General features: G+C 37.3%; 6 protein-coding genes across 6 annotated transcripts; 2 read left to right on the forward strand and 4 right to left on the reverse strand.

The window, feature by feature from the left end:
• The first annotated feature begins 2,429 nt into the window (after window positions 1-2,429).
• LOC117343198 (integrin alpha-9-like) lies at window positions 2,430-41,211 on the forward strand. Its single transcript, XM_033905533.1, has 21 exons — window positions 2,430-2,744; window positions 6,096-6,229; window positions 7,186-7,274; window positions 8,311-8,514; window positions 13,106-13,163; window positions 14,863-14,967; window positions 15,556-15,656; window positions 16,976-17,038; window positions 20,077-20,220; window positions 21,276-21,387; window positions 23,283-23,468; window positions 23,854-24,060; window positions 29,863-30,029; window positions 30,271-30,408; window positions 31,368-31,843; window positions 33,188-33,365; window positions 34,215-34,367; window positions 35,676-35,795; window positions 36,284-36,382; window positions 36,656-36,781; window positions 37,693-41,211. The coding sequence occupies exons 1-21, from the start codon at window positions 2,584-2,586 to the stop codon at window positions 37,849-37,851; spliced, it is 3,180 nt and encodes a 1,059-aa protein (XP_033761424.1). The 5' UTR covers window positions 2,430-2,583; the 3' UTR covers window positions 37,852-41,211.
• Window positions 41,212-46,055: 4,844 nt separating this feature from the next.
• On the reverse strand, window positions 46,056-62,673 carry LOC117343781 (sucrose non-fermenting protein kinase 1-like). Its single transcript, XM_033906279.1, has 9 exons — window positions 62,332-62,673; window positions 55,471-55,737; window positions 54,925-55,152; window positions 54,376-54,496; window positions 53,927-54,053; window positions 53,046-53,177; window positions 49,704-49,990; window positions 49,264-49,423; window positions 46,056-49,049 (listed from the first exon to the last, which is right to left on the reverse strand). The coding sequence occupies exons 2-9, from the start codon at window positions 55,725-55,727 to the stop codon at window positions 48,181-48,183; spliced, it is 2,181 nt and encodes a 726-aa protein (XP_033762170.1). The 5' UTR covers window positions 55,728-55,737; window positions 62,332-62,673; the 3' UTR covers window positions 46,056-48,180.
• A 7,373-nt stretch (window positions 62,674-70,046) lies between these two features.
• LOC117343948 (putative per-hexamer repeat protein 5) lies at window positions 70,047-73,102 on the reverse strand. Its single transcript, XM_033906517.1, has 2 exons — window positions 72,920-73,102; window positions 70,047-72,284 (listed from the first exon to the last, which is right to left on the reverse strand). The coding sequence occupies exons 1-2, from the start codon at window positions 73,032-73,034 to the stop codon at window positions 70,579-70,581; spliced, it is 1,821 nt and encodes a 606-aa protein (XP_033762408.1). The 5' UTR covers window positions 73,035-73,102; the 3' UTR covers window positions 70,047-70,578.
• A 1,074-nt stretch (window positions 73,103-74,176) lies between these two features.
• LOC117343420 lies at window positions 74,177-78,543 on the reverse strand. The gene is made up of 4 exons (XM_033905762.1): window positions 76,515-78,543; window positions 75,390-75,566; window positions 74,603-74,747; window positions 74,177-74,272 (listed from the first exon to the last, which is right to left on the reverse strand). The coding sequence occupies exons 1-4, from the start codon at window positions 76,721-76,723 to the stop codon at window positions 74,177-74,179; spliced, it is 627 nt and encodes a 208-aa protein (XP_033761653.1). The 5' UTR covers window positions 76,724-78,543.
• A 15,839-nt stretch (window positions 78,544-94,382) lies between these two features.
• LOC117344318 lies at window positions 94,383-105,343 on the reverse strand. Its single transcript, XM_033907040.1, has 10 exons — window positions 105,217-105,343; window positions 103,638-103,733; window positions 102,418-103,222; window positions 101,850-101,946; window positions 100,960-101,094; window positions 100,456-100,579; window positions 99,275-99,415; window positions 98,012-98,358; window positions 97,450-97,591; window positions 94,383-97,127 (listed from the first exon to the last, which is right to left on the reverse strand). Exons 2-10 carry the CDS (start codon window positions 103,726-103,728, stop codon window positions 96,739-96,741), a joined length of 2,271 nt encoding a protein of 756 aa, XP_033762931.1. The 5' UTR covers window positions 103,729-103,733; window positions 105,217-105,343; the 3' UTR covers window positions 94,383-96,738.
• Window positions 105,344-109,195: 3,852 nt separating this feature from the next.
• On the forward strand, window positions 109,196-143,427 carry LOC117343133 (cilia- and flagella-associated protein 69-like). Its single transcript, XM_033905448.1, has 23 exons — window positions 109,196-109,538; window positions 110,541-110,603; window positions 111,031-111,096; window positions 111,935-112,121; window positions 112,403-112,501; window positions 112,790-112,863; window positions 113,169-113,247; window positions 113,963-114,140; window positions 114,989-115,164; window positions 115,745-115,866; window positions 116,924-117,143; window positions 119,597-119,761; window positions 120,104-120,219; window positions 120,929-121,047; window positions 123,358-123,439; window positions 127,424-127,754; window positions 128,466-128,542; window positions 129,105-129,302; window positions 133,484-133,570; window positions 135,618-135,682; window positions 136,964-137,006; window positions 142,233-142,374; window positions 142,910-143,427. Exons 1-22 carry the CDS (start codon window positions 109,407-109,409, stop codon window positions 142,371-142,373), a joined length of 2,820 nt encoding a protein of 939 aa, XP_033761339.1. The 5' UTR covers window positions 109,196-109,406; the 3' UTR covers window position 142,374; window positions 142,910-143,427.
• The last annotated feature ends 752 nt before the right edge of the window (window positions 143,428-144,179 follow it).

Consider the following 144,179-nt stretch of genomic DNA (forward strand, 5'->3'; position numbering starts at 1 on the left):
AACAAAAAGGACACTTTATTACAAAGCACAATATCATTCTGATCACGTTAATTACACAATCTTCGGTGTCTTTCAGTGTTTTTCAATATTAATGTGCTGGAAATTAAAAAAAAAAAAATTACCGACACCGATTTTTTTCTGACAATTCTGTTAGCTATAATGATGGAACAAAATAGAATCACCTTATATACGACATCCTTCTCTACCTTCCGGCTATATTCAAACCTAGCAAATTAAACAAATAAATAGGTACACCTCGCACCTTCCTATCGCCTACACTCGACACAATCTTGCCACAACCGTATCTTACCACGCCCATTGTCAATATCCTGCTTTCTTATAAGATCCTAATTATTGTGCAACTCCCCACCTGGAGGTTCAGCCGTTTTATTACATCCGGGTTCCCCTCTACAAACATATCCCATGATAGCTTCCCCCTGGCCAATTCACTCAGTATCTAGTTTGAGTTTGATATTTTGACCGGAAGTAGAATACTTAGATAGTTTCCGGTTTGTGCTATTGTTTATCATGGTGTGATCGTAGAAATGTGTATCATGTGTCAATACATACGTATGTGTTCTGTGTTGTACAGGAAGGGCGTGCTTTTGTGGTTTCATAGAATTACATGGTATACAAATAAATTTTCCTCATGCCACATTTTGATATCAAAAAGGATTTCCTATTCGAGGATGACTACATTTCAAAATACAGATAACGTATTAAAATATTACTGACAGGAGGAAAGGCCAATGACAACCTTGTAAAAAACCCGGACACCAATTAAGGAGGGGAGGAGGTTGACGGGGCTTGTCTGTAGCATAGATTGCTAGGGTTATGACAGCCTCACCACATAGTCTATAACCGAGATGTACACAAATCAAGTTGTCCCCATTTTATACCCTAACCCCGGCGTAACGAACGCGCATGTACGCATTATCATTAAGGAGAGTATTACCGAATCATACCGAGTGTTAGCATAAATAGCCAAGCTACTTTTACTTTTGTAAAAGATTATTCCTACAACCCAATATCTTACAGATAGACTTTCTAATTAAATGAATTAAATATTAACAGTGGATAATCCCGATTCTGCCAAACAATGTTTACATTATGAGACTGCAGAACGAAAGTAGATTTCTATTTGCACCGTTTGGTCAATATACGAAGTTTTTTTTTTTTTTTTTTTACAGCGACAAAAGGGATTAATTTGCACAAGGATTTCACGTAAATGCGCAAGGGCCGCACTCACAAACACAACAAAATAATACACATATATTAAACGAGGAAAATATAACTTTGGAATAAATAACATGAGATCGCACAGGGGCCTTAGCGCCCACCATTAATGATCTATATTGGTTAGTTCTATCCCTACTTTCCCACTTTTCCCTCTCTTTTCTATGTAACGTTTTGATAATTTTATGCAAAAAGAAGAACTTTCTGAGAAATAGCGATAACAAATTTCAACTACCAAACTCCAAGATGGCTGCTTGTTAGCCATGTTTTTTTCCCGATCAGACTCAAAATTGAATTTGTACAACAAAAGAGAAACTACACCTACAGTTTGAAAATCATCCTTCGGTGCTTTTCAAGATATAGCGATAACAAGGATTGTTTAAGGACGGACGACAGACAGACGGCGGACGGACGGACCACGAATGTAAGGTGATTTGAATAATGATGACGGTGAGCTAAAATATATTTAAATTTTATGTATAAACAATCATCGTGAAATTAATCAATCAGAATGTATATATGTAAATTTTTAGAATTCTGTCGGGAAGGAGGGGATTTGGTTTGGTTTGTTTTTGCTTAACGTCCTATTAACAACCAGGGTCATTTAAGGACGTGCCAGGTTTTGAAGGTGGAGGAAAGCCAGAGTACCCGGAGAAAAACCATCGGCCTAGCTACGGTCAGTACCTGGCAACTGCCCCACGTAGGTTTCGAACTCGCAACCCAGAGGTGGGGACGATCATAATTTGAAATAAGACTAGTTATGTTGCAAATGTTGGGCGTCATACCGTTGTTAATCTGCGTTACTCACAAGCCTTGAATACGTAGATAGGGCTCGACTCCATGTGGTATGATACAGACCTCCCCCTAAAGATAAGTAAACCTTACATATATTTTAAACATGCAAAACATCTGGTCATACAGTAGTTGGGGTTACCATATGTTATAAAACTGGGAGGGGGACCGCTGACTCCCCGTCTACTCCGTGGCTATCGGCTTCCACGATATATAATTTGTTTAGACAATATTTTAAATATTTCTCTATCTTGCATTAACACTGGCTATGTTACGTTATGACTTACATATGTTTCTCACTCACTCACGGTTAAGCACACAATACCCGCTAGTCTGACATGAGGATGTGTTCTCCACTAGGGTTACAGCGCGCGCATTCTCCAGCTTCCCGTTTCACATCCGCCTGGTTACAATCGAGCCCTGTGTGTCTGCATCACGGTTTAGAAATGAATAAATAAGGAGTGCTAATTCTAGAATGGATTTATGTTCAAGTTAAAACTAAATATTGTGTATTGTAGTGTGGATTGTGTGTTTTAAGGGGAGTTAGTGTTTGTCATGGCGACCCCGGCTACACGGTATCTACTGCTGGTCGTGTTTGTGGAAGGAACTTTGGGATTTAACTTCGATACAGAAAATGTTATGATACTTGACGGACCTAAGAAAGGAATTCAGTTTGGATTTTCCTCTGGACTGTTTTATCGGGGGGATGACCCGTGGTAAGATATATACTTCCTGACTCTCTGACCCGGATGTGTATGTCCGATACACTTACAAACAGAATGTTATCGTTTTCATTTGTTCTTATCATAACAGATCTTTTGATACTAGATACATATGCTGTTCGTATGCTCTTTTTCAATTCCAAACTTTAAAAAATGTAGCCGATCACATATTTCAACTGTTCAATATATGTACGTGTTTAAACTAAACTCTAAAATAACAACTACAGGCCTAATTGACCTTTACTCCTACACAGATCCTTTTATGTATATCAACAGCACTGCTTGTATGTCAACCACAACCACACACCTCAGTACTACCGAACTCTCCTCATTCTGTCCCCCAGGAATCCCCCCCCCCCCCCCCCCCCCCCCCCCCCCCCCCCCCCCCCCCCCCCCCACACACACACACACACACACACACACACACACACCATACTCCGTTCCGTTATTATGATCTCGCTCTATCTTTTGATGTGTTGCAGGTCCAGATGTCATTCTTTGTATCACAAGTATCTGTACGTTTGGTACTAAAGCCAAAAGTTTCTGTTCTCCCGACCCTACCTTGATGCTAAACATCAACAGATTTTTTTTTCATTGGCTTAATTATGGGCTTATAGAAAAAAAACTGTCCTTGATTGATAATTCTCGGATTTTCGATACATTTTCCAGGTTCAATTTCGTCTCTGGTAGTCTAGATCAATATAGATTGTCCACCAGCCCCTAAGTTTTTGTAATAATTGCTCCACTAAATTCTAATACTAGATTATCTCCCCCTAGATTGAAACATATACTGGAGACTAAAATCATTAACCTCAATGTAACTCATAATTTTGATATTCTAGAGAAAGGTGGCCAGCCTATCGTTATTAGAACACGACCAATGATATATTTTCAGTATACGTATCCAGCGAACATCATTTTGTCAGGAGCCATTACCATACCGGGTACTTACTTGAGCCGATATAAGTGACACATACAACGATATAACAATACCACACGTGTCTATAAAAGTGACACGAGGGATGATTGATATGTTGTGAGCCTCGTATTGAAGGAGGTACTCAAGGATGTTCTTTTTAAGTCCTACTATTCTCTGACTATAGGGCCGTGTACCCAAAGACTGGTCTCGTTTGGTTAGTTTATATCGACGAGGTAGAACTCTAAAGTAAACAAGATAAGTGGCTTTTGCAAAATGGACAAAATCGGTTAGGGTTAGGGTGAAAGAGTCTGTCATCATGGCTACCATTCACGATTGGGGACTGAGCATCCGCCTTATTCACCTGACCTCGCTCCATCAGACTTTCATCTTTTTCCAAAATTGAAAACAGCTATTTCAGGCACCCTAACCCTAACATGCAGTGGATGACTTTCTGAACAGTCAAGAAAAGGAGTTCTATTAAAGTGGCATTGTGGCCCTCAACCACCGCTGGCAAAAGTATATAGATACGGGAGAGGATTACTGTATGTTGAAAAATAATTCAATATTTTCGGCAAAATTCAAATCCTTCAAAACGAGGCTCACAACTTATCAATCAGCTCTCGTAACCTTTGTCATCAATGATACATTAATACAAATGTCTTACTAACTTACCCTAGAGTTTTGGCCAATGCAAAATATGGCCAGACTTATCATGTCGAACCATCCAGTGTAGCTCGTAAGGCATACATTACATTAAACTGTACATATATAATATAGGCATTCTACACTAGTTTTAGTCATTATGTCAGCATCAGTCCCCGATACTTAGATGTAGTAAGGTCGTCTTCTATACCTACACTAGTTATATCATTATACTCCCTTTGTATAGATGATAATTACTAATTATATATCTAACATACAGACTGTTATCAATAAAGTAGATCTAGTCATTGTGTCAGCCTCCGTCCCCGACACTTAGATGTAGTAAGGTCGTCTTCTATACCTAAACTAGTTATATCATTATACTCCCTTTGTATAGATGATAATTACTAATTATGTATATAATATGCAGACTGTTATCCCTACACTAGTTTTAGGTATTGTTTCAGCATCAACTCTTAGATCTTACAATGTTAATATTTTTGATGTGTGTGAGGGTGACAGAGCTAGGAGGTCGTCATTCCCTAGCTCCGTAAGCTTAAGTCCTTTGACGTGAAAAATGGCCGGATATTGTAGTTTAAACTTAGAAACACATCACACCATCTTTTGTACAACTTAACCACACATGTATGACACATTGCTTTAAAATATTGAATAAATTAAACAATGATATCATATATCTTTTTGTGATTTTTTAATTTTTTTTGTGTATTTTGATTGTTAGGGTTTTCGGTTCGAGAGTATGTATGCTACACTGTTTAAAACATCGGATGTTGCTTTATTTATTTATTTATTTATTTATTTACATCTATTTTTTCATTCTTTTTTTTATCTTTTTATTTATACCTATTTTTATTTTTTTTCATTCTTTTTTATTTATTTACTTATCTAATATTATCTATTTATCTAAATATTTATTAATTATGTATTGATATTTATTTAGTTACCCAAAATTGACCTCAAATTAAAAGGTTTTAACAATAATTCTTCGTTTTGGCAATAACTTTTAAACCGTTAGAGGTAGAACGTTACCTTTATCCACCACAGATGATGGACATTCATCTGTCATTGTATCTTGGTAACAAAGGACATGGAATCAAGGGGTGACATGTTCCTGTTCACAAAAACATGGGTGTGTGTGTGTGTGTGTGTGTGTGGGGGGGGGGTCAATTGACAAGCATTATAGCTTGAAACAAAACCAAGTATTGTTACGGTTTAAAACTTATAATTTACAGCCCTTTCAATCTACCAATTATAGATCTAGACCAATGAACACTTGTCTCTATCCTGCGTAGTAAACCAGTACTAATGTATAGTTAATAATGATTTATAAAATATCATAAAGAAAAAGAAAACACATAAGAGTATCATTATAATCATTATATATCAACTCTTTCTATATATATATACATGTACTATACTTCCCATTCTTGACTAATAACCGGATACTTATTATTTGAAATAAATGTAATATGTTATGGAGAGAACTTTGATATAGGCTTAAGCCTGATGTTCAACCAGTTGTTTTCAAATAAAATATGTTGAAATGAAATGAAATGGACACTTACCATGCAGCCACAGTATGTCACTAATTGTTTTGAATATACACCAATCATTAAGACTATCTTATTTTTTATATGGTATTATATCTCAGTTTACTGTCAGAACTTCAGACGCCTGTGCATTTACTCGACACCAGTCATAGTGCTAAGCTCTAATAGGAACATACAGTGTTGTACAGGTAGGATGTTGTGTTTATATTGCAGGTCGATTGTTGGTGCTCCCAAATCTAACAGTTCCACGCATTCAGAAATCCCACAACCTGGTGGCTTCTTTAGATGTCCACTGAATTTCAAAGCAGGTCGTCATGTTTCTTGTACGTCGGAGATCCCAGCGGTCGGTAAGCATGCTTTTCTTCATGGGAATCCCCTGTTCTATTTATAAATAATTCCATTTTTCTTTTTTTTACATCGGAAATCCCCTCTTCGATGTACATGGGAATTCCCCTATTCTATTTATAGATAACGTGTACATATGTATACGTCATGGCTATCGGAAATCACTTCTTCTGTTTATAGATTCCGTGTATGCGCCATGTATATTGGAGAATGAATATTTTATTTAATCTTGATAGTCTGTTATGGTCAAGATTAAATGTCACAGCTTTGCAGGCAAACATCATACTGCCCTCTATCATATATCGACGTTTTCTGTTTCTCTGAGTAAAAGTCTTACCGACATCTCCGACATTTGGGGGTTTTAAATGAGCTTTTAATCACTCACTGTCGCCACATGTAGGCCCTCGCGTTTGTCCGAATGTCATGGCGGTCAGTATTTTTTCAATATCGTCTGAAATCGAGTAGACATCGACACTATGGAACTGGGCACAAACCCGAATTTTTTTTGTTAGAATTGCTCCACTAAATTCTGATACTAGATTATCTCCCCCTAGATTGAAACTTAGGGATCAGACATATCCTGGAGACCAAAATCATTAACTTCAATGTCATTTATACATGTATATGCCGACAGATTCAGATGACACGCTTCCCCAAAATGACGTAATAAATACAAGATGCCAATGTCACCATGGAGATGGGTACTTCCGTCGAGGCAATAAGAATCATTAGTGTCATTGTGATAAACACACTGGTTAAGGTTTGCCTGGAACAAGTTTGAATGCAAACTGAGCTAGTATTAAATAAAACAACATAACTTCCATTCAATATGTATTATATTATGGACGACAAACCTTCTAAACCTTCTAATTGAAGGTAATATTGACAGTAATATAAGTTCAAATTTTATTTGAGAAATCCTTAAGCACTATAAATGCTGAACGATTTTTTATTTCAGAGCCTGAAAGTTTGGGTACCGCGATCACATACAAACAACAGACTCAACTCTTAGGCTCCAATATCCTGATGAACGACAACAACTTCATGGTAAGTATCCCCGACAGATAAACTGTTTAAAACATAAATCTACTGACGTCACAAGGTTATTCTGTGTTTGTCTGTCTATATAGTAGACATTTCAATCAACTGTCAGATGTAGACATAAGCTGTAAAAGTGAGCTGTAAAAGTGAGCTGTGAGAGTGAGCTGTGAAAGTGAACTGTGAAAGTGAACTGTGAAAGTGAGCTGTAAAAGTGAGCTGTGAAAGTGAGTTGTGAAAGTGAGTTGTGAAAGTGAACTGTGAGAGTGAGCTGTGAGAGTGAGCTGTGAAAGTGAGTTGTGAAACTGAGTTGTGAAAGTGAGCTGTAAAAGTCAGCTGTAAAAGTGAGCAGCTGTAAAAGTGAGCTGTGAAAATGAGCAGCTGTAAAAGTGAGCTGTGAAAGTGAGCTGTGAAAGTGAACTGTGAGATTGAGATGTGACAGTGAGCTGTGAAAGTGAGCTGTGAGAGTGAGCTGTGAGAGTGAGCTGTGAAAGTGAGCTGTGAAAGTGAACTGTGAGATTAAGCTGTGACAGTGAGCTGTGAGAGTGAGCTGTGAAAGTGAGTTGTGAAAGTAAGCTGTGAAAGTGAGCTGTAAAAGTAAGCTGTGAAAGTGAGCTGTGAAAGTGAGTTGTGAAAGTGAACTGTGAGAGTGAGCTGTGAAAGTGAGTTGTGAAAGTGAGTTGTGAAAGTGAACTGTGACAGTGATCTGTGACAGTGAGCTGTGAGAGTGAGCTGTGAAAGTGAGCTGTGAAAGTGAGTTGTGAGCGTGAGTTGTGAAAGTGAGTTGTGAGAGTGAGCTGTGAGCGTGAGCTGTGAAAGTGAGCTGTGAGAGTGAACTGTGAGAGTGAGTTGTGAAATTGAGCTATGAGAGTGAACTGTGAGAATGAGTGTTTGTCCTATTTTTGTACAATCTTTCATTTCGGATATCAACCTGCTTATGTTGAAAGAGGAAATCCTGCTATCTTATGCCACTAGAACAAAATATTGTAGATTTTACATTTAGTTACTGAAAATATTACAAATGATAACGTATTCTCTCTTTGAGGGATGTGCATCCAAGTACAAACTGACGAATAGCGAGGCCTCTAAAAAGCTTCTGTATGCCATCGGACGATGTAATGTTGGCAACTTAACCAATCTTGACGGGCCAATGAGACGGACGAATTATAAGAAGAGGCCGCTGGTGGATCGCACTTCTACTTACGTATTTGGCATGGGCCTGGTCGGATTCTCCTCCACAAGTCTCAAGGTAATGCTAGGATATATGATAGAATGTAACTGTTGTATGTTTTCGTAGTCATCGTATGTGTAATCCCCCAAGGTACTGATTACCGTGAAATAATTATCTTTGTTTTAATTTTCGTGTTTTTATTTAATCAATGGAAAAAACGATTTCTTGGATACTTGACTTCGTGGATTAATTGTACTCATGAAATCAGCTAAAGTTAATAATTCATCTAAATTTAATATATCAGACAACATGATAAATTATCAGACAACATGGTACTCTGTCAAACAACACGTTAATCTGTCAGACAACACGTTAATCTGTCAAACAACACGTTAATCTGTCAGACAACATGGTACTCTGTCAGACAACATGGTACTCTGTCAAACAACACGTTAATCTGTCAGACAACATGGTACTCTGTCAGACAACATGGTACTCTGTCAGACAACATGGTACTCTGTCAGACAACACGGTACTCTGTCAGACAACATGGTACTCTGTCAGACAACACGGTACTCTGTCAGACACCATGGTACTCTGTCAGACAACATGGTACTCTGTCAGACAACATGGTACTCTGTCAGACAACATGTTAATCTGTCAGACAACATGGTACTCTGTCAGACAACACGGTACTCTGTCAGACAACATGATTCTCTGTCAGACAACATGGTACTCTGTCAGACAACATGGTACTCTGTCAGACAACATGGTACTCTGTCAGACATCATGGTACTCTGTCAGACAAAACATAATAATCTGTCAGACAACATGTTAATCTATCATATAGCTAAAAGTTCTAACATATTTGGGTATTTTGTGAATAGACGAATTTAAGTTCATTTCCTCAGATCAAACTGAAACAGATGGCAGAGAATAATAAATCATTAAACAATTGTCTTGCGATGATATGTCGTTACGACATGGCTACAGTACGTCTTCATAAATGGCGTCCCTTTTTGTTACCATGTAAACAATAATGTTGGTCTGATATAGCAAACTAATGTATGGCTTCCTATGATTTGATGTGAAAGCGCTTTACTAATCTTTATTTTCCCTCTTTATCGTTGTGATAGTTTGTCTCTAAGTGCATCTTCTTAATCTTATTGTTTAGGTTTTGTATTTATTTGATTTGAATTCTGACTATCAGTGACTCTCTACCATAACGTACCGGCTGACTTACTTCTCTACACTATACTCTACTTCTTACTTGTTATCCTTCAGGCCCGTTAACGAATAACATTACCGTATAACATTCTATATATCCATTTACCTTTACATATTATTGACATCCATAAACAGATTGAGTGGATTCTTTTCATTTTCATGGCGGCTATGAATAGCAGCAGATATCTACATATTTCGTTAGCGCACCTCGAAAGCTATGTAGATAGATATTTGTATTCATAGCCGCCATGGAAATGAAAAATATTCATTCAATTCATATATTGTCGTTAGCGTGATTTGGAGAGAAAAAAACAAGTTATTTTAATTTGTTTGGCTTTTGATAACTATATACGAAAAGATGCTAAATTAATGGAACAGCCGATGATCCCACCAATGCACCATTGTTAACCGTGTCCTTCCGCTACGCAAAATTCCATCGATGTTTTTTTGTATTTTTTTTCTTATTGCCTTTTTTCAAAATAAAAGGACATCAAATAAATTTTTTTTTTAAATCGTTTTAAATAAGAATTATTTTATTGATATGATGGCGAAGAAAGTTTACGGAAATATAACGGGAACTAATTTTCAGGCGTATTTATATTCAACTGATGTAATGTGTGGAACGTGAGAACGATGTCTTCATACTTTATTCATGTTTTCATGATCAAATGTTTGTTGTTTTCACGTCATTTTATGTTAACATAACGAACCAACACTAAGAAAGTAAATATATGTAAATGGCATAATATGTAGAGGTTTCAATTTTTTATCTACAACATTTTCACACTGTTTTCTTGTATCAACATCGCCATTGTTCTGTACATTACTCAGTTAAATAAATGTCCTTTCTTTTTATCTTGAACTCGAATATTTGATTTAAGGCGAGTTCCAAAATTGGAGATGCTGGTTCCAAGGTGAATACGTTTAGCATAGTACAATAGACTTTGTTTGAACAATTAGTATTATAGTCACATGTTCCTCTTCCTACTGCATACCAATACGGCAAATGTGTCGTACATATAATTATTATCACCCAGGTGTCGTACGAATATAACCAATGTGCCGTACATATATCGCCCATGTGTCGTACAAATATCACCCATGTGTCGTACATGTTTCACCCATGTGTCGTACAAATATCACCCATGTGTCGTACATGTATCACCCATGTGTCGTACATGTTTCACCCATATATCGTATTTTTATTACCCATGTGTCGTAGGAATATAAACAATGTGTCGTACATGTTTCTCCCAAGTGTCGTACATATATCACCCATGTGTCGTACATGTTTCACCCATGTGTTGTACATATAATTATTATCACCCAGATGTCGTACGAATATAACCAAAGTGCCGTAGATATATTACCCATGTGTCGTACATGTTTCACCCTTATGTCGTACATATAATTAGTATATCCAGGTGTCGTACGTATATAGCCAAAGTGCCGTAGAAATATCACCAATGTGTCGTACATGTATCGCCCATGTGTCGTACAAATATCATCCACGTGTTGTACATATATCACCTGTGTCGTACATATATCGCTACCGTATCGCACATTTATTACCCATATGTGTCATAGATATGTCATCAATGGGTCGTACATATATCACCTATGTGTCGTACATGTTTCACCCATGTGTCGTACATATATCGATACCGTATCGTACATATATCACCCATATGTGACATACATGTAGATATGTCATCAATGGGTCGTTCATTTGTCGCCCATGTGTCGTACATATATCACCAATATATGCATGTTTGACTTGTTGGGAAAGCCTTAGTAAGGATGTTTGTCTTTATTACCGGACAATGCGACTTTAAATTCTGAATCATCAATTTCTAAAGCCTTACAATGAAAAACAAAACAAGTGGTAAGCTTTAAATCTTTATGGAATTTGTCATCACTCGATTGACCTAGATTTCACGTCACTGGTCTTTATCCAATCAAAATATTCCGAATATTGTTTTCCGCGGAGAATGGTATAAAGTTTGCTGTTAGGAATAATTCTTATTGTCCTGAATGTATTATGGTAGAATACGATTTATATCTCGGTTGATGAAAATTGTATCCTTGGTGTTCTCATTAGGTTGATATCATGGGTAAAATAAACAAACAACCTAAATATAATACTATGATGGTTTTTTTTGCATATCCCATTCTGAACTCAGCTGCGGGTCCCTTTTAACATCCACTATTATGCCTACTTAAACCCCGCTAGTCAATTTGACAAGGAAAGTTCATAATCATAACATATACATGTATATCTAGGTCGATATTTTTGCATACATTCCGAGAAAGATTTCCAAAATGGTTGATTTTTATGTTATTGAAATTCTTTCATTTGATTGACATTTGTTTTTCCCCTTAAATGTGGTAAACAATTTAAGTCCTTGAGCATCAGCATTAACATTATAAATATAGCTATATTGTTTTAACACAACAGGACGCATGGCCCTGCATCGTGACACACATGAAAGTATTGATAAGGAAGTGAGTACTCGGCTCATTTCCATGTTCACAGACAACTCTTCAATATAAACAAGCATTGTACATGTACATGTAATGGCTGATATTATACAAATATAGCATTGATCAGGTTGATACAAGCTAGGTTTTATCCTGTATTATCGAGAATGACACATTCAAGGGTGAAGGTGAAAGTGAAAGTACTGCGTCGACTGGGAAATAAATGGATTAGGATAGCTTGTGCATGGATACAACGTTTAACACAGCTTACGTGCCGGGACTCGAACTAGCGAGCATTCGGCCCTACTACTAGAACACAGTGCCTCCAAATATATCAAAATATATTGACGATAGTGCTTTGCTTCCCTTACATGCATTTGAGACAATTTTAAATAAGCTCTTAGCTTGTTACCGCTTGTTACCAAATCCTCTTGTATACTCTTGATTCATTGTATAGTATTACTGATGCTTAGGTAGGATTAGGGATAGGGTAGAGCTCATTGATTCCAGTCTTGAATATTTTGTTTTACTAGATTGTGTTTTACTTAGATTGTATATTTAGTATTGGGTTTTGTACTAGATACTTCAACATCATACTGCAAACGAAAACTGATTATGAGTCAAGATTATGTCAATGTCTACTGCTGGTTTTATGTTTGAATTTGTTGTTACTATACAAGTAGACGGTTAATTAATCAAAACATCTCCATATATATATATATATATATATATATATATATATTACCTTTTTTTCTTTAAGAAATAATATCTACTTTTAACTAATCTGTTCTGGTTCTCAAACAACTTATATCAACTCCTCTGTAAAATTCGATCCTAAACAAAATACCTTTCATCACCTTCTTCCTTTGTTACTTGGCATTCTAGATCCCATGCACAATTCCGTATATAGACATTCGATACAGGTTTAATGAAGCATATCCTTAATTTGTGTTAACTTTAGTATGACGTTCCTGTCTTCAATACAATTTTGGGAGCCCCAGGATTCTTCGATGGGAAAGGTAAGTAATACTAGTTGTCCCTCCTAGGATAGGCTGTCTAGCGTCATTTCTTCCATTACCCATCCATCATCCTTTATATATGGGAGTATCAGATCTACTCCTAATATTGGACTGAATCAAGTACGGGAGTGACGTATTAATTCTTAATCATATCAAAATGTTCAACATAACTGGAGAACAGGTTCTTCATTCAAGAAATTTGGAAAGTGTATATTGGCAAGAACATATTAAATTAAAACCAACTATACCTGACGAATTATCGTAATTTGGTGGGCTCCAGGAAATTACTACATAGACAATAAGAAAATAAGGAAAGTGTATATTTCCAAGTACGTATTTGAAATTAAAAGCAAGGTATACCTAACAAACTATCGCCGTTGAGTTGGCGACAGAAAGTTTCAACATAGAAAATAAGACGCTCAATGACAAGGAAACAATTCTTAAACTTGTTTTTAAAGTATAGGTGCTCAAAGAAAATGGGGGAACAACCTAATTATGTTTTAAACATGTTGCATAAAGTTCTTGACATTCATCAATTGTGAGTGAAAGACAAATTCATTCCAATGTTTCAATTTCAATTTCAACACATTTTATTGTCATTTAATTCGACAAATGGATCTGACATCAGGCATAGCCTATTTAAGTCATCTCCATATAAACATATATACAGGTAACAATTTTTTAATCTCGAATATTACAGAAGTAGTATACATAATTTTATATATATTAACAGGAACATATATATGAATATATATATTAATTTACGTAGTTGATACATACAATTGCCAAATCACAAATTAACAGTAGATTAGAGTATAATTTAAATAATGAAGTATATATCACTCCAGGTAGAATTTTTTTGGTGTGTATAAATTGAGTCAAATTATATGAATTTAGGTATTGTCTGTCATTCCAATGTTTCCTCTCTATATATTAATTTATTATGCGTATCTTCACTAAAAACAAACCTTCATGACGTCATGTATCTACGATGACAGGTATATAGTTTACTATTTACCATTGCATAGTAGGTTAACATGCCATAGCATAACAAATCATTTCTGTATATGTTCAAAATGATCTTGCATACCAGATATGGGGCCGCGGTGGCCGAGTGGTTAAGGTGTCCCGACACTTTAACACTAGCCCTCCACCACTGGGTTGCGAGTTCGAAACCTACGTGGGGCAGTTGCCAGGTACTGACCGTAGACCGGTGGTTTTTCTCCGGGTACTCCGGCTTTCCTCCACCTCCAAAACCTGGAACGTTCTTAAATGACCCTGGCTGTTAATAGGACGTTAAACAAAAACAAACCAAATGCATACCAGATAAACTTTCATACACGATATTAATCCAGTAAATATTTCGTTAATCTCTGACATAAATGTTAACATTAATATCCATTAGGTGACAAAATATAGGTTTTGTGATTTTAGATATGAAAACATTAAACTTGAAATAATAAAAATGACTAGCCGCCAGTTTAAATAGTAACACATTTTTTATTGTAATTGAAACTTTTTTAGATAACACTTCATCATGTAATACAAAAACAAGTACCTTATTAATATTTTATGGTCAATGTACATAATACATAAAATACTATTTCAAGATGATTAACTTGTATGGAAGGTAAAGTACATCTCAAATGTATTGTCTATATTACTGGAACTTCATCATACATTGTATTTTATATTACAGGCGGCTTTTTACTGATAGACATAAATGATTTGGGCCAGTCCCAGGACTATCTGGTCTCCTCAGACAGGAATCTCCGTAACTCATTTGACAAGGGAGCTTATCTAGGTATGATTTTGGTATTTTTCCTCGATTTTCCATGTGATGAGCTTTGTGTTAATATCAAATTTGTAAAGTAACTTGCTGTATAAGAAATACAATGAACATTTGTTCTTATGTATATATGCCCCTAATTAGACAACCTTCTTGACGTGTAAGGCCGGCCGGGGAAACACCATATTTGGAAGTAAACTGACATCATGTGGCACTCATGATACACATTTCCTGATCTAACCACGCAAATGAAGTATAGACACATACAAATTTTCACTATTTGTTTCTATACATTAACGCATGCTTTTTTCTATTCGATAACTCACCCCCTCTTTCTGATATTCCTGGGTAGTTCCTTAGATATTCTTAGAAGGAAATGCCATTCTAATGGATGTTGAATTCTCAAACACTGAATGTTTGTATCCAGTAATTATCAAAATATATTTGTCCAATATTCATGAATAGGATTCATGTAAGAGCGTGTACTAAAACACATATTTCAAGAATTAGAATATTTCGCCGTGATATTTCTCAATATAAACATAATTAAGAATTATTCTTTATTTCTTGGCTTTTTGTATTTAAATTCCCGTATGATTGCAGGTTATTCTATAGGATCTGGAAGGTTCGGAAAAGCACGTTTGGGAACGGTGGTGGCCGGAGCTCCTCATTACAGCAAATCCCAGGAGGGACACGTGGGAATCGTAAGGAATCACATCTCCTGTAGGGCATGATACATTTTCAAAATGAAAACAAAACGCAAACAAGCTGTCTTTACAGTTGCTACACCGCACACAACGTATATACTGTTAGTCACAAAAATGCAGCCATGGTATAGAAATACACCAAAACAAAAAGGTCATTGAAATAAACAGTGTTTCTCCTTGTCCCCGACAGATCAGGCCCAAGGATCATGAAACAGTCTTCAGTCTGAAATCTTAAACTTAAGTCCAATCTTAGACTTAAGATTGTTTCATGAACTCGGAATAAGATACTGTAATTTTGAATAAGATACTTCAGTGCCAATAAAGTGATGTGTTATGTATTATGAAAATGTGCTTATTTCTTCGTCACATTCGTGTGTTTAGTGTATGGGTTTTTTGTTTAATAAGGTAATATAGCTCTCAGAGCTGGAGGTACGCAAAGTGAGAAACTATTCTAACAATGCTTGTTTTTCATGATTTTCACTATGATTTTTAAATTAGTTTTAAAACTTGGTAATATATAGAGGATATCTAACAGTGTCTTCAGTAATACCAAATATATTTCACGAGTGGGGCTAATATTTTGATATTTTTCACGAGTGCGCAGTGAAATATATTTGGTTTTACTGAAGACACTGTTAGATATTCTGTTTATTACATTTTTTATCAACGAAAACCCTACCCCGTATGCTAACTAGGACTACAGCGATAATTTGTAAACAAAAAAAGTAGTTTCCCCTGTCCAGGTGCTGACATATATGTCGGGCTTTCTGATTGGTCAATTATTTTGGTATTTTCTAATCATTAATTTGATTCGTCAAATCAGCAAAGTGATATTTTTCACTAGTGAAAAATATGATATTCTTCACTAGTGAAAAATATCACTTTTATAGAATGAATAATTTTTGATATTTCACTGGTAAAAATGTAATAAAATGGTATATCTGAACAGCCAAATTTATATGAGACTATCCAAAGGAGGCAATAAAAGATTGACGTGTGACACAAGTGATCTCTAAATTCATGTTCAGGCATTAACTAGTATAGTAAATAACATCGGTAGCGAAAAATACGGTCACATTTGAGAGTGAATCGCTAATTTCGGACAGGTTTGACTATTTATAAATCCGACCATCTGCGTCCTGAACCTCGTGAGACCAAGGACACAACTACTCGCCGGAAACTTATGGGTTGCCATTCAGCTTAACACTTTGTGATTTTCTGCTAATTTGTGAGGAAAATGATTTTCAGATTCTGCTCATCAACTGTGGAACAATGTACTGTATTATATAAACCTCGATTTTATCCGTTTGTTTCAGGTTGTACTATTTAACATTGTACAAAATGATTTTGAAATGCAAACGACGATATCGGGGTCACAGGTATGTATACATTATTCACTGATATTTAAAAATTGCTAAGATGTTTCTACAATTCTACTTACTTACAGTGGATACGACCCATGGGTCAATAAAACATATCGTTACGGCACAGAAAGCACTTGTCATTGATGTGCTGAGGTGTATGAAGAAAGAGGAGATAGAGTTGGACAATAACACAATCTAGGACAAAATTACCAGTAATTTTTTTTTTCAATCGGACTTTAGGGGAATTCAATAAAGCAGTACTGAGTATCGCCACAGAGTAGTTGTTATAACCAAATAAAACCAAAGTACCAAGGTAATACGTATATGTATCAATATAAACATATGATCACCATGGTCAGGAAAGATCAAGACCTACGGGCTGTAACCATTTTTTCCAATCTAAAGTAAACTGTGCAAGCACACTATCCCTTCATTGTAATATTATTTTATAATGTTCACTAGTGCTGAGACATTGTAATATTCTATTATAAGGTTCACTAATGCTGAGACATTGTAATATTCTATTATAAGGTTCACTAGTGCTGAGCCATTGTAATATTATTTTATAAGGTTCACTAGTACTGAGACATTGTAATATTCTATTATAAAGTTGACTAGTGCTGAAACATTGTAATATTATTTTATAAGGTTCACTAGTGCTGAGACATTGTAATATTCTGTTATAAGGTTCACCAGTGCTGAGACATTGTAATATTATTTTATAAGGTTCACTAGTGCTGAGACATTGTAATATTCTATTATAAGGTTCACTAGTGCTGAGACATTGTAATATTCTATTATAAGGTTCACCAGTGCTGAAACATTGTAATATTATATTATAAGGTTGACTAGTGCTGAAACATTGTAATATTATTTTATAAGGTTCACTAGTGCTGAGACATTGTAATATTCTATTATAAGGTTCACTAGTGCTGAGACATTGTAATATTCTATTATAAGGTTCACTAGTGCTGAAACATTGTAATATTCTATTATAAAGTTGACTAGTGCTGAGACATTGTAATATTCTATTATAAGGTTCACTAGTGCTGAGACATTGTAATATTCTATTATAAGGTTCACTAGTGCTGAGACATTGTAATATTATTTATAAGGTTCACTAGTGCTGAGACATTGTAATATTCTATTATAAGGTTCACTAGTGCTGAGACATTGTAATATTATTTATAAGGTTCACTAGTGCTGAGACATTGTAATATTATTTATAAGGTTCACCAGTGCTGAGACATTGTAATATTCTATTATAAGGTTCACTAGCGCTGAGACATTGTAATATTCTATTATAAGGTTCACTAGTGCTGAAACATTGTAATATTCTATTATAAGGTTCACTAGTGCTGATACATTGTGATATTCTATTATAAGGTTCACTAGTGCTGATACATTGTAATATTATTTTATAAGGTTCACTAGTGCTGATACATTGTAATATTATTTTATAAAGTTCACTAGTGCTGAGACATTGTAATATTATTTATAAGGTTCACTAGCGCTGAGACATTGTAATATTCTATTATAAGGTTCACTAGTGCTGAGACATTTTAATATTCTATTATAAGGTTCACTAGTGCTGAGACATTGAGAGACTTATGTGGACTTCTGGGTTTGTAGATGTACTGTTTGATAAAAAGAATAATTCCCTTATCAATTTTATGATATATACCACCCTGTTTAACAACACCAACGAGTAGAGTTTCTTTATTTATCAAAAAGGAATAGAAAAAGCTCTTAAAAGGTTTTCAAAATTTGTTTAAAAGGTTTGAACTTCCATGCAGTCCCATAATATATGTGAAATTGTCTCCCTTTCTAAATTACAGAAAGTGCAGTGTGGGTTATTTAATAGCCTAATTTTATATAAAAAAGAGTTTGTTGTTAAAATATGATGATTTATCCTAAACTAAAAGTATTTCTTGTGACTTTGAAATGAATATAATCTCCCGTGTCGTCTGATTATAATCAAAAGAGTTTCCTCATTTCTTTAGCGGTTATAGCTGTCCTATTTCTACGTGGCATCCTATAAAAATCTTGTGATCCTTTTTTCCTTTTCAAAATAATTTCAAGATATAATGGAAACATGGCGTACATAACAATATCATTTGACCAGGTAAACTTTTTCAGATATTTCTTTACACTCGCTGTTAGACCATGATACTCAAGAAAATTAGTAAGTGTACCATAAAAGTCACAACATTCCCTGAAAGACGGGAAGGAGCCCTCACTCAGCTCTGATAGAAGACAGTTTTATTACCAATAGTAATATTATTGTTGTACCATAAGGGAGACCTTCCCAACGAGTTGTTTTCATTTCTAAATATCTCCTCTTTACACCTTAATCTATACCAAGGTTTAAACACATATTTCTAAAAGACATTTTTGCATGAACTTTGAATATAATTCAAGTACTCATTAACAGAATTAACTAAGGTATGCATATTTGCATTAGCTTTTCAAATATTCAACCGTTTTCCCTCAGATCTGAAAATCCTTCCGACCCAACGTTTTTGAAGTGACTCAATAAACAATGTTAATTTATTCATATAAAGTCCACCATCTGTTTTTATAAAAGCTGGTTGAAAAGTTTGTTTGCCTCCAAGGTAACACTGGTCAAAATTGTTAATATGAAATCAAAAACATGAAATATTAGTTTGTATTTGAGAACTCAAGTGACGATTAATGACAATCGGCCAGTTGTTCTTCCATAAGGTTCCGTTAAACTCTTTATAACGTTTTTAATAAAAGGACAATTTATGAAATCCGCCATACACAGACAAAATGTCTTTAGCTTTTATCTGAAAAAAATGCCTGAAATTGCTGTTAGCTTCACGTCATGAATGGACTTTTTTTTGCACTTTTCATGTAACTTCAATCAGCAAATTTCACTTGCAATTGATCAGAAATCGACCCCCTGAATTGACATCAATACATTTTGGCTGTGTAAGTCACTTGTATTAAATTGCGTTGACGATTGTACTGATAAGTATTTGATTTGGAAGTCAAGCATATGATGTAATTTCCTTTTTAAATTTTAACAGCCCGGATGTGGATTTGGTGCATCCCTGATTGTCCTCGACCTAAACGGAGACGGTCTTGATGATCTTTTGGTGGGGTCCCCGTTCTTCTCTGACCAGGCTACTGACCAGGGACTTGTGCAAGTCTACTACGGCACCAACGATAGAGTACGTCATACGAAACGCCTATTTATTTTATAGCATGAGAGATATGGTGATGTCATTATTGCATTGAGCTTGACGACTCTTGGCTAATTTAGAACATTTACTTCTGTTCTTGATAGGCACGGTGAGACAAAGCCTTGTAGAGTGGGCGGAGTCAACCGGTCCAAGACGGCGGCTCGGGTCTTAGATCATTGGGGGGGGGGGGGGGGGGGGATCTCGCAAAATGAAAAATGAAAAGATGAAAACAAGAGTTGCTAAATTTCATGGCGCTAACTTCTGTCAATTTCCCCATCGAGACAAGTATTTAGGGACTGCAGTATATAAACATGTGTCATTATTTCTGTTTACATGAAATTGTTAATATCACACAATTCAACACCGTACATCAGCAAATGTATAATAAGTTTGATCAAGTAAGTTTTCTCTGAGAGGCAGTGGGGGTATATCATAGCGACAGTTCATTACCATACAACAAAACCTAGACATGTATTTTAAATGTTCAGTGGTAAACTTATAGGATTTTTCGTTACATACCTTTGGATATTCCGTACAAGTTGGACTTTTACTTCTGACTAGTGTCAGAACTAAATCAACGTTAATGTGGACAGTTTGGAAAGAGAAAACGTCTGAACGAATGTCGTATGCCGTAGCGTACGGTTTCCATCAGTAGATGCTTTTATGCTATTTTGTTTTTATAGAAATATATATTCATGTGAAATCTTAATTTGTGTATCTCTTTGCTACAAAAAAGGAATTATAAATACATTTCGAAATTGTTTATGAAGAGATAAATATCAGTGCTTTTGTGCTATGGAACAAAATGTCGTGTTCATCTTTTTAATTCAAAGTTGATATAGTTACTCAAGATCCTTTTACTGCCATTGAGTGTACAGGGAAATTACTACGTAGATATTTTAGTTAATAAAAAAGATATATTTTTGTTCTTATACTTTACCTGCAGTTAATTTCTAGTTATATGCAGTGATAATCTGTACAAAAAAAACTAGAGGTGAAATATAAACTAATCTCAAATAAGTGAAGTATTCCTTTTCTCACAGACAAATATTCTACGACAAGACGACAATGACTTGAGGGGAACGAGTACCATTTACGGACGATTTGGAATAGCGATGGCGGACATCGGCGATATCAACGCGGACGGTTTCAATGGTATGGCAGTGGTTCGGCTTTGCCTTGATGACTTCGATAACAGTTTTGCCATTTTTAAATGATGTGGTATATTTATTTGTACCAGATCAAAAAGGTCCTTGTGTGTTTGTTGAAGGCTTCTTTTCGATGTAGTATACTAGTACTATCATATAATATGTCTGGTTAAGGATGATATTTGTTTAACACTGTAGTAACATTGTACTGATACCGAAGTATAATATGTCTGGTTAAGGAGAATATTTGTTTATACACTGTAGTAACATTGTACTGATACCGAAGTATAATATGTCTGGTTAAGGAGGATATTTGTTTATACACTGTAGTAACATTGTATTGATACCGAAGTATTATATGTCTGGTTAAGGAGAATATTTGTTTATACACTGTAGTAACATTGTACATTGAAACCGAAGTATAATATGTCTGGTTAAGGAGAATATTTGTTTTACACTGTAGTAACATTGTATTGATACCGAAGTATGATATGTCTGGTTAAGGAGAATATTTGTTTATACACTGTAGTAACATTGTACATTGAAACCGAAGTATAATATGTCTGGTTAAGGAGAATATTTGTTTTACATGGTAGTAACATTATATTGATACCGAAGTATAATATGTCTGGTTAAGGAGAATATTTGTTTATACACTGTAGTAACATTGTATTGATACCGAAGTATAATATGTCTGGTTAAGGAGAATATTTGTTTTACACTGTAGTAACATTGTATTGATACCGAAGTATGATATGTCTGGTTAAGGATGACATTTGTTTAACATGGTAGTAACATTATATTGATACTGAAGTATAATATGTCTGGTTAAGGAGAATATTTGTTTATACACTGTAGTAACATTGTATTGATACCGAAGTATAATATGTCTGGTTAAGGATGACATTTGTTTAACATGGTAGTAACATTGTATTGATACCGAAGTATAATATGTCTGGTTAAGGAGGATATTTGTTTTACACTGTAGTAACATTGTATTGATACCGAAGTATGATATGTCTGGTTAAGGAGAATATTTGTTTTACATGGTAGTAACATTGTATTGATACCGAAGTATAATATGTCTGGTTAAGGAGAATATTTGTTTAACATGGTAGTAACATTATATTGATACCGAAGTATAATATGTCTGGTTAAGGAGAATATTTGTTTTACACTGTAGTAACATTGTATTGATACCGAAGTATAATATGTCTGGTTAAGGAGGATATTTGTTTTACACTGTAGTAACATTGTATTGATACCGAAGTATGATATGTCTGGTTAAGGAGAATATTTGTTTTACATGGTAGTAACATTGTATTGATACCGAAGTATAATATGTCTGGTTAAGGAGAATATTTGTTTAACATGGTAGTAACATTATATTGATACCGAAGTATAATATGTCTGGTTAAGGAGAATATTTGTTTATACACTGTAGTAACATTGTACTGATACCGAAGTATGATATGTCTGGTTAAGGAGGATATTTGTTTAACATGGTAGTAACATTGTATTGATACCGAAGTATGATATGTCTGGTTAAGGAGGATATTTGTCTAAACACTGTAGTAACATTGTCTTTTGTTATTATATTATGTTATGTCAAATATTGATTGTCATTCATTTATCGGGAAAATGTCTTTAAGTTGAGATACAAGGATAGTTATCACGATGAGAATAGTCAAAATTTATTTAGAATTGATAATACTTGCCTGTCGCCATCTTTTGTTTAGTCTGTCATTTTTACTTGAAGAAGCACGTGCGTGTGTGTGTTAAAATTGTCATTATTGTCATAACTCCCACTGCAAAAAGAAGATAATTGGAGAAAATGGCACTTTATGCGACATCTAAACACAAAATTTGTGAAATAATTACATTGTATTTTGGTTCCCGTAGACGTTGCCATTGGTGCCCCGTACGAAAATGAACAGAGCGGAAGTGTGTACATCTATAATGGAAACAAACAGAGTATGAACCCACAGTTCTCTCAGCGTATAATGGCTAAATCGCTAGACCCTGGACTGAAGGGCTTCGGTTTCCATATATCTTCACCACTGGATGTCGACCGCAACACCTACAATGGTAAGATGATGTAAATAACCGTATTTAAATTGATCAATCTAATTCTCATTTTGAGAATGTGTCTTTAACTGTACTTTACCTGAATTTATATGGCGTGTGACGAAGTGAAAGACGCTAACATTGCCGGAACACCTGGCCGTATCTACTCTATACTATTACAATTGTCTCAACTCTTTATTTTTGTTCGTATCTTTTCCTCGTTTTATCTATTGTTGTTTATAATAACGATTTTACAATTATGTCGGTATCCTCGTCCTCGACTTTTGTTATACAAATTAACTTCATGAAACTCTTGATAAACTTCTTCTCTTTGTCAGCATTTCTCAAGTCCCGATTTTGTTCTTGATTGACTTGATATTTATTTCGTCATTTTGTGTTAACGTAGATATATCTGTTGGGGCGTATATGTCGGACCAAGCAGTCATACTGAGAACTCGTCCCATTGTCACGCTTGATCGAACTGTGACCTTGACCCCAGAGTTGGTGCCCTTGAACCCTTCAGGCCAGGCTTGTTACCAAGATGACGACCCCTTTCCCTGTCTTTCATACACCGTTTGCTTCAACTTCACCGGCAGAGGAATTGATCGTATCAGTGAGTTCGTTTTTCATGACCCATCTTTTGAGATGCAAACAAAACAAATCTTGAATGGTACATAAAATAATTATACAAATTATACATATTATATAAGGTAATATATAATTTTACATTTTATGTATCAATACATTTATCTCAATGAAAAAAATAATTACATTTTTATCAGGTATAATCTTATCCTCAACTCAACACTTGCTATGAAGTCGGACGTGTTTGTTACATAGTTACAACTCAACACTATCAAGTCGGACGTGTTTGTTACATAGTTACAACTCAACACTATCAAGTCGGACGTGTTTGTTACATAGTTACAACTCAACACTTGCTATCAAGTCGGACGTGTTTGTTACATAGTTACAACTCAACACTATCAAGTCGGACGTGTTTGTTACATAGTTACAACTCAACACTTGCTATCAAGTCGGACGTGTTTGTTACATAGTTACAACTCAACACTATCAAGTCGGACGTGTTTGTTACATAGTTACAACTCAACACTTGCTATCAAGTCGGACGTGTTTGTTACATAGTTACAACTCAACACTATCAAGTCGGACGTGTTTGTTACATAGTTACAACTCAACACTTGCTATCAAGTCGGACGTGTTTGTTACATAGTTACAACTCAACACTATCAAGTCGGACGTGTTTGTTACATAGTTACAACTCAACACTATCAAGTCGGACGTGTTTGTTACATAGTTACAACTCAACACTATCAAGTCGGACGTGTTTGTTACATAGTTACAACTCAACACTTGCTATCAAGTCGGACGTGTTTGTTACATAGTTACATCTCAACACTTGCTATCAAGTCGGACGTGTTTGTTACATAGTTACAACTCAACACTATCAAGTCGGACGTGTTTGTTACATAGTTACAACTCAACACTTGCTATCAAGTCGGACGTGTTTGTTACATAGTTACAACTCAACACTATCAAGTCGGACGTGTTTGTTACATATTTACAACTCAACACTTGCTATCAAGTCGGACGTGTTTGTTACATTGTTACAACACTTTACTGATTTTATGATTACTATAACTTTGTATAAAACGAAGTCCGTATATCTTTGATAATACGCTTCAGCTATAGTTATGACCTTTTGACCTACTTGATCCCTAGCAACACATACAATTGTAATCCTCACGAAGTGATGCGTAATATCTATAATACAGTCTCTTCGCATCATGACACTTATTGATATCAGATCTGAAAAAGTCAAGATACATGTTTAATCTCATCGGAAGTGGGTTACTGTCAATCTTTATTTGAACAATACTAGAAATCATTGTTAAACCTTATCTAAACATTCGGCCTAGCATAAAACATTACTGATAAACTTAGTTGAACACTTGACCTATCGTAAAATATAACATAGTTGAACAAATATCATGAGACTATCTGCTAATGTCGTGTTCGTTATCATGTGACTTTCTGCTAATTACCTTTTGTTATCATGTGACTTTCTGGTAATTACCTTTTGTTATCCTGTGACTTTCTGGTAATTACCTTTCGTTATCATGTGACTTTCTGCTAATTACCTTTCGTTATCATGTGACTATCTGATAATTACCTTTCGTTATCATGTGACTATCTGATAATTACCTTTCGTTATCATGTGACTATCTGATAATTACCTTTCGTTATCGTATGACTATCTGATAATTACCTTTCGTTATCGTGTGACTATCTGATAATTACCTTACATTATCATGTGACTATCTGATAATTACCTTTCGTTATCGTGTGACTATCTGATAATTACCTTACATTATCATGTGACTATCTGATAATTACCTTTCGTTATCATGTGACTATCTGATATTTACCTTTCGTTATCGTGTGACTATCTGATAATTACCTTTCGTTATCATGTGACTATCTGATAATTACCTTTTGTTATCATGTGACTATCTGATAATTACCTTTCGTTATCGTATGACTATCTGATAATTACCTTTCGTTATCGTGTGACTATCTGATAATTACCTTTCGTTATCGTGTGACTATCTGATAATTACCTTTTGTTATCATGTGACTATCTGATAATTACCTTTCGTTATCATGTGACTATCTGATAATTACCTTTTGTTATCATGTGACTATCTGATAATTACCTTTCGTTATCGTGTGACTATCTGATAATTACCTTTTGTTATCATGTGACTATCTGATAATTACCTTTCGTTATCATGTGACTATCTGATAATTACCTTTCGTTATCGTATGACTATCTGATAATTACCTTTCGTTATCATGTGACTATCTGATAATTACCTTTCGTTATCATGTGACGATCTGATAATTACCTTTCGTTATCATGTGACTATCTGATAATTACCTTACATTATCGTGTGACTATCTGATAATTACCTTTCGTTATCATGTGACTATCTGATAATTACCTTTCGTTATCGTGTGACTATCTGATAATTACCTTTCGTTATCGTATGACTATCTGATAATTACCTTTCGTTATCATGTGACTATCTGATAATTACCTTACATTATCATGCGACTATCTGATAATTACCTTACATTATCGTGTGACTATCCGATAATTACCTTTCGTTATCATGTGACTATCTGATAATTACCTTTCGTTATCATGTGACTATCCGATAATTACCTTTCGTTATCGTGTGACTATCTGATAATTACCTTACATTATCATGTGACTATCTGATAATTACCTTTCGTTATCGTGTGACTATCTGATAATTACCTTACATTATCATGTGACTATCTGATAATTACCTTTCGTTATCGTGTGACTATCTGATAATTACCTTACATTATCATGTGACTATCTGATAATTACCTTTCGTTATCATGTGACTATCTGATAATTACCTTTCGTTATCGTGTGACTATCTGATAATTACCTTTCGTTATCATGTGACTATCTGATAATTACCTTTCGTTATCATGTGACTATCTGATAATTACCTTTCGTTATCGTATGACTATCTGATAATTACCTTACATTATCATGTGACTATCTGATAATTACCTTTCGTTATCGTATGACTATCTGATAATTACCTTACATTATCGTGTGACTATCTGATAATTACCTTTCGTTATCATGTGACTATCTGATAATTACCTTACATTATCATGTGACTATCTGATAATTACCTTTCGTTATCGTATGACTATCTGATAATTACCTTACATTATCATGTGACTATCTGATAATTACCTTTCGTTATCGTATGACTATCTGATAATTACCTTACATTATCGTGTGACTATCTGATAATTACCTTTCGTTATCATGTGACTATCTGATAATTACCTTTCGTTATCGTGTGACTATCTGATAATTACCTTACATTATCATGTGACTATCCGATAATTACCTTTCGTTATCGTATGACTATCTGATAATTACCTTTCGTTATCGTATGACTATCTGATAATTACCTTTCGTTATCATATGACTATCTGATAATTACCTTTCGTTATCATGTGACTATCTGATAATTACCTTTCGTTATCGAGTGACTATCTGATAATTACCTTTCGTTATCGTATGACTATCTGATAATTACCTTACATTATCATGTGACTATCTGATAATTACCTTTCGTTATCATGTGACTATCCGATAATTACCTTACATTATCATGTGACTATCTGATAATTACCTTTCGTTATCGTGTGACTATCTGATAATTACCTTTCGTTATCGTGTGACTATCTGATAATTACCTTACATTATCATGTGACTATCTGATAATTACCTTTCGTTATCGTGTGACTATCTGATAATTACCTTTCGTTATCATGTGACTATCTGATAATTACCTTTCGTTATCGTATGACTATCTGATAATTACCTTTCGTTATCGTGTGACTATCTGATAATTACCTTACATTATCGTGTGACTATCTGATAATTACCTTACATTATCATGTGACTATCTGATAATTACCTTACATTATCGTGTGACTATCTGATAATTACCTTTCGTTATCATGTGACTATCTGATAATTACCTTACATTATCATGTGACTATCTGATAATTACCTTTCGTTATCATGTGACTATCTGATAATTACCTTTCGTTATCGTGTGACTATCTGATAATTACCTTTCGTTATCATGTGACTATCTGATAATTACCTTTCGTTATCATGTGACTATCTGATAATTACCTTTCGTTATCGTGTGACTATCTGATAATTACCTTTCGTTATCGTGTGACTATCTGATAATTACCTTTCGTTATCATGTGACTATCTGATAATTACCTTTCGTTATCATGTGACTATCTGATAATTACCTTTCGTTATCGTGTGACTATCTGATAATTACCTTACATTATCATGTGACTATCCGATAATTACCTTTCGTTATCGTGTGACTATCTGATAATTACCTTACATTATCGTGTGACTGTCTGATAATTACCTTACATTATCGTGTGACTATCTGATAATTACCTTACATTATCGTGTGACTGTCTGATAATTACCTTACATTATCGTGTGACTATCTGATAATTACCTTTCGTTATCGTGTGACTATCTGATAATTACCTTTCCTTATCGTGTGACTATCTGATAATTACCTTTCGTTATCATGTGACTATCCGATAATTACCTTTCATTATCGTGTGACTATCTGATAATTACCTTACATTATCGTGTGACTGTCTGATAATTACCTTACATTATCGTGTGACTATCTGATAATTACCTTTCGTTATCATTTGACTATCTGATAATTACCTTTCGTTATCATGTGACTATCTGATAATTACCTTTCGTTATCATGTGACTATCTGATAATTACCTTTCGTTATCATTTGACTATCTGATAATTACCTTTCGTTATCGTGTGACTATCTGATAATTACCTTTCGTTATCATGTGACTATCTGATAATTACCTTTCGTTATCATGTGACTATCTGATAATTACCTTTCGTTATCATGTGACTATCTGATAATTACCTTTCGTTATCGTGTGGCTATCCGATAATTACCTTTCGTTATCATGTGACTATCTGATAATTACCTTTCGTTATCATGTGACTATCTGATAATTACCTTTCGTTATCATGTGACTATCTGATAATTACCTTTCGTTATCGTGTGGCTATCCGATAATTACCTTTCGTTATCATGTGACTATCTGATAATTACCTTTCGTTATCATGTGACTATCTGATAATTACCTTTCGTTATCATGTGGCTATCTGATAATTACCTTTCGTTATCATGTGACTATCTGATAATTACCTTTCGTTATCATGTGACTATCTGATAATTACCTTTCGTTATCGTGTGACTATCTGATAATTACCTTTCGTTATCATGTGACTATCTGATAATTACCTTATGTTATCATGTGACTATCTGATAATTACCTTTCGTTATCCTGTGGCTATCTGATAATTACCTCTCGTTATCGTGTGACTATCTGATAATTACCTTTCGTTATCTTGTGACTATCTGCTTATTACCTTTCGTTATCAAGTGACTTTCTGTTAATTACCCTACGTTATCATGTGACTATCTGATAATTACCTTATGTTATCATGTGACTATCTGATAATTACCTTTCGTTATCCTGTGACTATCTGATAATTACCTTTCGTTATCGTGTGACTATCTGATAATTACCTTTCGTTATCATGTGACTATCTGATAATTACCTTACATTATCATGTGACTATCCGATAATTACCTTTCGTTATCATGTGACTATCTGATAATTACCTTACATTATCATGTGACTATCTGATAATTACCTTTCGTTATCATGTGACTATCTTTTCAGATCTTGATATTGGATTGAGCGTTGATATGTCGCGGAAGAAGAAAGGAAAGTCTAGCCGCATGGACCTTTACTTAGAAGAGGAAAATAAAGGAGATGCCTTTGTAACGAGATATCAAATCCAGAAAACTTCTATTACAAACTGCAAAACAATTGTAGGACGCGTGAATGTAAGTATATCAAGATCTGTCTAAAAATAGTATCGGTATCACTCTTCTTCGATACTCAAGAGCTTACGTTCACTTGCAACCTTTGTTAGGTCACAGATACGGTTTTTTGTTCCTCTCTCTCTCTCTCTGTGTATACCTTTACTGATCCTGTACTTATTAAGCGTGCGAATCTACCCAGGTAAAGGTTTGTAATAAGGCCTAATATGGAGAAAATCGCCTGTCATTAACATATTTCTTACAGTCTCTGGGCCGGGAGTTCTTCTCCGCCATAGAACAACCCGTGGAGTTTAATCTGAACTACAGTCTGAGTGGTGATCCAGTTCTTGGCGAAGTGATGCCTATCCTCGATAACCTTAAAGATCCCGCAGTCTCAGTTAGCGTAAGTTTTAACTTGCTCACTGCATTTGTATTACTAACTTCAACATATACCGCCATGTTTGTGTGATCTTGATATCTGTGATTGAAAATTTACTGCCACCTAGTGGTTATCGTGATAACTGTGACTGACACATTACCGCCATCTAGTGTTGATCGTGATAACTGTGACTGACACATTACCGCCATCTAGTGTTGATCGTGATAACTGTGACTGACACATTACCGCCATCTAGTGTTGATCGTTATAACTATGACTCTACATTATTATTGTTATGTATATCGCCATCTAGCGTTGATCCTGTTAATTGTCAATGACTCTATGCCGCCATCTAGTGTTGATCGTGATAAATGTCAATGACTCTGTACCGCCATCTAGTGTTAATCGTGATTACTGTTACTAACTTCGATCTATACCGCCATCTAGTGTTGATCGTGATAAATGCCAATGACTCTATACCGCCATCTAGTGTTGATCGTGATTACTGTTACTTACTTCGATCTATACCGCCATCTAGTGTTGATCGTGATAACTGTTACTAACTTCGATCTATACCGACATCTAGTGTTGATCGTGATAAATGCCAATGACTCTATACCGCCATCTAGTGTTGATCATGATTACTGTTACTAACTTCGATCTATACCGCCATCTAGTGTTGATCTTGGACACGTACCCTATATAACATGCATATTGAACACCATTTAGCCCTTGAGGCGCCGATTTATACCTTTTCTTAGTCTTTGTTGTTCCCCGATTATATAATAAATCTTTTATACGTATATTTATAAGTGATGCTGTTACCATCCGCTTTCTTAAAACATTACTTAAGAATTTAGAAACAAATATGGCATTGTTTCATAACCTAAACGAATCTGGTGTGAAAGAGATTTCTTCTCTGAATATCAATGGCCAGTATGGTATTTTGTACTTGCTTTGAGAGGTTTCTTGTGTGTTTCCAGGCGGACTTTAACACGGGTTGTGGACTACAGCGATGCCGTTCTAACCTGGTGATTGAGGTCAGTTACGACAAGACTGAAGTGATTGTCGGCAAAATGGACGACATTTCTATCTCTGTAAGCATCAAGAACCTTGGCGAGCCAGCTTTCGTCACCAGAGTCGTGACACGGTCCAGCACAAACGTAGCCTTCCGCAGTGACCAGATCGAGGCAGGTCAGATTGTCTGCACACAGAATGGGACCGGGATGATAGATGACGTAGCATGTGACTTCAGCACTCCGTTCTTCGAGAACATGGTTGGCCAGTTTGACCTTACATATACCTTGGACATTTCTGACGACGATAACTTAACCGCCATTGATCCTAAAGTCAGTTTCAATTTGACCGCCACTTCCGAAAGCAGTGAGATAGACCCAGCTGATAATGATCATATGATCGAAATACCTGTGAAGATCAAACCGGATATCATTATATACGGGTACACTGTTTATTATATAATAATGTTTACATATTCAATCCACAGAGAATTAATACTTTACTGTTAACTTATTCAAATCTGCATTCAATCTTATATTTACAAAATGCTAAAATCCGAAGGTAACTTCACACACTACATCAATATAGTTCCCCCGAGTCGCTCTCAATACACAAAAAATACTTCGGAATCAGAAAGTATTATATGAAGTCGTTTTATTATATAAAAAGTAAAGTTTCACTTTTCTAATTGGTAAAGCCTAATAGCCACCGATATGTTCTGAAATTGGGTCGTCTCACTGGGCTGATGGAGTTCCGTACCTTAACTATATTAATTGGGTCGTCTCACTGGGCTGATGGAGTTCCTTACCTTAACTATACTAATTGGGTCGTCTCACTGGGCTGATGGAGTTCCTTACCTTAACTATATTAATTGGGTCGTCTCCCTTGGCTGATGGAGTTCCGTACCTTAACTATATTAATTGGGTCGTCTCACTAGGCTGATGGAGTTCCTTACCTTAACTATATTAATTGGGTCGTCTCACTGGGGTGATGGAGTTCCTTACCTTAACTATATTAATTGGGTCGTCTCACTGGGGTAATGGAGTTCCTTACCTTAACTATACTAATTGGGTCGTCTCACTGGGGTGATGGAGTTCCTTACCTTAACTATATTAATTGTGTCGTCTCACTGGGCTGATGGAGTTCCTTACCTTAACTATACTAATTGGGTCGTCTCACTGGGCTGATGGAGTTCCGTACCTTAACTATACCAATTGGGTCGTCTCACTGGGCTGATGGAGTTCCTTACCTTAACTATACTAATTGGGTCGTCTCACTGGGCTGATGGAGTTCCGTACCTTAACTATACTAATTGGGTCGTCTCACTGGGCTGATGGAGTTCCGTACCTTAACTATACTAATTGGGTCGTCTCACTGGGCTGATGGAGTTCCTTACCTTAACTATACCAATTGGGTCGTCTCACTATGGTGATGGAGTTCCTTACCTTAACTATATTAATTGGGTGTATTGACAGACGAGAAGAGCTCCTGGTGTCAGTATGTCAGGCTTCAATCAATATATACCATTCTCAGCTACGTTATAAATATAGTATTGTAAATAAACGGTAAATTTTAATATCATGAAGGCTGACATATTGATAATTCCTTATAAAATAATTTTGTTTCTGAAAGCCATGTCCGGAATAAGGTGTATACCACTCTTCGTGTGTGTTATTAGCCAACCAAGGTAACTTTTACATGGCGTATAAACTGATGGGTTTAGGTTGAAACCTAGTTCAAACTACTATTTTACCATACGTGTAAATCTTGTCAAATGTATTAACAGATCGTCGAACCCAGAACAGGCCACGATTTCCCCCGATTCGAACAAGCTGGTATCCATGGAGAAGACTTTTAATATCTACAACAGGGGACCTAGCCCTCTGCCAGAGACCAGAGTAACGATCGAATTCCCCAGGAAGAACTTACAAGGTGATATACTGGTATTATCACAGAACATGAAGGTACGTTTCAGACGAGTGATTTGAAAAGTGAAAAGTGTAAATAGGCGTTCGAATTTCCAACAGGCATTTTATTCCCGATAACACAAGAGTATGCCATTTGTACATTTTGATTAACAAAGGAAATATGTTTTCGAAAGCTGGAAAACACAGTATACAATCCCTGTGTGTTTAAAACAAAAATCTGTTCATATAAAAAATAACACTAAATTGAATAATAGAGTTTGATGAATACTAGTCTAAGAGTATGGTGAATACAAGAGTTTAGTGAATACTAGAGTTTAGTGAATACTTGACTTTAGGGAGTACTAGAGTTTGATGAATACTAGATTCCGATGAATAATAGAGTTTAGTGAATACTAGAGTTTAGTGAATACTAGAGTTTAGTGAATACTTGACTTTAAGGAGTACTAGAGTTTGATGAATACTAGAGTTTAGTGAATACTAGAGTTTAGTGAATACTAGAGTTTAGTAAAAACTTGACTTTAGGGAGTACTAGAGTTTGATGAATACTAGATTCCGATGAATACTAGAGTTTAGTGAATACTAGAGTTTAGTAAAAACTTGACTTTAGGGAGTACTAGAGTTTGATGAATACTAGATTCCGATGAATAATAGAGTATAGTGAATACTAGAGTTTAGTAAAAACTTGACTTTAGGGAGTACTAGAGTTTGATGAATACTAGATTCCGATGAATACTAGAGTTTAGTGAATACTATAGTTTAGTGAATACTTGACTTTAGGGAGTACTAGATTTTGATGAATAATAGAGTTAAGTGAATAATAGAGTCAGATGAATACTATGGCCTGATGATTACTTGAGTAACCGATTACTTATTGCCTTGGTACAGGTGACACCCTCCTCCAATAACGTCAAGTGTAGAGTTCTAAGTAGTAGTGAGGATTTAAACGAACATTCAACAACGACGGTCCCAGGTGTTGTCCAGGAAAAGATTGTGGCATCTGAAAATGTACAACTACTTTCCCAGTCGATTCAGAATATGGTACGTATTTATATGTAGACATAAAGAAAACTCAACACTGATTAAGGATCACGTTCCGACTTAAATGATTTTTTTTTTCACTTTTGTATATTTTGTACTGTACTTTCTGTGATGAAATAATGTATTTTCAGACGTGTAATAGCTACGAATGAGATGCATTTTCTCACGTGTAATAGCTACGAATATGATGGTTTTTGACGATGTAATTTGTACGAATGTGATGCATTTTCACACGTGTAATAGCTACGCATGTGATACATCTTCACACGTGTAATAACTACGAATATGATACATTTTCACACGTGTAATAGCTACGAATGTGATGGTTTTTAACGTTGTAATTTTTGCGCACGTGATGCATTTTCAGACGTTTGATAGCTGCGAATGTTATGGTTTTTTTAGTCCCTTGCCGGGGGACTATAGGTAGGTTGTCCGTCCGTCCGTCCGTCCGTCTGTCTTTCTGTCTGTCACGAAAATGTTGTCCGGACAACTCCTCCTAAAGTACTACTCCGATATTATCTAAACTTGGTATATACGATCAGTATAACATGTAGTTATGCATCCCACTTTTTTTTTTTTCGAAAAATCATTATTAAAAATGGCCGCCGGCTTCTCATTGGTTGAGGCTTGTCCGGAAAACTCCTCCAAAAGTACTACTCCGATTTTAACGAAACTTGGTATACATGATCAATATAACATGTCGTTGTGCATCCCACATTTTTATCGGAGTAAAAATTCAGAAATGCGAGTAAAAATGGGACTCTATCTCGTCACCTGGCGAGTAAAATAGGTCAAAGTCATAGGTCATTTAAGGTCAAATGTCGTTTTTTGTTTCGAAATTAGAGCTTGTCCGGGGCATAACTTCCGTGTTATTTCACCTACGTTCAACCAACTAGGTATACTTATGTATTTTTGTTTTTCTTTTTGTTTTTTTAGAATATTTGTTGTCCGGAATCTGAAATATCCTTCCTGTTGTTCTTTTGGGAAAACTAGTGTAATACATCTATTGAAGTTCTGTCGAAAATCAATGGGAAATAAATAAGTGCACTCCTATGTCAAGCAGGGGACTATGTATTGCTTTTGCAATACTATCCATCTTTGTTGACGAAATAATTTGTACGGATGTGATGCATTTTCAGACGTGTAAAAGCTACGAATGAGAAGCATTTTCACACGTGTAATAGCTACGAATGAGGAGCATTTTCACACGTGTAATAGCTACAAATGAGATGCATTTTCTCACGTGTAATCGCTTCAAATGTGATTGTTTTGACGACGTAATTTGTACGAATATGGATGTGTTTTCAGACGTGTAACAACTACGAATGTGTACATATGGAGTGTCTGGTGACCCGTCTGGACGTGGATAGAATGGTATATATCACCGTGAATATCAATGTCACAGAGACGTCACTCACGTTTGGCAAGGTAAGTGATTGAATACAAATACGATATTCATTTCTTTTGGTAAGTTGTTAGATGTCATATTTACATTGAAGATGAAGATGATGATGATGATGATGATGATGAGGATGATGATGATGATGATGGTTTAATATTTGAAAAATCGTCAAATATGATAGAAAAGCAAGAAATCAATCCAAAGATATATTAGGGAGCTTGAATGAATTTTGTGAAATTAAAATATAAATATTTTTGACAAACAGTTGCGAAATAAGTTATTTTATCTTATATTAATCTCCCTTGTCGACCCGAATCGGAGTACGAGGGGTCTTACTGCATGAGGAAACCGGAATGTCTTAACAAAAGCCACGTGGTCGGACAGGTGACCTTGGTGAAAGGCGAGTGTGTTACCATTAGGCCACTCGTTAAGGTTCATACACTTTGATTTAGTATCTTTTTATGTTAACTTTTCATACGCTTCGAGTTAGTCTCCTTTTATGTTAACTTTATAGAACACGGAAATATTAAAATACGTCACCAGAGCTGAAATCCACAAGCCGCAGCACTCAAGACTGACTGTGTATTGGCCCCGAACTCCAGTAAAAGCTGAGGTTTGTGTTTCCATAGAAATAATGATTGATTTAAAATTAATATACCAGATAATGATCAATGAAAAACAAACATACCTAACCAGACATACTATTGACAGGGGTTTTATTCTGGTATCGTGTGTTTTAACCTATTTATGAAAATGAAAATAACAAAATGTTACAATGGGATTAATACCAGAACAAATAATTATACTTGTAATATCCATCCGTAGGAACATGGATCAATCCAATGAAACACAGATGTTATGTCTATTATTTTCCGTAATGTTTTAGATCCTTGTTGACATCTATCCAGCGTCAGAACGAAAAGTATCTGAAGACATTAATATATGGATCCCGATAGGAGCTGGTATAGGAGGTTTCGTCCTGTTTGTGATAATAGGAGTGATACTGTGGAAGGTAGGCTTGTCTAAAACATATTAACGTATACCTAACATTACCCAACCTCAGTAAGGAACGCTTGTCTAAAACATCTTAACATATACCTAACATTACCCTACCTCAATAAGGTAGGCTTGTCTAAAACATCTTACATAAACCTAACATTACCCCACCTCAATAAGGTAGGCTTGTCTAAAACATCTTACATAAACCTAACATTATCCCACCTCAATAAGGCAGGCTTGTCTTAAACATCTTACATATACCTAACATTACCCCACCTCAATAAGGTAGGCTTGTTTAAAACATCTTAACATATACCTAACATTACCCCACCTCAATAAGGTAGGCTTATCTAAAACATCTTAACATATACCTAACATTACCCAACCTCAGTAAGGTAGGCTTGTCTAAAACATCTTACATATACCTAACATTACCCCACCTCAGTATGGAACGCTTGTCTAAAACATCTTAACATATACCTAACATTACCCCACCTCAGTAAAGTACGCTTGTCTAAAACATCTTAACATATACCTAACATTACCCCACCTCAATAAGGTAGGCTTGTCTAAAACATCTTACATATACCTAACATTACCCCACCTCAGTAAAGTACGCTAGTCTTAAACATCTCACTGTATACAAAACATTCCCCGGCTAATATAACATAACTCTATACCCAACGATATAGCAATGATAATTTACAACAACTCGACAATGTACGAAGGTTCAAAGATGGTCAATAACCTAAAGACCCGTCCACCTTTCTGTATACAGTTTGTAGCCTTTTAGGGCCTCGGTTTTAGTTTCTGTTGCGCTCATAGAGTCATCTTTGTAGTGGTTTTCAACTTGAATGATGTTGGTTTGATATGCTATATGACTTATAAGACATTTACTGATACTGTGGGGAACAATATTTGCAGTGTGGATTCTTTAAACGGAAGAAGCGTGAGGAAGTACAAGCATGGAAACGGAAGAGTGGCTACAATGCGAGGCGAACCCAGCGGGGGTCGCAGAGGCACGCAGGCTCCAGTGTCAGATCGAAGGCAGCAGACCCTGGGGAAATGTCGTTTTTAGATTAATGATACAGTGGTTCTGAAATGAATCTGAATAAGTGCGAGTCTGTGCAACTGGAAATTATGTTTTCTGCAAGGGTGTAGTATACAAGGGTGTTTTACTGTATGGAACAAATGTTGTAGATTGGAAGTAGAGTAATCGTTATGTATTTACTTCAAAAGTTTATGTAACTTGTTTAAGTGGATACATGAAGCTATTGATATAATGGGAAGTATCGTTCTTCTATGACTACACAATGTCAGTGTGATATTGGGATGGTTGATATTTAAATTTACCGGTAAATATCGTTGTTACACTTTCATTGTTGAATGAGATGCTGATAAATTGCACTCTGCGACAGTGGTAAAACATTGTATTGTACGCTCGTGTGAGTGTTCTGTGATGTCGCTTAATTCCATCCAATCAGATTTGTCAGACACATTGCGCGAGAGTGCAGTACGATGTTTTATCAAAAACGTTGGAATAAGACACAGTTTTAATGGCATGGGATTATACTTTAACCATTCTATGTTCTTGTTTTGGTACCAAATATGATAAAACAGTTATAAAAGAGACAATCTAAAACACATGTGTTGAAGATGACGAAATCAGTTGATAAACCTAGGTAATCTACGTGTTTCTCAGTTATCTAGTTAAAAAACTTTTCATGTTTTATTTGCTAGTTGTTGTTTTTTTTTATTATTTTTTTTCTGCGAGAAACATGAACTTTAGATATGTCACAATTGTTAGTTGGGAAACAAGCTCATAAACTTATATTAGTCACTCTTGTTGGCCGGGATGGACGTGGTCGGAAAGGTGACGTTCCACGCCGGATCGGGGAACCGATTTCCGACTGTTTGGGTGGAAGACGAGTTCGTTACAGAAGCGCCACCTGGCCTGACATAGACATTCTTCTGTAAATGAATATATTAACTTTTCTATTAATTACAATTGTACATGTATGTATGATATTGTGTACTTTATAATGTAAAATGTAGGAATTCAGTGTAATTGTTCCTCACTGTATATAAGGAATCCGAGCGATTGGCAACAAACTTAATTTGAATAAGTGACTTGATGAAATTTCGTCGTTTGCTACTTTTATGAGATATCGGATTTCAAAGCAGACGGAATAAAGTACCGATCTGATTTGGAGAAGTGATATGCACATACTCACCAAAGTCAAGATAAAACGGTTTCTTTATGTAATTGTATCTTCTCTGATAGAAATGTCATGATACGATCTCACCTGCTATGGTATATTGGTGTATGCATTTATTCAATTTTTAGAGATTGATTCTAATATTTTTGTCAAGAATTAGAATGACCTAAAAGCAATAATGTGCCTGTGTTTCACCCAAATGTACGTTCTGTGTATTCAGAGAGACGTTACTGAAAAATAGTAGTATTTAGAATTCAAAAAGAACATTTGCGGAGTGTAATATTTCGACTGTTCTCATCATAATGGAATATACTCGTTTCCTTTAATAAGCACAGCGTAAGTTTGGAGGCGAAATAGTATTTTATTATTTTGGGGACAAAAGATGCCATAATGAACTGTAGCTTGATTCGAGACATTCCCTTATACTGTATAATTTTAGTTTCGCGCCAACCCAGTTGAAACTACTTCGCGGTTTTATTAAATTTCGTCTTTTAAACATTCTGCAAAAGACAATATATGTACATGTATGTACATATTGTATTGTCGCTTATAATTATTTCTGCTGTAAATTTAATGGCCGTGAATATAGTCGAGTTAAATGCGCCACTTATATCACTAACTATAAAAATCATCTCATCTATGATCAGTTTTGGACACATTGCCCATAGTTATAGACATGTAACATAGGATTTTAATGGTGTGATGTTTTTATATATATTTTATATGTACCGTAACATGTACAGATATACATTCTTTGTATATTTTTTTGTATTGTTAAGAAAAATTTTTTTGAATGTAAACATATTAGTTGATGCATTGGAATTCGATGATAAACTTTGTAGGATCAATTATGAATTTTAAAAAAATGCTCGAAATTACAACTTGCCCGCTGTAGCAATAACATATGCATAAAAATGATACAAACCGTATGAATTAGGTCAGTGATTTTAAAACATACCAGACATAGTAATAAACATGAACGATACAAATCGGGATACTTATTAAGATATGTAAACGTTAGTTGTATTGTTTACGATAACACTTTTGGAGGTTCCTGACAATGAAAATAAGTCTTTATACATACATGAATACGTGAATGCTCGGACCAAACTTCACAACAACACCTAATTGTCATACTGAATGTAATTGATCCTACAAGTGTTGCTTTTAAGATCGATTTTTAGTGACCTCATTTCGTCCTGTGTATTTCGATCTATAAATAATTCATGATATACAGGTTGACATGTTAGACTCTTCATCACATCAGATAAGTGAATAACGAGATTTGTGTGTACGCATGCGTATGTGTGTCCGTGTGTTCGTTACCTGCGTCATTTACATATACCTGTACCGTTTATTCCAATTCAATAATTAATCGTTATTTTCACTGGATGTCTTGTTATAATTATATGGGTTTTGGAAAATACTTGGTTCATTTTTGGTAATTTCGGAGATGTTTCGGTGTTTTGATGTATCACGGCCATGTTATATGGATATAAAGTTCAAGGCCATTGATATTAACCCATGCTATATTGATATTAAGTTCAGGGCCATTGGTATAAACCTATGTAATATAGATGTCAAGTTCAAGGTCATGGGTATAAACTCAATGCATCATCGTATTCTTTATGTATATTTATGGTTAATTTCGAGAACTGACCAGGAATTCAACTACAAATTGTATGTAAAGAACATTTTTGAATAAGTAAACCCTGTATCGATACATTTCTTTTTCCTTTCAGAAATAGAGGTAAGTTGTAGATATAAAGCAAATATTTAAGGGAACATATATCTGATAAAACATTAGTCACATGATCTATGCATCTCAACCCAGGCACTATACAATGACGTTAGAGGGCACTTTATTTCAAGGTCAGAGGTTCTGGTGTACAACTACAGCTATACAGTATGATCGATCTTGAGTTGTTATGTCACAATTTCAAAATATTTCATAAGATTTCTGAAAAATCACCTGAATGTAAATTGTTTTATTATCTATTGTTGAAATCCCAGTACTTCTCCATATTGTAGACATATTTGAGAATACGTTTCCTAGTACGTTCGTGAATAATCAACACGATAAATGCCAGTACTGCTCAAGGCCTGTATCATAAAGTGTCCCTTAACATGGACATGTATACGGGTAGACTCATTCCTGTCCTATTTTAAGCCACAGTATAAATACTCATTTAAATTTTTTTCAAAGAGGAATAAAATATGAATTTAGATACATGTCTTCTTTTTTATTGCAATGTAGTATGAACGAAAGGATTGGTTTTAACGGTGGATTAAGTATCAAACTGTCGACAGTAGGTGTAATTTCCGGCCTCTGACCCCTGGCGGGTTTATATAAGATATTCGCGCAGTTGCTCTTTATAAAGCCATCAGCAATTCGACTTTGGTAACGGTCATAAAGCCAATAAACAAAAACATCTAAAGGTATGTTTCCTATGCATTTATTATAGATACTACACGTTTCTACAGGACTATGAATGACAAGGTTAATTTTCTATAGAACCAACAATGATCTAAGAACCCTTAAATACGAACTCATTCAAGGTATTCTTTCATTTGATTTGTAAAACGTTCGGTCAAATATAGAATTCCGAGTAATGACATTGGTTAATAACCATGGTAACCGGAGGCCATAGGCCTTAACGGCCACCTGAGTGCTATATGACCCATTTTGATCCTGTCCCTGGTGGTCAGTCAGTGCCAATATGTGCATACCATCAAACTGCTATCCCATACTGATAATTCTTACCATTTTCTATTATTATTATTCCCAATGTCGATCGTACAAACGATGCTCTAAAACGTGATTTCCCAATATAAACTAAAGTAAAGTTTACCCCCTTCCCAGGGGGAATCGGGAAACCCAGAGTCATAAAATTGACAATTTTGTTTCAGCACCTTGCGACCTTTCCTTCTATGAAGATTATTTGATTCTACATTATTTTGGAATTGAGAAGAACGTTTTTGAAATTTCGGTCAATTTGACCATTTTTGGCCCCATCCGTCAGTCCACTCTTTGCCTCGCCCCTTAAGCTCCATGTGGAATGGAACAATATAATTTTCAAAATATAAGTTGGCATTTGGCTATAGAAGGTTTCTGCAATATTTCATTACAATTGGTTCTGGGGTTTCAGAGAAGAAGCCGAAAATGTAAAATGTTTCCGGACGGACGACACACGACGCCGGACAAAAAGTGATTAAAATAGGTAACTTGAGACTTCGTCTCGGTAACATAGAAAAGCAAATATACTATATTTTGTTAGTTTTTAATTAAAGACAAACTTATTTTTCACGCACCTATTCGACATATTTTACTTTGATAAAAAGAACAAGAGGCCCATGGGGCCTGTATCGCTCACCTGGTTGGATTAGACCAAATGTTGAAATAATGTTCATATCCAAATTGTTTTATTTGTAAAACTCTAACAATGCTATATATGGTTATAGTGTGGGAATCCGAACTGCTTTAAAGATTAATGAAGTCCAGACTCTCTAAGGTCTGAAAGACCTCAAGAATTGTTTATAGAACATGCATTCATCACTTTATGACTAGTAGCGATTTAAAGGAATTACCTCTATTTCACCTATTGGGCCCGCCCCTTTGGCCATTCGGGGGTCAGAGTCACCATTTATGCAAAATCTGTTCCCCTGTTTCTGACCAAATTGGGTCCAAATCCATTCATAACTTGATGACTAGTAGCGATTCAAAGGAATTACCTCTATTTCCCCCACTGGGCCCCTCCCTTTTGGCCCCTTTAGGGTCAGAGCCACCATTTATGCAAAATCTGTTCCCCTTTCCCCAAGGATGTTTCTGACCAAATTGGGTTCAAATCCATTCATAACTTTATGACTAGTAGTGATTTAAAGGAATTTCTTCTATTACCCCTATTGGGCCCCGCCCCTTTGGCCCCTCGGGGGTCAGAGCCACCATTTATGCAAAATCTCTTCCCCTTCCCCCAAGGATGTTTCTGACCAAATTGGGTTGAAATCCATTCATAACTTTATGACAAGTAGAGATTTAGAGGAATTACCTCTATTTCCCATATTTGGCCCTGCCCCTTTGGCCCCTTTGGGGTCAGAATCACCATTTATGCAAAATCTGTTCCCCTTCCCCTAAGGATATTTCTGACAAAATTTGGTTCAAATCCATTCATAACTTTATGACTAGTAGTGATTTAAAGGAATTACCTTTATTTCCCCTATTGGGCCCCGCCCCTTTTGCCCCTCGGGGGTCAGAGCCTACATTTATGCAAAATCTTTTCCCCTTCCCCAAGGATGTTTCTGACCAAATTGGGTTGAAATCCATTCATAACTTTATGACAAGTAGCGATTTAAAGGAATTACCTTAATTTCCCCTATTGGGCCCCGCCCCTTTGGCCCCTTCGGGGGTCAGAGCCACCATTTATGCAAAATCTTTTCCCCTTCCCCCAAGGATGTTTCTGACCAAATTGGGTTCAAATCCATTCATAACTTTATGACAAGTGGCGATTTAAAGGAATTAACTACATTTCCCCTATTGGGCCCCGCCCAATTGATCCCTTCCAGGGTCAGAGCCACCATTTATGCAAAATCTTTTCCCCTTCCCCCAAGGATGTTTCTGACTAAATTGGGTTCAAATCCATTCATAACTTTATGACTAGTAGAGATTTAGAGGAATTACCTCTATTTCCCATATTTGGCCCCGCCTCTTTGGCCCCTCGGGGGTCAGAATCACCATTTATGCAAAATCTGTTCCCCTTCCCCCAAGGATGTTTCTGACCAAATTGGGTTCAAATCCATTCATAACTTTATGACTAGTAGTGATTTAAGGGAATTACCTCTATTTCCCCTATTGGGCCCCACCCCTTTGGCCCCTTGGGGGTCAGAGCCACCATTTATGCAAAATCTCTTCCTCTTCCCCCAAGGATGTTTCTGATCAAATTGGGTTCAAATCCATTCATAACTTTATGACTAGTAGAGATTTAGAGGAATTACCTCTATTTCCCATATTTGGCCCAGCCCCTTTGGCCCCTCGGGGGTCAGAATCACCATTTATACAAAATCTGTTCCCCTTCCCCCAAGGATGTTTCTGACCAAATTGGGTTGAAATCCATTCATAACTTTATGACGAGTAGCGATTTAAAGGAAATACCTCTATTTCCCCTATTGGGCCCCGCCCCTTTGGCCCCTCAGGGGTCAGAGTCACCATTTATGCAAAATCTGTTCCCATTCTGCCAAGGATGTTTCTGGCCAAATTTGGTCAAAATCCAATAAGAACTAGTCGGTTCAGGTGAGCTAATAAAAACGAAGTCTGTAGAAAACAAGAGGCCCAGGGGCCTTAACGGTCATCTGACTCTAAATTAAAAACCTTATATAATTGAAGTATGTATTCTCTGTAGCAAGTATATAGTGGCGCCGTTTGCCATGGTGGCCATCTTGGATTCCTGCCGACCCAATAAATAACAACACTTGGTAAGGACCATCTCAGGATCATTTCTGGTTAGAGTTACAGCTGAATTCCATTGGGGGAATTTGAGAAGAAGTTTAAAATAGGCATTGTTCAGGAAAACCATGATTGCACAATCATGTTACAAATGGCCACCATGGCTGCCAAGTCAATGATTTTACAAGGCGGAAAAATATTAACACTTTGTTGGCACTCCTTCCTTAAAATCCTCACCAATTTCCAACTCAATGGCACCAGTGGAACTGGAGAAGAAGTTTAAAATGTTTTTTCAAGATGGTTGCCATGGTGGCCATCTTGGATTTCTGGCCGACCCGATAAATAACAACACTTGGTAAGGGCCATCTCAGGATAATTTCTGGTAAGTTAGGGCTGAATCCCACTGATGGAATTTGAGAAAAAGTTTGAAATAGGTGTTGTTCAGGAAAACCATGATTGCGCAATCATGTTACAAAATGGCCCCCATTGCTGCCATTTCAAAGTTTTTACGAGGCCGAAAAAATAACAACACTATGTTGGCTAGCCTTCCTTGACATCCTCTACCATTTCCAGCTCAATGGCACCAATGGAACTGGAGAAGAAGTTTAAAATGTGTTTTTCAAGATGGCGGCCACGGCGGCCATCTTGGATTCAGCCCAACCCAAAAAATAACAACACTTGGTCAGGATCATATCAGGATCATTTCAGGCAAGTTTCAGCTTAATAGCACTGGTGGAACTGGAGAAGAAGTTTAAAATGTGTTTTTCAAGATGGCGGCTATGGCAGCCATCTTGGATTTCGGACTGACCCGAAAAATAACAACATTTGGTCAGGATCATATCAGGATCATTTCAGGCAAGTTTCAGCTTAATAGCACTGCTGGAACTTGAGAAGAAGTTTAAAATGTGTTTTTCAAGATGGCGGCTATGGCGGCCATCTTGGATTTCGGACTGACCCGAAAAATAACAACACTTGGTCAGGATCATATCAGGATCATTTCAGGCAAGTTTCAGCTTAATAGCACTGGTGGAACTGGAGAAGAAGTTTAAAATGTGTTTTTCAAGATGGCGGCTATGGCGGCCATCTTGGATTTCGGACTGACCCGAAAAATAACAACACTTTGTCAGGATCATATCAGGATCATTTCAGGCAAGATTCAGCCCAATAGCACTTGTGGAACTGGAGAAGAAGTTTAAAATGTGTTTTTCAAGATGGCGGCTATGGCGGCCATCTTGGATTTCGGACCTACCCGAAAAATAACAACACTTGGTCAGGACCATCTCAGGATCATTTCAGGCAAGTTTCAGCTCAATAGCACTGGTGGAACATGAGAAGAAGTTTAAAATGTGTTTTCAAAATGGCGGCTATGGCGGCCATCTTGGATTTCGGACCTACCCGAAAAATAACAACACTTGGTCAGGACCATCTCAGGTTCATTTCAGGCAAGTTTCAGCTCAATCCCACTGGTGGAACTTGTGAAGAAGTTTGAAATGTGAAAAGTTTACGCACGACGCACGGCGGACGGCGGACGGCAGACGGCGGACGGCGCACGACGACGGACGAAGCATGATGACTATAGGTCATCCTGACCCTTCGGGTCAGATGACCTAAAAATGCAACTAAAGTGTAGGTGTTGTGTAACCCTGAAATACGAACTCATTTCAGGAATTTGTTTTATGCTTTTAAAATGTTTGATAAAAAAACATTTAGAAATGAATGGATCTAGAGTGATGCTACTTGACTTTCCCCCTTTTAACCCTGAATTACAAACTCATTCCAGGCATTGCTGAACATGTACTTGTCTTTAAACACTTCATGTCATAAAAATGATACAGTATAAAATATGACACTATGAAATAAACAATGCCCCACATAATAGCTTAAAACACCAAAAATACCTACTAAATAATGGGGTGTGCAAAAGAACTTCTTCGAGATACAATTAACTTTTTTACAGCTTAGATTTTAACAGATTGATACCTTCGATAGATGTTTTATCATCATCTTTCGAGTCAATGTTTGACGTTTGTTAACACTATTAGCATTGTAACCAATATATCATGCCTCTTTCCAAATTATATTGGATAAATCGGATAAAATAAACCGCAAAAACTGATTTTTTTTTTTAGCTTTTTGATAGGTACGACAATGATGAAAGGGTTGCTTATTCATATCAATATTCATAAAAGTACAAAAAATGTATCTTTAATATGCGTGAATTGTATGATATTTAGAAATATTGAATTTAGATTTGTAATAATATCAGCAATCAGGAACAAAAATGAATATTGCGACATGCATAACAAATACAAGCAGGAACATAACTCGAATATTGCTATAAAATAAAGACATATTAATAATGACATAAAATATAACTCGTAGCGCTCCGATGGACATGGTTTTGTAGGACCACAAATATTGTTTGGTACATTCTGCACCACACTGTGATTAGTGTTTCACCGGAAGAGCGGTTAGAGCATTCAGTTACAATACCGGCCAGGCAACCTCAGGTGAGGGGTCCACGATAGCTCAGTCAATTACAGCACCGGTCATGTAACCTCAGGTGAGGGGTCAACGATAGCTCAGTCAGTTACAACACCGACCACGTAACCTCAGGTGAGGGTCCACGATAGCCCAGTCAGTTACAACACCGGCCATGTAACCTCAGGTGAGGGGTCCACGATATCTCGGTCAGTTACAACACCGGCCATGTAACCTCAGGTGAGGGGTCCACGATAGCGAAGTCAGTTACAACACCGACCACGTAACCTCAGGTGAGGGTCCACGATAGCCCAGTCAGTTACAACACCGACCACGTAACCTCAGGTGAGGAGTCCACGATAGCGAAGTCAGTTACAACACCGGCCATGTAATCTCAGGTGAGGGGTCCACGATAGCTCAGTCAGTTACAACACCGACCACGTAACCTCAGGTGAGGGTCCACGATAGCCCAGTCAGTTACAACACCGGCCATGTAACCTCAGGTGAGGGGTCCACGATAGCGAAGTCAGTTACAACACCGACCACGTAACCTCAGGTGAGGGTCCACGATAGCCCAGTCAGTTACAACACCGACCACGTAACCTCAGGTGAGGAGTCCACGATAGCGAAGTCAGTTACAACACCGGCCATGTAATCTCAGGTGAGGGGTCCACGATAGCTCAGTCAGTTACAACACCGGCCAAAATATATAAATGCATGATTAGGATTATCTTGCTTTGAGTACGTTTGATAAGCTAAAATAACTGATATCAAAATAACTGACAACTTTATGCACGTGCGTGTGTGTGAAAGTGTGTGAGCGTGTGTGTGTATGTGGGTTTGTGTGAGGGTGTGTATGTGTGAGCTTGTGCGTGTGCGCGTGTCTGTGTGTGCTGATGCAATGTTTGACACTCTATAAAATCATAATAATTTACACTCAACCGAAATAATCACTTGGCTGAATATTCTGAAATTGGTTCATATTTTGACCTCCGAACCCCGAAAACGTTTCATCTACTTGACTCTAAAAACTCTAGAAAACAAATAGATATTGAAAGCGTGAAGTATCAAATATACGTAATATGTAATGATAATTACTCTTTCACCAAAAAATAAAAGAGCGAGTTTACAATTCAATATAATGTGGTTGTGTACATAGAGGATACTGAATGGTTTCCCGTTTAATTCAACATACATTTCACTCCTATGACGGAATATCAATATATTCTACGTGTTCTGTAATGGAGAACTATTTAGATGTCGATGTCAATCATCTTATCTTCGTTTCTTCTTGCACTGTATCATATCCAGATTGGGAAGATTAGTGAATTCTGTAGGTAAATCAGGTAAATTTCTTTTTCGAGACCCGTTCCTGATTAGATCCGACAGCTTCATCAGAACTTCCGGGTTAGCTTGCCGATCTGGTTCTTCTTGAACAGCTTCTGATACAGCTGTTCCTTCATCCACGATTGTGGCGGGATGATTACTTTCGCCCAAAGGTTGGATTTCGTTAAGTTGCTCCTGGTACAGGATCATTGACTGGCTGTTAGGTACAATTGGCTTACTTCCCTGGTTGGCAAGTGTAGCTGAACATTGTTGCGGTGAGATATCGGTCATAAAACTCATTGGTTCTGTGATTCCCATGGAGGCATTAGTACATTGGACTTGGTACCTTTGGGTTGTATTGGTCGGGACTGTCCCACCCATGTCAATGTGCTGGTTGCTGCCACTTTCTGTGAAGGTTGCTCTTGGTGCCTCGGCTGACATAATTCTGATTGGCACCGCGGCAGATGGCTGTTCAAACGAGCAATTTGGTAATGTCAGCTCTGTCCCGAATGAAGATATCGCTGTCGCCTGTCCCATCAGATCTAGATGATATGTGGGGAAACTGCTGACATCCAGACTGACATCATTGTCAGCGATGCTGCTGATTGCCACTCGCGCTGATGGAAAATCCGTTTTCTTCTGTGACGTCAAGAAGTCAGGTAGGTGGTAAACCTTCCCTACACCTAGAACAGTTTCGGTGAAGGGAGCAGTTGCTGATGGAGTCAGTATGTTCAGAGAGGTAGTATGGTTGACCATATCGATTCCTAAACCTTTAATTTCTTCGTCTTCATGTTTTGTATTGACATTGGAAGGAGACACTGTAAGTACGTAAGGAATTAAACATCAAAACTCAAAATCATTAAAAAGGAAACAAATTACATAATCAATCATGAAATTGTTCTGATAAAATATGCCATCCTATGATCAAAATAATCAAGAATCAAGATATCTTTAACAGTTTACTGACTTGTATTATGCGAAATATGTCCTCCACGTTTAATTGCTGTATGTAAAATAAGATATCGGACTCACTGTGTGTTACTATCTGTTCATGGGCGTCTGCCGCAGAAATTCTTCTACTAGGGTTGCCATCCAGCGTTTTTAGGAGAAGAGTTTTCAAGGCTTCGCTGTACTTGTCAACAGGAAACGTCCTCTTTACATATTCAGCCACTTGGGACGGGTAATGGATCATCTTTAATAAAAAGGAGTTACATCAAAGACCGCCAATGATACATTCCCACTATCGAAACGCAGAGAGAAAATAAATTTTCTGAATAGAAGCCGAGATAAATCAACGTCTTCTAAACAGCAGCCAGAAACTTTGCTTGTACTCGTGAAACCAACAACTTAAAACAAAGATTAAGACCATGATCAGCGTAATTCTGAATATATGATTTATATTTGCTTTTAAACAATAGACTTGAACACAAAAGACATCGACCTTAACACAGCTTACAATATTTGTTCCATACCTTATACTGCATCTGTTGGTGGTCATTGGTTTCCAATGCTTTAGGGACCACGTCGAATTCATATACCAGGAAACAGATAATAAGACCACACGCGAAAACGTCCACTTTACTGGAGATAGGTGTAGATTTACAGAAGCACCACAGCCACATCTCGGGAGCCATATATGCGGCGGTAACCCTTCCTCCTTGTGACACTTTATCCTGTGCTGTCTTCACTGATCCGAAGTCAATCAACTTGATGATGAAATCCTTGGTGATGAAATCCTTGCTGATGCAGGCATTATCGGCTGGAAAAAAATTCACCAGATTTATCATACAAAAATTACAAACTGTCAATTTACATAATTTACCTTAGATCTTATATTTACCTTTTATTTGACAATTTACAATTAAGTGCACTTTCGGTCAAATTTCCCAGTTTAAATAGCATAGGGAAAAGGTTACCTTCAAGGTATCCTCAGGGATATCCTTCCACAGATTTTGATACACTTCCGGTCTCCGTTAAGACACCCCTAGGGTAACATTCCTAACAGTGAATACCTGTACATTGTTACATACCAGTTGTTAAAGGGAGACAACCCTTACACAAATATATAACTCTTGCAACCTTTTATGGAATCATTTTGTTTGTAACTATTCATGGACAAGTGGTTGTTTACAAGATGTGTGTTAGAGAATTCTAGAAAAGAGATGGTTGGAGAATGTACTTGAAAGATTTGACAATATATTATACCATAGAAAACAAATTGTTATTCAGAACTGGTTAACATATTAGTAGTTTCGGATGTGCGAAAAATATCTACATTCTGGAAATAACTGTCTCGATGACTGGTTTGGACACAGCCTCTTTGGATTCGTGTATAGAGGTGTTACATGCCTTATCGATCCAAATGCGAATTGACCTCCTTCAATGAAAATTCTTTACCTTAATCGGTACGGATCTGACTTGGTTGTCTGCCCTGACCGAGAATGCCCTGAAGTACCTTTCATACATATCCTACGTTTTTAAATCATTAGAACACGTCTATAACTATGCTCTTGAACTTGACCATGTCCATGAGGACAGACCATTGGTCGTCAACTCTCGTGAGTACAGTTCTGTTTCTTTTAACAGGTTTCCTTAGTGATCTCTAATTGCTGTAAGGGGTTGTCTCTATAACCATTTTCTTATCTTGTATTTGCTGATGACGTATCGAAGCAGACATCCTTCTTCAATGTGCACGAGACATTATATGAGGTTTGTTTCTCGATATTAATCCTCCTCATCAATTTCTTCCTCTTCATTACTATCATCATCATCGCCATCATTATAATCATAAAACAACACCTGTAGCTTGCCTCATTCTGAAGGTGGGAAGATGAAATCACATGACGAAAATGTGGATGTCGCATTCTTAGGGTGAGAAAATGAAATCACACCCGGGTAAAAATGTGGAAATGTACAGATTCTATATTCATAGTAACTGTAACATTGACCTTCGACCTTTTGACCAGTACAGAAACAATCTTATGCAAGAAATTCTGGTAAGGAAGAACCGCATCAAGTTTGAGTTTGATCGTTCCAATGGAACTTGAGCTTTCACATGGATACCTCAGAGCGGAGGACGCTGACGCAGCCGGCATAACGATACATATTTATATATGTCGCCTGTTGATTGCTAGCGACGTAAATAAGGAAATCACACGCTGGAAAAAATGTGGATTTCTCATTTTTAAGGTAAAAAGTGAAAGCACACGCCGATATAACTCTGAATGTCCAGGGTATACGTAAGAGGGCATGCAATCTCACACAGGTAAAATTGTCGATTCTTCTGTCCAAGGTAAAGAGAGCATTTAATCTTACACAGGTAAAATTGTCGATACTTCTGTCCAAGGTAAAGAGAGCATTTAATCTTACACAGGTAAAATTGTCGATACTTCTGTCCAAGGTAAAGAGAGCATTTAATCTTACACAGGTAAAATTGTAGATACTTCTGTCCGAGGTAAAGAGAGCATTTAATCTTACACAGGTAAAATTGTCGATACTTCTGTCCAAGGTAAAGAGAGCATTTAATCTTACACAGGTAAAATTGTAGATACTTCTGTCCGAGGTAAAGAGAGCATTTAATCTTACACAGGTGAAATTGTGGATATTTCTGTCAGGTAAGGAGAAAATTGTTTCTCTTACCCTGGACAGGGAGATCAACAACTTTACCGGTGTCGGATATTTTCTTATCTCTCTTTAGGGTTGAGACAAGTTGCAAGTTCCCAAACAATTGAATGATGTTACAGCAACATAAAATCACGTCTAAAATTCTATCACGTCACATCAATATTGTCTTGGATTGATGTAATGTCAATATTAGATACATCATAGGCCAAACAGGGTAAGGGGAAAATCACCATTTAACCTCTTGGAGAGAGACGGGAAATCTCAACCCGCAGAGTAAGATTATTAAGCTGCAAAACAGGAGGCTTTGCAAATTAAGAATCTACCCCCTCCAGTTGAGATCCCCCTGGTTGACCTCCGAAGGGTGAAAGATGATGTTAATATCACACTGGTAAAATTTTGGATAATTCTGTCAAAGGCAAGATAAAATGAAATCTCACGCCGGTAAAACTGTGGGTACACCTCCTATGAGGGCCTGTATTACTCAACTTGTTGATTCAAGCTAAAGTCAAAATAAAACAATATCATTTCTACAACATGAACGTGTTTATATTTTGATGCCCAGCCATGCTGTATGAGTTAAAGGGATGGGGATCACAACAGTTTCAAAAATAGAAGAAGTCGTTTATAGTAATATAGTTAAATTACTCCTTTTGCACCGCCCCTCAGGCCCCTGGGGGTCAGCTCCAGCTCCAGCGTTTGTACAGATTTGAATTCCATTCACCTAGAAATCACAACCACTGGACTATGTCACACATTGCTAAGTTCCAGAGAAGTCGTCGATAATATCAATATTGCCAAATGGACCCCTTTTGGGCCTGCCATCAGACTCCGTTGTTTTTTGTTTCTGTTGATACACTGTAGGTGTAGCACATACAAATGTACTAATGCTGACTCTCACATTTATTCATGTTTAAACACCATCGTGTGAAAGAGATACTAAATTGAACATGGAACCTTCAAATAAACCTAAAAAGCGTTCAGATAAGGACCAGTTGTTCCAAAAGGTGATTGTGACACTCGTTAATTACGACCAAATACAGGTAATATCAAGTCCACTTAATGAGGACCAGGGAAGGGAACCAGCAGGCATATTAAAGAGAGATATAATACCAGCCTGGTAATAATTATGGAAACCAAGTAATTAGTAAGTACTGAATACATCAGTGATCACATAACCAGATATTACTTACGTTTGAGGTCCCGATGGATTACCCCATGGTGGTCAAGGCCAATCAAACCATCTGTAAACTGTTCAAAAATTGCCCATATCTCTGTTTCCGTCACCTGTCCTCTGTGTTTCCTCCACTGACGGAGAGATTGACCTGTAAGCCAATAATACATTCTTATCAATTACTTTGATTGGATAGCCATGGTTACCTATATACCTGAGTGGTTGGATAGCCATGGATACCTATATACCTGAGTGATTGGATAACCATGGTTACCTATATACCTGAGTGATTGGATAGTCATGGTTATCTATATACCTGAGTGATTCGATAGTCATGGTTACCTATATGCCTGAGTGGTTGGATAGCCATGGATAACTATATACCTGAGTGATTGGATAATCATGGTTACCTATATACCTGAGTGGTTGGATAGTCATGGCTACCTATATACTGGAGTGATTGGATAACTATGGTTACCTATATACTGGAGTGATTGGAAAACCATGGTTACCTATATACCTGAGTGATCAGATAGTCATGGTTACCTATATACCGGAGTGATCAGATAGTCATGGTTACCTATATACCTGAGTGATCAGATAGTCATGGTTACCTATATACCGGAGTGATCAGATAGTCATGGTTACCTATATACCTGAGTGATCAGATAGTCATGGTTACCTATATACCTGAGTGATCAGATAGCCATGGTTACCTATATACCGGAGTGATCAGATAGCCATGGTTACCTATATACCAGAGTGATCAGATAGTCATGGTTACCTATATACCGGAGTGATCAGATAACCATGGTTACCTATATACCAGAGTGATTGGATAGTCATGGTTACCTATATACCAGAGAGGATTATAACATGTGTGACTGACTTCCAACTTACCGCAGAACTCCATACGAAGCACGTGATGTCCATCATCCATAGCAGTTCCGTAAACTGCTGGTATATTTCTATGACCCCGTAAGGCTTCCAGGGTGTCACGTTCCCTTGTTCTTGGTTTTCCGTAGTACTGTTAAATAGAACAGCATGGTTGAGGCATATTACTTCAAAGATTGTACAAAACACACACAACATATACGCACATTTGCAAACAAATTGAGAAGAAAATGCAGGTGAATCCAAATATCCTTTTCCAATAGATTAACTACATCAATAACGCTGTCTTAACTTTCTATGGATAGCTGATGATGCCAAGGACTCCAGTCAAGATACCTCGGAGGTGACTATATGGATAAAGGTCAAAAGTAATATTAAAATCAAGGACAGGGAGGTTCAACATTAATGGTTTAGTTATTATATATTTTTATATAACTTCTCGGGTCACTCTCTACCTTTTTATGGACGACCAGCTTGTTTGTGTGTACATTCTGGTACAGAATACATTCAGCTTCGGTTCCCTTTCCAAGAGAACACACTAGCTTTTCATTCTCATCCATCAAGGTCTTTGGATCTCTATAAGAAAATGATAGTGATGGTTGTTAGAGTATCCAATAAACTTATTACAGCAGCATATTTGAGTACATGTAGTTTATATTTCCTGTCATTAAAAACATTTCTCTTTCAAGAACAAAAAAAATGTTTTTAATTTCAATGTGGATATCTAATTACAAAAATACAAATAGTGAAATGATCATGTTCGGTATTTTAAAGCTTTTGTCTAGAGTAACTTACTGCTGAAGTTGACATGTTTGGTATTTCGAAGCTTTTGTCTAGAGTAACTTACTGCTGTAGTTGACATATTTGGTATTTTTGAAGCTTTTGTCTAAAGTGTCTTACTGCTGTAGTTGACATATTTGGTATTTTTGAAGCTTTTGTCTAAAGTGTCTTACTGCTAAGTTGACTTGTTCGGTATTTTGAAGCTTTTCTCTAAAGTAACTTACTGCTGAAGCTGACATTCTTGTTTCATTGTAACCAGCTGTTGTCCGAAGCTTTTCTCTTTAATATGTATATTGCATCCATCCAAAACCTTCAGGTCATCTGGTTGGTTGTTTGAAGTACACTGATCCAGACATCTGATCCCTGGACCTCCATACAGATCGTCATCAACCCTTCCATGTCTGTGGTCAGACTGAATATTGTTAAAACTTCCATCAAGTAGCCTTTGATGCCTATGATATTAAAACAAAACACAATTAATGTAATCAATATACTTTGGTTTTTATATATGAACCTGACCACCCTATGATATGTCAGTCTCTTCACTCTACAATGTGAACCTCCTCACCCTATGATATGTGAACCTCCTCACCCTATGTTAAATGAACCTCCTCACCCTATGTTAAATGAACCTCACTTTTGTGATTAAGTGTTTAACAGAATATTTAGTATGAAATATTTTACTACTTTAAACATTAATAATATATATATATCAACATTTCTCTGAAATGAAAGTCATCATTTCAAGTAGCACTGTTATTCATACTTACTGTTTTTCTAAATCGTTTTCATTATCAGACATTTCGCCTGTTCCTCCAATTTTCTGGTTTCCATATTCGTCCTGCATGTCAAGACAATCATTGAGAACATCACTCGACATACAGCTACTGTATTCGAATAGCTTCTGTGTTTTTTCAAGGCCACCATCAGAATTCTCTCCTGACAGTTGTTCCATGACTTTATAGGAAGAACCATCAACATCAGGTTGTCCAAACAGTTCGTTAACGCCAGCGTGTGGCTTAACCATTCTTCCTCAGCTAAAATAAGAAATAAATTTATGTCGAACACTATATTTTCATTTATTCAACAAGACAATATATTATTTAATTTCACAAGAACAATTTAAACAGTGTATGAATCCTGATTTGAAAATGGCTGGCTGACAAACACAGTTTTCGTGACAATACATTGAAGGCGAATTCATGAAATGTGAATATAGTTATGGTACTGTTTGGGGTTTTTTGTTCAATGTCCTATGAACAGCCAGGGTCATTTTGAGACGTGCCATGTTTTGGAGGTGGTGGAAAGCCGGTGTGCACAGGGAAAAACCACCGCGGCCACTAAATTTATGGTACTCCCTCTAAATAGCAGGAATCATAGATCAGCAGTATTACATACTTCCACCTCAGTTTCAAAACCACATGTCTCCTTGTGTGCTCGTGTAGGTCCAAGTGGACGGATAAATGTTACCATTTCCTAATGGCTAGCTGTAGGATTAGTGGACAGATAAATGTTAACATCTCCTAATGGCTAGCTGTAGGATTAGTGGACAGATAAATGTTAACATCTCCTAATGGCTAGCTGTAGGATTAGTGGACAGATAAATGTTAACATTTCCTAATGGCTAGCTGTAGGATTAGTGGACAGATAAATGTTAACATTTCCTAATGGCTAGCTGTAGTATGGTGGACGGATAAATGTTAACATTTCCTAATGGCTAGCTGTAGGATTATGGTGGACAGATAAATGTTAACATCTCCTAATGGCTAGCTGTAGGATTAGTGGACAGATAAATGTTAACATTTCCTAATGGCTAGCTGTAGGATTAGTGGACAGATAAATGTTAACATCTCCTAATGGCTAGCTGTAGGATTAAGTGTATAGCTTCTGAGTTGTCAGTACATATGCTGTTACTTACAATAGATCCCAGAGGCATCTTACTGCCCACTATTGAATGATGTTTATTGGTTCTGTTTAAGGACCCACGGACCAATGAACTACAAACCGTGGATCATGAGCCATGGACTCATGAATCACAGGATGTAGACCCAAAGAACACGGCCTCAAACCACGGACCAATGAACCTGAACAACGGACACATAAACCCATGGACCCACGAATCCCCGAACCACAAGAAGACACATGGACCCTCTGAGCAATGAACAAGAGGCCCAATGGGTATGTATCGTTCACCTGGCTCTACAGCAACTTTGAAGTTGATTGAGATCATTTCTACAGATACTATGCTGCTTACATCTTTATTCAACTATCAGAGTAGGATAGGTTTATTCATATCAATAAATTTTCTAGTCCTTCATTCCAGCATTCTATTGGCCTAATATAAGGTCTCAGACACTCTTGGCTATCGCAAAATTATTGTTTAAATATTTAAGCAGATTTCACCCCTGTGGCCTTGAATGTAGGTAAAGGTCATTTAATTGAACAAACTTGGTAGCCCTTCACCCGAGCATGCTACAGGCCCAATATCAAGTCCCTGGGCCTCTTGGTTATTGAGAAGAAGTTGTTTGAAGAGGATAGCCTATCTGACCCATGCGACCTAGAATGAAGGTCAAGGTCATTCATTTGAACAAACATGGTAGCCCTTCAACCTAGCATGCTAAAGACCCAATATCAACTCCCTGGAACATTTAATTCATGAGAAGAAGTTGTTCAAACATATCAGCCTATTCAACCCTGTGACCTTGAATGTAGGCCAAGGTCATTCACTTGAACAAATTCAGTAGCCCTTCACCCCAGCATGCTACAGGCCTAATATCAACTTCCTGGCACTCTTGATTATTGAGAAGAAGTCATTTAAACATTTTAGCCTATATGACCAATGTGACCTTGAATGAAGGTCAAGGTCTTTTATTTGAACAAACTTGGTAGCCCTTCATCCCTGCATGCTACATGACCAATATCAAGTCCCTGAGCCTCTTGGTTATTTAGAAGATGTTTGAAGATTTTTGCCTATATGACCCATGTGACCTTGAATAAAGGTCAAGGTTCATTTGAACAAACTTGGTAACCCTTCACCCAAGCATGCTACAGACCCAATATCAACTCCCTAGCTCTTCTTGGTTATGGAGAAGTCATTTGAAGATTTTAGCCTATTTGACACCTGTGACCTTGAAAGTAGTTCAAGGTCATCTATTTGAACAAACTTGATAGAGCTTTATTCAAGGAAGCTACATGCAAAATATCAGTACCCTCACCCTTCGTTTGAAGTCACTGAATGAAAATTTACGGACGGAGCACGGGGCACGCGTACGATACATGATGGTGATAGGTCATCCTGACCCTTCGGATCAGATGACCTAAAAGATATCAACCACAAACCATTGGCCCTGAACCTGGGACCACAAACACGGACCAATGGACAATGTACCCACAGACCACAGAACACAGAACCGAACAAAGACCACGAACCATGAACAATAGTCCCATGGACCACAAACTGTGAACAATGTTTGCTTGGACCACGAACCATGCACATACAGACCAAGGACCCATGACCCACAACCAACTGACCCACAAACAACAGACCCATGAACAACAGAACCACGGACACGGACCCATGGATAATGAACCCATTGACCATGGACTCATGAGCCACGAACCATGCACAGAGAGACCCTTGGAATATGAACTCCTACACCATGAACCACAGACCAAGGAACCACAGACCAGGAATCACAGAACCATGAACTACCGACCACGATCTCATAAACCAGGAACAATGTAACCACCAACTACTGACCCTGGAACCACACAGACCCATAGACAATGACCCATGAACCAAAAACCACATACCCATGAATCACAGACCATGGAACCACTGACCCATGAACCTTGGACCACGGACCCATGGACCATAGAACCATGAACCCATGAACCTAGGACTATGGACCATAAACCCATGAACCACGAACCATGAAATCACAAATCTTGGACCTATGAACCTTGGACCAGGGTAGCAGTGTACAGTAAAAATGCCAAATTCTGAAAAATATGGCACATGTTTTAGATATGTAAACATTGCCAGTTAACCTTACATATAACCTCTAATAAAGTATATATATTTGAAATCTGTACAACATTTGCAATTTTAAAAGAGCTCTGAAGGATAAGTCAACTGATATTTTCTGTGAGTTTTGGAGCTGTGAATACCATGGTAACAGCTTAAAAAATTCTCCAAAATTGCAAAATATTATGATATTTGACCCAAAATGGCACAATTCTCTATACAATTTTTTTTCTGAAACCTATCTAAAATTAAACATCTCTATCCCAAAGACAGAATTAATCTTGTTTGGACATATGTTGTAAATTAAGTTTTCCGCTATCTTACCTTTCCTGTGGGCTTCCATTTTTCGCTGTAGGCAAAACTAAATTTCCTGTGTAAACACACGTTCGGAAAATCCGGATATTTAAAATCCGGAACCAATTTATTAATTTTTTTTTTAATAAATGTGAAGCCTGTATGTACTACTTCATACTGAATATACCAATTATAGTGTACATTTGTTTTTTCATTTTTTATGCATATCATAATACAGGAGTTATTTGCTTAACAAAAAAATTGCCCATGGCCAGGCTGTCTTACTGTGGTGTGCTACCCAAGAACCAAGGAAAAACAGACTCATGAACTATGAACCAGAGACCCACATACCAAAGGACCATGAACTATGAACCAGAGACCCACATACCAAAGGACCATGAACTATGAACCAGAGACCCACATACCAAAGGACCATGAACTATGAACCAGAGACCCACATACCAAAGGACCATGAACTATGAACCAGAGACCCACATACCAAAGGACCATGAACTATGAACCAGAGACCCACATACCAAAGGACCATGAACTATGAACCAGAGACCCACATACCAAAGAACCATGAACTATGAACCAGAGACCCACATACCAAAGAACCATGGACCATGAACCAGGGATCCATAAACCACAAAGATAAGGGTCCAGAAACGTTTTATTCTTTGATTTAGGTCAAAGACCAGAATATGTCAGATTGATATCATTTTGATACATGACAACACCAAACCTAGGTGAATCCATGTCCCAATTATGAAGTGCCAGTGTGATGTTTTTCTTTGATGTAGGTATAAAGTTCCAGTGTCAAGAGGTTTAGCAGATAGAGCCCAGTTAAGATAATGTGCAGAAGGAGGTATAGAAAGGACACAATACAAAACTATAACCTAAGCATCAAGTGCCAGTTTCAGATAATGTAGTAGATAAAGCCAATACAATTTTTTTTCTTTCATGTAGGTCAAAGGTCACAACTTAAGTCACAGTGACCCTTTTTTCAAACAGGACATGTACACATCACCTCACACTGGTAACCAAAGGCCTAAAGTATGAAGTGCCAATGTGATATTTTTCTTTGATTTAATAGGTCAAAGGTCAGAATATATGTCATATTGGCCTACCTTTGATACATGCATATGACACACTGCCTCACCTCAGTGAACGCACAAGTATAAAGTGCTAGTGTCAAGAAGTGTAGGAAATAGAGCCCATTCACATACTTTGTTTTCTTTAATTAAGTTCAAAGGTCAAAATGAAGGTCACTGTGACTTTCTTTTGAAACACAATATATGGCCTCATTTCACCAAAGCCCCAAGTATGAAGTGACAGTAGGAGATAGGATTCCAAATCTTTTTATTTTGATGTAGGTCAAAGGTCAGAATGTATGTCAGATGACATTTTATTCTATGACACCACCACACCTATATGTCCCAAGTATCCAGTGTCATTCTTTTTCATTGATGTAGGTCAAAGGTGAAATGGTGGTCGGGTGGCACAGTGGTAACACACTTGCCTTTCACCAAGGCGGCCTGGGTTCGATTCCCCAATCGGACGTGAAAATTAAGGTACGGGGTCACCTGCCTGACCATGTGGGTTTTCCCCGGGTACTCCGGTTTCCTCCCACAGTAAGACCCCTCGCGCGCTTCCATCCGGTCCAACAAGCGGGATTAATATGAATTAATATAACTTGTTTCTCAATTGTTGTAAAATAAGTAAAGTTTCCATAAAGGTGAAATGAAGGTCAGAGTGGTCGTATTTTGACACATGACATACCGCTTTGCCTACATGTAGGTGAGCCCAAGCTCCAATTATGAAGTTCCAATAGAGTAGGAGATAAGTGATAATGTGTGGAAGGACGGACACAACAGAAACTTAAATCCCCCACACCCACCAACACCCTGCCCCGTCCACCAAGTCCACCTCCTCCCCGGCATTTCAAAATTAATTTCCTATTTCATCATCTATCTCAAAGAAATACTTCAAACTACATATTGATGTACGTGTTTAGTTTAAACTGATAACAAAAACACATGAATGATTAATCATTTTTATTGCTACTGCTTGGAAACAAGGAAATGCATATTGACAAGATAATATGCCTCCTAAAATGAGGATTTGATTTTTTTTTCTTTTCTGACATCAAACATGTGTACAGCTGTACATGTAACTGTAAGTCAAATATTTGCCTCATCACAGGAAACTTCTGGTATTGTAACATGAAAATACCATTTAAAATGTTTGTGAAAATTTTTTAAATTTTGGTAGTTAGAAATATCTGGACTTGATACACACATGCATATATTGATGGTGACTGATCATTATATTATTAGACACAAAATATTGATGAGTATGATGTTTGTCTAGGATTTCAATTTTGAAAAATGGCCAAACCCAATATCATTTAGATGTAATATATATGCTGATTTAATATCAAATAACGTGTGCGCATGTTGTATGTAGCTGTCCATATGCTGCAGCCTGATATAAATTTTGCATGTACATGTAATGTACACGCAAAGACACATGAAACTGACCACAGTTTACAGAGGAAAGACCCTGAAACCGGACAAGATTAGGAAAAAAAACTATAATGTATTCTTTGTTTGTTATTGTTTTATTGTTTGTTGTTTTTTTGTGTGTGTGTGTGGGGGGGGGGGGGGGGGGGGGGGGGGGGGTAGACAGTTTTCATCAAATTTTGTCTTCATAATATGCTGTCATATGTATATTTCATCATTTATGTTTTACCGAATAAGACAGATCATAAGATTTTGAACTATATCTAGTATTGTCAATCTAATTAAAATGTACATTTAGGTCTATATGCTCATTCTGATCTAGTGTCTGATCAATGTGGAAACACGTGACCACTGTTTATATGAAATTAGTGAAAACTAAAAATAGAATTTGCTAAACATCTCATGACTTACATGTATGACTCATACATGTCAGGTGTACAATGTGTAACTACATTGTATACATCTACAAAGTGCACAAGAAACAAAATCGCCTAAAATTAAACCATAGAGTTACGAATGGTACCTAAGAATGGATTTATGTCCATGTTTAAATAGCACTAAACGGTACAGAGAGATGCCAAAGTAAAAACTTGTGAGCAATGTAGGAAATGTTTACATGTGTCTACTGCGTAGTTTAGGTTACCGGTCTCTTAGCCGGCCTGACAGACCTGTATTTACATGATTTACATTGTGTGATTAAATCTTATAGCTGTATTAAATGTATATAATGTATTGTAAGTAGAAAATTGTTATATTTCATGCATAAGCCATTAATTAATACTCACAAAGTGGCGTCGGCTCCGCAAGTTTGTCACAACTAAATATATAAAATGTGATCACGTGATATGGGTTTTCCGCGAAAGGGAATTCCCCGGCATGTTTTTTGTGTGTGTGTGGGAAATTCAAACATAGGCATGGCCCTTATATTACAGTGATATCCGTCTCTGGTTCAAAATAAGTTACGAAACACTTATTCTGGACAATTTAATAACAATTTATCATTTCTCTACTTTTACTATTGAGCTATGTTAATTAAAACACTATAAAGCGTCATTTTTATTTTTATTTTATTTTGAGAATGTTTAAACAACTGCAACTACATGTATACAGTGACATGCCGAATGACAACAATAGCAACAGGGACCAACATATATATACGTCTGCCCCTAGCAGCAATTTAGGAAACGTTAGGCTTGCCATCTTTCAAAGTAAATAGAACCAGAGACTGGGGGGGGGGGGGGGGGGGGGGGGGGGGGGGCAATTTACTTTTTTTTTATCATAATCTTTCAAAAGTCTATTACACCCTCAAAACGTTACATACTTAACATTATTACCATCGAAATGTTACACACTTTACACAATTTCCACCCTAAAAATTACACTTAACACTGTATCACGCTCCAAATGCTATTTAAAACTTTTCACTATTAACACCAAACTGATTTTTGGTCACTTTCTGCAGTTTTGCTATATTATATTATCGAGAACTCTGCTACACAGTTGTGTCTATTAATGAATTTGACTTGAAGAGTTTCAGAGGAAATGAATTTGCATTTGCTTTCTTTTTTGTTCCATACTTTTATTATTCTGTTTTGACAACGATGTTCTAAGTTATATAATTCATTGATTTTCTTATTTTTCTTAATGGTTTTTTTTAACTATATTTCTGTTTCTAAATGAAACCGATCTTACGATCCACTGTTTTGTGGAACTGGAACACCTTTGAAAGGTGTACTGTCAATGCATTAAAACTTGTTTGGAAATACATGTATATTAACTTAACCTACATCTAACTTACACGTGCTGCGCGTGCATAGAAAGTTCTAACCAGGGTTTGTAACCTACTTTTTCTCTAATGTATTTCATGCCACCTTTCCACAGTGCATTAGTTTATATATCAATCTTATTTTATTATAATTTTTTTTTTTATCAATTTCTGATTTAAATATCCGCACCGGCATATCTTCTAGAACGGTTTATGAAACTTTATGAATTTTACTGTTCCATATCAATTCGTATATCAGATTATTTATTTGAGTTTTGTTCATGTGGAGCAGTCTTTTTGGCACATTCCATCAACCACTTTTGAACATGTGAACGACTTATGTATAAGTACCGCGTATCATAATAATTTTAATATAAATGACGGAACCTTAATGAATTTGGAGATAGCCGCTATCCACATCGGTGTTTTTAGGTTTCAACCTTCCTTCGAAATTGCTGGTTGGTAAACTCTGCCGACAGATTAGATTACGAAATCGATATTTTATCTAGACATACATGATACTAATGTATCGGTCTTTAACATTTTGGTTCCTAGTAATATTGGCAAGAACTTGAATAGCTAACTGATACAGTTTTATTCTCTGTACCTGACGTTCACCAAAGTGACAACCCCTTATGGGTTACTCGTACCCAACGTTCATCAAAGTGATCAACCCTTATGGGTTACTAGTACCTAACGTTCACCAAAGTGACAACCCCTTATGGGTTACTAGTACCCAACGTTCATCAAAGTGATCAACCCTTATGGGTTACTCGTACCTAACGTTCACCAAAGTGACAACCCATTATGGGTTACTCATACCTAACGTTCACCAAAGTGACAATCCCTTATGGGTTACTCGTACCTAACGTTCACCAAAGTGACAACCCCTTATGGGTTACTAGTACCTAACGTTCACCAAAGTGATCAACCCCTTATGGGTTACTCGTACCTAACGTTCACCAAAGTGACAACCCCTTATGGGTTACTCGTACCCAACGTTCACCAAAGTGATCAACCCATTATAGGTTACTCGTACCTAACATCACCAAAGTGACAACCCCTTATGGGTTACTCGTACCTAACGTTCACCAAAGTGACAACCCCTTATGGGTTACTCGTACCTAACGTTCACCAAAGTGATCAACCCCTTATGGGTTACTCGTACCTAGCGTTCATCAAAGTGACAATCCCTTATGGGTTACTCGTACCCAACGTTCACCAAAGTGATCAACCCCTTATGGGTTACTCATACCTAACGTTCACCAAAGTGATCAACCCCTTATGGGTTACTCGTACCCAACGTTCACCAAAGTGACAATCCCTTATGGGTTACTCGTACCCAACGTTCACCAAAGTGATCAACCCCTTATGGGTTACTCGTACTTAACGTTCACCAGAGTGACAATCCCTTATGGGTTACTAGTACCAAACGTTCACCAAACCAAAGTGACAATCCCTTATGGGTTACTCGTACCTAATGTTCACCAAAGTGAACCCATTATGGGTCCATTGTATATATCTTTCACAATTAAAACATAACCGATTATGGTTTCCCTGGACGTACCTTTTACAAAATTGAACCCATTATGGGTCCCTCGTACCTACCTTTTGATAATTCACGTTGCTCAATCTTCAATGTGTCCATACTTCGACCCCTGCAATTCAAATTTCACTTTTGTAGGCGCTTTGTTTTGAGATTCTGGGTGTTAAGCTGTACTGCTTGAACTGTTCATTTCATTTCACATTGTTTCATTGATAAGAATATGGATCAAATATCAAAATCATCAGAAGATGACATGGGCAGAGATCTAGAGCTATACACCATGGCAGCTACAGGACAATGGCAGGACTGGTTCTGAACAGATGAGGATTGAAGATCCTACTTGTCGCTAATGTAAAAGGACCGGATGTGTAGAGCGTATCCTCTCTTCCTGCGAGGTGGTATTGTCACAAAGACGTAACACGTGGAGACATGACCAGGTGTTAGGGCATCTTGCTCACACACAAAGGAAGAAAGGGCACGGAATACACAGGGATTAGAAAATCCACCGAGAGGGACAGACACCATCGAGAACAGCAAGGAATACCAACCTGGGTATTCTTGAAGGTTCAGGAGACTGGTAAATGCGAGTGGATGTTGGCGGTAAGACACTCCGATATTTTTTCCGGACATCGTGGACACAAGATTGTGACCAGACATAAGAAGAAATTGGTGACGATGGAACCGACTATGTACATGAAAGGAAGCAGCACAAGAATGCAGAGCTGGAAGAGGAGTAAAGTAAACTGCAGATAGAGAATTGGGACAGGAAGTCAGGAGCGGCCATCGCGATGGCTGTAGGTGCGGCGTGGAGAAGACAGCTGGAAGCCAACCGTTGGACTGATCATCCCTGCTGACCCACCATTCGGAGAGAGGCCAAGTACAGGGGTTGAAACCCTCGACAATGAATGAACATGGCTGATGACAACGAAGGATGGACCTGGCTGATGAAGACGATGGATGGACCTGGCTGATGACGACGAAGGCTGGACCTGGCTGATGACGACGATAGAAGGACATGGTTAATGATGACGACGGATGGACCTGGCTGATGACGACGAAGGATGGACATGGATGATGACGACGATGGAGGGACATGGCTGATGACGACGAAGGCTGGACCAGGCTGATGACGACGGAGAATGGACATGGATGATGACGACGATGGAAGGACATGGATGATGACGACGATGGAAGGACATGGATGATGACGACGATGGAGGGACATGACTGAAGACGACGATGAATGGGCCTGGCTGATGACGACGAAGGATGGATCTAGCTGGTGACGACCAATGATGGACCAGGCTGATGACGAGATGGATGGACCTGGCTGATGACGACGGAGAATGGACATGGCTGATGACGACGGTGGAAGGACCTTAGTGATGACGACGATGGATGGACCTGGCTGATGACGATGATGGATGGACCTGGCTGATGACGACGATGGATGGACCTGGCTGATGACGACGGTGGATGGACCTGGCTGATGACGATGATGGATGGACCTGAGTGATGACGACGATGGAAGGACCTGAGTGATGACGACGATGGGTGGACCTGGCTGATGACGACGATGGTTGGACCTGGCTGATGACGACGATGGTTGGACCTGGCTGATGACGGCGATAGAAGGACATGGCTGATGGCGACGATGTATGGACCTCGCTGATGAAGATAATGGATAGACATGGCTGATGACGACGACGGATGGACATGGCTGATGACGACGATGGATTGATCTGGCTGCTGAAGACGATGGAAGGATGGACCTGGCTGATGATGACGATGGAAGGATGGACCTGGCTGATGATGACGATGGAAGGATGGACCTGGCTGATGACGACCTGGCTGATGACGACAGAGGATGAGCAGCAATAACAACAGCTGTATTTAGGAACTACTGCCCACACATATATTACTAATTACACAAGTAATGACAAGAAGAGGCCCAGAGGGCATGTGTAGTTTATCTGGTTGGATTTAACTTAACTCGTGTTTAATTTGTCAAAAAGAATTATTTGTTGATGTCAAACAAATATAGATATGATTATGGATTGGAGATCTCAACTGCTTCCAAGATATAATCCAAAACCTAAGCCCAGACTCCCAAGGGGCATGTAAAGACCCCAGGGATTGTTTTTACAACAAAAAAGTGTATAAAGAAACTAAGTCCCCCGAGTTGGGGAAAGACTCTCTATATATGAATGTCGCTCTTTCTTTTCTGGGAGAATTGTGATTGCAGTGGTAATGTTTGTATTGTTATAGTGAAATATTCATGTGAGCGATACAGGTAATGTTTTGGAAAATTTTGGTTGCAAAGGTAACCAACTTGGTATATAAAGGTTTTATTTACATTCTTACATATCATCAGTCTTAAGACAATTTTTATTTAAACTTAAATGGTCCGTTGGTGTACCTTATAAATACAGAAATATACCTATTATTTTAAACATAAGCTGTTTCCAAAATAGAAAATAAATGGAGGCTTCTGTTGAGGCAAATCGAGATAATACAGTTACACAATGTTAACATTTACAAAACTGATTACCCTGGCCCAAGTATGCTTCAGACCAAATCCTACAAAAGAAGATGAATTTTGAAGAATTTCCTATCTATATTTGCCCCTCAGGCCTCAAGGGCAGATAACGTCTCGCCCCTCAGGCCTCTAGGGCAGATAACGTCTCGCCCCTCAGGCCTCTAGGGCGAATTACACCTAGCTCCTCAGGCCTCTAGGGCAGATTACGCCTCCCCCCTCTCAGGCCTCTGGAGCAGATTACGCCTAGCCCCTCAGGCCTCTAGGGCAAATTACGCCTCCCCCCTCTCAGGCCTCTGGCGCAGATTACGCCTAGCCTCTCAGGCCTCTAGGGCAGATTACGCCTCCCCCCTCTCAGGCCTCTGGAGCAGACGCCTAGCCCCTCAGGCATCTAGGGCAGATTACGCCTCGCCCCTCAGGCCTCTAGGGCAGATTACGCCTCCCCCTCTCAGGCCTCTAGGGCAGATTAAGCCTCCTCCTCTCAGGCCTCTAGGGTAGATTACGTCTCCCCCCTCTCAGGCCTCTAGGGCAGATTACGCCTCCCCCTCTCAGGCCTCTAGGGTAGATTACGCCTCGCCCCTCCGGCCTCTAGGGCAGATTACGTCTTCCCCCTCTCAGGCCTCTAGGGTAGATTACGCCTCCCCCCTCAGGCCTCTAGGGTAGATTACGTCTTCCCTCTCTCAGGCCTCTAGGGTAGATTACGTCTTCACCCTCTCAGGTCTCTAGGGCAGATTACGCCTCCCCCTCTCAGGCCTCTAGGGTAGATTACGCCTCGCCCCTCAGGCCTCTAGGGTAGATTACGCCTCGCCCCTCAGGCCTCTAGGGCAAATTACGCCTCCCCCCTCAGGCCTCTAGGGTAGATTACGCCTCGCCCCTCAGGCCTCTAGGGTAGATTACGTCTTCACCCTCTCAGGTCTCTAGGGCAGATTACGCCTCCCCCTCTCAGGCCTCTAGGGTAGATTACGCCTCGCCCCTCAGGCCTCTAGGGTAGATTACGCCTCGCCCCTCAGGCCTCTAGGGCAGATTACGTCTTCCCCCTCTCAGGCCTCTAGGGCAGATTACGCCTCGCCCCTCAGGCCTCTAGGGCAGATTACGCCTCCCCCTCTCAGGCCTCTAGGGTAGATTATGCCTCCCCCTCTCAGGCCTCTAGGGTAGATTACGCCTCGCACCTCAGGCCTCTAGGGTAGATTACGTCTCCCCCCTCTCAGGCCTCTAGGGCAGATTACGCCTCCCCCTCTCAGGCCTCTAGGGTAGATTACGCCTCGCCCCTCAGGCCTCTAGGGTAGATTACGCCTCGCCCCTCAGGCCTCTAGGGCAGATTACGTCTTCCCCCTCTCAGGCCTCTAGGCAGATTACGCCTCGCACCTCAGGCCTCTAGGGCAGATTACGTCTCCCCCCACTCAGGCCTCTAGGGCAGATTACGCCTCGCCCCTCAGGCCTCTAGGGCAGATTACGCCTCGTCCCTCAGGCCTCTAGGGCAGATTACGCCTCCTCCTCTCAGGCCTCTAGGGTAGATTACGCCTCGCACCTCAGGCCTCTAGGGCAGTTTACGTCTTCCCCCCCTCAGGCCTCTAGGGCAGATTACGCCTTGCCCCTCAGGCCTCTAGGGCAAATTACGCCTCCCCCTCTCAGGCCTCTGGAGCAGATTACGCCTAGCCTCTCAGGCCTCTAGGGCAGATTACGCCTCCCCCCTCTCAGGCCTCTGGAGCAGACGCCTAGCCCCTCAGGCATCTAGGGCAGATTACGCCTCGCCCCTCAGGCCTCTAGGGTAGATTACGCCTCCCCCTCTCAGGCCTCTAGGGCAGATTACGCCTCCCCCTCTCAGGCCTCTAGGGCAGATTACGCCTCCCCCTCTCAGGCCTCTAGGGCAGATACGCCTCCCCCTCTCAGGCCTCTAGGGCAGATTAAGCCTCCCCCTCTCAGGCCTCTAGGGTAGATTACGCCTTGCCCCTCAGGCCTCTAGGGCAGATTACGCCTTCCCCCTCTCAGGCCTCTAGGGTAGATTACGCCTCCCCCCTCAGGCCTCTAGGGCAGATTACGCCTCCTCCCTCAGGCCTCTAGGGCAGATTACGCCTCCCTTTCTCAGGCCTCTAGGGTAGATTACGCCTCCTCCCTCTCAGGCCTCTAGGGTAGATTACGTCTTGCCCCTCAGGCCTCTAGGGTAGATTACGCCTTGCCCCTCTCAGGCCTCTAGGGTAGATTACGCCTCCCCCCTCAGGCCTCTAGGGTAGATTACGCCTCCCCCTCTCAGGCCTCTAGGGTAGATTACGCCTTGCCCCTCAGGCCTATAGGGCAGATTACGCCTCGCCCCTCAGGCCTCTAGGGTAGATTACGTCTTGCCCCTCAGGCCTCTAGGGCAGATTACGTCATCCCCCTCTCTGGCCTCTAGGGTAGATTACGCCTCGCCCCTCAGGCCTCTAGGGCATCATCACTTCCATTTGTACAATTTTGAATCTTCACTACATAATGATGGTGTTTGTAAGTTAGCAAATTACCCCTTTTGTCCCCGCCTCTCTTTCACTGAAATTTTGTTAAATTCCCATCAGGGGTTATGAAGTAGTCGTTTGAAGGAATTATTAATTGATGACGGGTGGATGATGAATAGATTAAGCTCACTATGGCCCTTTGGGGCTGAAAACAAGATTAAGATGTCTGTTTACACACATTAATTTATTTTAAAAGCTTAAAGCAGAGTACACAATCAGCAGAGCCTTTGATATCATATTTTAAATACACAATGCTATGATTTTTTTTAACATCTATTACCAGAATAGATGGAGTAACAATGTTAAAAGTGACACAAAAAGTTTAACAAGGCATCTCAAGCGATACAAATCTCACTATTCCACATTCCAGAGTTTGGTGAGGATCACATCAGCAGTTCGTGAGATTAGCTAGTTACATTGCATATAGGGACGGCACGGGACACGATGAGATGGGACGCGACACGTGGATACAGACATGGTAACATTATATGCCCCCTATTTCAAGGCGGGGGCATAACAATCATATCCATATATCATATCTATACCTTTTAAACAACAAGAAGTTTTTTTAATGTGTCAATGTGTCGATGTGTCCAGTGGGGATCAAACCCGGGACCTCTGGTTTACTAGAGTAACTCTCTACTGAATATGCTGAAGAGAAATTGCATTAACAGAGTTGGAAGTGGCTAGATTTGTTCCTTATTTTTCGATCTTGTCAAAGTTTGGCAGATTGGTAAACTGTATTTGAGGCCGTTTATATGGTTTTTCTCTTGTACTTTTTTTCCCGACAAGCCGAGACTTAAGTTTGGCTAATGTCTCTGGGTCAGCCTGCTGCTTTTTTTTCAACGATACAACTTCAACCTTTTCAGGTTCTTCATACAAGCTTGCTCCAGGATTCACCACAATGACATTGTCTGGACGGTCGCTGTTGAAGCCTACTGTGCCTCCGTAACCAGACAATGATTGACTGAGGACGCTTGCATCACTTCTATTGGAGGGTGGAGTGATGATACGTAGATCCTTTGAAATTTCTAAAAAGGTGATATCTTTCCCCTTTTGAAATGGCGCCTGATGCTCGGTGTATACAGACATTGGTGGGTTTGCAGTATCCCCACCAGTTGAAGGTGGGTAGCTGACGTCAATACCAGTTGAAGGTGGGTATCCACTTCCCACACCAGTTGAAGGTGGGTAGCCTCTTCCAACATCAGTTGAAGGTGAGTAGCTGACGTCCACACCAGCTGAAGGTTGGTAGCTGGCGTCCACACCAGTTGAATGTGAGTAGCTGCTTGCCACACCGGTTAAAGGTTGGTAGCCACTTCCCACACCAGCTGAAGGTTGGTATCCACTTCCCACACCAGTGGAAGGTTGGTATCCACTTCCCACACCGGTGGAAGGTTGGTATCCACTTCCCACACCAGTGGAAGGTTGGTATCCACTTCCCACACCAGTGGAAGGTTGGTATCCACTTCCCACACCAGTGGAAGGTTGGTATCCACTTCCCACACCAGTGGAAGGTTGGTATCCACTTCCCACACCAGCTGAAGGTTGGTATCCACTTCCCACACCAGCTGAAGGTTGGTAGACTCTTCCCACACCAGTGGAAGGTTGGTATCCACTTCCCACACCAGTGGAAGGTTGGTATCCACTTCCCACACCAGTGGAAGGTTGGTATCCACTTCCCACACCAGTGGAAGGTTGGTATCCACTTCCCACACCAGTGGAAGGTTGGTAGCCACTTCCCACACCAGCTGAAGGTTGGTATCCACTTCCCACACCAGTGGAAGGTTGGTATCCACTTCCCACACCAGTGGAAGGTTGGTATCCACTTCCCACACCGGTGGAAGGTTGGTATCCACTTCCCACACCAGTGGAAGGTTGGTATCCACTTCCCACACCAGTGGAAGGTTGGTATCCACTTCCCACACCAGTGGAAGGTTGGTATCCACTTCCCACACCAGTGGAAGGTTGGTATCCACTTCCCACACCAGCTGAAGGTTGGTATCCACTTCCCACACCAGCTGAAGGTTGGTAGACTCTTCCCACACCAGTGGAAGGTTGGTATCCACTTCCCACACCAGTGGAAGGTTGGTATCCACTTCCCACACCAGTGGAAGGTTGGTATCCACTTCCCACACCAGTGGAAGGTTGGTATCCACTTCCCACACCAGTGGAAGGTTGGTATCCACTTCCCACACCAGCTGAAGGTTGGTAGACTCTTCCCACACCAGTGGAAGGTTGGTATCCACTTCCCACACCGGTTAAAGGTTGGTAGCCACTTCCCACACCAGTGGAAGGTTGGTATCCACTTCCCACACCAGTTGAAGGTTGGTAGCCACTGTCCACATTGGATGAAAGTTGAAGAACTTCCTCATCACTGTCGGACAGTTCAATCACCTGTTGTTGACCTGTCAATAAAGAAGTATATATGTATATAAAAAATTCTCTGATTATCCACCACTAATAAAGTTCGTATATAAGAAATTCTCTGATGCTCTGCCATTATTAGAGTTTGTATATAAGAAATTATCTGGTGCTCTGCCATCATTAGAGTTTGTATATAAGAAATTCTCTGATGCTCTGCCATCATTAGTTTGTATATAAGAAATTATCTAATGCTCTGCCATCATTAGAGTTTGCATATAAGAAATTATCTGATGATCTGCCATCATTAGAGTTTGTATATAAGAAATTCTCTGATGCTCTGCCATTATAAGAGATTGTATGTTCAGGTATCTCCGGTCCTATAAGAGATCATTATCAGAATGTTGTTATTAATTTTTCATTAATTGGTGTTAATTACATACATTTCTATATCATATGTGCCATTTTATGTAAGAAGCAGTGTGTGTCGGTGATGTAGGATCTTCAATGCTAAACTCATTCATGATTACAAAGTAATTATATCAATTAATTGTCATGGTGCAAGGACAAAGTTTATTTTACAGAAATTGCTTGGTTACGTTACCTACAAGTTCACACAATGAATACACAGGTGTACAGAAGTGTGTGTAGTATTATTTGACTGTAGGGTATAACTCACGTTTCTTATGGATTTCATCTAAGAATGTAGTGGGGTCTACATTCTCAACAACCATTTTCAGTACTAAATTCTTCAGATCATCCCTGTACATCTTAGGGAATTGATTTATAAGCATTGGGAAATGATTTATAAGCCCATCACCAAGGATCTGTAAGGAAAACAAACGATAGTCAAGCCCTTACAATATTGATTGATCATACTTATCTGTAATTTTACTTCCTCATATATATCACCTTTCCTATTGAGTACTCGGCATCTTCTGATCCTAAACTTGGACACACACAACTAACAACAGCAAAGACTTACGTATAAATCTAGTAAAGACCCATACAGAAACTTAAAATGTCAAATTACAAAGGTGGCGCCCTATATATTGAATATGCCTGTATCAAGTATGAAGTTTAAGTGACTGGTAATGAAGGATATAGATCCTGAACTAACTTTTGCTTTGATGTAGGTCAAAGGTCAAAATGTAGGTCAGAGTGACCTTCGTTTGGTATATGATCATGACACACCACCTCAGCAAGCTAAACCAAATTACCCAAAGTATGCATGAGGTTTCAATGAGGACTATTGTAGGAGATATAGCTATATAGGGACACATTTTTTCTTTAATGTTACAATAAGGCCAAAGGTCAAAATGAAGGTCAAAGTGCCAAACTACAGTTCCCCTTCCCTGGCTCCTGGTGGGGACCACTAAGAGAAACCTGCGTGTGAAATCTAGAGAAAGATCCAAGTAAAACTCTTTTTGAACAAGAAATAGCGATTATAAACTTCCACCCTTTTATAAAAATACCGACGGCTGGATTCCTATTTCCTCATTTGAGAAAAAAATATTGAAAAACCAAGATGCAGAGAAAATTCGAAAAATGATATGGAAAAACATGAAAAATATGGAACAATATGGGAAAATACAAATAAGAGTATTTGGGCTACCATGTCTGCATTTTTCTGTACTTTGAGACAAAAATGCAGAGAAAATACAAATTATGAGAATTGCTAGGAAAGGTGGAAAATTAAAACAAAAAAACAAAAAAAACACAAAGTAAAAAGGCACTCAGGCAGTGAGGCTCATTAAACTCGTATTACACCTAATCCTGAATGTCTGATTATAAATAATGAAACACGATTCCGTAGTGTTTTTTTAGCTTTTTTACAGCCTGAGTGATGTCATAATGCAGCTGCAATGTCAAAGCTTTAACCAGGCCAAAAGAATAACAAAACTTTGTCAGCTTCCCTTCCTTATCATCCTCTTCATTACTTAGCTCCATGGAACCAGCAGAGCAGGAGAAAAATTTCGAAATACAGTATGTTTTTAAGATAGTGGCCATAGCGGCCATCTTCAATTTTGGACTGTACAGAAAAATAACAACACTTGGTAAGGACCATCTCAGAATCATATCAATACAATTAAAGCAAAACTCCATCGGTGGAAATTGAGAAGTTTGAAATGTGAAAAGTTTGGACGGGGCTTTGTACATGGTGGACAATGATGGACGAAGCACGGTGGTTATAGAGCAGATTTCATCATGAAATACGGAGACCTGAAAAGTGGGCCTGTTATAATCCAAGATGGCTACCTGTTTGCCATTTTTAATCCCAGATCAGCCTCAAAATTGAATGGGCACAACTTGGAAATTTAAATCATTACACAAAAAATATACTCTATTAAATATATTTTACCATTTTCCGGACATACACATTTTTGGTTTTTGTATCCCTGAGCACCGAGACTCTCTTCCTTCTCCGTTCCTGAACAGCGGCTTTTTCTTGGTCAGTGTATACAGGATTCTTCAAAGCCCCATCATCTACTATCTGTGGAGGGATCCTAAATAAAATAACATTGTATTAAAGTTTAATTCTAGTCGTTTATATGTGTAAGAGTTACCTCCCTTATATCATGTCTGATTGGATTGTGTGTATGTTCATCATACCACTGGAGAGAAAATTTACAAAGAGGATTTTGTCTTGTGTAACCCTGGACTCACACAATCCCAAAGGGTCTTGAATCTGACCAGTGGCACTAAATTACTTTGGAAAGCTACCTAAACAAGAGTCAGGGAGGGCCTGCAATACTTACATGAACATTTCAGTAATCATGGCAACCTGTCATTCTTAAAGAAAATGATGGATTTTAAAGGGGATTTTTTTGGCTATTTTTCTCCTTTTGGCAATAAGAGAGACACACTATGCAACATTGTATCTCCTTTGCACAATAATGCTCTGAACCAAATTTCATCAAAATCCATTCAGTCATTCAGGAGTGGTACCTATTTCCAGGATTGAGTCCTCTATTCTCCCTACCAGGTGTTGGGCCCAGCCCCTCCGGCCTCAGGGGAGCCACATTCTCCATTTACAAAACATTAGATCTCCTTTACCCAATAATGGTCCAAACCAAATTTCATCAAAATCCATTCAGTCATTCAGGACAAGTGGAGATTTAAAGGAAACTTTAATGAAATGTACTTACTGTGGTGGACTGTGGTTCTTTGCATTCAACCATAGCTTTTCTCCAAATTCTGAATCTTGTGGTTCTGATGTGCCGACATAGGGCTGATAGTCTACTGGGCATAAACTCGAGTCATATATGGGACTTTGTCTCTTTATATCCTCAAATGGTAATGGATCATCAAAATCAGCAACGATCCTGTAACAACCAATTAATGACAAACCAGGTAAATTTAATGACATTTAGATTGATGAAAGGAAACATACCAAATTCAATGAATTACATATTACTAATATTTTTTGTAAATATATGTGAAATGAAATGTTTTTTCATCAGCTTGAAAACTACAATATTAACATGTTAAGCATTCCTACGTGTGGGGGCGTAGTATAAATATATCATTTTATTATATCGGTATAAGCTGTATAAGTCTGATTAGGGGCATAGCCCTGATTTTTTTAAACAAGTATTTCTACCCAATATATCCTTTAAAATGCTATCTTTAGGAGGGGGATCTGCCTTGGGCTTGGGGGGGTGGGGGTGGGGGTGGGGATGGGGGCTGCAACCCCTTGGATCTGCCTTGGGGGGGGGGGGGAGGCTGCAATTTCTTCCAGGACCCAGTGTCTGGATCCCTTCTAAGCATTTGATGATTTTTTGTTTTAATTTCTAAGCTGACAGAGCCAGCTCTTTTTAACCATCTGATAAAGTACAATGTCAGTCACCAAGATGGGTGATAATTATATGGATGCTTTACAGACCTATATACGGTATATATATATATATATATCTATTGTTTTCTTCACTCATTTCTTTTTTTTTCAGGAAAAATTGTAGAAGTTTGGCATACAAGTGTACATGGTAGCTATATCCGTCCTTATAAACACTTTGTTCAATTTTGAATGATTTCAAAAAACAAACAAAAAACAAAAAATGGCCGATAGAAGGCCATCTTTGATTTTGACAGTTAAGAATTCATGTATACATTTTGGAAAGTTAATATGTAGGTTTTCCTTGTTGTTGGGAGGAAGAGGGAAAATTAAGAGAAAAGATCCTTTCATGGACCATTCAATGGTGAGCTAGTTCCCACTAATTGTATAAAAGGTAAGGTTTTTACACAGGATACCAGGAATTTTATCTAATACGTACATTTGCTGGTCTTTTCCAGGGTCCTGGAGTTTTTGGCCACTAATTAGAGTGGTATAATCCTCATCTGTCCTTTTTCTTGTTGACAGATATTCAGACTCTAAATCAAGTATATCCTCCAAAACAGATCCCAGTTCCAGATCTTCACCCGGAGAGTCTGTAGGGGAAACGTTCTGATCACTGAAGTCATTTTCACCAGCCAGGACCGCCATTATACTTGTCAATAGTCTGCTGACTGGTTTTCTGTCAGATGTGACGTATCAATATCTAAATCTGTGGCAAAAGGAAAAACGATCTGGAAGAGATGTATAACATGACACTGAAAAGAAGAACAGTATATAGATACATGTATATTTGTACTGAAAGTGACCAGCTCTAGATTTAGTATGTTTGTACTGAAAGTGACCAGCTCTAGGAGATTTAGTATGTTTGTACTGAAAGTGACCAGCTCTAGGAGATTTAGTATGTTTGTACTGAAAGTGACCAGCTCTAGGAGATTTAGTATGTTTGTACTGAAAGTGACCAGCTCTAGGAGATTTAGTATGTTTGTACTGAAAGTGACCAGCTCTAGGTGATTTAGTATGTTTGTACTGAAAGTGACCAGCTCTAGGAGATTTAGTATGTTTGTACTGAAAAGTGACCAGCTCTAGGAGAATGTTTGTTTACTCTCCAGAATACTACATTTCTTGGGCACAAATATTTCAGACAAACAGGACTCATCACTATAAATTTAGCATCCCCCAAACAAAGAAAGCGTAGAAAGGGCAACATCACATCTGTGAAATTACATACTCAGATAAAATTAACCTCATAACAATAAAGTTCAGGGAAATCATTTGGAAACATTAATTGTACATGAAGAACCCCCAAGTACAGTTTGTATTGATGATAAAGCAGTAATATTGTTAACTTTGAAAATAAAGATGAAAGTAAAGTAAGATATCTTATTTCAGAAACATCATTATCGTGATTTGTCTTTAACAATAACTCCCCGGTGAAAGTGACTTCACCTCTACCCGAGACAGAGGCATGTCTAGTCTTATATTAATAAAATAGCCAGAAATACCATTATATAAAGACTTTATATCACAGACTATATAGGAATTTCTGGCATGTTTTGATCACCTGATGCAGCATCCGGCGTCTGTCATCCTATAAAATCCCTACTAGTCCTGAATGCCTGAATGGATTTTGATGGAATTTGGTCTGGAGCATTATTGGGCAAATGAGATCTAATGTATAAATAGAGGGTGTGGCTACCTTGGGGCCAGAGGGACTTGGGGTCAATAGAGGAAATAGAGGTAATGTAGCGAAAATAGCCGGGGAACTATATACTCAAAGTCCCGCAGCCCTCGGTAGGTGTCCTCGAGGTAGCGTCAGACACCCGCCACAATACCTGAGTTTAGAATTAAATAGTGTGGGTCGTCGAGAAACACAATTCAACACCGTCGTAAAGTTTCAGTCTATGTATTCAGCAACATCAGCAGTGTACAGAGCATATATAAATGGCAACACCGCTCTCGCTTTCATCAGCATACGTAGCAAAATCCAGCAAAGTAACACCTAACACTCTCTGGCTTGAACTGAACTCCCTCTCTGAACTGAACTCCCCCTCTCCTCTCGCTTTCACACCTTTTATACCAAAACCTAACGGAGCGCTACTGGAGCGCCGGAGCCCTGCCGGAGCGGAGCGGTGCACACCTGTACCGGAGCCTTCCGCTCCGGTGACTTAAATGTGTGTAGCCTTATGTGTGTGGGCAAACATCACACGGACAACTTGTATAAGTTTCAGGTTTAATCAGAAGGCCTACAAATGTATAAACATGACATGAATAACGGACACGCGACGATGGACATAACATGAACGTAAATAACCAAGACGATTACATGTACAAATGTAGGATCTTCAATAAAATAACAAGTAATATGATCATATATTTAAAAGACTTACCAGGGACGGATGACTGGTACATTGTAACATGTTGTCATGCTGAGTGCCGTGTCTGGAATGATCTAAAAGTGTGCTGGTGCAGGGTATTGACAGGTGTTTAGCATGCGCACACACCCACCTGCTCACTACAATGACCAATCAGGACAACTTCCACACATACCTTACATTCCAATGCATGACGCAGTATGAGGCGCGGGAACTTACCTGTTGGTCAGTCAACCCTGACCTGTGTTATTATATAACACAATATATATATCCAACTGGCTACATACTCCCCCTCCCTGATGAGATGGCTCCTGGCATCTCAATTAATACCACGTAGGATCAGTTTTAAAACAGATACATGGCATGCTGAGCTAGCAATTGTTCTAGAAACAACTGCAATTAAAACTAGGGTCCACAATTTACAGTTATATTGGGATTAACCCACTAGCCTTAATATAACCAGGGCTGGTAACACCATGGTGCTACATATATAATACAGCAAAACAAACCGGTATACACTGTAGGTTGACCTAAACCAATCTTTACAGATAGGGTTTTGAATCAAGGAGATATCCAACACGGTTCACGGTAAGAACCAAATTATATGACCTTTTCAGGTAAAGGTTCATGTCCAACATAGCCACGAGTTGTGCGGTTGGGCCACTCCCTACCAGCACCATCATGACTATAGGGTGACTGCATGAACAGTAAACAAAAGTAAATCACATATATAGCTAACATGAAACGGTGATAGTTAAAAAACAACAACGATGAAATAAAAATTATTACCACACCTGCCTAGGACTTCTCTGGAGGTTGGGCCAGTCCCTACCATCCAGAGCGTTATGCCCTACAGGTATGGTTAAATATCAATTGTAAAATGTATATAAAAATGTTAAAATACTCATTTCATCACAGGAATGTTTTAACACAGATCCATAATCATGGTTTACTTCAGATCTAGATTTTGTAATGAACACTGCAGAGGAAACACCCACTGACCATAACGATCTGGAGGCTGTCTAGGTCTAGCTGACCTTCTTGGTTCAACAACCTCTGAACTGTCGTGTTCCTGGTACACTGTGGACTCAGCACTGTCATTAAGGCTGGATACCGGACCCTGATGCAAGTCTCTCGACAGATTAGTGAGGTCTGCCAAACTTGATCTCTGTTCAAACTCATTTTCCGTTATCACGGATATTGGATCGGAATTGTTGAACACAGGTTCTTGCATGGAAGGGTTTGGTACTCTCTGCAACTTCCGGGGACGAGTTGGTCTAGCAGGAGGTAACTCAAACTCCGAGTCTGACTCAGAATCAGACTCTGAGGATGATACTGGTAATGTGGGCTCTGCCCTTCGGACAGCAACATACTTTGCAGGCTTAACCTTTCGGTTCTGCGAGTTAGGAGGAACTTACATTGGAATGGAGTTAAAGGGAAGTAGCATGTTACGGTGCAATGTACGGTTACGACCTTTGCCCGATTCATACTTCACCTCATATACAGGAATGTCACTGTTTGGTATTTTTATCACCACACAGGGTTCCCGTTCCCACCTGTCAGTCAGTTTATGTTTGCCCTTGAGACCTACGTTCCGTATCAGTACACGGTCTCCTATTTCCAGTTTGGAGTTCTGAACAGAACGGTCATAGCGACTCTTGTTCTGAGCAGATCTCTTTTTAGCTTCACTCTGTGCGGTTTTGTAAGCATTTTCCATCCTAGTTCGCAACTTGCCAACATAGGAGGTGTGATCAACCGCACCCTGCTGACCTGGTTCAGTACCCAGGAATGCGTCCACTGACAACCGTGGATGCCATCCGAACATGAGGTAATGAGGAGAGTACCCCGTGGCATCGCTTTTGGTTGCGTTATAGGCCTGGACTAGTGGAGCTATGTACGATTTCCAATCAGCCTTTTTATCTTCATCAAGGGTGGCAAGCATCCTAAGAAGAGTTTGGTTAAACCTTTCAACAGAACCATTTCCCATTGGATGATATGGTGTGGTCCTGGTTTTTTTCACACCGGCCAGTTTGCAAAGTTCTTTGATGATCTTACTCTCAAAGTTGCGGCCCTGATCACTGTGTATTCTCTCAGGAAAGCTATAGTGAACAATAAAGTTCTCATACAAAGCTTTCGCAGTTGTCCTTGCCGTTTGATTGCGACAGGGAACTGCCTGAGCATACCTGGTGAAGTGATCTGTTATAACCAGGATATCCTCTATTCCACCCTTGCACTTGTCTGCTGTGAGAAAGTCTATACAGACCAACTCCATAGGGTGGCTAGAGCTGATAGGAATAAGTTCAGCAACAGGTTTAACTGGTGCTTTTCGTCGTACACAACGCCCACAAGTCTCAACTTTATGGTTCACATCATTCTCTAGGCCTGGCCAGTAGAACCGTTGCTTTGCCAGCCAAAGTGTTTTTTCCTTCCCTTGATGACCAGTGTCATCATGCACACCCTTTAGAGCGAGGGAATGATACTGCTTTGGGAGCACCAACTGTTTAACGTTCTGACCGTCTAGAGAAGCGGTTCGATATAGTATACCGTCATGCAAACTCAATTTCTTCCAAGTGCGAAACATCTTCTGGACGTATACAGTTTCACCCTGTAGCCTTTTCCCCCTGGGAAGAAAACCGGTTCTCAATAGGTCAATAACCCTTGCTATGTCTTTGTCCCGGTGCTGTTGTACTTTCCAGTCGACTGCAGCGAATGAATCGACCGAACCTGTGTCCTCATTGGCCATATGAGAGACAGGATCATCCGACACACATTCCACAAGTGGTGCCACTGTGACTGCTGATTGACAAACAGCCTGAACAACATCAGAACATACAGACATGCGTGAGAGACCATCAGCATCAATGTTTTGTTTCCCAGGGCGATACGACAGGGTAAAGTTATAATTCGCTAAAGCGGCAACCCATCTATGCCCAGTGGCATCGAGTTTAGCCTTACCCAGCACATAAGTAAGTGGATTATTATCAGTGACGACCTTGAAAGTGTTACCATAGAGATAATCATGGAATTTGTCTGTCACCGCCCACTTAAGAGCAAGAAACTCTAACTTATGAGCAGGGTAATTCCGCTCACTAGGTCTTAAACCACGACTAGCGTATGCGATTACTCGCTCCACACCATCCTGTTCCTGATACAAAACTGCGCCTAAACCAAGGCCACTAGCATCAGTATGCAAGATAAATGGTTTTTTGTAATCCGCATAAGCAAGAACTGGGGGACTCAATAGCTTCTCTTTTAAGGTATCAAAGGCTGTCTGTTGGGGTTCCCCCCAAACCCATTCAGCCTTTTTCTTGACCTTAGTTTTACCTTTAGACTTAGCAGTCTTCTTTTTCTTGGTAAGGTCATGACCTTGTAAGAGTTTGTTCAGTGGCTGGGCTATTGAGGAAAAATCCTTTATGAATCGCCTGTAGTAACCACTGAAACCAAGCCATTGGCGGAGCTCTTTTACGTTGTTTGGCCGTGGCCAATCCCTAACTGCAGATAACTTTGCAGGGTCTGTCGCTATGCCCTCTTCAGACACAACATGCCCTAAGTATGTCACAGAAGTTTTAAACAACTCGCACTTAGATGGTTTAAGTTTCAGGCCATGTTGCACTAGTCTGGAAAAAACGGACTCTAACCTTGTCAGGTGTTCGTCAAAGGTACGAGAGAATATGAGAATGTCATCCAAAAATATGAGACATTCTCTAAGATGCATATCTCCCATGCACTTCTCTATCATCCGTTGGAAACTAGCTGGGGCACAGGTTAGTCCGAAACCCATTCTATTAGTTTCGTAAAACCCCAAGTTCCCAACAGAGAAAGCAGTTTTAGGACGATCTTCCTCAGCCACCTCGATTTGCCAGTAGCCGGCTCGAAGATCTAACTTCGAGAAATAGCGGCTACCTATGAGGGTATCAATGGTGTCATCAAATCGAGGAAGCATATATGCATCTTTCCTGGTACGCGAGTTAAGCATCCGATAATCGATGCAGAATCTTAATGAACCATCTTTCTTTCGAACCAGCACAACATTCGAAGAAAATGGACTGTTTGATTCCCTAATAACACCCGCTTCAAGCATATCTTTCACGTGCTGACGGACCTCCTCATACATACCAGGAGGAATTTTCCTGTAAGGCTGTTTAAATGGCCTTTCATCGATAAGATCGATTTTATGTTGTATGATGTCCGTGCATCCAAGATCGAATGGACTGGTAGAAAATGCTTGTTTCCAGTTTCCCAATACTTGACGAACCCTATACAGCTGCTCTTCACTAAGGTGATCAGTGTTTAAGTTAATACCAAGATCTTCAGGTAAAGACTTGGACTCTGTTATGCTTGGTAATTCAGAAGCTAAATTGTCAACAACCTTAACCTGATTTACAGAACAAATAATTGACTTGGGTTGTATATAGATGGGTTTAGCAGTGAGATTACAAATTTTTACAGGTACTTTCACATTCGATACACTATTTTTCACTTTGAGAACCCGTGGACAAACTGTATACTTAAGGTTAGAGTTATCGGATCTGTTTTCAGTGATTATAGTGGAGGTATCGGGATCGAGTCCTCTGACCATGCCGTTGATTACTGTGGACTGGTAAGGATGAACCTTAAGAACTTTCTTGTTTAGTGACCTGGTGTCGAATGTACAAGAAATGCTATCCACAGCAACCTTCCACTCGGGTGGTAAAGTAAAATTTCCGGAATTCATAAAATCTTTGACAAGTCTTATTACATTGGTACCCATCAGACATGGGCATGATTTATTGTAATTTGTGTCCGGTACTACTAGTACTAGAACACTAAAGACTTTGTCAGACAGGAATGGCAATCGGACATCACATTCTATGAAACCTTTGATCTTAAGGTTCGAACCATTGGCTACTGTCACATCAACGGCATGGTCAGAGGACTACATTTGTAGCCTTATGTGTGTGGGCAAACATCACACGGACAACTTGTATAAGTTTCAGGTTTAATCAGAAGGCCTACAAATGTATAAACATGACATGAATAACGGACACGCGACGATGGACATAACATGAACGTAAATAACCAAGACGATTACATGTACAAATGTAGGATCTTCAATAAAATAACAAGTAATATGATCATATATTTAAAAGACTTACCAGGGACGGATGACTGGTACATTGTAACATGTTGTCATGCTGAGTGCCGTGTCTGGAATGATCTAAAAGTGTGCTGGTGCAGGGTATTGACAGGTGTTTAGCATGCGCACACACTCACCTGCTCACTACAATGACCAATCAGGACAACTTCCACACATACCTTACATTCCAATGCATGACGCAGTATGAGGCGCGGGAACTTACCTGTTGGTCAGTCAACCCTGACCTGTGTTATTATATAACACAATATATATATCCAACTGGCTACAAGTGTAAATAACAATGTACATAACACTTAGAAAAACAATTAGCCGTGAGTAAATGTTGACCATGTGTAATATAGATGGGGCATCGCTGGAGTTTCCAGACAGGTCCAGCCATTTGTAGTGGATAATAAGGATGAGAGGCGATTAATACCTCTCTGACAGGGGCAATAAACATGAACAGGAGCCGGGCAGACGATTACTGCCACGGGCGTGGTGAATTGATTACTTCACGGGATATCATCCCGACGTGTCCCTCGACCCCATCTAATTACCAACGGTCAACAGATTGACGGGCTATTAAAATTCCTAAAGCAAAGATGGTATAACAGAAAATAGAAACATAGAAAAATACTACAGTAATTTAAATCATTTAAATCCCTACTAGTCCTGAACGCCTGAATGGATTTTGATCTGGAGCATTATTAGCCAAATGAGATACCTGTATAATGTTGTATATACGAGGGAGTGGAAGTCATGGGGCAGGAGAAAAGGGGCCCAACTGGAGAAATATAAAAATTTAAAAAAATTAAAAAAAAAAAAAACAAATAAAAAAACAACAACTTTGAAATCAATCCTTTTTCACAAATGACAGGATTCGGTTCGCCTGTATTTTCAATTACTGTTGGAAGAGGCAGTTCAAAAGAAGGAAATTATTTGAAATTTAACTTAAATTATAGTATTTTGCCATAATTACTGAAATTACTTAAATTAGGTGAGCGATACAGGCCCACTGAGCCTCTTGTTTAACACACTACTTGTAACTGGAATTTTACCGGAAGAATATAATTTATATGCATGTGATTGAACAAATAACATATAGGGGCTATATGTAATTAAAAATAATGAAGACTGATATATTTTTAAGACGAGAGCACAGGTTTCTGCGCATGCGCATGTTTCGATATAATGTACTGCGTCACTAAAAGCTAATTGTATGTAATTATGTATTCATTAATGGCACAGGTACAAGTGCTTGCACAGAAATTCGGCAAGTCTGTTTCAAAACACTGGATATCAATACTCACGATTTTCGAGATTCGGATACTAGGTCTCACATGAGATGTGTGATAGATACGTCTCTGGTCTCGGACCACAGCCACAGATTGGTGACACGGAAAAATAGGGGGCATTCCCTGTTATTACCACGTTTGTCTATTTATATCACCATTACGTCATATATTCGTAGAAGAATGCGGATTAGTGCCCTGGATCACAGGGACACGTTACAATAGTAATGTATGTACAAAATAAAAATGTATAAAATATATGGGGGGTCGATATAAACATAACACTCGACCCCCCATATATTTTATACATACATTACTATTGTAACGTGTCCCTGTGCCTGGATCATAGAAATCCATCTAAATAGCGTTCCAAGTTTTAATTGCTAAGGAATTAAACAATCAATTAACAGTTTTAAATGCTCAGGAATTAATGAACAATCAGTTAAAAGTTTTAATTGCTCAGGAATTAAAAAGTGAATTTTAATTGCTCAGGAACTAAGGAATGAAGTTTTATTTGCTCAGGAATTAAACAATGAAGTTTTATTTGCTCTGGAATTAAAAAAAAAATCAAGTTTTAATTGTCAGGAATTAAAAAATCAAGTTTTGATTACTCAGGAATGCAGTGATGTAACAGGGAAATTGTCTGTCTAAATAATCTGCAGGGTTTTGTTTACGAAATAAAACATTATAAAAAAACTAATTTTATTTTCATACATTTTCTTCAGTTTGGATGTTGCAATATGGTCATATTTTGTGAAACTGGGTGTTAAATGGACTATATGGTTAAAAAACTCTATGAGAAAAGGATATCAAACGTTATATTTTCTATGAGTTTATGTTTAAAATTTTAAGTCGCTGCTTTCATTTATGAAAGAGAGCTAAAAAATAAAGAATGTAAACATTGCAGAGTTAGATTTTTCCCTCATTAGAAATCTGTCCTTTTTCCACCCACCATGTCCGATAAATAATTTGAAAATGTTACCGTCAATTAAAAATACCTCACGAACTTGATAAACTTTGTTTGGGATGACAAGAAGAATTAAAGGCATCAAATTATAATCATGGGAAAATAGGGATGTAAATTTCAAATTTCATAGTTTGCACTGATGTGTCTTTATCGAAGATTTCAGTGGTAACGGCATCGTAATAATGTTACCCGGCCCTCAGTCTTCCTATAGATGGAATTTTCAATCCAGGAATTAATTTTTGCAGTCCTTCATTGAACTCATTCAAACATTTTTATGCATTTTACTTTATAATTAATTGACAGAACCTTGGTGATATTTTAAAAACCACGTACTTGACCAATCCTGTAGATTATCTAACAGCTGCTGGATAATTTCTGTCCTTTTCATCTTTGCTTCCCTTTTATATATTGGTATCACCAGCTAATCAATGTTTGTGAGATATGATAATTTGTTAAATCATTTATATAAATTACACACAAGATCGGCCCTCAAACACCTACTTCGTGTATACCACATAATACTGGTCTTTAAAAGTCCCTATACCACATAATACTGGTGGTCTTTAGAAGTCCCTATACCACATAATACTGGTGGTCTTTAGAAGTCCCTATACCACATAATATTGGTCTTTAGAAGTCCCTATACCACATAATACTGGTGGTCTTTAGAAGTCCCTATACCACATTGGTGGTCTTTAGAAGTGCTTATACCACATAATATTGGTCTTTAGAAGTCCCTATACCACATAATACTGGTGGTCTTTAGAAGTCCCTATACCACACAATACTGGTGGTCTTTAGAAGTCCCTATACCACATAATACTGGTGGTCTTTAGAAGTCCCTATACCACATAATACTGGTCTTTAGAAGTCCCTATACCACATGATACTGGTGGTCTTTAGAAGTCCCTATACCACATAATACTGGTGGTCTTTAGAAGTCCCTATACCACATAATACTGGTCTTTAGAAGTCCCTATACCACATAATACTGGTGGTCTTTAAAAGTCCCTATACCACATAATACTGGTGGTCTTAAGAAGTCCCTATACCACATAATACTGGTGGTCTTTAGAAGTCCCTATACCACATAATATTGGTCTTTAGAAGTCCCTATACCACATAATACTGGTGGTCTTTAGAAGTCCCTATACCACATTGGTGGTCTTTAGAAGTGCTTATACCACATAATATTGGTCTTTAGAAGTCCCTATACCACATAATACTGGTGGTCTTTAGAAGTCCCTATACCACACAATACTGGTGGTCTTTAGAAGTCCCTATACCACACAATACTGGTGGTCTTTAGAAGTCCCTATACCACATAATATTGGTGGTCTTTAGAAGTCCCTATACCACATAATACTGGTGGTCTTTAGAAGTCCCTATACCACATAATACTGGTGGTCTTTAGAAGTCCCTTTACCACATAATATTGGTCTTTAGAAGTCCCTATACCACATAATACTGGTGGTCTTTAGAAGTCCCTATACCACATAATACTGGTCTTTAGAAGTCCCTATACCACATAATACTGGTGGTCTTTAGAAGTCCCTATACCACATAATATTGGTCTTTAGAAGTCCCTATACCACATAATACTGGTGGTCTTTAGAAGTCCCTATACCACATAATATTGGTCTTTAGAAGTCCCTATACCACATAATATTGGTCTTTAGAAGTCCCTATACCACACAATACTGGTGGTCTTTAGAAGTCCCTATACCACATAATACTGGTAGTCTTTAGAAGTCCCTATACCACATAATACTGGTGGTCTTTAGAAGTCCCTATACCACATAATATTGGTCTTTAGAAGTCCCTATACCACATAATACTGGTGGTCTTTAGAAGTCCCTATACCACATAATATTGGTCTTTAGAAGTCCCTATACCACATAATATTGGTCTTTAGAAGTCCCTATACCACACAATACTGGTGGTCTTTAGAAGTCCCTATACCACATAATACTGGTAGTCTTTAGAAGTCCCTATACCACACAATACTGGTGGTCTTTAGAAGTCCATATACCACATAAGGTTGGTCTTTAGAAGTCCCTATACCACATAATACTGGTCTTTAGAAGTCCCTATACCACATAATACTGGTGGTCTTTAGAAGTCCCTATACCACATAATACTGGTGGTCTTTAGAAGTCCCTATACCACATAATACTGGTGGTCTTTAGAAGTCCCTATACCACATAATACTGGTGGTCTTAAGAAGTCCCTATACCACATAATACTGGTGGTCTTTAGAAGTCCCTATACCACATAATATTGGTGGTCTTTAGAAGTCCCTATACCACATAATACTGGTGGTCTTTAGAAGTCCCTATACCACATAATACTGGTGGTCTTAAGAAGTCCCTATACCACATAATACTGGTGGTCTTTAGATGTCCCTATACCACATAATACTGGTGGTCTTTAGAAGTCCCTATACCACATAATACTGGTGGTCTTTAGAAGTCCCTATACCACATAATACTGGTGGTCTTTAGAAGTCCCTATACCACATAATACTGGTGGTCTTTAGAAGTCCCTATACCACATAATACTGGTCTTTAGAAGTCCCTATACCACATAATACTGGTGGTCTTTAAAAGTCCCTATACCACATAATACTGGTGGTCTTTAGATGTCCCTATACCACATAATACTGGTGGTCTTTAGAAGTCCCTATACCACATAATACTGGTGGTCTTTAGAAGTCCCTATACCACATAATACTGGTGGTCTTTAGAAGTCCCTATACCACATAATACTGGTGGTCTTTAGAAGTCCCTATACCACACAATACTAGTGGTCTTTAGAAGTCCCTATACCACATAATACTGGTGGTCTTTAGAAGTCCCTATACCACATAATACTGGTGGTCTTTAGAAGTCCCTTTACCACATAATACTGGTGGTCTTTAGAAGTCCCTATACCACACAATACTGGTGGTCTTTAGATGTCCCTATACCACATAATATTGGTGGTCTTTAGAAGTCCCTATACCACATAATACTGGTGGTCTTTAGAAGTCCCTATACCACACAATACTAGTGGTCTTTAGAAGTCCCTATACCACATAATACTGGTGGTCTTTAGAAGTCCCTATACCACATAATACTTGTGGTCTTTAGAAGTCCCTATACCACATAATACTGGTGGTCTTTGGAAGTGCCTATACCACATAATACTGGTGGTCTTTAGAAGTCCCTATACCACATAATATTGGTCTTTAGAAGTCCCTATACCACATAATACTGGTGGTCTTTAGAAGTCCCTATACCACATTGGTGGTCTTTAGAAGTGCTTATACCACATAATATTGGTCTTTAGAAGTCCCTATACCACATAATACTGGTGGTCTTTAGAAGTCCCTATACCACACAATACTGGTGGTCTTTAGAAGTCCCTATACCACACAATACTGGTGGTCTTTAGAAGTCCCTATACCACATAATATTGGTGGTCTTTAGAAGTCCCTATACCACATAATACTGGTGGTCTTTAGAAGTCCCTATACCACATAATACTGGTGGTCTTTAGAAGTCCCTTTACCACATAATATTGGTCTTTAGAAGTCCCTATACCACATAATACTGGTGGTCTTTAGAAGTCCCTATACCACATAATACTGGTCTTTAGAAGTCCCTATACCACATAATACTGGTGGTCTTTAGAAGTCCCTATACCACATAATATTGGTCTTTAGAAGTCCCTATACCACATAATACTGGTGGTCTTTAGAAGTCCCTATACCACATAATATTGGTCTTTAGAAGTCCCTATACCACATAATATTGGTCTTTAGAAGTCCCTATACCACACAATACTGGTGGTCTTTAGAAGTCCCTATACCACATAATACTGGTAGTCTTTAGAAGTCCCTATACCACATAATACTGGTGGTCTTTAGAAGTCCCTATACCACATAATATTGGTCTTTAGAAGTCCCTATACCACACAATACTGGTGGTCTTTAGAAGTCCATATACCACATAAGGTTGGTCTTTAGAAGTCCCTATACCACATAATACTGGTCTTTAGAAGTCCCTATACCACATAATACTGGTGGTCTTTAGAAGTCCCTATACCACATAATACTGGTGGTCTTTAGAAGTCCCTATACCACATAATACTGGTGGTCTTTAGAAGTCCCTATACCACATAATACTGGTGGTCTTAAGAAGTCCCTATACCACATAATACTGGTGGTCTTTAGAAGTCCCTATACCACATAATACTGGTGGTCTTTAGAAGTCCCTATACCACATAATACTGGTCTTTAGAAGTCCCTATACCACATAATACTGGTCTTTAGAAGTCCCTATACCACATAATACTGGTGGTCTTTAAAAGTCCCTATACCACATAATACTGGTGGTCTTTAGAAGTCCCTATACCACATAATACTGGTGGTCTTTAGAAGTCCCTATACCACATAATACTGGTGGTCTTTAGAAGTCCCTATACCACATAATACTGGTGGTCTTTAGAAGTCCCTATACCACATAATACTGGTCTTTAGATGTCCCTATACCACATAATACTGGTGGTCTTTAGAAGTCCCTATACCACACAATACTAGTGGTCTTTAGAAGTCCCTATACCACATAATACTGGTGGTCTTTAGAAGTCCCTATACCACATAATACTGGTGGTCTTTAGAAGTCCCTTTACCACACAATACTGGTGGTCTTTAGAAGTCCCTATACCACACAATACTGGTGGTCTTTAGATGTCCCTATACCACATAATATTGGTGGTCTTTAGAAGTCCCTATACCACATAATACTGGTGGTCTTTAGAAGTCCCTATACCACACAATACTAGTGGTCTTTAGAAGTCCCTATACCACATAATACTGGTGGTCTTTAGAAGTCCCTATACCACATAATACTTGTGGTCTTTAGAAGTCCCTATACCACATAATACTGGTGGTCTTTGGAAGTGCCTATACCACATAATACTGGTGGTCTTTAGAAGTCCCTATACCACATAATACTGGTGGTCTTTAGAAGTCCCTATACCACATAATATTGGTCTTTAGAAGTCCATATACCACATAATATTGGTCTTTAGAAGTCCCTATACCACATAATACTGGTGGTCTTTAGAAGTCCCTATACCACATAATACTGATGGTCTTTAGAAGTCCCTATACCACATAATACAGGTCTTTAGAAGTCCCTATACCACATAATACTGGTGGTCTTTATAAGTCCCTATACCACATAATGTTGGTGGTCTTTAGAAGTCCCTATACCACATAATACTGGTGGTCTTTAGAAGTCCCTATACCACATGATACTGGTGGTCTTTAGAAGTCCCTATACCACATAATACTGGTGGTCTTTAGAAGTCCCTATACCACATAATACTGGTGGTCTTTAGAAGTCCCTATACCACATAATACTGGTGGTCTTTAGAAGTCCCTATACCACATAATACTGATGGTCTTTAGAAGTCCCTATACCACATAATACAGGTCTTTAGAAGTCCCTATACCACATAATACTGGTGGTCTTTATAAGTCCCTATACCACATAATGTTGGTGGTCTTTAGAAGTCCCTATACCACATAATACTGGTGGTCTTTAGAAGTCCCTATACCACATGATACTGGTGGTCTTTAGAAGTCCCTATACCACATAATACTGGTGGTCTTTAGAAGTCCCTATACCACATAATACTGGTGGTCTTTAGAAATCCCTATACCACATAATACTGGTGGTCTTTAGATGTCCCTATACCACATAATACTGGTCTTTAGAAGTCCCTATACCACATAATACTGGTGGTCTTTAGAAGTCCCTATACCACATAATACTGGTGGTCTTTAGAAGTCCCTATACCACATAATACTGGTGGTCTTTAGAAGTCCCTTTACCACATAATACTGGTGGTCTTTAGAAGTCCCTATACCACACAATACTGGTCTTTAGAAGTCCCTATACCACATAATACTAGTCTTTAGAAGTCCCTATACCACACAACACTGGTCTTTAGAAGTCCCTATACCACATAATATTGGTCTTTAGAAGTCCCTATACCACATAATACTGGTGGTCTTTAGAAGTCCCTATACCACATAATACTCGTCTTTAGAAGTCCCTATACCACATAATACTGGTCTTTAGAAGTCCCTATACCACATAATACTGGTCTTTAGAAGTCCCTATACCACATAATACTGGTGGTCTTTAGAAGTCCCTATACCACATAATACTGGTCTTTAGAAGTCCCTATACCACATAATACTGGTCTTTAGAAGTCCCTATACCACATAATACTGGTCTTTAGAAGTCCCTATACCACATAATACTGGTGGTCTTTAGAAGTCCCTTTACCACATAATACTGGTCTTTAGAAGTCCATATACCACATAATACTGGTCTTTAGAAGTCCCTATACCACATAATATTGGTCTTTAGAAGTCCCTATACCACATAATACTGGTGGTCTTTAGAAGTCCCTATACCACATAATACTGGTGGTCTTTAGAAGTCCCTATACCACATAATACTGGTGGTCTTTAGAAGTCCCTATACCAAATAATACTGGTGGTCTTTAGAAGTCCCTATACCACATAATACTGGTGGTCTTTAGAAGTCCCTATACCACATAATACTGGTGGTCTTTAGAAGTCCCTATACCACATAATACTGGTGGTCTTTAGAAGTCCCTATACCACATAATATTGGTGGTCTTTAGAAGTCCCTATACCACATAATATTGGTGGTCTTTAGAAGTCCCTATACCACATAATATTGGTCTTTAGAAGTCCCTATACCACATAATATTGGTGGTCTTTAGAAGTCCCTATACCACATAATATTGGTGGTCTTTAGAAGTGCCATGTTTAGAAACTGTTTACCCATCATGTAGTCTGATTTCTGATTCCATAACTTTTTAATTTTCTGAACATTCTGTTATACCTGCTCAATCGCATTCACAAAATGCAATTACACTGCGATTTCCTCTCCGCGACACAGTGTATTAATTGGTCCAATCCGCGAATACCATTGATAAACTCCAACCTCTGACCTTTTTTTTCAATAAATCCAAACATATACATCCACATTAACATTTCTTGATGGTTTTTTTTTCTTTATTTCTTTTTCATCTCTCCCTGTTGTTTTGTTTTTTCAGCATCTCTATTATTTACTATTGTATCTATTATTTATTTTGCTTATATATATTTATATTTATGTATATATATTTTATTGACCTTTTCTCTTCGCTTATACTTGATCTTCTCTATTGTAAAGCAAAACTTTCCTCTCAATTATAATCTTTCTTTTCCTCCATTAACTGATAATAAACATATAAACATATAATATATATATCGTTACATGTATTAGAAATACAACCATACCACTAAGATTATTTATAATATTTATGATAACGGAAGTACGGAAAGGACCTGTATAGGCTTAGCCTGTTTTCAAATCCATTTTTATATCTAAATTTTATCTCTATTATGAAGTATTGTATGTAAATTAATTCAAATGTTTGATTGAATAAGATATTTTGAAATGAAAATAACATTTCTTACATCTTTCCTGCTACACAGGTAAAACTTACAGGTCATTTGTGTCCTGGGCCATATTTACCCCCTTTCTTTGTGTAGTTCTGTTAGGGCTGTCAGATTTATCTTACAATGTATATATCTTGACCTCAAGATTTATTACCATCCAACATGGACAATAATTTCTCTAGACTTTCCTCTGTACATACTGATACTGACGAGATTTATTCACCAATTTATCCAGCATTGTCTGTATACCACCTACAGGTTCCTCCGGTGGATGTCCTGATGAGCCAGATTCGTTATAAACCAAACCCTCCAAACAGAATGTTACAGTGGCTATATACATGTATTTATGTGTTCGATACCTTTCAAAATGATTTCCGAGACTAAGAAACATTTATAAACACAAATTTCAATACACCTCAACATTCATGTTTGAATTACAACTTAAGACAAGAGGCCTAATAGGTCTGTATCGCTCACATGCTTCTTGTTTGGTTTATTTGGTTTAAGGTCCTATTAACAGCCAGGGTAATGGAGGAAAGCTTCATGCTTCTTATGCAACTTTGAAGTTGATCTCGGTCATTAATGCAGTTGCTACGCTGATTACCCCTTTATTCAAATACAAGAGTACGCTAGGTTTGTTATCGAGAAATCCTTTGAAGCTTTTACCATATCTAACTCCACTGACCTTGAAAATTTGTCAACCGGCAACCGGGTTATTACCAAGTATCTAGACCGCTTGGTTATTGAGATAAATGCATGTAAGATTCTACACATTTGACCCATTTGACCTTGAGAGTAGGTAGGTCAAGGTCAATCTTGTAACCCTTCATCTCGGCATGCTACATGCACAATAGCAACGCCCTGGACCTTTTTGTTAATAAGACATTGTTTGAAAGGAAACGTTAATGATGGACAACTGCAGGCAGGTAACAGATGCTGTGCCATGATATATATACATATATATATATATATTAGCCCTTTGGCTATTTGGGCCAGGTTAGATAAAAACACAACAAAACTTTGGTATTTTTTTTTTAGAAAAGACAGATTTATTCCAAACAAGAGACCTAAACAAAAGAAGAGAACTTTTAAATCAAAACATGATGTTTGTTTTCTAGTAGAACTATGTTATATCATCTAGTACCATATATAAATTCAAAATTAAATTTCAAATAAAGAAAAAGATATTTTTTAGTCTGGGCCCAGAAAATATTCAAAGCAAAATACAAATTTTTTTTTCTGGTAAGCTACTTCATAATAAAGTTCTACCGGAAACCCAAAACCATGCTGACTACAAATTCATTTTCCTGTGTACATAAGTTAATGCCAATATTTAATTGCTAATTATCATTATCATATTTTTTTGAAAAAGATCAAAATAATAGCAATGAAATTTGTAACCAGTTGATCATCAGCTCATTTAGCAAACAATAAACCATTCATCTATTATATACATGTAATAATTGTCAGTTTGTCCAATACACGGTCTCCAAAATATTCTTTATAATCAGTTACCCTTGGCAGTCACAATTTTTAAACAATACTGGTATGATCTATCATGACCCAAATCAAAATTGGGTGAAGCTTGAGAACACTGCTGAACTTCAGGTAGACAAACTCCTACCCATACTAACAGCTCCCTAAACCAGTTACCAATTTTTTTTTTAAATTTCATTTTCTCTATACAATCTGAATACTTGCATATTTCAATAATTTTACCTAAACATCCAAATGTTTTCAATTAGCTTTATTAGCAGGTATATATACCTTGGCATTGAGGTCACCAGGTCACACTTGACAGGTCAACAAAGGTATTGCGAGATTTGTTCTGATCAGTATTGCACAAATTAAAAAAAAAAATATCTGAACAGTTCTGGTTAGAAATAACATTGCAACTTGTTGGTCTACTATTTAACAATCAAAACAACCTTTAATTTATATCTAAAGATACATAAAAATATATTATGAAATGCTTTACCTATATATACCTCCCCCCCCCATTTTTGGAAGAAAGAAAGAAAGAGATAAAAATATGACAGTATCTAAACTAAATATATTTATATATACATGTATACAACTTACCACACACAAACATTTCAAATTACATGTATAATGGCTACTAGTGCCACCAGATAATATTCTTCCTACGGATTTGTACGATATTTTATGCCTGGATATAAGTTTCTCCAGATATTTTCTTCCTACGGATTTGTACGACATTTTATGCCTGGATGTAAGACTCATTAACAACATGATCTAGAAATTCTCTCCAGATATTTTCTTCCTACTGATTTGTACGACATTTTATGCCTGGATTTAAGACTTGTTAAACATGATCCAGAAACTCTCTATAAAACATGATTGTCAGATAATCAAACCATTTAAATTTTGACATATTTCTCTCCGAATCACTAGTTTAAAGTCCTCTTTTCTGGACTATTTCAATGATGACAGTCTAACACATAACATTTACAATGTATATGGCACATAATACTTGCTAATAACGCATTTATCTGCAAATAAGCCCCTGACCAGAAATAAGCACCATTCTTCATTTTTGCAGAATCATCAATTTTGCAATATTAAGCTAAAAACTGTTCACAAATAAGTCTCCCCTATCCAAACTTTATACTTAACTCTTACAAAGGGGAAGGGGCTTATCTGAGGATAAACAATACCACCAGAAAATAGCACTTTAGTGATTTTCCATCTATCATGGAAGGTTTCCCTACATTATAATAGACATTATACATGTAATTACTTACCTAGAGACCCCCACATTTTTTTTTTGTTGGAATTAAATCCTTTTATTTTTTATTTATTTTTTTGTTGGAATTAAATTCCTTTTATTTTTTATATACTGTTGGATCATTATGAGGTGTCCTCCGATCCTTTGTCTGTCCATTTCTATCAACATGTCACTTGTCCACAGATTCCTAACTATATTAGATATCAATCTCTCAAAACTTGTTAAAATCCTATATATGTAATCAATGAATCATAATGCTAAGTAACTATGGTTTTAGTATTAAAATACACAAGATCTTCTTAATTAATTCATAATTATTTCAAATTTCAAATTAATGAAAATACAACATAAAATTAAATCAACCAAAACAATATGAAATGTTTCAATTACTTGTAGACATTGCTTTCAGAAGAAACTATGCTAAAATGTTGAAAGACAATTTGTAGGACGCATTAAAACAACTTCCAATTCAAATTATTTCGTCTCCACAATTTGAAAAATTTAAAATTCTGTGACAAGGGCATATTGAGAGGCAAATATTTGGTGGATATACTACAGTCCAGCCTCGTAAGCCTAAATCCTTTTGGACACGATTGACATTCAATAGACACTCAAGTTAAGTCACAATGACACTTAAACAAGAGCTGAAAAATCAGGAATATTGCCATCTAGATCTGTAGCAGGCACGAGATTTTCGAATCCGTCATTTCTTGGACTTTCGATTCTGTCTCTCAGCTTCTTCTTCACAATTCGCCGCCTATTTCTCCCGGTACCATTCTGCAGTGATCCTTTATAAGGGCCGCTCTTTTTGGAAACACTAGCATTGGAGGTATAGGATACCGTGCTGCACACTGATCCCTGGCTTGACATACAACTGGACACAGAACTGGGGCGACGGAATCGGGTAGGTCCCGGAGCGGGTGAGGAGACCTCTGATGGCTCGTAGATGAAACAATCCAGATCGTTCTCCGACAGGTCAATGAATGGGTTCCTCGTGGAGAGTAATTTGTCAGTACTTATTTCTGTAAGATAAAATTTTAAGCCATTACAGTTTGGAATGTTATCAGCATGACTGTTGTGAGCAAAGTTCTTAAAATATTCAATAGCTTACTTTGATCATGATCACTCGTTTAACTTGTAAAAGGTGAATTCTAATACTGATGTACATACTTTTGTTGATCCCTCGTTTAACTTATAAAAGGTGAATTCTAATGCCGATGTACTTACTTTTGTTAATCCCTCAGTTAACTTGTAAAAGGTGAATTCTAATACTGATGTACATACTTATGTTGATCCCTCGTTTAACTTGTAAAAGGTGAATTCTAATACTGATGATGTACTTACTGTCTATTGCTGTGACAGCTTCGGAGGCTGACAGTCGTTGTGTCGGATCTCCAGCCAACAGGCCACACAGTAGTTGTTTCATGTCCTGGCTACAGTCATCTGGAATCAAACAGTTCCGTACCATGTCTGGGTCACGCGCCATCTGATAACAAACGCAAATTTATAATTCAGGATATTGCAGACGAAGATTTTATGGATCAATCGATTTGAGTTTTTGTGATCATTTTTTAATTTTCCTTTTGTTGTTTCTAAAGGCTATATGGTCTCATGATGGACACACGTATGGTCCCAACATGGACACATGTAAGGTCTCATGATGGACACACTTATAGTCCTATGATAGACACACAATGGTCCTATGATGGACACATGTATGGTCCTATCATGGACACACGTATGGTCTTATGACGGACACATGTATGGTCTTATGATGGACACACGTATGGTCTTATGATGGACATATGTATGGTCTTATGACGGACACATGTATGGTCCTATGATAGACACACACCAATGTCAGGATGCCAGTTATTTCCACATTTGGGATGCAAGATATACTCACCGATATGATGATCAGCAGTTTGACTTGTGCAGGGTCAGCCACATTCTTGTAGTTGTTCTGACCTCCGGTAAACGCATGAATCAGTAGATGAAGCTTCCTGTACATGAACATCACTGTGAGGCCCCACCCGTACACATCGCTCTTTGACGTTACTGTCCAGACCTCACCTTCTTTCACAGACATTTGAGGGAACCGACACTTCAAAAAGTTGATACAGGCCTCAGGGGACATGTACTCAGCGGTCCATCCATTGTAGCTGAGTTGATCATGCGGCATTTTGGCTGAGCCAAAGTCTGTTAGTTTCACCGTCCACCCTGTAGCTGTCTCCAAAATGCAGGTGTTTTCCGCTGTAACAAACAAAAATACAGATGATTTCCATCAGAGGGCCTGTTAGATTTAAAGACGCTGAATTCATTTTTAAGCTATTCAATTATACAGATGAAGGATTTTAAAATGTCAATCTTTTTTTCCAATGATGAAAATTTTTAATTTTAAGATAGCAGTTCTCTACTAATACAACAATCATAAGCTGTGTTGTCATTTGGTCAGAGTCTACAGACTGTTCTCGAGCCGTAACATTTCAAAGGAACATATTCCACACCAATGTATTCAAAAGATTAAAGTCTCAAGAGACCTATTCTTACGGCCTTTTGTCCAACATGTGTCTGTAAACAACTTACATGTTTCGACTTTCTCGAAGAAACCCCTACTGCGTTTAATGTTAATTGTAATTTTGTAGAAACCTTCCATGGCCCAAGTTCAATGAAAATTGTAAATTGTATATGGCCCCCATCCACTACAGAACTGAGGATTTTGATGGTATGTACATGGTGACCCTAATGGACCCTCAGGGCTGATGGACGGGGCCAAAAAGGGTCAAACTGTCCAACAAGCAAATGTACTTCAGAAAACTCAGATGACCATTAAGGCCACAGGTCTCATTGTAAAACATACAATGGAACATGTTACTGAATATGAATTAAAACATTTAGCAAGAGAGTAGAGTAAATAAAGTAACCTGCCTCCACTCCAATGGATCTTCGGTCTTCAAATCTAAATTAATCAAGCTTTACACAAAACACCAATAAATTTATCCAACTCACAACACCCTAATACTATATCAAAGTTCCATGCCTTACAAAAAAGTCTGGACTTTTCAGCGTAAGATTTGACCCTTAATAATATCATACCTAATATGCCAAAAATGTGTGAATAAGATGAGTCCTGTTTATGTAAATATCGCACATCAACATTTATACTTACGCTTTATGTCCAGATGAATGATGCCATATATCGCTAAGTAGGCGATAGCAGACAGGCCCTGACGATTGACGTTTGAAATGAACTCTTCTGTCACAAGGTGTTGAGTATCTGGCATCAGTGTAAATAACAGCAATGATGTGCCTACAAAATATTTTTCAAGTTTATATTTTGATTAGCTATTTATTAGGGTTTCCATTTAACAGATTCAAAATGTAATAATTTCAATCTTATGGAAATCATGTTTTAACAGTTCCTAGTCTTATCTGCATCATAGTTCATAGATACACAAATAAAACATCACAAAGTTGATAGATAGTCAAATAAAACATCACAAAGTTGATAGATACACAAATAAAACATCCCGGTGATAACTGAATGTACATCCAAACATCCTGATTGCTTCTTTGACTAACCCTTCTGTGTATGATAAACGGTATTTGTACAATATTTTACCTGGTATGAGCCCAGGTGCCTAGTGCACAGAAAAGGGGAAAAAGTGAGGGGTGGGCTTGTCCCAAAATAAGACCCTATTTAAGAGGCAAAATTTCGACTGCCATCTTGGATTTTAACATTGCAGCGGATACTGTAAACATGGAAATTTACGCGAGGGGGAAATTTATGCTAATTACACGGAGTCCTTTTGATCGCAAAAATTTCCCCAGCGCATATTATTTGGATATCAATTTGCGTAATCTCGAACTACAAATGAATGTGGATAGATATCGAAAATTACCTCTACGCATATAGTTTACATATCAAAATCGTGAAATTAACCCACCACGAAAACAATCACATTTACAGTAATCTGATCTACACAATAACATCATTCCATTCAGATCTTTAACAACAAACTACAGATGACAGGTACAATCTGAAGTTACGTGGAAAATAGGTTATGTTCGGTCACCACATAATTTGTGAAGACAGATAAAAAGCCATGAACCATTTTTTCATTGTATTATTTTCAAACAATAAGATAAAGGTGCTGAGAACTAAGAAATATTTTGTAGAATACAGACATCTCTATACAGTAATAAGTGAGGCTACAGTAATTTTATCATCACAGAGCTTCAATAAAACACTCCCCCTTTCTCCTCTTATAGATATTTTGGGTCAAACCTTGATATTTCACACTGTTTTAAAGTGTTAACCAATATTGTAATCCGAACTCCAAATCTTACCGGAGTATTCCATCAGGATTTCGTCTGTGCCCTCTCTCTTAATCACACCGTAAAATCGGGTGATGTTTTGATGCTTCAGCGACATCATGATTTCAACCTCCGATTTCCTGTAGTCGTTTGTCATCTAACAAAAAACACCACTTATGTAACAGGTACATTGGAACAGCATATGACCAAGTAATATACACTGATCAATTATAATGCACACCATAAATGGAAATGTAACAAATAGATTGATCACAGCAAAATGTAAGAAAACATACCTACATTTCATGATAATGAAACCCACAAAATTCAAATTCAAAAGATTGAATAATAATTGAATAAATATAACAATCAAATGAAGTATTCAAAAATCAAATTCAAAGAGAGAGACAGGTTAACTACAGAATGCTGCAACAAAACTTTCCTATATTCTGAAGAATCATCAAGGTAAGATGAAAGCACTAAAGATGTGTTGTCAAGTTTTCTTTTTCTTCATAAATATATAGAACACAAAATTACCTGTTTCCTGACAAACTTGGCCTTGGTAGTCTTGTCCTGACAAAGCTTTACCTCACCAAAGTTTCCCTTGCCCAAAACTTCTGTCGCTGAGAAGTGTACATCTTCTGTGTACTGTCCTGCCTTTGGTCTTAGTCTCTACAAAGGGACCAAGGTCAGTAGACATTATAATCAAAGGTCAGTGGACATTTTACTCCAAGGTCATGTGACATTATAATCCAAGGTCAGGTGACATTAATTTATAATCTAAGGTCAGTGGACATTATTATCTAAGGTCAGTGGTCATTTTACTCCAAGGTCATGTGACATTATAATCCAAGGTCATGTGACATTATAATCAAAGGTCAGTGGACATTATAATCTAAGGTCATATAAGGTCAGTGGACATTATAATCTAAGGTCATGTAAGGTCAGTGGACATTATAATCGAAGGTCATATAAGGTCAGTGGACATTATAATCTAAGGTCATATAAGGTCAGTGGACATTATAATCTAAGGTCATATAAGGTCAGTGGACATTATAATCTAAGGTCAGTTGACATTATATTCTAAATAGGTCAAAGATATTTTAATCCAAGGTCAGTGGGCACTGTAATCTGGGGACTAATTATATATATATACACCACAAAAAAATAAAAGAATTACAAGAGTTAATCTTAAATCATTAATTCAGTGACCATTTTAGTGACAATCTAATGTTCAGCAGTACATGTATTTGTGTTGAAACCATGTATACTTTCATTGTATTTTCTGTATATTCCAAGGTAATTACTGTTTGTACACCAATTCATCATTGAATATAAATTCATTTATTCACTAGAGTTTGAGTGTTGCCACCGAAGTGAATACTTTTGCAGTATTCTGATATTAAGCAAAAAATCAGCATACATACATCATACATGAGAACACCATGAGTGCCGTGGGAAGGAAGAAACTCGCTCTTCTCCAACATCTCTTTGCATGCTTTATCTGTTCCAAACACAACATGTCTGAAATAAAATATAGCATATTTTATTAAGTATTAAACATCAATCACTAAAATGAAAATGGTGATCCAAAAATATCCAATAGAAAAAAATTTAATAGTTGAACTTCCAAACATGTCAATATTCATTTGAGGACCAAAACCAAAATTAAATTTTCATTGTAAAAAGAATTAGTTTCTATTATTTCTTACCAGGAAATAACTCAAAACCATGTTTACTGGCAATTTGTGTTTTTTAACTGTGTATATAAATGTATTAACATATCAGGCATAAATCTTGACATATCTGCAGATGCTGTCGACACAGGCCTTGAAAGTCTTGTCAAGGCTCGTCTAATTAAAAGCAACATAAAATCACTAAGTCCACCTTCATTTCATACACAAACAACTGTGGGACCCATGTCAAGCCGTTTTTATCGTAATACACTAACATTTTCTTCAATTAATGCTCCCTTATAACAGCAGAGTTACTTACCCTTCCTTGAAACAGGAGGAGGGTGTCACTGCAGCATTTTTTGAAGCTTTTATTTTCAGCAGTAGTGCATACAATGCCTTCTGATAGTCCGCTTGATGATTCCCAGAAGTCAGCACAATATTGAGGTTGGATAAATCTTCCACAGGCTTTGAACCAACCGTCCGGACCTGGACTCCAAGAGATGGAACTGTTTCTTCAACAATGGGACATTTCCTATTTACTGCATGAAAATCTTCGTAGTCATGTTTGTCTTGCCCTGGAACAGCCTTGTCCAACTCTTTGTCAATATCGTTGATCATGCCAGATAAATCTTTATCATGTGTGATATCTCCAGGATCTTGAAACTGGAAGCCTGTATCTGGAAGAGTGTCTTCTGGGCAGGTGAATTTTTCATCACTTCGAAGATGCATTTTCTCGATGAACAAAGACACATTTTCTCTTTCTGGTGAATATGGCATCGTCTGGCTTGCCAGTGATTTTGGTGAGAGAAAGCGTCCAGGGTTGAACAACTGTTCACTTACTTCCACTGACGTACTCCGCGACGTCCCGATGGCAAGTCTTTGAGTGTTGGCCGTGTCATCCTCTGGTTGAGCTAGATTGTCAAACATTGATGGAGGATGCACATCAGGAGAGGGAGTTGCCAGCTGCATGCGTGAGGAAACCTTGATGTTGTAGGGATCTCCTGTATCGTTGTTGACCACGGTCATGGCTCTGTAACTTCCTCCACTGAAGCCATTGTTGTTGGTAGTAGTCGCCTCATATATCTTGGGGGAGAGAACTCGGGTTCCAAACATTCCACTTCCTTCTGTTAATTATGAAATTCACTTTATTTTACATTAATTGATATAAAGGTTTGAATCTTCACATCAACTTAAAAAAATACTTGTTGCTTTCTGTCCATAACTCATACACGCTGTTTATAGTAAAAATTTTAACTCTATCATCAAACGAATCCCCATGCCAGTACATATTTTGTTAAAATTTCCAATTCTGTATGAAAGATTCTATTTACAATGAACTGATATTTTGGTATCTTAATATTACTGGAGCTTCGATCTACATATAATCAAAATAAGGACAATTAAATTTCCTGTCAGAGTTTAATGCCAACTGATTATATATTTATATGGTCTAATATAACATATCATATGTTCATAGTGTTCTACAATCTATTGACCAACAGCAGGCTCTTGTAACGTGATTTTATATGATATATTTACCAAAAGGCCCTTGTGCAACAAGCTTTCCTAGCTGTTTCCTCTTAACTGGTTCCATTAGAACATTTGGAATTCTCCCCCCTATGTCCTCCATGTTTCCTGAAAATGAAGACAGCGTTTTATTATTCAAGCTGATCATGAAGAGCTGTATATATATATAATCACTCTACATGTATTTTGAAGGTATATAATAAGAACTGAGCTAGGTAAAAATCAGAAGAGGGGAAGGATATAAAATAAATACCAAAAATTCTTATAGCTAATATTTAAAAATAAAAATTAAAAAAACAAACAAACACACACACACCCACCCAAACACATGTACACATATACAACACAGTACACTCAAGACTATTTGCTGACGACAGTATCATATACAAAACCAATTCAAAACAAAGACACAATAAAACTACCAGAAGATCTACACGTACACGCAGCAGCACAATATGGGAAACTTATTGGATGATGAAGTTTCACCCAGACAAATGCAATATTATAAGCATAACACCTAAACGAAACAAAATACACCACCATTACATTCTCCACAATCATATATACACTCCAAGAAGTAGACTCCAACAAATATTTAGGCCTCGACAGTGGACACACTACAAAACAACCTAAAATTTTTGTAAGACTTTACATGAGGTTCCACAAAAATGTAAATATCCTAATAATAAATGTAAAAAATATTGAGATATGAACATTCAAAGTCTTATATTATAGGACTAATTAGTGGTACCTCCTTCCTATAGCAGCATTATAATTACATTGCACTACACTTGATCATGAGGACTTAGAAGCACATATATCCCCTACGTAGACCTTGAAGTCCCCACACACAAAATCACCAAATCTTATCTTTTATCTTATATATCTGCACTTAATAAAAAAATAATAATCACTGCATATAACCCTCTTCACGCCCCTTTCTCCAATTGATGCTAATGTAACTGCCATTTTTGACGGAATTAGCAAATCCTAAAGAAGAACAGGAGTTTCCGGTGAGCTGAACATGTGGAAATTTCCATTTAAAGGGGGGGGGGGGGGGGGGGGGGGGGGGTAAAGGCTTGATTTACTAAACTACGATTGAAATTGTTTCTTAGCAATTTAACGTCTCTGATCATACTACACAATTTAACAATAGCACAAAATAACAGAACATCAACACCTATAATAAACCCGATTAACAATAAATGTACAATGATGATAATCACATTGAGTCATTGACCACTGCAGTGATCACATGATCATGACGTATGACTGTAGTTCAATGAAGGCCTACGTACTTGATACTGCAAACACAGACAAACACGATTATAGTCATCATTAGTGATATATCTGATAAAATCGCATGAAAAGGAGATTCACACGAGATACTATTAAAGTATAGGCCTATTTGAAATACGAATTCCGTGAACTCCATGGTTTAGATTTCGCCATTTGCATTGTCGGGACATTTTTAATCGGGAAGTTACATTTTTAGTGCCACAAACAACACCGCCAACACTTGAACAAACTTTGACATAAGCGTATTATTGAAGACTGGCGTGTTATTAGTCTTGTAACTGTGTTAGCTTACCGGATTTATGCGTAAAATCCAGAATTATTAACCGTTTTCTTCTATGTCACACCCCGAATTGTCCTTGGTTGACTTTTCCATGACGTTTTGGGGATTCCCTACAATAACGCCACCTGGTAGCGGATGCTTTCATTTTGCGCGGTCACAACGATTGAACTCGTTAGAAAAGGACTGACCTATATTATTATTATAATACTTGTAACTAGTATAGCATTGGTGAAAACTTTCAAGGCCTGTATTGATATGCACAGGTACAATGCTAAAGTTTTGAAGTAGATCTACAATTCTATATATAAAGTGGAGCACTCAAACCAGTTAATCCTCCTAAATGCTAACAAATGTTGCGACGACACTCCGGAATAGTCCGAATTTTCTGACGATCTTACTACGTAGGCAGCTTGAAAGGCGATATTAACATCAGAACCCTTCGGATTATCTCCGGAAGTGCCTGTGAATACAATTCCAATACTATAACCCAAATACTTCTTTTTGATAAGATTTGTTTGTAGAAACGTATAACTCGAAAATATAGAAAAACATATTTCCCCTGTTACTGCTTGAACATTGATTTTAAGGGTTACCTCCCTTCTTCCAGAAAGAGGTACATGGGACTTGTAGCACTAAAACGTTTTTAATTCTGTACACATTAACTTGTAAAAGAAATAGCAAATAGCACAAGAAATGGTTTAGATGAAAACGATATGAATATTTGAGATAACCACTGGCGGATTTAGGGAGTGCCCCCCCCCCCCCCCCCCCCCAAAAAAAAACAAACAAACAAACAAAAAACAAAAAGGAACAAATTTAAATCAAATTAAATTAAAAGTTGTATGAATCTATTGTTAAATACTTTAGAATGCAGGATTTTGCATTCACCTGCTAAACATTTTCCCGGTGCATCCCCCTAACTTAAAATCCTGTGGCACCCCCCAGCTCCCTAGCTGAAAATGACATATCCGACATTCTTGATACCTATATCTATTTATAATTCACGTGACAGCAGTACAGTCAAAACATTTTATTGTCATAAGGAACAAAGACGCAAACGTTATTGTATCTTATGAAACGTCCACTCTGCAAAGTTGAAAACGACTTCAAACTTAAAACAATCACTAACAGAGAGCACAAAATGCACACCATCATGTTCAATAATCGCTAAAAAGAATTGAGAAAGAAAAGCATGAGGTATTTTGAGACAAGAAAGCGAGGACGATTGTCGTAGCCCATTAGAGTGTAATGTATTCGTCTTCTTTGTATCAGAACTGCACATAAAAGCTAGTTTTACACCGTGCCTGTTTCTTTACACGTTTATGATTCTACACACGTGTATTGTAACTAAACACGTGTATTGTAACTACACGTGTCTGTTTCTACATGCGTGTATCTTAGCCTCACACGTGTCTGTTTCTACATAGTGTTAGATACTTACCCAACTAGAAGTGAGGAATCTCTCATCAAAGGATATTAATATACAATGGAGAATATGGAATTTTGTAGACACCTAAACAGGTGGTAAGAATTAGCAACTATGCTTAGTGGAAGACCGATTACAGCTATTGCTTTTCCGATATGACCTACACGAAGTTTAGCTTAATTTCAATTAAAAAAAAAATCTCCTGGAAATTTGTGTCCATAACTATTTCTGATGCATATAAAAGGTTGTTGACAAATAATAACACGCCTCTCCCTTAGTTATTTCCAACATTTTTATTAAACATTTGGTACTCCGTATTTCCCTCCAATTAAACTATGATACTGTCATATCCTGGAGCCTGTTCCTGGATTTCACTTCCGTTCTGTCTATATATAACGTTAACGTCTGGATTGGTGTCTTATACTCTATAGTTTATTTCTGATAACTTATTTTTGAGCTGATCTGCGTTTGTATAGACAAATATTAGTCGTGGTGGGCCTCTGACTTTGTATCCCTGCTTTGTTTTTGCTTCTTCACATGTTCTCTTCGTCTCTGTTGTGTTTTCACAATATATAACACTGTATAAGCTGTATAAATACATATCTTTCTCTTCTTCATTGTTCCTTTCTATTTGTTTTCCAATGTTAATGCACATATTAACGAACTTTTATTAGAAAAATAAACTAGAATCTATTCATAGTTTTTATCAGAAGTAGATCTACATTGTACAATACAGTACTTGCATTAGTAGCCTAGTTCGGCATTTTGTTTTGGCCCCGGATATGACGCGACAGGTGGCGTTTCTGGTCAAGATGAAGTACGTGATTGGTCAATGTAGCGGTCAATGCAAAATGCAGATATACAGTTAAAAACGAAAGTTAAAGGGACCTCACGGTAAACCAATCTTTATTTTGTATTTTCTATCATATTATTGGGTATATCTTTAAAAAAAATAACCTTCTGAACAATAACCATTCGAATTTGATGATGTATGTACATAAAAACAACAATTATCAATTATTATGGCATGTGTAATATTTTGGCATGGATTATCATAGACATTAGACAAGTTTGAACGAAAGGAAAGTCGAACTGTGTACCAAAGTGATTGTTGCCCGAGTCCGCTTAGGTCTACCGCTAAACTATTTGTCTTTATTAAGTATTTAGATATACATGTATATCCGAAATATATAAGATTATTTGTATCAATATCTTATAAAATCTCTCTCTTCTTCTTCTTCCCCCCTCCCACTCCCCCTCTCTTCCCCTTTCTCTCCGTCTCCCTCCCCTTCTGTCTCTCTTTCTCTCTATTTCTTATAAAGTTAGATTGTAAATATGTAAATAAAACTGCCAACATGTAAATTTTCTCTCAATGTAAAATTGTATCGGGAGAGGGCTTAATATAAGTTGGAAAACTTGTGCCCAATCCCTTTGTAATAGATTGTAAATTACAAATAAAATATGTTTAAATAAAAAAAAATCAATTATTAAAAGGTTATCACTCTGAATATGCAAATTTTGTAACATATACGATAAACGCATGCGCACAACAAACTAAAACACATTGAAACAAAAATGGCTTCCAATGTGAATCGACTGCGGTTGGAAACGATAACAGCTTCCGCAATGAAGAGAATAATAGGGAAATGGGTCAAACACAAACCTAGAATTAAACTTGGGAAGCAGTACAATATATTGTAACAGTTCAAACATGAAAACAGCAGTAATACGGACGCCGCTCGTATTCTGCTTGATTGTTTGATAGTAGGTCATGACAATCTCGCTAATATTTACACAAACTCGGTCAAATTAACACAAACTCGGTAAAAGTTCCACAAGCTCGGTAATATTTACACAGTCTGTACCAGTACATCGCTACTGTCACTATACTATATGAACAGTGTTTACACTTATTTACACATAAATATGTGTGCCGTAATATATACAGAACCTGTTTAACATTTAAACCACTGTATAATATCGTTATCCAACTAACCCAGATGGAATATAGATATCGCCTTGTAAACTATCGTCTGCTTGTGTTGCAACGATTTCAAAACAGTAACGTAATGATTTAAAAATAATTTCCGCGCTAAATTAAAATCAAAATCGATTGGTCAAGCAACGTTTTACCGTGATGTTCCTTTTAAATTGAATGCAAGCTGAATAAGTGGATGCATCTATTCAAATGACACATTTGCAGTCCTATTATCACCAAAAATGATTGAAACTGATATAATTTTGTTATCCGTGCTGAAACTGCGCATTTATTAATTAAAATGTAGTTCATTAATTTATTTCACCGGTAGTTTTACATTATAACCACCAGCATTAAAACTGTGCCGTTTATCTTTTTAAAAGATATTTCTTGTTTAATGCTTAGCCTGTTGTATAACCAATTTATAATTGATCTTTATGCAATTGTATGTACTATAAATTATCATTAAATAACAAAATATTTTGAAATGAACAAAACTATTTATTTCGGATTCCCATAATCGTATAGTTTGACAGTTCAAGGGAGACAACCACGACTAGTACATCCGGTTGTTTACCTAGCAACGATGAAAAAATGGCGTCTTTATTGCCTCACGGAGATGGCTGATTTATTTTTCAAGTGACAACTACCAAAATACGACGATAAGATAGTAGTCATCCGTGACAACACATAGAAGGGACATTCCTCTATATTTGTGTATTTTTATTTTGTGATATGTCGTAAAAGATTGCATTTTAACCGTGTATAAAGTTTGACATTTTCCAGCGTAAACAAAACATGGCCGCAACACAAATGTATAACCCGGCAGGGTTCTCGACCAACAATATGACTCAGGCTGTTACTTCAGACAAGCCTGTTATACCTCTTGTAAAGCACATAATTACAGATGAAGAAATTGGACTTCTCAAGGTAATTACGATTTTGATTTGTCTTGATCCCGTTGAAAATATTCTCGCGGTCTCCTTTCATCTGCTCCAGGGATACTGTGAATTGAAACTTCACTGATTGTATGTTCTTCCGAATTCTCGATCGGATTGCAAAACCCTTCACATACCTGGTATCATGTTAGTCTGTTTGTATTTGGATATATCATGTTAAATAAACGTTTTAGGGGCTAGATTATCACTAAAAATGACATCATTTTCTGATAACCAACTATGAAGGACCGAAATACACATTTGTAGGCTTTTAACAATTGTTCAGGTCCCTATGAACACACAAAAATATGAAATAAATTTAGATATGTATAGGTTATTATTAGTGTGTACATGCAATGACTCTTTATGACACCACAATTTCCCAATCAGTACAGCAGTGGTATTTGGCACTAATTCTCTAGCTCATACGTTACATGCATATTATTGTTTGTATTTCATGTCCCTCGGGCATAGATTACGACACTTTGCTATGCCTGTGTGAGTTTGATACATATATATTTATAGAACCTTAAATGAGTTTTTGTTGCATTTGAGATTTTATGACACAAATCTTAAAATCTGAAGACATTTTCCAGCTAGGGAGATGATGTCTTTAAATGGATGTGGGGTTAACTCATTTTAAAAGCCAGCTGGGAACTTATGGCATTTTAATAGACCAGACCTGTATTAACTGAGGGACGTATATACAAACCAGTGAGGAAGTTAACTGTTTTTAATCAATGGACTAGCATGGGTGTTAATTCTTTGTAATGGACCATCTAGGGTGTTAACTTCACTTTTTAATTGACAAGGGATGAACTTATTTTAATGGTATTAAGCTGAGGGGGTTAACTCTTTATAATGGACCAGGGAATGAACAAATTTTATAGTTGTAGATCTTGGCACAACCTTGCATATTGTATACATAATAAGTACCTACATAGTGAATATTTATTTATAACATTAGTAAATATCATACATGTACATATTTCAGGGTTCCAAACTCCAGCCAATCAACATGAACCGAGTGGTGAAGTTATTAACAGATCCACATTCCGTAAGTGTTCAATGAAATTTTAATCTTAAGTACCAAATTCGTATTTAACTGATAATGAAATATTCATGTACAATGTATTATTTGAAAAGAAGTTAACTAATTGATATGTATGAAATATTCCAAAATTTTCTCTTTTAAGTGTTAATTAAGTTTTTGTCTTTCACAAGTTGATGTATTGTCCCTATACCTTTATGAAAAATGAAAAAAAAACAGTCCATTCACACTATACAGAGGGATCCACTTTATCTGAAAAGGTCCCAATTCATAAAAAAAACAAACAAAAAAAAATGCTACAAACCCTGGTAAACTCGCATTTGATTTGAATTTTAGATACAGTTATGTATTACTTCTCTACCGGTATTTACATCCAACATATTTGTGTCAGCATTATAACATTCTAGAAATCTTATTTGTTTCCGATTTACAGGTGATGCTCTATGATCGTCACATCAATGCACTACAGCGACTTGTGAGACACTACGAAAAGGGATTTGTATCCTTTCTAGTTCATACTTCATAAGTAGCAATATTCTTACTCAGTCTCCCTGTCAAACGCAAGGGTAAACCACAGTACATGCAGAAAATCCCTATTATAGTCGTCCTAAATGAAAGGAATGTGTATTACCATTGCACTACCCAACCACTTACAGTTGAAACTTAACTTTACCCATTGTACATTAAAGTCCAGACTCATTGTGTCTTTTATCTGGGTTTGTGTTGAAGTGTGCCAAAAGCCTTTTAATTGAAGCAATGAAATTGAAAAGGATCCCACTTATTTTCACCACAAATCTTAAAATCTTATTTTCAACAAAGCCTTTAAATTGAAGCATTGAAAATTAAAAAGGATCCCACTTATTTTCACCAAAGCCTTTTAATCGAAGCATCAAAATTGAAAAGGATCCCACTTATTTTCAACAAAGCCTTTTAATCGAAGCATCAAAATTGAAAAGGATCCCACTTATTTTCACCAAAGCCTTTTAATCGAAGCATCAAAATTGAAAAGGATCCCACTTATTTTCACCAAAGCCTTTTAATCGAAGCATCAAAATTAAAAAGGATCCCACTTATTTTCACCAAAGCCTTTTAATCGAAGCATTGAAATTAAAAAGGATCCCATTTATTTTCACCAAATCAATTCAAACTAAAGAGATCCTATTCAGTTTGAGACTCCCCATTTATAAAATAAGCCAAGGTCTTGATTTATCATTGAGACATCATATATCAAAATATTCATTCAAATTTATTCCTTCATAAGGATATCTACCTCCACTTTGTGACCAAGACATTTAAAACATGGCTACTGTATATGTTTTCCTTGACCAAGTTTTCAGCCAATGAAGGATTTAGTTCAGGTATGTAAGGTCCTGAATGTCTGTTCCGATAAAACCCAAGAACGACCCATGTACGAAACACTCATCTGTGATATACTAAAGATCTGCAGCCTGCCATTCCTCAAAGAGAAGTCCTCCGACGAACTCATCTACGAACAAATTGTCACGGAATCTGTATCCCAGCTCGGTAAGTTTAAATCAAACGTATTTCAAAACATTGGAAAACATGTTACCAATAGTTAATTTAAGTTAAATTTTTAAGATAGTAAACTTTGTGGGCTGAGGATGTTGAATTTTATCAAAGTAGAAATTTGAGATTCATATTCCATAAGAGGCTGACTTGTCTGTTGACATTAATTTAGTGTAGTTATCCATGAAAATGAAATGTAAAAAGTATCTGTATAATATAATGATTGCTTTATTACAAAATGTCACTTATAGTTTGTTACTATTTGTGTGTTTATTCAGCTTATCTGATGAGAGTCCCAAGTAGAGATGTGAGAAAACAGATATGTAAAACGTTGGTGAGCTTCTACACTGAAAAACCTGCATCTCAAGACGTTCAGAGTAAGTTCTATCGCTTCACATAAACAATATAATGATTTGTTCACTGGAAAATCTGCAACTCAGGAAGTACTGACTACGAGTAATTGTTCTACAATATAGCCCACTCCCTACTTCAGGTCAAAGTTCATTTGTTGGTCCCCTGGTCTTATTGCAGGGTAGTAATATTCTATATATGTATTCAGTATATTGACCTGAAAACTTTAAACATGTCTTAACACTTTGACGTCATTTCAAACAAGTTTCATACAAGTTTTCACTAAACAAATAAAACATTTCTTTTTTTTACAGAGCACAAACCGACATCAATTTCCTACAACCAGAAAATCATAGAAAACAGCGACGTCTCGGAGACACTCGTTAAGGTGAGGCAATTACATTTTGTACCTGTACACCTGTTTTCATATCAAATTGAAGATTAAATTGATACGATCATTTAGAAAAATAAGCTTTCACTCTTCCAGCTCTGAAAATCACTTTTTGAATGTTATTGAAAACATCTGAATTCCAAAGGTGATGTGAAGTATACATATCTTATATTTTATAAGCAGAAAGATCTACTTTTACACAGAAAAACATATTTCAGATTTGATTGAATTCAAAAGTAATGATTTAGTCATTGTTTATGTTGTAGTCATTGTTTATGTTTTAGTCATTGTTTATGTTTTAGTCATTGGCCCTACTTGAGAATGACATAGCTATCAAACTTGCTGTCTTAGATGTTCTCCAGCACTTCTCAAAAAATTCAGGTGAGTCTTAGGAACTAGATATAATATGAATCAGATATAATTTTACTAATAAAATAATTCAGGAGATATTCCTAATGTGTTTTGAAATTCCCTTAACTTTATCATGGTGAACTGTTACAAATTGAACTTTACTGGCAGCTCATTGTAGAGCTATCAAAACTGATATTTTTGACAGTATAAAAACAGTAAACAAATCAGTAGAGTAACTCGCTGATTCAATTAAATTTAAACCAGCAAAATCACGATAATTTCAGTTTTTCTGAGTTTCTGAAACATGATCAGTGATAACTCAGGCGGTTAGAGCGCCGGCCATGTAATCTCAGGTGAGGATCCGAGATTCATGGTTCGACGCTCTCTACCTGTAGTGGTCTAGGGAAGCTGAGAAACGGGCCGGTCTGTACTGTTGTGGTTGTGTCCTTGGGCAAGGTACTTTACCCTAATTACTTTGGATTGTATGCAACAGGCCTCCCATATATATGTTGTTCACCAACTACAACAAGGAGATTTAAAAGAACAGGGAGATAAATCAAACAGCGGAACAAACACATAAACAAACAATTGCAGTAGAAGTCTTGCCTACATTCCTGTTGATTTGGGACACCAATGACAGTCTATTGTATCCCACTTATTGTGTATGACTTCTTTTGTATAATGTTTTTGAATTACTTATAAGGTGCATATACTGATGAAAAATTCTTCATTCTTTTTATTACAGCCAAAAACTGTGACCAGATGTTGAGGGTAGGTGCAGGAAATCGCATTTGTTCACGGATGACTGATGCTGACGCTAGTGGTCAGTTGTTGTTCCGCTCTGTCGACATCTTGTGGAACCTTCTGGAGTTTGGTGATCAGGGACAACTGGCTACTCAGCTGGACAATCTCAGCTGTATCAAGTGAGAATCTAGCATATTCACTCAACCTACCATCACCCTAAACTTGCAGCCACACTCAACTTACTTCCCCCCTCAACCTGCAGCCACCCTCAACTTACTGCCACCATCTACCTACCACCAGCCTCAACTTACTGCCCCCCTCAACTTACAGCCACCCTCAACTTACTGCCCCCTCAACTTACTGCCCCCTCAACTTACAACCACCCTCAAACTGTAGCCACCCTCAACTTACTGCCCCCTCAATCTACAGCCACCCTCAACTTACTGCCCCCTCAACCTGTAGCCACCCTCAACTTACTGCCCCCCCCCCCCCTCAATCTACAGCCACCCTCAACTTACTGACCCCTCAATCTACAGTCACCCTCAACCTATTCCCTCCTCAGCCTGTAGCCACCCTCAACTTAAAGCCCCCTCAACTTACAGCCACCCTCAACTTACTGCCCCCTCAATCTACAGTCACCCTCAACTTACTGCCACCATCTACCACCTTATACCTAAAACTCCCCAACCTACGGCCACTCGAACCCCAACCTCCTACCATCCATAACCTATAGTCTTATAAACAAAGATTTATGTCCCTTTTTCATTAAATTAGTACAATGAAAATATATACAAAATGAATGGGGAAATCTATATTTTGGATACAAATTTCTTTGTGCAGTTACTTTTACACAGAATTTCTTTATATATCTGACATTGATGATACTGATTCAATTTTTTGACATGTTGTTATTTTTGGCAAATTTAAGCTGAAACTTTGGTTGTTTTTGTTTTGTTTAGTGAAGTGATTGTGGCAAAGATGTTTTATAATCATTCTGTAGTTTACAAAATTGTGTGTTATTTTGCAGCCAATTACGAGATGCTTTCATCTACCAGCTTACTCAAGGATACAGCCATTATGACCGTCAGCTGAGGAACGATTTGCTTGTCATAGCCACAATGATAGCCACCAAGTGTCCCAATGCACCATTTGTGGAGACAGGCTTCGCAAAACAACTCACTCTCTTTGCTACATTCCAGGAAGGTAAACATAATTAACTGTTTGATATATAATTAGATTAGGATTTGTCAGGAGTACTGGACCCAGTGTTTACTGCACGGACAGTCTATAATCAGCTGTCTGTCCTTCCATTTGTCAGGAGTACTGGACCCAGTGTGTACTGGACCGATGGTCTATAATCAGCTGTCTGTCCTTCCATTTTGTCCAACTTTTTACTCTCATTCAACTTTTAGTCTTAGCTAGTGCATTTAATTAGTTGTAAAGATGGCTTCAATATTTCAATGATTTTTCCCAGACTTATTGCCCCTTACATGATACTCTGGTACCAATTATAAACTTTGTCCACATTAAACCCTTTTGTTCTCCCAGCCGATGTTTAGTAATTTGATGGTGTAAAGCACTCAGAATTTTTGAAGGTTCTGCAAATGTTATAGATAAAATGGTTTCCCTTTGAATATCACTAAATTTAAGTCAATTTACAGAATACTGTTATATTTACCTACTTACCAACTGTAGATATTACTGGAGCAGTTTGTCACTATAGGAAAAATAAAAGTATAATGAAAATCAGAAAATTAATTTTGTCGTCTAACATCTGTTACAGTGAAAAGTCACAACGCTCTTGTAAAACACCTGAAGCTAATGAAGAACCATGAAGATTTTGAATTAAAGAAACTGCTGTTCAACATCCTGGTCACGCTCAGTAAAGACTCCACAGCAGTTCCGGTACGTACCTGTAAATCAGTGAAAAAGTAGGATTCCGTCTCCGAGGTGTAGAAGTGGTTATTGTTAGTTTGATACGGTTATGATGTTAAGTGAAATGTTACATGATGTTGACTCCGATAGTGACAACATAATATATACAGTGTTTTCGTTAAATTCTGATTCAGCATGGTCGTCTTTTAAAGCCTTTCCAGAACTCAATTTTTCACTCAGTAGGCCTATTGTGTTTTTTATGACATTAAGTTAAATAGAAATAAATATATCACAAAAATGTAATGTTAAATCAGAATTTGAATTTTTGAAGCCAACCAGGAAAAAAATTGCACCCAACTATAACCAATTAATGAGTACATGTCAGATTAGAAATTGTGTCATCATTTTCCCCCTTTGTTAAAGAAGAGTTCCTTGTTGACTCTGTGCTATAGATTTTTTTTGCTATAGAGTTTTAATCTTTAATTTTTTTTTAACCTGTATAACTTGGAGTTGCTTCCCCTTTCACTACAAAAAAGTTATGTGGAACTATTTTTTCATCAAAGATTTGCTTTTGATAAAAACAACACAACTCAACTTCTGATAGTCAAACCCAGGACGTTTTTTATAATATAAACACAGCTTAATTTCTGAGAGTCGAACCCAGAACCTTGTAACAATATAAGGCAGGCCATGATAACATTGCTTGAAATATAACATTGCTTGAAATAATTTTGCAACAGGATTACGACTCCCTAAAATTATGGACAACCTATAGAGGTCTGTTATGGCTTTTCAGAAAACCACATTAATATGACAGGAAAATAGATTGAGACCTGGGGCCTCTTTCTTTTTGTGTGTGCTTCATCAATTTTTTAGTTGTATCTTTTCCGACATAAATCTGGACAGACCTTCAGATGTTAATACAGGCCTTGAAAGTCTTGTCAAGCCTCGTCTTAAACTGAAATAAGACCACTTAAGGTCTGTCCTCTTTTATGAACGGACAACTCTTGTCCAGTCAAACTGATTGGACAACATAAAACAAAATTGGCCCTGTTGGTGTTGACTAATGATTTGTTGTCTCCCGTAGGTTTTGTCAGAAGGCCACTTGATGTTGTCCCTGTTCAGTTTTGTACGAGCAAACGAGAACACAATGGGACCGCGAGACTGGACTTCTGCACAGTTTGAGGAAGTGCAGCTGCATGCCATGTCTTGTCTGTGTGCTCTATGTCCATTGATGATTGAAGATTACATGACATGTCAGGGCAGTACTAGGATCCTTCTCCTCCTCGAGTGGTGTGTCGGCAAAGGTAAGCCTCACATACAGACTGATCCAATAGGCAAAGGTAAACCTCACATACAGACTGATCCTATAGACAAAGGTAAACCTCACATACAGAGTGATCCTATAGACAAAGGTAAACCTCACATACAGAGTGATCCTATAGACAAAGGTAAACCTCACATACAGACTGATCCTATAGACAAAGGTAAACCTCACATACAGACTGATCCTATAGACAAAGGTAAACCTCACATACAGAGTGATCCTATAGACAAAGGTAAACCTCACATACTGAGTGATCCTATAGACAAAGGTAAACCTCACATACAGAGTGATCCAATAGACAAAGGTAAACCTCACATACAGAGTGATCCTATAGGCAAAGGTAAACCTCACATACAGAGTGATCCTATAGACAAAGGTAAACCTCACATATAGAGTGATCCAATAGACAAAGGTAAACCTCACATACAGACTGATCCTATAGACAAAGGTAAACCTCACATATAGAGTGATCCTATAGACAAAGGTAAACCTCACATACAGACTGATCCTATAGACAAAGGTAAACCTCACATACAGAGTGATCCTATAGACAAAGGTAAACCTCACATACAGAGTGATCCTATGGACAAAGGTAAACCTCACATACAGAGTGATCCTATGGACAAAGGTAAACCTCACATACAGACTGATCCTATAGACAAAGGTAAACCTCACATACAGAGTGATCCTATAGACAAAGGTAAACCTCACATACAGAGTGATCCTATAGACAAAGGTAAACCTCACATACAGAGTGATCCTATAGACAAAGGTAAACCTCACATACAGAGTGATCCTATAGACAAAGGTAAACCTCACATACAGAGTGATCCTATAGGCAAAGGTAAACCTCACATACAGAGTGATCCTATAGACAAAGGTAAACCTCACATACAGACTGATCCTATAGACAAAGGTAAACCTCACATATAGAGTGATCCTATAGACAAAGGTAAACCTCACATACAGAGTGATCCAATAGACAAAGGTAAACCTCACATACAGACTGATCCTATGGACAAAGGTAAACCTCACATACAGACTGATCCTATGGACAAAGGTAAACCTCACATACAGAGTGATCCTATAGACAAAGGTAAACCTCACATACAGAGTGATCCTATAGACAAAGGTAAACCTACATACAGAGTCGATCCTATAGACAAAGGTAAACCTCACATACAGAGTGATCCTATAGACAAAGGTAAACCTCACATACAGAGTGATCCTATAGACAAAGGTAAACCTCACATACAGAGTGATCCTATAGACAAAGGTAAACCTCACATACAGACTGATCCTATAGACAAAGGTAAACCTCACATACAGAGTGATCCTATAGACAAAGGTAAACCTCACATACAGAGTCATCCTATAGACAAAGGTAAACCTTACATACAGAGTCATCCTATAGACAAAGGTAAACCTCACATACAGAGTGATCCTATAGACAAAGGTAAACCTCACATACAGAGTGATCCTATAGACAAAGGTAAACCTCACATACAGAGTGATCCTATAGACAAAGGTAAACCTCACATACAGAGTGATCCTATAGACAAAGGTAAACCTCACATACAGACTGATCCTATAGACAAAGATAAACCTCACATACAGAGTGATCCTATAGACAAAGGTAAACCTCACATACAGAGTGATCCTATAGACAAAGGTAAACCTCACATACAGACTGATCCTATAGACAAAGGTAAACCCCACATACAGAGTGATCCTATAGACAAAGGTAAACCTCACATACAGAGTGATCCAATAGACAAAGGTAAACCTCACATACAGACTGATCCTATGGACAAAGGTAAACCTCACATACAGAGTGATCCTATAGACAAAGGTAAACCTCACATACAGAGTGATCCTATAGAATGTCTTGTACTGATATGACATCAATATTAGATACGTAAGAGGATAAACAGAGTAAGAGAAATATATTATATATATATTCACCCCATTGGGAGTGAGACAGGGGATCTCTAACCTCTTAGAGGGTGAAATATTCTATTAATCTGACATGGGGGTGTGAAGTACAGCAGGCAGTAGCTATGACGTCATCATGATAATTCGTCAGTGAGACAACATTGTATTGTTTCTGTGATGTATAATATTCATTGCGACTGTGGAATCCCCGCCTCAACCCCCATAGTTTCCTTTTTCGGCTGACGATTAGGTCAATGTCTTTCTATATTTTTTTTAGAATTGTAAGTATTTAAGAGAAATAATCTAAGATGGATCTGTTCAGGCGTATCTCTGTGTCATTTATTATGAGATTAAATGTTACATTAGCCTTTCTTTACTATCAAGCAATAATCCATTATCAATTAATTCAGAATCCGATAATTAATATTAGATATTGGACAAATATATTCCCAACACAGTAATCATTTCATTAATATTCTGTATGCCTTGGTTTGACAGAGGACTTTGGTGGACATGGAAACAGTATCCACGGAACTGGAGGGAGGGGCAACAAACGTGCTCAGATGCGTCACTGCCTGCGTTTGTTACGGAGTGTGGTGTCCACTGGTGACGAGGTTGTTATTCAGGATCTCGCTGATCAGGGAGCCATCAACCAGATTATCAGTAAGTCAGAGAAGTAAAGGGAGACAATCAGCTTAGAACAGTTAACTTTGTAAGATAAATTTGGTGCATGCTGGTAATTTTGAGGTTTTCATAACAAAGCAAAAAACAACATTTATACACAGCAAACAATTCAGTAAATATAGTTAGATATTGGATATTAGTAAAAAGATTATTCAGCTAAAAGCAAATCATGATTACAACCATGTTAGTCAATCTTATTCTGAAATTGAAATATTGAAAATGTATATAATTTTGTAGACTCGTTATTGCTTTATGCACGAACAGAATAAAAATTTAATTAAACTTCACATATCTAACGATACTGATTTTATTTGCATTCAGCAATTTTGTCGAATGCCATCCGTAGCCAAAGTGAAGATGACGCCATCGATGTGGAGATGCAGTCGGACATGTTGCTGATCCTGTCATGTTTGTGTGATGGAGATATGCACAGAAAAGTAGGTCAAATCATCATTGATTTACCTGTACAGTGACACCTGTATTTATAGACTTCTGTCTATACAGACAGACTGAAGTTAACAGTGTTTAAAACAGAAATTATATGTTGGATTGGGATAGTGAGATGGTTGGAGGAGTGGGATGGTTGGGGGAGTGGGATGGTTGGGAGAGTGGGATGGTTGGGGGAGTGGGATGGTTGGGGGAGTGTGATGGTTGGGATAGTGGGATGGATGGGAGATTGGGATGGTTGGGAGAGTGGGATGGTTGGGAGAGTGGGATGGTTGGGGAGTGGGATGGTTGGGAGAGTGGGATGGTTGGGAGAGTGGGATGGTTGGGAGAGTGGGATGGTTGGGGAGTGGGATGGTTGGGGGAGCGGGATGGTTGGGGGAGTGGGATGGTTGGGAGAGTGGGATGGTTGGGGAGCGGGATGGTTGGGAGAGTGGGATGGTTGGGGGAGTGGGATGGTTGGGAGAGTGGGATGGATGGGGGAGTGGGATGGATGGGGGAGCGGGATGGATGAGGATTCAAATTAATCGGGGATTATTAGTCAGCCATTCTGATGACAGTTCTAGTTTTGGGTATTATTGCATCATTTGTAATATCTGAATCAAATGATATTTTTTTACCCTCTCTTAATAATCACGTTGTTTCTTATTGAAGGTCATGAAAATTGTATATAACAATAAATCTATGATGCTATGTTGACAGGAACTTTTTGGTACTAATGGTGTGGATGTCACTATACACTATCTCAAGACAGACTCCAAACTTCTGAGTAGTGGGCTGGGACATCACCGACTTCTCCTGGCCGCGGTAGACTGTGTCTGGTAAGTACTGTTTCTCTGTTACTCAAACTTATCTGTCAGTCTTCTGTAAAGTGACACCTGTCTACACCAAACCTTGTGTAGGGTGGCACCTGTCTACATCAAACCTTGTGTAGAGTGACACCTGTCTACACCAAACCTTGTGTAGAGTGACACCTGTCTACACCAAACCTTGTGTAGGGTGACACCTGTCTACACCAAACCTTGTGTAGAGTGACACCTGTCTGCACCAAACCTTGTGTAGAGTGACACCTGTCTACACCAAACCTTTGTAGGGTGGCACCTGTCTACACCAAACCTTGTGTAGAATGACACCTGTCTACACCAAACCTTGTGTAGAATGACACCTGTCTACACCAAACCTTGTGTAGAGTGACACCTGTCTACACCAAACCTTGTGTAGAGTGACACCTGTCTACACCAAACCTTTGTAGAATGACACCTGTCTACACCAAACATTATGAGAGTGACACCTGTCTACACCAAACCTTTGTAGACTGACTGACACCTGTCGTTAATCAGTTAACATTCTGTCCATTGATGAATCATTAATGCAGTTGTTTAGGTAAATCAGTTCTTTTGCATTTACTTAGATCTAGAATATTATACTAAATTGCTAAAAGGCAGTATAAATAATTGCCTTGTTTTATGTATTTTTTTAGGGAGTTTCATTGAACAAATGCCATGTCAGCCAACATGTTGGATTTTCATGTTCAACAAATTGACTGGAGATATATATTTTGTGCAATAAATATGTTAAAAAGATATTTTTACATTATGCATCTGCCAACAGAAATCTATGGGGCATGTTAATCCACCTAGTAGAGAGAATCTGAGGTAGGATGCTGTCAGCTGAGTGAGTGTTTGCCAGGAAACTTGTCAGAGGTTCCATTGTGCTGTTAAAGTTATGGATCTCGATTCTATTAGAACAAAGCTGACCCAGAACACCAAGCAAAACACCCCATTCTTCACACAAAGTGATCTCTTATTGGGTCCAGATGGTAGCAGCACGTTTTTGGAAGCTGTGAGAATATTTGAGTGTGAAGAATGTAGATAATACTGCTCATCGTTACCGTGTTAATGTAACAGAGATTCAGGGACAACTAGGTGGGCGCACCACGCTGTCTCCTCATTGGAAATTTCATATTTTCCGTTTCAAATTCTTTTTCTGTATTTTTGGTGTATCGTTCGTTGTATGCTAGAAAAATTTAGATCAAGAAATTTTCACTCTTTGAAAATAATATTTTGCCTGGCCTCGTATGATTTATATGAGATGTGTGCTGCTAAGGGTTGTGAAATTCACTATATTGTGAATTGATCACGTTCTTCTTGGATGGATTATGGTGAATTTAACCACTGGCAAATGATTCACTTCACTGGTCTTACAGAATAAAGGTGTCTCATTTTTGGTGAATTGGAAATACAGACCAGTCTGTCTCAAGAATCTTATCAATAGAATTAAGGTTGTCTCTAGGATAAGTCTGCATGATTCTAAGTTCCTAACTAAGGGGAGATCATCTAATTTATTGAGCATTTCTTTACAAAAGACTTGGGGGCTTAAGTGGTCATTCAATTTTCAGAAGTAAACCGGGATTTTGGGAATTTGACTTAAATATGAAAATATTTCATTTTAGTTTAGAGCTCAGTATTGACCCCCTAAAGACCACAGACATATTCTTGGAAATGTCAGGTTGGATTGCAGATTGTGCTGCTTGACCTTGACCTTGTGGATTCTTAATCCCTCTGAATAAATAGTTCATCAAAAGACAATTAAATGTCCTGTAATGAATTCGCCAGGCCTACATATAAACTTGGGCGTATTGAAGGACAAATGACCAATAGCATTAATATCATATTGAAGGACAAATGACCAATAGCATTAATATCATATTGAAGGACAACAGACATGGGTGGGCTTATTAACCATTGTTTTCTATCAGAGTTCCCTCCCTTTATTTCATTTTGTCATTATGATGGTACAGCGATAAGCTTGATAGTTGATGGGGCAGAGAATATTATTACCAGGCATGGCCTTATTGATGATAACAGTATACTGTACAGATGATTTAATGACAGAATTAATCAGCAGCACTAATTTACTGGAGAAGGGTAAACTCACATACACTTCTCTATTCAAAATCAGATTATTTTCACTGCAGAATGCTAGAAATTGAAATATTACATAAATTAAATAAATGAGATTATTTCTTCATTAGTAACCATAGCAATGTTTTGGTGATTATGTAAACAGTCTGCCATGAGGATTCTGATTACCCGAGATATCAGAATGAGTACCGTGTTTATCTAATACAGGTGCTCCATCGTCAACTGTTACGGCACCGAGGATTACTTTCTGGAGAAGGAAGGCGTGTTCCTACTGATTGATCTACTGGAGGTAAGCCACACCCCCTTAATTAATTCACTGATCAATTGTTTATTAAAGCTGGAAGCCTGACCAGATTCACCTCATTACTGAAATATAATTTAATTATGTTTCTATGTAAACTTATTTTTGTGCACTGAACTTGTATTTTGTGGATAAAATATTTTTTGTGATTTTTTAAGTTAATTTAATACCATGATTTTCATTTGTAAATGTGAAGCTGTTGATTTTGTTTGAAAAAACTTTCGGTTTACTTACATTTTTCAAAGTTCTTTATTTTACATCTCTAAATATTTGTGTTGAAGGACACACATTCTGTAGTACGGTATAGTTGCTAATATTTCTGGTGGATTTACCGTATTGCTATATTCATAGTCATTGAATTCACCACAAAAAATGCTCCACAAATATATATATATACATAATATTTACCATTGCAGAATTTTGCCAAGATGATGTTGTGCAAAATAAAATGCTCACAAACAAGTTCTCACCATGACAACTATGGGAAAATATTAATTTAATAATTATGCAGTAATGAAAAAAATAAATTTCTACAGTTAAAAACGACAGAAATTTGTACAATTTGTATTGTATTATAAATACTAAAATAAGGACACCACTAAATGAATAAATAAATGATTATAATAATCAACAAAAGATGAAATAATTTATGTGATGGAAGGATTTCCTTATCAGTGGTTCTCTGTTAAACACTCTAATTAGTTAGATACTCTGGTTATGTCAGTTAGACCCTAGTTAGTTAGATACTCTAGTTAGTCCAGTTAGACCCTAGTTAGTTAGATACTCTGGTTAAGTCAGTTAGACCCTAGTTAGTTACTCTGGTTATGTCAGTTAGACCCTAGTTAGTTAGAGACTCTGGTTATGTCAGTTAGACCCTAGTTAGATACATAAATGTACTCTGGTTATGTCAGTTAGACCCTAGTTAGTTAGAGACTCTGGTTACTTCAGTTAGACCCTAGTTTGTTAAAAACTCTGGTTATGTCAGTTAGACCCTAGTTTGTTAAATACTCTGGTTATGTCAGTTAGACCCTAGTTAGTGAGAGACTCTGGTTACTTCAGTTAGACCCTAGTTAGTTAGATACTCTGGTTATGTCAGTTAGACCCTAGTTTGTTAAATACTCTGGTTATGTCAGTTAGACCCTAGTTAGTTAGAGACTCTGGTTACTTCAGTTAGACCCTAGTTAGTTAGATACTCTAGTAAGTTCAGTTAGACACTTGTTAGTTAGATACTCTAGTTAGTTCAGTTAGACCATAGTTAGTTAGATACTCTAGTTAGTTCAGTTAGACCCTAGTAAGTTAGATACTCTGGTTACTTCAGTTAGACCCTAGTTAGTTACTCTGGTTATGTCAGTTAGACCCTAGTTTGTTAGATACTCTGGTTATGTCAGTTAGACCCTAGTTAGTTAGATACTCAGGTTACTTCAGTTAGACCCTAGTTAGTTAGATACTCTGGTTAAGTCAGTTAGACCCTAGTTAGTTAGATACTCTGGTCATGTCAGTTAGACCCTAGTTAGTTAGATACTCTGGTTAAGTCAGTTAGACTCTAGTTAGTTAGATACTCTGGTTATGTCAGTTAGACTCTAGTTAGTTAGATACTCTGGTTATGTCAGTTAGACCCTAGTTAGTTAGATACTCTGGTTATGTCAGTTAGACCCTAGTTAGTTAGATACTCTAGTTAGTTCAGTTAGACCCTAGTTAGTTAGATACTCTGGTTAAGTCAGTTAGACCCTAATTAGTTAGATACTCTGGTTAAGTCAGTTAGACCCTAGTTAGTTAGATACTCTGGTTATGTCAGTTAGACTCTAGTTAGTTAGATACTCTGGTTATGTCAGTTAGACTCTAGTTAGTTAGATACTCTGGTTAAGTCAGTTAGACCCTAGTTAGTTAGATACTCTGGTTAAGTCAATTAGACCCTAGTTAGTTAGATACTCTGGTTAAGTCAGTTAGACTCTAGTTAGTTAGATACTCTGGTTAAGTCAGTTAGACCCTAGTTAGTTAGATACTCTAGTTAGTTCAGTTAGACCCTAGTTAGTTAGATACTCTGGTTAAGTCAGTTAGACTCTAGTTAGTTAGATACTCTGGTTAAGTCAGTTAGACCCTAGTTAGTTAGATACTCTGGTTAAGTCCGTTAGAGCCTAGTTAGTTAGATACTCTGGTTAAGTCAATAAGTTAAATACCCTAGTTAGTTATAGCCAGGTTCATGTAGTTAATGAGTTGAATAACCTAGTTAGTTAGGTACTCGGGTTTTTTAAGTCAATCTGTGTTGGTAAGTTATATAACCTAGTTAGTTAGATACTCCGGTTTTTAAGTCAATCTGTGTTGGTAAGTTGAATAACCTAGTTAGTTAGATACTCTGGTTAAGTCAATTAGTTAAATACCCTAGTTAGTTATAGCCAGGTTCATGTAGTTAATGAGTTTAATAAACTAGTTAGGTATAGCCAGGTTTATGTAGTTAATGAGTTAAATACCCTAGTTAGTTATAGCCAGGTTCATGTAGTTAATGAGTTAAATAACCTAGTTAGTTAGGTACTCGGGGTTTTTTAAGTCAATCTGTGTTGGTAATGAGTAGAATGCTTCTCCAGTTTCATTTAACATCTGTTTTCTATCAAGGGCATTTTTTATTGTCTAATCAATTTAAACTGAGAATAACACTGTCAATTTAAATGTTGATTATACCATTAGAGGCTGTAAGGTTTTAAATCAATTAGCTGTGTTAGAGTTTTGGTAGTAACATGTATCCTAAAACTAATTCTACCGCAGATCACAAGCTGTATAAGCTAAGTGGCAGTTTGTACTTAATATTGATGAAAGTTTGACAGAATTACTGGAGGAAAGTGATGCAGTATTTGAGGATGAATATGTGATGAAATTTGAGATCAGCACGTTTGTAGCTGCTCCATCAGACAATTGCCGGCTTGCTAATGATTAATTTTCAATGCGGCTCAAGATTCATAATCAAATGTTTATTGATTCCTTTGACAGTTGACACAGTTCAAATATTTATCAATGTTCAGGACTGATGTTTGATTATTGAGGGGGCAATGTGTTGTTGGTTAAATGATGTTATGCTGTGTTTCATTACATTGCCGTCTCATGTTTATTATAAAACTCTGAAATAGATTTATACATCAGACAAATGTTGAATTGGGCGGTATGTGTTTTACTAGGGAGACAATTATACGATGTATATTAATTGTGTCATAAACTATCTGACTTTGGTATGTTATAACATGCACAAATATAAAGTTCTAGATAAAAAATCATGTCACCTTTTTTATAACATGTATTTAGTAGTAGGTATTTGACCCCGTTTTAATTTCTATACACAAATTGCTCAAACAGATCCAAAATGTAAAAAAACCCAAAAGGGCTGAAGTTCAAATGTCAAGGTCACAAAATAACAACAAGTTCTATCAGCTTTTACTAATTATTGCTGTTGGAAGTGCATGAGGGTTTTACTGTGGGAGGAAACCAGGGTGTTGTCAGTGTGTTACCGGTGTGTTGTCAGTGTGTTACCAGTGTGTTGTCAGTGTGTTACCAGTGTGTTGTCAGTGTGTTACCGGTGTGTTGTCAGTGTGTTACCGGTGTGTTGTCAGTGTGTTGTCAGTGTGTTACCGGTGTGTTGTCAGTGTGTTACCAGTGTGTTACCAGTGTGTTGTCAGTGTATTGTCAGTATGTTACCAGGGTGTTGTCAGTGTGTTACCGGTGTGTTGTCAGTGTGTTACCAGTGTGTTACCAGTGTGTTGTCAGTGTGTTACCGGTGTGTTGTCAGTGTGTTACCAGTGTATTGTCAGTATGTTACCAGTGTGTTGTCAGTGTGTTATCAGTGTGTTGTCAGTGTGTTATCAGTGTGTTGTCAGTATGTTACCAGTGTGTTGTCAGTGTGTTATCAGTGTGTTGTCAGTGTGTTGTCAGTGTGTTACCAGTGTACCACCTGACTATCAAACCTGTATTCTTTATCTTTACCTCCAGGTTTGTCCTAAGAACATGCACAATCTGATCCTTGGCTGTCTACTGGACTTGTGTGAGAACCCAAAGACAATACACCATGTCCTTACTTGGCGTGGAAATGACAATGCCTCGGCGCCTCATCTTTTCTGTGACATCTTCCGCAACGAGGAACGTGAGCTCGGAGTGAGGCGAAGTAAAGATGGTGCCATTTTAGACCACACTCGACCTTTGATGGGCGTCCTTCAAGAGAAACAAGGAGTTATACCACAACCGGCGGCCAACCCCAGTCAGGCCATAGTCGATGTGTCGGAGAACATGAGGGCAAAAATATACTCCATCTTCTGTAAGATAGGTAAGAATAATCAGGAACATGTGTCTATTAACTATGATAAGATCTTCTTGTTTTTTTGGTTGTGGGCTATCAAGATTGCCTGTTGTCTCTGCTGTCTTCCTTCCTCCGTCCTTCGTCCTTCCTTCGTCCGTCCTTCTTCCGTCCTTCTGTCTGTGAAAATTCTTATTACCGCTATTTCTCAGGAAGTATCTTAGATCTTTCTCAAATTTCATATGTATGTTCCCCTTGGTCGGTAGTTGTGCATGTTTCATTTTGAAACTGATTAGAAAACATAATTGTTGACATGCTCCCATTTTGAATTTTTACAGCTTGTTTATGGATCTTTTTCATATTTTGTATAAGCCAGTTCTCCTTGATTCCTAGATGTGAATGTTGAGACTGATTGGAAAAAAAACGTCCGACAGGCATACTTGACCGCTTGTGTTCGCATGTTTCATGAACTCATGGACATATTTATTTTATTGTTAAAGAAAGTATATCAATTTGAGCTTCTGCTCACCTTCATTTTTTTTTATAAAATGATCAAGAGGATAGAAAGGAAAAGTAGAGAAAAGTCCGTCATTGGACCTTTACATCATTGGTGGGCGCTAAGATCCCTCTGGACCTTGTTCCACAAATCTTATTTCGCTGACCATTGTTATTTCATCACTGAGCACTTATCACTCCTTGTATTTCTGTAACTGACCACTACTGTTACATTTTGTTTTTCAGGGTTTACTGACCTGCCCGGTCTGACTGTCGATGATCATGTAACTTTGACTGTCGTTGAGAAATACCTCGACTTTAAGGTAACATATCACTAAATGTAATGCTTGGGAAATAAAACTCATTCAATCATGAAAAAAAAAAACAATATACCACATTGATCATGCTATAAGTTCATGCCTGATTATAATCTGTTTTAGGTCATCTGACCCCAGGGGTCAGGATGACCTATATATATATAGCCATTGTGTCTGTCATCATCTGCTGTGTGCCATCAAACTTTTACTTTCAAAATAATACTCCACCTTAACCCCGAAGCAGATTGCTATCAAATTTAGTGTGAAACATCATCGGGGGAGGTAATTGATTTTTTTATAAATGAGGCCAGGCCAACCCCGGGGAACAGAGGAATGGGGCCAAAAAGTGGAACTTTGCTGAAATTTTGCTTTAAAACTCCTTAAACCTTGGTTGGAGAACAACCACATTTTATGTGAAACATTATTGGGGAAGGGCAATCTTTTCTCAGTTCTTTTATATGGCATGTTATTCATACCAAGGTTTTTATGCAATAAATGTTTTTTTTGGAAGACTTTGATTTTTGTGAGACTTTTTACTAAATCATTGCATTACATTTACAATGAACAGATGGGGGAGGTGTGGAATGAAGTGATAGCAGAGCTTAGTGAGGAACAGGTTCGACCTGTAACCCCTGACCTTGAGGCCATAGAGGCCATCTCCAGGGCGATTGAGGAACGTGTACACATCGTGTCAGGTACACAACAGGAGCTATTGGAGGCCCAGCAGAACCAGGATGTCCTTGACGAGCAGGAGTTCTACGCGGAGGTGCGTACAAATTGATGTTTTTATTTTGTCACCTTTTTTCCCTTGCTTTGTCAGTGAGATCCTCAGCAGATGTTACATTAGTTATTTTGATTGATGGATACCGTATAAATTGAAATGTTTCTTTCATTGAAGAGCGTTTACTAATCTCCCTTTCGTATCAGTTGTGTCACTTTAAACTGAAGAATATCGGTTTGAATGATAAATCTCTATTTGTGTTCCTTTGACGTTTTATTCTGAATCTGTAGTTAATGCACAAAGCCCTCACCTGTTACAAATTAGTCTCTACCCTGTCTTGAATAAGGTATTAAAATCATCAGTAATAAGGGTATTGAAACTATTTTGGCACCCAGATTGAGAAAGTAATATTTTTTGCACCTTTAAACTGATGTCAGAAGCTTACTCACATAATCATTTACAGTGGACCCTCGATAATCCGAACACCTTCGTTCCCAGCCCAAACCGTCCGGATTACGAGTTTTCCGGACTACCGAATTTCGTCTACCAGGTCAAAAAATTGTTATGTAAGAGTTATCTCCCTTGATTATATACAATCCGGGACGTTTTAATGACGTTTCATAAACACGTCTAATAGTCAGTCTTTTTAAAAAATAAATACACTTATGTTCTTGATATGATTCTTGTTTTCTTTTATTTTGTAGAAACTAAAAAATAAACAATGTTTTTAAAAGAACATGTGAAGTGAAAGTTGTTTTATTTATAGCGGGCATATGTGACCTACAAACAACACACATGGGTTACGTCCCAGAGGTTCACAAACGAGTAGAAATTACATACGTTAAATACCTGAAATGAAAGACCCACTATGTACAATGTACGTTTTTTTACGTAAATTATGAACCTGAAATGAAAGACCCGGTTTTTACAACTTACCAACAGTCTGTGTTTTTGTGTTTTTTTTACTGTAAGTTAAAAACCTGAAATAAACGAACTGCTATGTACAATGTACGTTTGTTACGTAAATCAGAAACGTGAAATGAAAGACCCACTATGTACAACTTACCATTAGTCCATGCTTTTTTTATATGATTTTTACGTAAGTATGAAGATACAATGAATAAGTTGCAATGTGTAGTCGACGATGTGGTGGGGGTGTGGCGTTGTGGGCGGGCCCATGTACGCCAGTCGCTCTACGATGGTATTAAAATAGCCCACGTTATAGTTTTTTTGTCGTGGGAGGGTGACCGAAGGGAGCCAAGAGGCTTACTATATACTTGTGTTAAAAATTTATCTTTATATATTTATAAGTTATCTTTGCAAAAAAAAAAAAAAAAAAAAAAAAGTAAAATCGATAGATATATGTATTTGTTCAAAAGTGAGATTATTGTCGTATGTTGATGTTCGAATAGGGGTGATATATAATGTGTCTGTTGTGTACCCCGGGTCTAAGGCCACCAGTTACACCCGACAGTCGAGGACGTCACTGCTTCCGTAAGGTACAGTACTTTGTCCTTTTGCCGGGCTTGGCTGGAGGTATAGATGGTCCGGGGCGTCCCTATAGTGTATGCGGGTTTTTATCTTATACTAATGTATGCAAATTATACAGTATGAGAAAATGTAGAAAAAAGCGGCAATAGAAGTTTTATAAAAGAAAAGCAAAAGATTTAACATAAAAAGGAGGAGAAAAATCATTTAGCTGTCTAATACTTATAAAAAGTAATTTATTGTTACGTGAGGGCTAATGTACCCAGCTTATTTAAATAATTACGTAATAGCTACGTATAAAATGTATCAGTTAAAAACATTAAAAAAAAAAATCAACTAATTCCTCTGCCACAGGAATAGTTGTCTGGTATCATTTTGATGAAACAAAATATTTAAGTTATTTTGGTTGCCAGGCGGACTGTGTCCTTTAGTGTCCTGGCCAAGAAAATGGGATAAAAAAAAAAAAAAAAAAATGATACGATGCTGATGAGATTAATGTAATTGAATGAAGTAGAATTGAAGAAGTTTGGTTTAAAATATTACCAGCTATTATGTGGAGATGATATAAAAAAGAGAACAAAAATTATTACTTAACTATTTCCTCTGCCACAGGAATAGTTATCTCCATATGTAGTTTTCACTTTAATCTTATAAAAAATATCCTTATACCAGTAAGTACAAGGTATAGATTGTCAGGCGGGTTTGACCCATTTAGTGTCCTGACCGGTATTTCTTTGGAGTTGTCTCCCCTGGTCCACTACAGGATTAGTGGGGGGTTGACTCGTTTCACAATATATAAATAAAAATTTATGTGCGGAGCACTTATTATGGAAAAAGTTGGGTTCTTTATAAAAAGAAAAAGGTACAAGCTGGATATCAAGGGTTGTTAGTTGTTATAAAAAGAAACCTTGATTCCTGAGTTATATCGACTATTTTCTTAAGGAAATTAGTCGATGTACAAAGTATTATTAGTAATCTATTGCCCCGAAAAAAAAGTTCAAATTCTTTAGCACTATGATAACACTTTTCCGAACATGAAGGCGATGGAGTATTCATGAGTCTATACATGAATATATATTTACTTAAAATATAAACTTTTGTATTTTAGTTCATATATTTACTTAGGGAGTAATTCCCTTTTAAAACAATTTGTATTAGGTGGGCTCGCCCTACATTCTCATGACTGACCTTGTGACCCATTTCCCGTTACTTCTTTCTAACCGTACCGGGATCTGAGCCACACACATATATATGCCATTAACACACGGGTGTGTTAATATTCACTGAAATGGCTGCTGTGGGGTATAATGAGAAGTGCGCTAGTGATTGGGCAATCCCCTACCAACAGGACACACCTCCCATATATACCGTCACCTGTATATTTCATATCGCTCACCCGTACCTGTATATTTGTATCGATCCACCTTCATGTTGGGCTGACTTAGATTGCTAACCGCCAGCGGTGTTACCAAGTGTAATCTAAATTCTATTTATCCTATCTATAAATGGGAAAAAGAAAAAACCTACTGAAAGGCTTATAATGTTATCCCTATTAAAGTCTATACGGTAGAAAAAATACCTCCCTATTTATACGGGCTTTATTTAATAGTTTAAAGAAATAGTTCGTGTATACTGTCGCAATGTGTAGTTTGGTATGTTCACAGTCTTTATATCAGAAGTTATCGCATCACGTTACGCCCATTTATTCTGATTGGATAATAATAATAAAAACTATTCACAATATTGTGTGTTTTCAATCGTGTAAATAAAATTCAGACATACGCCACGTAATAATTAACATTAATTAATGTGGTGAATCGTAACTCACTTTGCTGTACCAGAAACTCCAAGCTACCTATCTAAAAGTACGCGACACCAGCGAGAACTACCCAAGCTGTCCGATAATTATTAAACCCGTATTCACTTAACAATGTGACACTTACTGAAGTAAATCAGCGGTATCTGACGACTTATTAGTGTGTAATTAACCCGGTTCTTGTGATCACTGCTTAATACGTAAATGTACCATGTGTGTAATTAATAACATGCATCTTTCAATGAGTCGTCATTACACGTAACGATGTTACAAGCCGATATCCTTGTTTACCCAATACAATTGTTAGTGATGTTAATTACCGATAATAAATTTATTACATGCATTTGTGATTGATTAAGTATCGTATCACATACTGTATGTTAGTGAATTAATTATTGCTAACTACGAAATAGCACTATGTAAAATAACTATAATAGATATTGTACGTCAAGTTGATCAAAGCAAGACCAGTATACACTATAAAACCCTTTAATACTGTAGCATTTAGGTCGATCGTAAAGAAAAGCAATGTACCGTTATAAAAACAGAGCTACATTGTAACACAGGTAAACACCCGGGGCTATGACCTGGCAGCGGTCGCTATGACTACGCACAGTGTCAAGCGATAGTCTGTAAGCTGTCGACACGGGTGACTTGCCCGACATTTTTCTCTCCTCGTGGTGAAAAAATCGTCCGGATTATCGGGGGAAATTTACTAATGAAAAGTACTTTCCGTTCCCAAAATGGGCTTCCGGAATCGGAAACCGAATTTCCGGACTGGTGAGTACAAATAACGTTACGGAAATCCGTTCCCGTGCTATTCCGTCCGGACTGCGAGTTTTCCGGACTATCGGCGTCCGGATTATCGCGGGTCCACTGTATTTTGTTTAGTGTTTTATTGAGTGTTGCCTCTGTTTGACAGATACGAGAAAACCACAGACAGAAAGAAAAGGCTATGAATGATTTCGCAGACTACGTAGCCAGGACATCAAACTTTGCCCTATTGAAGGTCAGTGTCTTTAGGCCAAGGTCAAAGAAATAGGAAATATTTTGATTTGAAGAAAGTAAAAAAAATTCTGATATGTATACTACAAAACTACTGACGTTTGCTAAAATCTATTGAAAGTTATTTACAGTAATGTGGTAGTGTATTTTGAGTTATATGAGTCTGTAAAGTAACAAAAGCTTTGATAAATACAACAATAGAAGGAAACACCTGTCAGTCAGTCATGCTTCAATGCCTGAAATGAAATTTTACTACTGTCAGTCAGTCATGCTTCAATGCCCCGAAATAAAATTTTACTAACTAGTGAATTTAAGTATAGATGTGTTCTTTTTTGGGACACAATGAAATTTCCTAAAAAAAAAAGGGGGGGGGGGGGGGGGACAAAATTTCATATGGGTTACCAGGTTCCTGAATTTAGAGCAAATATTATACTAAATCAGATAGACAAGAACTTGTCTGATTTGGTGGAATTTGAACATCATGCAGTAAGGCAGAGGTTAATTATTCTGGATCAACAAAGGTAAACACATATTTCTGACTAGGGCAAGGTCACAGAGTTGGAGGTCATATATGTATAGGGTTCCCAAAGGTCAAAGTTGAGGGAGTTCAACATAAAAAGTGAACATTTGCTGAAAAATTGAGAAATGTGTTTTCTTATCCGTGCCATGGAAATGGACGATTTCAATCTATAATTGATCATGAGATTACATTTCTCCTGGTGTTTCCCGACTGATTCTTACATCTGAATCGCTATACCTCATTTACAGATATTTCATATCTCTTTATAACATGTTATGGCTTTTACTGCATGAACAAAATATGTCATTTTTGTAAGAAAATATATGATAAAAAGTGTGTTGTATTGATTGTAAGCTTGTGAAGTGTTTTTGATTCAATCTATCAGTTCCTGTGGAAGTTTGTGTCTCCTTACTCGATAACACCTTCCAGGATTTTTATGATATCATTTTTCATGAATCTGGAAAGTTACAGGAATATCTTCTATTTTGAATGAGAATTTCATGAAATTGACTTAATGTGAGTAAATGTATTGCGAGTTATTGTCTAGCGCTTCCCCATACACTTTAGTTCTTATGACTCATGGCTAACATTTAAATGGGCCAGATCTCCAATATAAACCTTCAACCCCCCATCAGTTATAATAGTACAAACCAGACAAATACATGGGAGGATCCATTCTTACACATAACAGGGGAGGCTGAAATTAAGAACAAAAAATGAGATGTAATTTGAATTTAAGTCCTGTTATGGTAACCTAATCGCGTCCTCAAAGTCACCAGATCACTACTACATACTTACCCCATCCTCTCCAGGGAGGTGTTAACCATTCCATTGGTGCTTATCAAGTTAGAATACAGACTTTCTCTTTTGTCAGAGTGTTAAACTGTCTCTGGTCAAAATATTTTATGTATTGATTCATTGTATATTAACAACTCAGTTTGCCGTAAAAGTACCAGGTTTTCATCCATAATTTATTCAGAGCAATAATTGCATTTAACAAGTATGCTATGACAAAAAAAATATTTTCAGTATTGAAATTGACTATTGTTGTAACAAAAGGATCGTCACTGGTTTGTTTTAAGGAGTTTTCTATGAGAACCATTACAAACAATTGAACAATTCTACAATGTTGAATATTTGATGTTTCCATTGTATGTTTGACCTTCACATTTTATGTGTGACTTTTGTTATTTAAGTTTGACCTTTGTTGTTTATGTTTGACCTTCAGAATGTATGTTTGACTTTTACAATGTATGTTTGACCTTTACGATGTATGTTTGACCTTTACATTTTATGTTTGACTTTTGTAATTTAAGTTTGACCTTTGTTGTTTATGTTTGACCTTCAAAATGTATGTTTGACCTTTACATTTTATGTTTGACTTTTGTAATTTAAGTTTGACCTTTGTTGTTTATGTTTGACCTTCAAAATGTATGTTTGACCTTTACAATGTATGTTTGACTTTAACATAGTATATTTGACCTTTACAATTTGTATTTGACCTTTACAATGTATATATCATTTTAACCAGGCTGCTGGAGACAGACAGGAACTGTCTATAGAAGCCTCGAGGTTACAGACAAAATACAAAGAAAGGTACAGTAGTTATGGATATTATACCACATGATTTTACTTGATTTTTAAAATCAAACAGTCTTCCTTTGATATCAGTAGAAATAGTTTTACTCGCCAATTACAAATCATTGGTTAAAAACTAATGATATGCCTTTTGTAAAAACACAAAATAATTCTTTCAAACTTCATTATATCTGCTAAACAAAAGTCAAATTATTTTCGTTGTAAAATTAATATTATATATATATTATATACTATGCTTCTATTTAGTTGCATTGAAAATAAAAATTTAATAAATTCATTTTAATATTTATTGTTAAAGATTTCATTAAATTCTAAGAAATGTTTTAATCATTAGCTGCTTTAGACATAAATGAATTCTGTTATGAAGATGGTACTAGGGGTAAAATGTTGGAGAGTGACATGGTGTTACTGGGAGTAAAATGTTGGAGAGTGACATGGTGTTACTGGGGGTAAAATGTTGGTGGGTGACATGGTGTTACTGGGGGTAAAATGTTGGTGAGTGACATGGTGTTACTGGGGGTAAAATGTTGGTGGGTGACATGGTGTTACTGGAGTAAAATGTTGGGAGAATGACATGGTGTTACTGGGGTAAAATGTTGGAGAGTGACATGGTGTTACTGGGAGTAAAATGTTGGTGAGTGACATGGTGTTACTGGGGTAAAATGTTGGGAGAATGACATGGTGTTACTAGGGTAAAATGTTGGTGAGTGACATGGTGTTACTGGGGTAAAATTTTGGAGAGTGACAAGGTGTTACTGGGATAAAATGTTAGAGAGTGACATGGTGTTACTGGGGGTAAAATGTTGGTGAGTGACATGGTGTTACTGGGGTAAAATGTTGGTGGGTGACATGGTGTTACTGGGGTAAAATGTTGGAGAGTGACAAGGTGTTACTGGGATAAAATGTTAGAGAGTGACATGGTGTTACTGGGGGTAAAATGTTGGTGAGTGACATGGTGTTACTGGGGTAAAATGTTGTAGGGTGACATGGTGTTACTGGGGTAAAATGTTGGGAGAATGACATGGTGTTACTGGGGGTAAAATGTTGGAGAGTGACATGGTGTTACTGGGGTAAAATGTTGGAGAGTGACATGGTGTTACTGGGGTAAAATGTTGGAGGGTGACATGGTGTTACTGTGTGTAAAATGTTGGAGAGTGACATGGTGTTACTGGGGTAAAATGTTGTAGGGTGACATGGTGTTACTGGGGTAAAATGTTGGAGAGTGACATGGTGTTACTGAAGTATTGATCAATGATCACGTAATTTTGTTGGTTACAGCGAGACCTTCCACAATACTGACCTCAAGGCACTCCACACCACGGTACGTATAGCAATCAGAGACTGAGTCATCACCCAACAACGACAGGACATGATATACTACAGTCCGTAATAGAAATATTACACGTATAGAAATATTACATGTATAGAAATATTACATGTATAGAAATATAACATGTATATATTAACACAGAGACACTCCGTAATAGAAATATTACATGTATAGATTAACACAGAGACACTCCGTAATAGAAATATTACATGTATAGATTAACACAGAGACACACTCCGTAATAGAAATATTACATGTATAGATTAACACAGAGACACACTCCGTGATAGAAATATTACATGTATAGATTAACACAGAGACACTCTCTGTAATAGAAATATTACATGTATGTATTAACACAGAGACACTCCGTAATAGAAATATTACATGTATAGATTAACACAGAGACACGCTCCGTGATAGAAATATTACATGTATAGATTAACACAGAGACACTCTCTGTAATAGAAATATTACATGTATAGATTAACACAGAGACACACTCCGTAATAGAAATATTACATGTATAGATTAACACAGAGACACTCCGTAATAGAAATATTACATGTATAGATTAACACAGAGACACACTCCGTAATAGAAATATTACATGTATAGATTAATACAGAGACACTCCGTAATAGAAATATTACATGTATAGATTAACACAGACACATTCCGTAATAGAAATATTACATGTATAGATTAATATACAGAGACACACTCCGTAATAGAAATATTACATGTATAGATTAACACAGAGACACGCTCCGTAATAGAAATATTACATGTATTGATTAACACAGAGACACTCCGTAATAGAAATATTACATGTATAGATTAACACAGAGACACTCAGTAATAGAAATATTACATGTATAGATTAACACAGACACATTCCGTAATAGAAATATTACATGTATAGATTAATATACAGAGACACACTCCGTAATAGAAATATTACATGTATAGATTAACACAGAGACACTCCGTAATAGAAATATTATATGTATAGATTAATACAGAGACACTCCGTAATAGAAATATTACATGTATAGATTAATACAGAGACACACTCCGTAATAGAAATATTACATGTATAGATTAACACAGAGACACGCTCCGTAATAGAAATATTACATGTATAGATTAACACAGAGACACACTCCGTAATAGAAATATTACATGTATAGATTAACACAGAGACACGCTCCGTAATAGAAATATTACATGTGTAGATTAACACAGAAACACACTCCGTAATAGAAATATTACATGTATAGATTAATACAGAGACACTCCGTAATAGAAATATTACATGTATAGATTAATATAAAGACACACTCCGTAATAGAAATATTACATGTATATATTAATACAGAGACACTCAGTAATAGAAATATTACATGTATAGATTAACACAGAGACACACTCAGTAATAGAAATATTATATGTAAAGATTAAGACAGAGACACTCCGTAATAGAAATATTACATGTAAAGATTAAGACAGAGACACTCCGTAATAGAAATATTACATGTATAGATTAACACAGAGACACTCCGTAATAGAAATATTACATGTAAAGATTAAGACAGAGACACTCTGTAATAGAAATATTACATGTATATATTAACACAGAGACACTCCGTAATAGAAATATTACATGTAAAGATTAAGACAGAGACACTCCGTAATAGAAATATTACATGTATAGATTAATACAGAGACACACTCTGTAATAGAAATATTACATGTATATATTAACACAGAGACACTCCGTTATAGAAATATTACATGTAAAGATTAATACAGACATGCCATAACAGATTATTAGTTAATGAACTTACACTTTATGGTATCAGTTAAGAGAGTTATACATGCTAACAGGTTATCAATTGATATAAAATACAGCTACATTAAACAGGCTAGATTGAATATAGAAATATAGTGGTTAATTTATTGTTACGTCATTGAGCTACATTCAATAAAAGGCTAAAAAATTAACACTTTTATCGTTAGTTCAGTAATACAGCTACACTCGATAACTGGTTAAATTATGTTAGTACCGTAATACAACTACACTTAATAACAGGTTATATTATAAATATAAATATAACTGGTTAATTGTTACTTCAGTAATACAGCTACACTTAATAACAGGTTAAATTATAAATAGAAATATAACTGTATTATCGTTGATACAGTAATAAAGCTACACTCGATAACAGGTTAAATTATAAATAGAAATATAACTGGATTATCGTTGATACAGTAATAAGCTACTCTCGATAACAGGTTAAATTATAAATAGAAATATGACTGGATTATCGTTGATACAGTAATAAGCTACACTCGATAACAGGTTAAATTATAATTAGAAATATGACTGGATTATCGTTGATACAGTAATAAGCTACACTCGATAACAGGTTAAATTATAAATAGAAATATAACTGGATTATCGTTGATACAGTAATAAAGCAACACTCGATAACAGGTTAAATTATAAATAGAAATATAACTGGATTATTGTTGATACCGTAATAAAGCTACACTCGATAACAGGTTAAATTATAAATAGAAATATAACGGATTAATTGAAAGTACCGTAATACAACTACACTAAAAAACAGGTTAAATTATAAATAGAAATATGACAGGTTAATTAAAAGTACCGTAATACAACTTCACTAAATAACAGGTTAAATTATAAATAAAAATATGACAGGTTAATTGTTAGAATAGTGATACAGCTACACTCAGTAACACATTTTCTGAACTAACATTAACTATGACATAGACCTCAAAACGTTCACGTACGGTTATTACTAGTTTCAGCGTCCCCCAATAACTTAGGACCAATACTAAAACGTGTTATTAGCTAACATCTTCTGTGGCTTTGTTATTAGCTAACATCGTCTTCAGTGGCCGTGTTATTAGCTAACATCGTCTTCAGTGGCCGTGTTATTAGCTAACATTGTCTTCAGTGGCCACATGTTGGTCCAATTGCAATCATGAGAAACGAAAAAAATATATACCAACTGTTAAATTAGTCTGAACCCCCAAATGACTCACATCTGTAATACGTAATGAAATCTAATAACCATTTAAGGTAGATTCATTTGCTTCTGAAAGAGATTTTATCTGACACTGAAAAGTTCAAATATAGGTAAGAAAAGTGGGTGTTGTAAGTTACCATTTCGGATTATTTACACTTGAAGCCGATCGATTTGTTGTTGTTACTCCTTTCAGCCACGATCGATCTAGTCTTTTAAAATAGTATAAGTCCAAAATAGCTGAAGAAATTAAGAATATAGTTGATCTGGATGCCTTGTGAATACATGGTATGATTGATAAATAAGGATGTGCTCACTTTTCGGTAGTCAAGGGACAGCGGTTAATGTTGTGAATTCTTTTTGTACGATGGTTTAATCACTATATATCTATTTTAACATTTATTTGAAAAAAAAACCCCACTAATAAGTCTTTTTCTTGTAGATTAGATCTTGATTTCAGCCCAAGATATTATTTTTCCTATAAAATTTTGAATTTGAAGATAACTTTATATCAAAATATTTTTTCATTATTATTATTTTTTTACATACTGGTGTTACTTTTTCTCCAAAAAATATCATACCATGCTACCGTATAGTATATATATATTATATCGAAATAAAATGATTAACTCCATCTCCTGTTTGTTGAGGGTATATCTTCCTGGTATCAGCCAAGGAATTAGTAACGAATACACAGGAAGGGATACCAACAAAAAAGCAGAAGAGACAAAAAAACAAATTTGAAGTATTGCAATGGGGGCAGCTACGTTTCTTCTCTGCACTATAACTCTTTCCTCTGTAGAAACAGTGAATTAAGTCTACTTTTCCGACGACAAACAGTAGATCACAGGTCTATTCCTGAACTTTTATATGCGAGGTATAACTCGGAAACACATCGCTCATATGTCTTTAATAATTATTTCCATTACATTCCCATTCAAAAGCTTTTGAGGGTTCAGAGAACATAGAAAGCCTTCGAAATGAAAACCGTTCCGATTCTAAGCTCACAAGAATAACGCCAGAAAGGTCGTGTTATGGCAAGACTTTCCATAGTTCTCCGTTTCAATTGAAGCGGCAAAAGGACTTCCTATTAATGCCTCATAAATACCAGAAGTGTCAGGGGCGTATTGATTTTTTAGGATTTACTGAAACAGGAATTCGATGTTTTTATGTATTGTAGGCACTCCAATCTTATATGAGGTGTCTTGTGAGATATGCTGTGTAGGTTTATTCCCTGGAAATTTCTCATACGGAAGTAACCGGTCTATTGGACAGAGTTCAGAAACGAATTAAATGTTGATTCTTACAGATTTATAACGCGTTTACTGCAATATAAATTAATGAAATCATTATCATCTAGAAAGCAATATATAATAGTTTTGATTTACTAAAGTGTTAGAATCTAACAAAAAACGTGAACTTTATTTGGAAAATGTATCTCTTTATTATGGTATACTTCAGTTTCAGCTTTATGAAAAGGGAAACATGCGCCATATAGGTTTAACTATCAATGTATCATTTGTTCCTGACCCAACATATATATAATGACATCCATGAAACACTAACTATACCTACTTGTAAGACTTGTTGAAATATCATAAATGAATCAGAAACTTAACTTTACCATTCCTAGAGGAGAACTGATTCATATGTGGATGTCAGCAGCAAATTTGTATTACAATAACCAATCCGGATAAAGTTTCAGGGAATCAAGAGAGGGACCGATTGTCTAAAATATTTTTAATAAATGCATTGAAAACGTCTTGTTAAGAAGATGTTTACAATAACATCACACTTCATGAATTTTTTTCTTCAAAAACATGTTATTCTGTGAAAGTATGAAATTTAATTTTACATACCGTCAGTACTCTCTGATACACTGTACAAACATATAGCTGCCTGTATGATTTTGTATAGATACTAGAATCTGTTGTTTAATTTTACATACTGTCAGTACTCAGTGATACACTGTACACACATATAGCTGCCTGTATGATTTTGTATAGATACTAGAATCTGTTGTTTAATTTTACATACTGTCAGTACTCAGTGATACACTGTACACACATATAGCTGCCTGTATTTTGTATAGATACTAGTATCTGGTGTTTGAACTGGTGTACAGGGAATACAATGTTGTCATGTTTCTGTATTGTAGACGTTCAGTGGCCGTACTATTGCGGTGGAGAGTACCTCAAACAAACTCACTGGAGGACCTCTGAACAAGTACGACCCTAAATCGGGAACGCTTCGGGAGAGAAAGTTCATCAAACAGCTGACGAATATCAGCGCTAAATAAGGTAATGCCGTAATCAACGTTGATATCAATTACAGCGAAGTTATCTCCTTACAAAACTGGATAAAAACAAAAACAGTGAATAGGCACATTAAAACAAAACTGTAGTTCTAATTCAAAAAAGATCAATCTAAGGCAAATACCATCAACAATAGATTTGCAAGGAGACCCTTGAAATAGTACAAGGAGAATGATACCATGTATTCCGGAATGGTAAGCGTCTTCTGCCTCAATGACGTCACCCGCCATAAAAATCTAGGTCAAATTCGTGTTAAGTCACATACTCAAAATGAGTGCCGACAAAATTATTGTTGTCAGAATATATCATTATGTGCAAACTTGATTACAGAGAACAAGTAAAATATAAGAAGAATGGCCATACATTATGTTAAATACCATCAAAATGCTTTCCCGAGTGTTAGATAATTATTGATATGTTCTATTAATGTGTATACCACTAGTAGTAATAACTAAAAAAAATACCTGTATTTTGATATTAGTGTGTATATACATGTATACCATTGCCCTTGTATTGTCAGCTGCAGTGATCACGTGGGTGGAGAGATAAGGACATGGCGTTGGTGTAAGGGTCTAACATTCTCCTGATTCATACGCCTCGGGGAAGAATTCTACCAGAGTGACTAAGACTCAGTATCTGTTACAAATCACATGGAAACAGTTGATCTACTTGGATTTTACCCAAACATGCTGCTCACTTTCTGTTACAAATGTTTTGTTCATTACAAAATATGATGAAGAGACATGTATGATTGAGAGAAAGAAAAAAAAACCAGAAAAAACATATCGGAAGAAACACGGAGCAAACCATAGCTCAGATGGAGATATAAAACTACATTGGATAAAAAGACGGAATGCACTATCTATAAGTACTGTTTTTTGACTTCATATGTTGTAAAATTAAAAGCACGTACATGAATTTAATCTGTTTGAATGACTATTTATTTACAGATTTATTCTTATTATAATTACATGTTTATACGAAATAAATCTAATGAAGCCTTAAATGTGTACTAAGAATGTAAATAAAACTTTGATAGATTTTCAAATTTGTGTAGTTTTATTTAGATGGATTATCCACAGCATTATTCCTCTGTAAATAGTATTCTGCAAAGATGCAACAAATAATGACTTATTCCAATATCGCTTCATTTGGAACCGAACCGAAAAATCGGCAGATTTACAATGCGGCGATTAGAAAGCACTATTTTGATTGGTCAAATAAGAAAATGATGATATAATATTTTTATATCAACATGCGAGGTTATATAATTTTATGAAGATGATAATTTCTGATATTTCACTTGTAAGAATGAGAGATACGCATATATTATCATTAGAATAAAACATGTATTACATAACGAAATAAACATGTGACTATCATTCCTTAACCAAAAAAAATACACGTGGCCTGTATTCCATAACCAAATTAATATTTTGCTCGTATTTCATACCTAAATAAAACATGTGACCAGAACTCCTTCACCAAATAAAAATATGGCCAGTATTACAGAACGAAATAAAATATGGCCAGTATTCCATAACGAAATAAAAATATGGCCAGTATTCCATAACGAAATAAAAGATGGCTTGTATTCCATAACGAAATAGAAATATGGCCAGTATTCCATAACAAAATAAAAGATGGCTTGTATTCCATAACGAAATAAAAATATGGCCAGTATTCCATAACGAAATGAAAGATGGCTTGTATTCCATAACGAAATGAAAATATGGCTCGTATTCTATACCGAAATAAAAGATGGCTCGTATTCTATAGCTAAATATTTT

Source organism: Pecten maximus, chromosome 15, assembly GCF_902652985.1.
Source record: "Pecten maximus chromosome 15, xPecMax1.1, whole genome shotgun sequence".
NCBI classification, from domain to species: domain Eukaryota; kingdom Metazoa; phylum Mollusca; class Bivalvia; order Pectinida; family Pectinidae; genus Pecten; species Pecten maximus.

Excerpts from the sequence above, each read along its gene's own strand:
- LOC117344318 (XM_033907040.1), bottom strand. The coding sequence starts at position 103,728 with ATGGAGGACATAGGGGGGAGAATTCCAAATGTTCTAATGGAACCAGTT. Across the intron at positions 99,416-100,455 it reads AATCCTGATGGAATACTCCG|GCACATCATTGCTGTTATTT; the intron begins GTAAGATTTGGA and ends AATATTTTGTAG. Across the intron at positions 97,128-97,449 it reads AGCTGTCACAGCAATAGACA|AAATAAGTACTGACAAATTA; the intron begins GTAAGTACATCA and ends TTTATCTTACAG.
- LOC117343781 (XM_033906279.1), bottom strand. The coding sequence starts at position 55,727 with ATGGTTAAGCCACACGCTGGCGTTAACGAACTGTTTGGACAACCTGAT. Across the intron at positions 55,153-55,470 it reads GAAAACGATTTAGAAAAACA|GCATCAAAGGCTACTTGATG; the intron begins GTAAGTATGAAT and ends TTAATATCATAG. Across the intron at positions 54,497-54,924 it reads CAAGAATGTCAGCTTCAGCA|AGATCCAAAGACCTTGATGG; the intron begins GTAAGTTACTTT and ends ATTTTCTTATAG.
- LOC117343948 (XM_033906517.1), bottom strand. The coding sequence starts at position 73,034 with ATGCTTATAAATCAATTCCCTAAGATGTACAGGGATGATCTGAAGAAT. Across the intron at positions 72,285-72,919 it reads AGATGAAATCCATAAGAAAC|GTCAACAACAGGTGATTGAA; the intron begins GTGAGTTATACC and ends CTTTATTGACAG.
- LOC117343133 (XM_033905448.1), top strand. The coding sequence starts at position 109,407 with ATGGCCGCAACACAAATGTATAACCCGGCAGGGTTCTCGACCAACAAT. Across the intron at positions 112,502-112,789 it reads TGCATCTCAAGACGTTCAGA|AGCACAAACCGACATCAATT; the intron begins GTAAGTTCTATC and ends TTTTTTTTACAG. Across the intron at positions 119,762-120,103 it reads AGCCATCAACCAGATTATCA|CAATTTTGTCGAATGCCATC; the intron begins GTAAGTCAGAGA and ends ATTTGCATTCAG.
- LOC117343198 (XM_033905533.1), top strand. The coding sequence starts at position 2,584 with ATGGCGACCCCGGCTACACGGTATCTACTGCTGGTCGTGTTTGTGGAA. Across the intron at positions 14,968-15,555 it reads TGACAAGGGAGCTTATCTAG|GTTATTCTATAGGATCTGGA; the intron begins GTATGATTTTGG and ends GTATGATTGCAG. Across the intron at positions 23,469-23,853 it reads CGACCGCAACACCTACAATG|ATATATCTGTTGGGGCGTAT; the intron begins GTAAGATGATGT and ends GTGTTAACGTAG.
- LOC117343420 (XM_033905762.1), bottom strand. The coding sequence starts at position 76,723 with ATGGCGGTCCTGGCTGGTGAAAATGACTTCAGTGATCAGAACGTTTCC. Across the intron at positions 75,567-76,514 it reads CCTGGAAAAGACCAGCAAAT|GATCGTTGCTGATTTTGATG; the intron begins GTACGTATTAGA and ends TGGTTGTTACAG. Across the intron at positions 74,748-75,389 it reads AAGAACCACAGTCCACCACA|GATCCCTCCACAGATAGTAG; the intron begins GTAAGTACATTT and ends TATTTTATTTAG.